Consider the following 144,179-nt stretch of genomic DNA (forward strand, 5'->3'; position numbering starts at 1 on the left):
TAGTACCTATATCGCCAACTAACTTACGACTGGTGACGGCAGCGCGCGTCTGGAGACATGCAGCGAGTTGCTGACATGCAAATCTTGTGCACGACGAGAAGTCTGCTTCCTTTTTCAGAGCCTTGCAATTAAGAGGAGATATGGAGCTAAAAACACCAATGTGCATCGCACTTATCATCCTTCGTTACTGACACACACACACACACACACACACACACACACACACACACACACACACACACACACACACAGGGGGTGGCCATGTCTTCAGGTTTATATGTTAACTGGTTTTTTACCTCAGACAATGGCCTGCGTCAAATTAGTATACGCCCAAAACATTGTCTGAAATGTAGCATTTGGCATTGTGGAATCACTTTTAAATCCTATTTCCCAACTCCTGACTAGACGTACCCTAAATGCAAAAAGCAGAATGAAATTTAAATTTATTTTTAATTTTTTACACACCGTTAAGTCGTTACACTTTTTATGTTTAATTTTTGAGCGTATTTTAAGTATTTTAAAGTACTTATTTAAATTATAGATAAGTTAACTTAACTTTGCTATAATAAATTGTAATAATGCTGTTTATTATTATATTAGTTTATTTAAATGTTCTTTTGGAATGTTTTTTTAAGTTTACTTTAAATTTGAAATATTTTTCTTTGTTGGCTACATGTTGTATTACTAATATCGTGTTTTTATATTTGTTTACAGTTTTCCTTGACTGCAATGTGTATATTTTCATACATTACTTTTAAAATAATTTGTTCTTAAATTTGTAGAAATAAGTAAAACATGTCTAACTTCACACCTGGATCTGCTGCAATTCCTACAACAGAAGTAGAATTGTCATTATCTTGTAGGTAAGAGGTTAGGCAACGCCCCAATTTTCTTCTCATAACTTTAATTATTCCCAAACAGCTGATTTACCTAGTAATTGTAAAGGTACGGGTGATACTTTGAAAAGATTAAATACATCCGTACATATGGTTATTTATTTTTTGAAAATGTGTTTCTAAACTACGACTTGACCGCATTTCACACCTCTGCCCGACCCGGTTTTAAGCCGTATTTACGATAAATGTCTGGGAACAAAACCAGAGATATTATTCTTACGTCGCGGCTATTTCAGAAATCAATATTTAAATTCAGAAAATACTTTTTTTCGATAACTAGAGACGTTCCAGTATTTACCTTGAAAGTGGCATCTTTTTATTTCAACTGGTTTTTGAGAAATGACCGTTTATAGCTTACATTATAATACTGTTACATTGATGCAGCCTTCACCATTTTTTTAACGTTCTTATACATGGAGAATCAGAATTGGCAAACCTAACATTTCGAGGCATTTGCATGTTCAGTATAAAAATTACAAATTTGTTACATTGTGATAATGGTAGTTTAGATTAGGTTAGCTCCATTAAAAATACTTAAAAATAATGAGGATGGTTAGTTAGGTTAGTATAACTTACATCAAGTCATGCACTCCCATTGCACAAATCTTTCAAAGATAATAGGTTAGTATAGCTAAATATAAAATACTGTGAATAAGTGTGAATGGGTGGTTAGCTCAGGATAGCTACATCTTAAATTGGTAATTCCTAAGCTACCATTACTAATATTTGACAGTATTTTCAATTTTCAATTCAAATATTCAATTTCAATCATGATAATTAATTTTTACGTAATTTTGACATACCACTGACATCTGCTGTGACTAAAATATGATGTAAGGATAAATGATATCATGCTGACATCATACTGATATAATACCAAAATAATTTTTTTATGTACATTTGACGTAGAGATGATGTCATATTACACATTTAAAAACAAAGTTTTAAGTTTTCATTTCTGTCGACAGTCCCCATGACTGCTACTTTTTTTTCTTCGTATGTCGGGCCCACCTAAAAAGTTTCCAACTGTTGGTGAGCATGTTACAAATATAAATAAAAAAAATATATAAAAAAATCACGATTCGTGGTAAGACACTTTAAATTTTTACATTAAACAATACTACATACATAAATTGTTGAGAGTAAGCTAAATACAAAATTGCAACTAAAACAATATACCATAAATCATTATTCAATATTAAAAGCCCAAAATATTATACCATTTCTTGGGATGTTTCTCTGCATGGTTTCAGAGACTGCTTTTATTTACTTAACTTTGAGAAAACCATAGATAAAAACTAAAAAATGTTTCTAACTTAGTAGCCTACATAACATTATAAGTTTTTAAATAAAAACCTAAACTAAATATTTATGAAATAAATTATATTTTTTAATACCTATAATGCGGTAATTGAGGGCATTTCGCTGCATTTCTGTATTATGCAGAGTTTGGCATGTATTGACTTCCATTTTGGTGTTTGGCTGTGTATTGACTTTATTTTGCTGTTATTTCTGGTTTGCTGGATAATAAAAACCAAATTAGTAGTACCCATAATAGCAATTTTCTCTGGAAAAGCAGCAATTGTTAACAATCACAGCCCTTTTTCTTGTCCGGTAAAATTCTTGCGTCACTGCTTTTCCGTACATGAAAAAATAAAAACTCAAAACATATTTTTTTCAAATACTTAAGACGTTCCTCTAATTGCCAAAAAATAGCATTTATAAATTCTTACTGGTTTATGAGAAATCACCTTGACGTCCCTCGGCTTCAGGTCCCCGTTTTCCCGTTGAAATAAATGTCCTGTTATGCCCGTACTGCCCTCGTCGGAGAGGTGTGGGTCCAGGCCAACGTGGCCGGGACCGGGAAAGGCGGGACCTGGAGGGAGAGTGAAGTGATTGCGAGGAATGTTGGTAGGTTGTCGCAAGCAGAACACGGCATTAACGAATTTCACGAGCCGTCTTTTATTAACGCTTATAAAGTCCTGCCGCAGCCTGGCGGAACCGTCGCGGAACAAGTGCCCTACCACGGCGACACGGACTCCCTGATGACGGGGCGGTTCTCAAATACGTTTCGGCGCGAATCGTAAAGTTTATTAATGCTAGGCTGACCCAGTGAGAAAGGGCCCGAAGACGGAACGCTGTACATACGCGGCCCGTTACGTAATGTTCCGTGGACGGCGAAAAGTTCAGAGACTCGTAGCACCACGTTCGCGTTGTAGAAACTGCCCGCTAGACACGTCTCCCGATGACTCGTAAGTTAACAATGCTAAGCTGATCCGCGGTGGCAGCTCAGCTGCCGTGACCGACTGCGGACTGAGCGAACGTTCAATCCCGAGCGCAACGTGCGCGGCTCGCGGAGCAACGAACACGTCTGTCTCCGCTCGAGACCAGGACGCGACTGCCTCTCCCCGCTCGCCCGCGGGCCGGCGCCCGCGGGTGGCGGGGAGGGAGGGGAAAATCGGCCGGCGTGGGAGAGAGCTCCGTCCCGCGGCGCGCCAGGCTGCAATTACATACTACGGCGAAACACTTCAGAAAAAGTTATTGAATTATTTACAAAGACATACACGAGACATTAATTACACAGCGAACTTGCACAATGAATAATAAATAAAATAAGTTAATTACACACATTCAAATCCCTTAATCGTTTACAAATATATACACACTGAAATAAAAGATAAAGTCACATAGAAAAAACACTCGTTGGCATGCTAGGGCGCACGCGGGTGCGTCCCTGGCCGTCGCACACACTGGGGTTCACTGGGGGGGAAAACAGGCCCCCTCAGGCCCGCGTCGGTGGCCAGGTACGGCCTCTGTATCTGGGAGGGTACGACGACTGTCGTCATATGCCCCCCCTCTCCCGAGGCCGTCCTGGCCCCCGACGCCGACCTAGACCGGCAGCCGCGTCCGCGTCCGGCCACTTGTCTGGTCGTCGGAGCTCGTCACGTCATTCCGTCCGGGTCGGGCAAACTGGGGCAGGAGCTGCATCACGCTGCAGCGTAACCCCCCGTCGGTCGTTTGTCTTACGTCGCGGGGTTTGCGCTGACTCCCCCACTCGTAGTCCCGGAGGTAGTGGGGGGCCGTCTTCTCACGCGTGGACCGGCGCAACGCCGGTCCCCTCCCCGCGTGAGCGGTCATCCTCGGCTCCCCGGAAGGCAAGTCCAGGACCACCTGCTGGGCCCTGTCGACATCGCCCTCCCCACTGAGGAGCCGGACCGTTACCCCGTCTGTCACGTCCTTGCTCACGTCCGTCCCCGTCACCCGCCGTTCCCAGGAGTGGACGTACCTCCGTCCACGTCTCTGGGTAGGCTCCGGCAACGTCACCACTGGTTCACTCAGGTCGACCAGGTCGCCCTGAGCAGTGTTGTCATGTGTTACGTCCTCGATGAGTGGTCCATCAGTGTCGTTGGCGTAGGCGCTGACGTCATCAGGCGGGAGCACCCGGTCCACGAAGCGCTCCAGCTCTGCCATGCTTGCGCCACGCGGACCCCTTCCGCCCCTTCTGACGGGCGTCCGTTCCCCGCCCCCTCTTGCCAGTTGCCAACCACCGTTCCCCTTTTGCTGTCCCCCCGTAGGAGGCTGAGTCGGTGTCGTCGTGGGGGCCCGTCCATGTGTCGGGCCCCAGGTGTCGTCGTCCCTGTCAACGTTCCTGCCAACCCCCCGCAGTGACTTGGGGTGGGCGTGTCCTCGTCGACGTCCCTGATCCGGCTCCGGTGGCGTCACCACGGGGTCACCGAGGTCGACCAGGACTCCTACTGCGACGTTGTCATCGGTCCTGTCCCGTGTGTCACCGTCCCCGTCAGCGTTCTCGCCTGCCACTCGCCGTGACCCGGGGTAGGCGTGTCCCCGTCGACGTCCCTGATCCGGTTCCGGTGGCGTCACCACGGGGTCATCGAGGTCGACCAGGACTCCTACTGCGACGTTGTCATCGGTCCCGTCCCGTGTGTCGTCGTCCCTGTCAACGTCCCTGCCAACCCCCCGCAGTGACCTGGGGTGGGCGTGTCCCCGTCGACGTCCCAGGTCCGGCTCCGGCGGTACCACCACAGGGGCGCCGAGGTCGGCCAGTACACCTTCGGTGACGTCATCCTCGGCCTCGTCACCGTCCACTGGTCCGCTGTCGTCGTGGTCGTACTCGTCGTGCGGGTCGCCTATCAGTCGAATGTCGTCCCTGTGCACCTTAGTTGTCCGTCCGTCGGCGCGACGCACGAGGTACGAGGTGGTGCCCAGTCTGTCTACGATCTCCTGTGGCCCCGCCCACTTAGGAGCCAGACTGGCGCAAAAGCCCCGCTCGCCAGCCGACAGGTGATGACACTTAACAAACACCTGCTGGCCAGGCTCTAGTCGTGCTGGGGGCTGGTGCGTCTGCGGCGTACGTCTAGTCAGGTAGTCAGCTTGGCGACGTCGGGCGTCTTCGCGCAGATCGTCCGTGGTCATGTTGTGCAAGTCGGGGGTTGCGCGCGCTTCCCCGGGCAGGGCGAGGTTCCGGCCCTGCACCAGTTCAGCGGGGGAATGGCCCGTGACCGCGTTCGTCCGACGGCGCAGGCAAAACAGCAGCGTCGGCAGGTGCAGGTCCCACTTGGTGTGGTCCTCGTCCAACCGGATGCGCAGCTGAGTTTTAATGTCCTGATTCCGCCTTTCGGTCGGATTCGCGCGCGGATGGTAGGTGGGCGTCGTGTGATGCTCCACCCCCCAACCCGCGCAGGACACTCGCCAGCTTCTCCCCGTGAACTGCACCCCGTTGTCCGTCAGCAGGACCGCGGGGTACCCGTATCGCGGGAAGAACTCGCGCTCGAGCAGGGCAATCACGGTGCCGGCCTTCACGTTTGGTACTGCGAACGCCTCCGCCCAGCGGGTGAAGACATCCGTGACCACAACAATGAATCGCCGACCACGGGACGTGCGAGGATACGGCCCCATAATATCCACCGCCACAGTGTGGAAGGGATTCCGGGGCCGTCGTGGGACCTGCTGCTCCTTGCCGTCGGGTCGCCTGGACTTCCGCTCCTGGCAACGCAGGCAGGCCCGCACGTAGCGTCTTACTTCTGCCGCGTCGCCAGGCCAGCGGAACGTCCGTCTGACCTCACGCAGCGTCTGCTCCGCGCCCGGGTGTCCCGCCAGGGGGTGGTCATGCAGGTAGCTCAGGACCCAGCGCCTGGCCTCGGGCGGCACGTGGGTCCGCCACCCGCTCGACCTGTGAGCCCCCCTGGTCTGGAGCGCCCCGTTCAGGCTCCGGCAGCCCGGTATCACCCCCTCCCCACACTCTGTCAGTCGGGTCCGGGTGTCGGGGTCCCGGAGTTGCGCCGCGTGGACCCACGCCAGCAGGTCAGTCATAGTCTCGGGTCGCGCGTCAGGTGCAGGAGCAGTGGGGCTTGTCAGCGCGTACAACGCGCACGGTCGCGGCACCGAGTCCTCTACCCCGCGCTCACGCTCAGGGAGGAGCACTTCCTCCCAGCCCTGGTCGTCGTGGAACTCATTCTCAGGGTCCGGATTCCGGGACAACTCGTCGGCCAACTGATTTTCACGTCCAGGAATGTGCTCGACCGTGAACGAGAATTCCTGGATCAGCATGGCCCACCGAGTGAACTTAGACTTCCGGCCCTGAGCGGAGTCCAACCAGCGGAGGCATTGGCTGTCGGTTCTCAGCGTGAATGAGCGGCCCTCGACGTGGTGACGGTACCTCTGTAGGGCCCAGACCACCGCAAGGCACTCTTGCTCATTCACGTGATACTTCCGCTCAGCCTGCCCAAACTTGGCGCTGGCGTACTCGATCACGCGCCTCTCGCCCCGGTCATCCATCTGGTACAACACCGCCCCCATCCCCTCCTGACTCGCATCCGTCTGGATGAAGATGGGGCGGCTGGGCACCAGGCGTGAGAGCGTGTGACAGTTCCTGAACCGGCGCTTCACCTGTCGCAAGGCCTCGTCCGCGGCGGGGGTCCACCGGAACTTAGTCTTCGGCGACAGTAGGTCCGTCATCGGGGCCGTCACCGTGGCGAAGTCGGGGACGAAGGACCGCAGCCAGTTGAGCAGCCCCAGCAGCTTCTGGAGCTGCTTCCTGGTCTTCGGTGCCCCCTTTCCCTCTATTAGCTCCAACTGCTCAGGTCGGGGGCGGCACCCCTCCGCCGTCACTATGTGTCCTAGGAACTCTATTTCCGTGGCCCCAATGTGGCATTTCTTTGGGGCGCACGTCAGTCCGTGTCTGGCCATACGTTCTAGCACCAATGCCAGATGGTGCGCGTGTTCCTCCCACGTCCTGGACCAGATGATAACGTCGTCCAGATAGGCACTGGCGAACTCACCAATGTACCCATCCAGAACACGTACCATCAGGGCCTGGAACGTGGCAGGGGCGTCCATGAGACCAAACGGCATGGCGCAGAACTGGTAACGTCGACCGTCTGGTGCCGTAAATGCCGTCTTAGGGCGGTCCTCCAGACATACCGGCACCTGCCAGTAGCCTGATTTTAAGTCTAGTGTCGTGAAAATAGTGGCGTCCCCCAGTCCTGCCAGTGCGTCTGTGATATTGATCTGCGGGGGCGGGGCGGGAATGGTCAGTTTGTTTATCGCCTTGAAGTTTACGCAAAAGCGTAGACTTCCGTCTTTCTTGGTGGCCAGCACCACCCGTGAGTTATACGGGGAGGTGCTGGGTTCCACTACCCCGTCACGTAACATCTCGTCAATTTGAGTCTGTATGGCCTCCCGTTCCCGGATGCCAAATCCGTATACCTTCTCAAAGGGAGGGCGGTGCGGTACCATCGGTATCCGGTGCTCCGTCACGTTTGTCCGTCGTAGCCGGTCCGCGGCCGCAAATACCTGTGCCTGAGAGGTGAGGACATGGTTGATGACATCGACGTACTCCTCTGGAACACCGTGCTGAAGGTCTTCTAGGCGAATGACTGACTGAGGGGGACTGGGGGGAACCTGGTGCACGCCGTACACCGTCCAGCGCCCCTGGGTGCCGAAGTGCATCCGGCCAGCTCGTACTTCCACGGTGGCGTCGACCTCGTGCAGCCATGGGACCCCCAGAATCAGCCCCTCGCGGAGCTCGGGGACCACCCAGGCCTCGACGTGGCTAACGTGACCAACGATGCTCATTGTTACCTGAGTGATGCCCCCTGCTGCAACGACGGCATCCCTGGTGGCCAGCTGCACCAGCTCCCTCCGCGGTGTCACTGCCTCCGCTCCCACCAGGTGGGCCGCGATGTAGGTTCGGCTGGCGGCGGTGTCCACCAGGGCCAGCATCTCCCGCCCGTTAGCGCGGACAGGAATTCGCAGCAGCTCCGGCTCCTCGGGGCCGACCTGCCCCAGCTGTGCAGTCGTCTGTCCCCCACCGCCCCCGGCCACCTGGCCGTCCGGGCGTGGGGAACTCGCGGCGAGGTCCGCGGCTCGCTCCGGCGCCGACGTGTTGACGTTCCGGTGGTCCACCTCGTCGACGACAGGTCGACGAGGCGGCTGGTCCGGCCCTGGTATAACCGGCCTCAGGGCCGCGGCGGTGGCGCCGGCAGTCAGCTGTCCCTGCACGGAGATGGCCGGCGGGATGCCTGCGCTGATGCTCTGGTTGTCCGCCCCGTCGACGGCGTATCGACGAGGCGGCTGGTCCGGCCCTGGTATACCCGGCCTCAGGGCCGCGGTGGTGGCGCCGGCAGTCAGCTGTCCCTGCCCGGAGATGGTCGGCGGGATGCCTGCGCTGATGCTCTGATTGTCCACCCCGTCGACGGCGTGTCGACGAGGCGGCTGGTCCGGCCCTGGTACACCCGGCCTCAGGGCCGCGGTGGTGGCGCCGGCAGTCAGCTGTCCCTGCCCGGAGATGGCCGGCGGGACGCCTGCGCTGACGCTCTGGTTGTCCACCCCGTCGACGGCGTGTCGACGAGGCGGCTGGTCCGGCCCTGGTATACCCGGCCTCAGGGCCGCGGTGGTGGCGCCGGCAGTCAGCTGTCCCCGCAGTTGCCTCGGCATGGGGACAGCTGATGAGGAGTAGTCCCGTTGTCCCCTGCTTCCCGGCGGCATACAGGACGTTAGTGCGGTAGGCGCCGGTGGTGGTCGACGTGTTCTGTCAGTTACTGGGACTGCCGGTGGCTGGCGGGCCGGGGAGCGGCACCCAGTTGTCCCTCCGCCCCCGGTCCTGCGTTTCCCGCCTGCGACGTGTTGCCTTCGCGCGCCTCCTCCCACGCGGCTCTGGTGGGGCAGAGGCGATGCCAATGGTACGCGTCCGGGCAAAAACGGCATCGCGGCGGACGTTCGTCCCTCTCTCTCGTATCTGTCCGCTCGTGACGTCCTCCTCCTGTCGCAGCTGGTTCCGGGCATTCCCTGGTGCCACCGCGGTCTGTTGTCCTGCGCGGTCCCGCGCCGCCGGCGTAGCTCACCACGGTCAAGTCACTGTCCGTGACCTCTGTGACGGTGACCCCTCGCGGCCCCGAGCGAGCACGGGGAGCTCTCGCGCCCCTGAGTGCCGTCCTCCACTGCGACATGTCACGTTCGATCACGCGGGCGAGGGCCACGAACTCCTCCGTGTCACGACCAGCAGCCGTCCTCATGAAGGGGCGAAACTCTGGCAGCAATTGTTCGACAATGGTTGGCAACGCCGCACTCACGTCCCCACTTGTCCCCAATCGGCGGAACATGCGTAACTTCTCGTAAATGAACTGCTCTGCACTCTCGTCCTCCTCCTGGTTTCGGCAATAAAATGTCCGCAAACACATTGCCCGCGCCTGATCGTTATCAAACCTAGTTTTGACTTGGCGCACAAAATGTCCCCACTCGGTATCAAAACTCCCGGCCATTGACCACCAGTTCCTTGCCTCGCCGCGGAGCTGTCCCGCCACTCGCGGCGTCCACTCCGCCCGTCGCACTTCGTACAGTTTTAGGAGGTGTTCACACTCCCGCAAAAACTCCCGCGGGTCCTCGTTGTCTCTCCCCGCAAACTCTGGCAACTCAAACTGCGTGCTCACGTACCGCACTACCGGCCCATCTGCGTCCGCGTGCCTGTCCCCCTGTTCCCGTTTACTGTCCTCAACTGTGCTGTCCGTGCTGTTTGCGCCCTCGGCCGCGCCGCCGGACCCGCAAACCTCGTTTTTTACGTCCATTTTCGCGGAGTCTCCCTCCTCACACAAGTCCGTTTCGAAACTCATTAGATCGTATCTTTCTTGTCCCGCCTGTTTCCACGCCATCCTGTCCTCCTGTGCTACTGATCCGCGGATCGTGAACACAATCTCCCCCAGTAATACAATACGATCCTCCCCAGCGCGTTATCTTCAGTCCGGGATACCGCTGCACCGCCGTCTTGTATTTCTGTCCCCCACGACGCGCTATCTCTCGCCGAAACGTCTCGTGTTCGCGCCGTTCCCGCGCTGCGTTATCTCCCGCCGGCGCGCCGGCGCGACGTCTCGAATTCGAGCCGCTCCCACGCCGCGCAGCCGCACCTGCTTCCGTTCTGTCCTGCACCTGCGCGCTTGCGTGCGCTTGCGTGCGCTTGCGTGCGCTTGCGTATGCTTACGGCCACACTAGTTGGGCGCCAAATGACGTCCCTCGGCTTCAGGTCCCCGTTTTCCCGTTGAAATAAATGTCCTGTTATGCCCGTACTGCCCTCGTCGGAGAGGTGTGGGTCCAGGCCAACGTGGCCGGGACCGGGAAAGGCGGGACCTGGAGGGAGAGTGAAGTGATTGCGAGGAATGTTGGTAGGTTGTCGCAAGCAGAACACGGCATTAACGAATTTCACGAGCCGTCTTTTATTAACGCTTATAAAGTCCTGCCGCAGCCTGGCGGAACCGTCGCGGAACAAGTGCCCTACCACGGCGACACGGACTCCCTGATGACGGGGCGGTTCTCAAATACGTTTCGGCGCGAATCGTAAAGTTTATTAATGCTAGGCTGACCCAGTGAGAAAGGGCCCGAAGACGGAACGCTGTACATACGCGGCCCGTTACGTAATGTTCCGTGGACGGCGAAAAGTTCAGAGACTCGTAGCACCACGTTCGCGTTGTAGAAACTGCCCGCTAGACACGTCTCCCGATGACTCGTAAGTTAACAATGCTAAGCTGATCCGCGGTGGCAGCTCAGCTGCCGTGACCGACTGCGGACTGAGCGAACGTTCAATCCCGAGCGCAACGTGCGCGGCTCGCGGAGCAACGAACACGTCTGTCTCCGCTCGAGACCAGGACGCGACTGCCTCTCCCCGCTCGCCCGCGGGCCGGCGCCCGCGGGTGGCGGGGAGGGAGGGGAAAATCGGCCGGCGTGGGAGAGAGCTCCGTCCCGCGGCGCGCCAGGCTGCAATTACATACTACGGCGAAACACTTCAGAAAAAGTTATTGAATTATTTACAAAGACATACACGAGACATTAATTACACAGCGAACTTGCACAATGAATAATAAATAAAATAAGTTAATTACACACATTCAAATCCCTTAATCGTTTACAAATATATACACACTGAAATAAAAGATAAAGTCACATAGAAAAAACACTCGTTGGCATGCTAGGGCGCACGCGGGTGCGTCCCTGGCCGTCGCACACACTGGGGTTCACTGGGGGGGAAAACAGGCCCCCTCAGGCCCGCGTCGGTGGCCAGGTACGGCCTCTGTATCTGGGAGGGTACGACGACTGTCGTCAACCTTTTATATGTTATATTACAATACCTGTGCATTGACAATTTTTTTGCTTTACAGTGTGGGTCCTTGTGTTTATGTTTTGGAGAACTTAAGTTAAACATTTAGAATGATCAATTAGATTAGGTTAGTTGCATTAAAAATTTAAATTTTGTCTAGCCTAATATTTTAGTTTAAGACTCTAATATGGGTGGAAGTTTGCATTGTTCTTTACACCACTGGAGATATTCTGTTAGTTTGGTTATAGAAAATGTAGGTACTAGGTATATGAACCATTTAGACATGATTATTGAATACATTACCATTTAAGAGAATCTTATAGAATTTTTTTAGGATGGTGTGTAAGAAGTGTGAAACTGATTATTTCAATTGTTCCTTGCACCTACTGGTTTTGGAGACCAGTAGGTACAAATGAAAAATGCTATTTTCAGATCACTCATGTGTAAAGATATCTTATCCAAGTCGGATCCACTGTGCATCACTTACATCCGGCCATTTGGAGAGGACCGCTGGGTGGAATACCATCGCACGGAAGTGATCAACGAATGCCACGACCCTGTGTTTGTGTCGAAGCCGGTTATGTCGTACTGCTTCGAGGAGCAGCAATACCTGAGGTTCGAAGTGTACGATACAGACTCGACGAGCTCGGACCTGCGAGACCATGACTTCTTGGGTGCCGCAGTGTGCACATTAGCACAGATCATATCCAGCGGGAAGGTATGTGGCCTGTGTTTTACTTGGAGCATGATGTTTTAGTGGTAATGGTAGAGTTATCACTCTAGGTGATTGACTGACTGTTGATGGAATGGTTTCTTGCTTTATGCCATAACTGGTTTACTCTCCAATTTTCTGGGCTAGTCCAGTTATATGAATTTTTATTGGTAACAGACAATACACAGAACCAAAATAATAATTTGATACCAAAGATTTTATTTAATTTACTGCCTTTAAACATCAAGATTAGAGCAGGGTGGCCAGCCAACCGGAAATTCGGGAAATACGGGAAATAGCCAGGATTTCTTAAAAAAAAAAACAGGAATACCTGGAATCAACCAGGAATTTTTATTAGAACCGGGAATTTTTTTATGAAGTAACGATCGCAATAACATACAGCTGTTAAATGAGCACGTTCACCACCTGTCGAAGCACGACAGTGTGCTCGTGTGCTATATTTTGTGAAAGTTAATTTGTATATATTGCATTTAAAAACTTTTGTAGTACGTAAGAAACCGTTAACAATTCAGACTACCATACTTATTATGTTTCTGTATTCAAAGCAACAGCATTTTGGTTGAATATGTTGTTGTAGGGTGGTAGTAATTTCTTGCACGGCGTGTTGGTAGCACTAGTTTTGTATGTATATTTGTTTCTACTTTGCGCTCATGTTGTTGCGTCACGGTATCACGGATACTTTTCTCGAGTTTTTTTAAAAGCTTAGACGTGCGGGACGTTGTTTTGAATTTTTTAATCTAACATGTAATTGGCGCAGACTATCAAAATGTCAACGAGTTCGGTCACCACGTACAATGACAAATATACGGAAGAGTTTGAATGGGTGGAGAAAGATCCAAAGTGCAGGACACACGCTATTTGCAATTTGTGTAATGTTAAAATCAATATCGGTAGCATGGATGGGAAGAACAGCATTAGCCAGCCACGCAAGAAAGGCAAAACACGTGCGTTTGGTGTCAAGAATTTTTTGTGACGTGAGATTATAAATTTTTTGTTGGTGGTAGGTTTTGTTTTAAGCAAGTTCATTGATTTAATTTTTAAGCCTATAGTTAAGTTGTCTATTGTTTAACGCCAATAAAACATCATATGTGTGTGCTTTGTGTAACAAAAATGCTAATTGTATGCAAATATTGATAAAAACCACCCTTGAAAAAACCTGGAAAAAACCAGGAATTTTATTATCCCAGAAGAGTGGCCACCCTGTTAGAGGCAACATACATAAGCCTCGTAAAATTCTAGAGCATTTTCATATTCATCAATGGATTTTACAGAAATAATTACTCATTGGCATTACCATAATAATAAACTAAATTTAAGGGCTCGGTTCACGTCCGTGCTAGCCAATTGGCAAAATAGGGATGTACATGTTAAACTTAAAAACATCATTTGGTTAGTTTTTATTATAGAACTGTCAAATAAACATCAAATTGTAGATATTGTAAGCATATAGGTCGCTTCGTAAACCAATTTTTTTAAAAAAATTGATAATGCGATGTTTAGTTTCGTTCTGTCACAATTTTCAGGCAGTATGTTCTACCGTGTAAAAAATCACATAGCGACCTTGTTCATATCTCCAGGGTGACTGCATTATATCTCTTTATATATAGGCCTATAAGCAAAAATTAATTTTTAAAATGTATGTTTTGGCAGCGCCTGATGTATAGACTGCACTGCACGCTGGTAATATGATAAGCTTCAGCGGTTGGGACAGAAGCGATAACAGCATGGAGGCAGCGGGAAGGAATTGCCTTGTTGCCGCTTCGCCCGTTCCTCATCCTCCTCCTATCACCCAACAGTGAAGGCTCGTCTACAACAGTCCAAACCTGTGGGCAGCCCGTGTCTATATCCTGAATGACCTCACTTTGTAGCATGGAAAACTGCCATGTCTACAATTGTGAAGTATGATTATACTGATTTATAAAGTAGTTATCAGACCGCAGTAAATATGTAGTGCCAAAATAAGTATTTTTCGATTTTTTTCGTGTTGTAAATAATGAGTACGCAGATGTTTTGAATATTTATTTAAGCTGTAAACGTTGTGGGAGTTCAGACTGCCAAAAATGAATATGAGTTTTTGGCCTTTGAAAAATACCAGTTGCAAACAAACAGCACTATTTAATATTTGGTATTGGTCTTCTTGGTTTTCTGCTCCTACCACATTGTCCGTTATTTTATGTTCATTTTTTTGAAACTGGATCCGGAAACAGCAAATATCACAAGTGTTCTTCTGTGCTACTAAAGGTCACAGATTGGGACAAAAAGTTGAAGTTTACCAATGTATTCGGACCGGGGGGGATTTGGACCATCGCCCACACCACCTATTACATCAGAGGGACACGTGAAACAATTAGCGATTAGTGTCCACTGGACACAATTTAGGGCATTGTAATTGTAGACTGGCCTTAAACCCGTAACTGCATGTAATTGTGTTCTTCAGATCAGTTCTATAGTTGCTACGCTACAGCTGTTTGAAGAAATTGGCATAAGTGTTCCAATTAACTTTCTCATAATAGAAAGTTCATTAAGAAGTGATTGAAACTTGTACTACCATTTAAATGTCAAAATGAACGTAACAGTATTTATTTATGTGATGTAACAATTATTTAAAATTTTTGAGTCTGAACTTTTTTACAGCCGGTAAAGTAAGTCGAGGCAATGTGTAATCAGCTTAACAACAGCGTAACGCTTAGAGGGTGACAAAAAGTGCAATGATCAGGAGTGTAGCACTCAAAAGCGGATAGGGGAATGGGGCTGAGGAGTGAGGTGCTCAATGACATGTTTGCATTATAGCACAATCGCTTACTTGAATATTTGCGCACTTGTATACTTGCACATTTGCTCACTTGCACAGATTCTTAGTCATTCTTATTCCTCAATCACTTACGTATATTTATATCTTACTTCTAACCTACTTGGCTGCCACGCACCGATGTGTTTTTATTATGGGTTTTACGGCGAGGGTATGCTTTTGGATGTAAAAAAATTAATACAATTAAATTCAAAAGTTAATAACTGGCTTATGGCTAAATATTTCTAGTGGGAAACAAATGTGTACTTATTTTGTTCGTAAAATAATTTTATGAGCCTTATAGAAAGTGTGCGGTAGGTACATTTAGGTTTAAAAAAAATGCTGTCTATGTTTTAGGGATTAATTATTTGGCATTCCTATAAATACAGAAAGCCTTTTCAAAAGACTGCAGACAATGAATCCAAATGTGTAATATGAATTGACCACTCATGTGCGATATTTCCCAGAACTGTTTCAGGAGAGAACAGGGAAAGAGGAAAAAATTGATCAGGAGAGAACAGGAGATGGAGGAAAAACAAAAACAAATCAGGAAAGAACAGAAAAAAAAATTGCAAGTATTGTACTAATTTTAAGTACTACACTTAACAGACTGACAATGTAAAATAGTCAAATTAGAGAAGATTTAACATAAACGCAACAAGAAATATATACAGATGGCAACTAACACACTTACCGTGATGCGTCACTCAGCTAAAAGGTGGTTAGATGAGGTCCCAACATAACACAGGAAAAAGTAGTGAAAATCCGAATGGGTTCTTATGAAAATTCGAGGATTATTGAAATTTATTTGGGGTTAACTGAAGGAGAAAAGCTGAAATGTGTGGGAACTGTCTAAAATATTCTGCATATTTTTGGTGGGAACTGTTACGAGAAAAGATCAGTGATTATGATACTTTTAGGAAAATTTTCTTTACATAGTTGTGGAATGCATGAATACAAGGTTATTTAAGAATACAACTTCTCACTGAGAAATTCAACCCTAAAAGAAATAAAAGTTTGGAAGCACTCATTAGTAAAATGCACTAGCGTACAAGGTACATGGACAGCAACATGAGGATGAAGAATGAATGATTTAATGATTTTATCGCAACTTCCAATTAAGTACCAATTGCAATTCACAGGCAGCCAGTTTCACAATATTTGAGATATTAAAGAGCAACTGTTTTTATGACATATTAGAAAAAAATAGAACTAACATATTGAATGAAGGAAATGAATGCAAAAATAATAGCTATTCTCCATCATTATACCAACCATGGTCACAGAAGATTGAAAACAAGAGAGAACAGATAACACCTCGTGTAGATACGTTCAGGTTAAATACACACGTAGAAATTGGTACAAGGGATAAAGGTGTAGGCGACAATACTATGGTGACCAGTGCGATAGGTATGAATGATAGCCGACAGAAATGTGAGAAGTCGAAAAATTCTTCAACATGTATACATGCATCTGAAATTCAGAAAGGGGCAGTATGGAATCAGTTTAAAAAAGAAAAACAGGGACAAACTACAAATCAGATTGAACCAACATCAGCACCAACCATGAATGTGGCAAAATGTTAATATACAAATTTTTTATTCATCCCAAAAGGATACTAATCAAGCAGCAAAGTTAAACTATAATATCAAAAATGTGCCGTTATGGATTCCCCATTTAAAAAAAATAGTCTAGATTACCCACAAGAAAAGTTAATACAAGGAGGAAACATTGACACGGACATGCAAGCACATAACACAGCTTCAATAACATGGACGCCACATATAAATTTTTCTCCAATTTAACTTCCAATACTAGTAGAGCCCATAAATTTGTAAACATACGGTTGTCATATTGGGGCGTGTAGTACACGAAAATCCCCCTTCCCTTTCGGCTTCACTCCCCTCAACTTGAATCGGATGTTAAGCTCTATCTGTACATTTCCCTAATCTCGGATTGGCGGGTCGAAGCTCCTAATGCCAATCCAAAACGTACAGGAAGGAGCTAAATATGTAAATAAGAATAATTGGATCGACACTATTTGTAACCCACGACTGTCACATATTACTTGCAGCTAATAATTTTTAAGACGTTATAATATCTTTATAAGACTTTAAAAGATTTTTATTTAAGATTTTAAGTTATTTAAATTATCTTGTTATATTATTTTGGTTTAGTTTGTAAGGAAATATCTTAAGAGGTATTTGTTTGTATAAGTTTTAAGTTAATTTATAATTACTTACGAGTGTGGGCAAGTTTGGAAATGTTAGCTTAAGTAGGTAGTCACTGTGCAAGAAAAATACCAGAATGTTTAATATATAACTTTTAACATATTATTATTTTAGAATGGTATTAATTCTTTTGAAAGAAATATACTATAGTTATCTGATTAGTCAAAAACAAAACAAATGAGATGCTAGTCTTTTAAGAAAATATGTTTGTGAACACATAGTTTGTGACGGGAACGGTGAGGGGGCAGAAGGATGAGTAGGGGAATGTGATTTGGTGAGAGTGTGCCGGCGTTATGCGATGGGATTCGACTGTGAGCACTTGCGTGATGCACTTTTGTTTGGCAAAAGTTATGTTTTTTCGTCAGCAACTTAAATAGTGGATATTGCGAGGAAGACTGCTCGGTGATTGGGCATGCCATGGAACAAGAAGCCACGCCCATTTGTGTGCGTGTTATGGCGCACATTTCCGATGACTTCAATGAGCCACAAGCTTTATTCTGTAGATTAAAATACTGGGTGTTTTGGCAAATAGATAAAGGTTGGTCAAAATTTCTACGAATATCTACATTGCAAGTAAGTGTCGAACCCTCCATTACATTCTTCTTGTGAGAACAACGAAGCTAACAGTATGTGTTTGCTCCATTCAACTAGGACTTTGGCGCCAATGTTAAGTTTTTAAAGAAGTGCCGTCTGAAATAGGCCTTTATGCTACTTATTTTTAAATCAGTGGGTAGAACAGAAACTATATTCCGCATGGTTTGAAAAAGAATTTCCCCCTAATAAACATCTCACGGACTTAGTAAGTACACATGTTAATGTAAAGCTTGACGAGCAGCCTGGGTCTTATATAGTAATATAGTGTTTCGTTTAATGTTTAATGGTTTGTAGTAGTGATGGGCAGAATGATTCTTTTTACAGAATCTATTCATTTGAGTCAGTTTCATGTAATGATTCGTTCAAAAGATTCATTCTTTTCTTTCTTCTACAAGATGTGGCTTTTATCAAGAATCATAACTCGTTTACCCTTTGGGTTATTAGTTACGTCTTTGCACCTGGCTGGTTATCGTACACTGCTCGTCTCGGATAGCTGAAATTCCGGACGTCTAGCTGTATACTGATTGTTAAAAAATATTGACTGTTGATTGCTGCAAACCTTTTCTGCAGGGATACATATACAATTTGGGAGTATTTGCATATATAATTGCATTGATGATGATTCCTTTATACTCGTGTCTGAGCACGATTACTCAAGGTAACGTCGCAATGGGAAGCCGCAGTGTGCCTGGGTTTTTCGTGGCAGCTAGGGCAAATGGTGAAATTGCTGTAGGGTAACTTGGCTAACATCCAGAAACAAGTTCAGGATGAAAACAGAGCAAAGATACAAAAAAAAAATGTTGGGATGATGGAAGTTGAGTATTAAATGCAGTGTTAGACTAGCTGCAGGAGAAGGTAAAGGAGAAAATACTAAAGAGATTGTAGGCTGAAAGAGACGGAGACAGGAAAGACAGAAACGTTTGGAACTTGAGGAAAAATTGAGATTGTTGTAGGAAAGGGGGAAAACTAGAGTTGGGTTGTATTGCAAGGCATATAGGACCTGAGAAAGATGGGGTGAGCAATGTGGCAAGAGGAGTGGGGGACCAGAGATGGAGAAGGATGTTGAGTCAGATATAAGGGGAGGGCTCCTCATTGCGGAGGGGGGGGGGGGGTAGAAAAGGGGAGGAAGGAAAGCGACAGGGCAGGAGTAGAGGAGACGAGTAGGGGTGGATCTGAGTTAGTGGGAATGAGTAACGGGGCGGCAGACAAATGGGTTAGGGGTATTTTTGGTTAGAGGTGGTGGGGAGGGGTGACAGAGGCTTGGAAGCAGGTAAGAACATGAGTAATAGGGGTGAGGAAAGGGGGAGGGAAAAAGCTGCAGCAGAGCTGGAGGGGAGTAGCAGTGTGGAGTCACCAACACAGAGGAGAGAAACAGCTGGAGCAAAGGGAAATTCCAGGAGAAAGGGCAGAAATGAGAGAACGAGGAAAGATATTTATGACTGGGGATTCCATGATGAGTGAGGTCAGGTTTAGGGGAGCTGGGGAGGAGGTGTATTGTATATTTAAGGGTGGCAGGAGAATAGTAAATTTGACAGATGTAATCAGAAACATGAGAAGTGAGAGAAAAGTGAGATCGTTAATCATCCAGGGGGGGGCGAATGATTTAATGTATAGGGAGGGGTTTGATAGTATGGAGCAGGAAATAGAAGAGCTTGTAAAGGAAGCAAGAAGGAAATGGGGGCAGGGGATGGACATAATAATACACGGAGTTCTCCCAAGAGAGGGATTCCCCACGAGACGCGGGGAGGAGGCTAACTGGGTGATAAGGGTAGTATGTGGAAAGCTGAGGGTTAGATATGTAAACATCAGGAGTCAGCTGGAGGAGGAGGATGATGTGCCTTCTTGTTCTGCCCATGTGGGGAAAATGAATTTAAAAAAACTTAATATTTAGTGCAAAATGAATTAACATAACCAACCAATAATATAACTCAGGAGCTGAGTTTGTCTTATTCCTTGACAAAGAGTTTTGCTAACTTTTCTTCCCTTTTAGATAGGTAAATTATTAAATATTTAAATTAGATTAGACAATACATACTAAACAGTTAACCATAAATGGGCCTCTTCTTAGAGACATTCATTATTTACAATGCCTCTAATGTCTGTTTCTCGTGGAGTAAATTCTTTGGGTTAGTGCATAAAAAGTTTTATTCTTCTAATGTTTATTGTAATAAAAAATATATATATTTTTCATTGCTGCTTATAAAATTGTCATTACCCGGAGTACAGACTGCATGATCTAAATCTGCTGGTAATGAGATTGTTAAAATTGTGTACTAAATTTAATCAAATGACGCAAGTGCTGCAGTTGTAAGAAACTGGACTTGCCTTCCAGAGGAGCCCGGGCCTATTCCAGTACAGCAATCCTTATTTCTGTTTCCAGAAGTCACTTCACGAAAATGCTGCCGGTAGTTGTTAAATTTCTATCTTCCTCAATTTCCCTTTATTATGTTACATATGTTAGTCTTGTACATACATCTCTAATGACCTTGATATATACGAGAGAGAAAGCTAAACGAAGTGAATTGGAAATGTGTGGACAAGTGAGATGTTGGAATGCTCTGTAATCATGAGACAGGGAGTACTGAGGAAGGGTGGACTGTGTATCAGGGAAGGCATCGGTGAGAGGTGTCATTGCATTAGTCATGTGCCCTTGCTATAGACAAGACACACAGCTAAACAAAGTGAATGAGAAATGCATGAACAGTTGGGTTGATGGAATGCTCTGTAATCACGAGACAGGAGCACCAAGGAGGGGTAGGTTGTGTGTCGGGGAAGGCATCGGCGAGAAGTGGCGTTGACGGTCGCAGGTGGAGCTGCCTCTCTCCCAGTCTGGGGTGAAGGCGGCAGGAGACACGGGGTTTGGCCACCTCGTGGTCGTGGCAGAGGAACTCGACTCCGCGAAGGATGAGGTCGTGCTTCAGTTCAGCGGCCACGGGCTTGACAAGAAGAACTGGTGGTGCTTCGGCCAGTCGGACCCCTTTCTTGCTATCTACAAGGTCATGGAGTCGGGGGCATACACCCTCGTGCACCGGACGGAGGTAAGTCCAGCTGTTGTTGCGGGATTGAATATCCTTGCTGAATCGTAGCACGGGACCTTTTGACTGTTTATTCAACAATACATTGTATGTTTATTGTTATTGGAATTAATATGTTTAAGCACAAAGCAACAGTCAGCAGTGATGGGATTTTTGGTTGTGAATGAATATAGATATACATATATAGTAAAATTCTAAGATACACATGCATACGTTAGTGGGATTAGTTCTTGTGATCTTGGATGCAACGACCATACATGTTAAAGACCAGAAATTCAACTTTGTTTTTCTGTGCCTACTTACAATCACCGAATACACTGCCATCTATGAATCTGCAAATAAAGTAATGTGATGATAGATATGTTGATTCTGGTATCAAAAAATGGTCATTGTAGTTGGAGCTATCAAACTGAGGTACTATATGGCTATTATTACGTGGTAAAACAATGATAATAGCCTTAGAATTATTTTGTTATATTCTTAGAGGATAAAATTATAAAAATAAACATCTGTTAATGCATCAACAAATAAGTGACTTTGTGACTTTAAAAAAGTCAACAGTAAATACAATTTATTAAAGTTCACTAGTCAAGTTTTAGAAATTTTGAGTTAAATTGCACTATGAACTTATTTTTTTTGTGTTAAGATTAAAGCTTTAGACCTCCTCACAAATCATTCAATTTTGCCAGAAAAGTCATTACGAGAACCAAGGTAAAGCATAAGACCTAGTATTGAAATCACACGTGCACAACTGTAAGTGTGGAAATAAAATCATACAGGATAAGAGTTCTTGGACTGGAGTATCCTAGACCCATTCCTGTATCAAGTGTTTGTTAATGACCAGCTTTCTCACGTCACACAAGACAGTACAGCACTCTTTGCTGTTCATTCATTAATTCTTGTGAAAAAAACGAGTGTAAGTAATGCCGTACCAAATGTCGATATAATTTTGACACCTAACTCCCTGGTTTGCAAGCTGAAAACTAGTGTTAAATGCATGTAAAAATAACTGTATAGATCTTGGAAGAACATGTAATACCGAGTATATGAAAGGATTGGATTAAGGATATCTTTCTATTCTTCACCCACAAGGTGTAACAATTTAAATTAATACATAATGTGCATAACAGGAAGGTACCAACATTTTATTATAACTGTGTAAAACAATAAGGCTCACCAAAGGAAGGCTAGGGGTAATGAAAAAACCTAAATTGGTAATAATTTAGTTTGATAGCCTATTTTAAACATAAATAAGTTTTTAATTGGCCCACTAACATCATTTTGTGGTATACTTTTTCTTATTAATTAAACTCGATGTCATTGTGTCTTTTAGCAATGCAGAGAGAAACTGTAAAATATTAGTGAATAATGGAAGGTTCAAACACCTGAAATCAAAACCACAAACTTTTTTAATGTGAAGTCATGGCAAATGGTTTTAAAATGTTCTTCAAGAAATAGTGGCCAACTTAATCAACCCATATATTTAAGAAAAAAATTGTAATGGCTAGGATAAGACAATCAATAAGTAAGGAAAACATATTATGTAGTTGTGGGTTTATTTCATGTGTGACCTAGTGTCCACTAGTTCACTCTCTAATATAGTTGTTTTGATTTTTTGCTGTATTTAATATTTTTTTATTGTATTTCACATAATTTTATATTAATAGTTTTGTGATTATTTAGATTCTTTTGCGGTTTGGCAGTTACCTATTTTCTTGTATAATTGGTACAACTGGTAAAAGACACACTGGAACAATCTAGCAAGTTATATATAAAAGTATAATTATTTATATATTTTTATTATGAATGTTTAGAGACTGTAAGGTATTTTTATACATAATTATTCTCGGTAGTATGTTTATAAATATTGCTTTAATATAAATGTTTAGTGAGGAAAAAAGTTGAACTTGCAATTTTATCACAGTGGTCAGTGATGTGTGATTTCGCAGTGCTGAGGAGGCTTCAGCGGGGGAAGGGAGACAAGGGAGACTTGGAAGTCGAGCAGCCCTGGCGATCAGACGTGTGTGTGTGTATGTGTGTGCACGAGCGGAGTATTGCGCGTTGTGAAAGGATGGTTTTGCGGGCTGGGCATCCGCAACACGGCATTTCACGTTTATTGGCCACAATAATTTAAGTCTTTGGCCTTTTCATTTAATTTACGAATTACGTGAAACTGTTTGGCGTACCACCGAATTATGCTGCTGTAATTTGCTTTAACAAGGCTCAGGAGTGCTAACTGGACCGAGCAAAATAAATTCTCAGTATTCAATATTGATATAAATATGTGTATAAAATTAACTATTAACTTGTGAATTAATTGAGATAAATTTAAATTAATAATGAAAATAGTAAATATTGTGAATGTTTATTCTAATTTATTAATTAGTTATTAAATAATAATGTAATAAAGTATAATGCAATAAATTGTACATACAGGAACATAACCTCATTTATATAAATACACTTGAAAAAGTTTATGAACACAATATCTATCGCTAATATTTACAATAAATAAGTGTTTTTAATATATGGATCTCTATTCAATATCAATCACTAAAGTATATGATTTGAAAGCACATATATAATTTTTATTTGTATGTAGCATTTTTTTCATCCATAAATTTTTGTTGCATGCTGGGCACATATTGTAAAAATTCACTCATTTTTGCATAACACGCTTACATATAACTTTTAAAAAAGCAGCATGTAAGTAGGCACAGTGGAATCTCACTACATTAAAAAAAACTGCACATTTTTGTTACTTAAAAAAATTGATTTATACTGAATTGTTATTGAATGTAAAATATTAAGTGAGAAATTCTTTTGATGTGAGGAACTTATAAAAAATTCAACTGCACACTATACACCTTACTTTCTAACCAGCTGTATAGCCTACATCACATTCAATACACAGCTTAAAGAAAAAAGATTATATTTTTATAAATATATTAGAGATTAACATTTTAATCCTACGAACTCCAATTTATAGTCAGGCTTGCTATCTTTTAACTCAAATTCCAATCCTTTGATTTATGTGATATGTTTCATGCATTGTGATTCGAGGAATTGGAGAGCCAGACTTGACAAAGGATTGTAACAGAAAACTATATAGCAAACCTAGCTTCACATAGGAATTCTAGGGTTAAAATTGTACAAAATAGATCAAAATTACTTTTTTCCATGGTTATAACTGTTCAGCAATAAAACTATTAATTAAAAAATGGGTACGTTTACTTATGTACGCGTGTGAGAAGTTATACTTCTTTGGCATCATTAAAAAATAGTTTTTAATTGCATGCAAATAATTAATTACAATAAAATAATAAAAGGGCTGGAAAAAGATAGTCAACACAGTCAATAAAGTTCAGTTTAAATTTGATGAATTAAATAAATAAATAAAACTTAGAGAATAATAAATATATATGACATAATTTGTACTAAATATTATAAGATTCTTAATTTTAAATATTTATTATTGATTATTAATATTTTAAAAGAAAATAAATCAATTTTGTAACGGGCGGCTGTGCTCAAAGTGACATTTCGTCTAAAGAACAAATATAGATTGGTCGTGGAAGCGCCAGGCAGAAAACAGTACTAAACACATTACCCATAGGGGCACAGCGCACGCACAACAAAATTTTTAATTAACCTCCTTAAAACTTGGGAAGGTTATGTGGATCGTGATCACAGGATAAGAAAATAATAATAAGATCTGGTTTGGTTTATATAGGCATTTACTAAATCTTACTTAATGATTTTGTTTGCTGTTGTTTATGTCTTTACAAACGTTATCCACTGAAGATGACCCATGGCATTACAGTCGAAACAAAACAAAATACCAAGAAAATTGTTGACCTTATTTGCTATACTTAATACATTAAATCTTGTTAAACAAAAAAAAAATGGGGGGGGGGGGGGGGCTGCGGGGCGAGATATTAAACATAAGTAACAATCGTTATATTCGACTGAATCTTAGGTCATTTGGTCTCTTAACTTTACAGGCCATTGAATATTGAGCGTGCAGGCTCTTCATAAAAATAATTATAAAAAATTACATGTAGGCCTACTCGTTAAATAAATAAAAAAGTGTCCTGAATCTGGTTGTTTAGAATTATAAATTATTTTGTGGTTTTTCCACTCAGGGGAAAAGACGTTGAAAGCTGGAACTCTTGAGAAATTCTCCGATTGAAGGAAGTGTTTAATTTCGGTGAACTAACTCATGAACTGCGCATTCAGGAGTTGAATTTGGAGCGGAATTTCTCGTCCTAATTCTTGAGCTCCGTCTGTAACCAGTATTCCCATAAAAATAGGTTGGTTAACAAGCGGCTGATGCTGGGCGAGGTTAAGCCCAGGTGAAAAGCAAAAGGAAAAGTGTGCGTGCGGCGATGAAACAACTTACCTAAGCTGCGGGGTGGAGTATATCAGGTCGGTCCCTGGAGATGGCCAGGTGACACGTGACACGGAAGTTCGCGGTAGCCATGAAGAATAATGAGTTAAGACAAAAAAACTATTTCACAAACTAAACTATTTCGGGCAGCTAAAAAAAAATTAAAAATTTAGTGCTAAGGCACATGGCCTTGTCGATAACCAACTACATGCTTTAGAGAAAGCCGTTCACGACTTATCAGAAGCGCTTTTTCTCAGGCTGCGAAGAGAGATGCGCCCTTACCGCATGCTGCCCGCCGATTCGTTAAAAAGGGCGCCGGCTCGCCTAATTAAAAACTGCCTTTGGTCGCCTATCCAGGGGAGGGGCTTCGGAAAACCCGAAGGGAACCCAAATGGTTCCGATTGAAGTAGCCGCACTCTAGCGCGTCCTGGCAAGTGCGCACGGAACTACAAGCCCTAAACGACCTCTCGACTTGGATGCAAGTCGATCCTTAAGGCCTGGCTTGGATAGGAGGGGACTATGCTGTCCTCTGGCGGAGAGGCGAGGGAGCATGCCCGGTAGTTGGCGAAACTCCCGCGAGGTGTCGTGAGGATGTAGAGCGGCGACCATCTGGGCGCGAGGGACTGTGGCCTTCATCTCGGGTATTGGCGCGGCTGTGGGTTATGACCTCCGTGGACCAGAAGAAACCTTGGGGGGGGGGGGGGGGGGGGGTGTAACGACCGGTGACTGACCCGACCTGGGAACAGGCTGGTCCGACACGATGATACTTGTTGTTGGGCTGATGAACGGAACACCGTTTCGTGGAGGGATAGCTAACTTCAGCACAGCTCCAAGAAGAGGAGTTAGCATTTTTGGAAGCAGAGAACAGCTTTTCTAGTCACGCTACCGTCTAGGGTGAACAGCTCGACGCGTGATGCCTAGCAGGGTCCAGACGAGACGATCGCTGGCCCAGCATGTCGCCAGCAAACCTCAGCCTTAATCGCTGGGAACGGCGTTGGGAGCACTAGACTGCTAAACAAACTAACCTGTCGTTACACTCGACTGAACAAATCTCAATGATGAATAAAGCAGTGGGACATCAAATGGAAGATAAAATTAAAAAAATTAAAAATTTTCGTAAAATTAAATAAATCGTACATTTGTGCCTGAAAGTAGCACTGAAACGGCACAATTTAATAATAAATTCAAATATTTAATTTAAGTTTATTCTTTTTTAAAATATTTATTATTTCTTAATTTAATATTCACTTTTCATTTTTATCAAAAAGTTTTCATTAAATTTGTTCATTTATTTTTATAAACATTTATTATTTATTCAATTTAATAATAAATATTAATAATTAATATTTTAATTTGATGTTCATTTTTAATTTTTATCACAAATTTATTTATTGAATGTTTTATTAAATTTATTTCTTTATTTTGTAAATATTAAATAACCAATATAAAATATTTAACATTAATAATTTAATAATATTTAGTATGTATTAATTATATTAAATAATAATATTTTAATTTATGTCAATAAATAAAACATATGGATAGTTAACCTCAATTATATTGGAGCACTTGAAAAAGTATTTATGCACAATTTTTTTTACTAATATTTACGAATAGTAAATAATATTAATCAAAATATTCAATTGAAATCACTACTGAATATAATTTATTAGCACATATATAATTCGCTCTTGTATGAAACTAAAACACGTGTTGTGAATGTAGAAACTAGAAACATGTGGAATTAATATTATAAATTTGAAAACTGTGATCAGAGGCGACGAGCGTGCCAGAATGCGCGACTATTAGAGGTTCTATTTCTATTTTGTTGGTAACTTTTTTTCGAGACTTAATGAGTGGTATAGCAGGCAGCTTCGACCTGTTAATTTTGTGTTACAGTGATGCGTGTGCATCTTAAAATTTCACTCATCACTTTTTCATAACGCCCCTAAAGAAGTATAACTTCAAAAAAAGTAAAAAAATTATTAATACCTACCGTCGAGTTTTGAACCACGGCCCTTCAGCATATTGACCGCGCAGTATAACCACTGCTCTGACAGAAGGTTACGAGAAAAATGAGTATTATGTTTGATGTAATACCAAAATAATGTGGTTTTTTTTAAACCTTGGAATTTACTCTTTACTATGACTATTTTAGTTTACCAAAATAAATTCCATGATAATTTCAGTATCATAAAGTTTCATTTGGCACACCAATACGTTTGGTATGTCCCCTAATGTGGGTTTATGTTCATACACGTGGGTCCGCCATCTTCCCGTGAAAATGTCGTCACATGGTGCGTGCGCAGCTTCAACCTGTTAATTTTGTGTTACAGTGATGCGTGCGCATCTTAAAATTTCACTCATAATTTTTTTCATAATGTGCCTAAAGAAGTATAACTTCAATAATTAATAATAGCAAGACCAACTGTATTGAGTTCAGTAACATTGGTTATGAAATTTTGTTAGCATGCAGTTAATAACAATTGCATTAAAAAAAAGTTTTAAAATTAACATGTCGTAAACAAGTATAGACATGAACTAAAAACTGACAGTGCATACTTTTTTTTTTCCATATCTTTCACATGTGTTTTTTAAAGACATTTTCCAGCAACTTTGACTGATAGTAAATAAATGTTATGCCCACAGATAAGGGAAACGGTAGAGAACTGTGTAGTAAGTTGTATAAACAACTCTATCTTTGTCTTCAAACTAATCTTTAACATCAAATAAAAAGTGTGAAATACTCCATACATACAAGTTTGTATGGTGCATGACATTCAGTGCCTGTACAAAGGTTGCAGTGATGGACATGCATGTTTGACTTCTAGTGCTCAATACTGCGTCAGCCCATCACATGTGTATGATACCTGTGAATAGCTAAGGACCTTTAGAGACACGGATGAAAATATATATCAACACGACAAGCTAATAGGTTAACTTCTGTAACATAAATAAGCACCTATATTTGGCAACATTGTATGGACATAATAAATGAAAATGGATGCAGTATCTTTCATATTAAGTGAGTAATAGTTTGTTTTATGTTTTCCAAAAATCCTTCCCATTTCTACTCCCTTGGATTTTCCATCTCTTGATTTTCTGTACCCGTTTAGAAGTAATTGGTGCAAAATAACAGCAGTTATCATGTCCATAAGATATACACACATACATTTTCTCCCTCTCTCCCTCTCTCCCTCTCTCCCCCTTCCTCCCTCCCTCCCTCCCTCCCTCCCTCCCTCCCTCCCTCCCTCCCTCCCTCCCTCCCTCCCTCCCTTTCCCCCTTTTTTTTAATTGATTGTAGTTTAGGTTTCAAGGAACCATGAAACAAAAAACTATGAATAAATTTTCCAGAAGTCACACAGTGGTAACTTTTATTGAAATATATCTTATGGGTATGATTTTTGTTGGTTAACAGTGATGATTCTGATTTATTATGTATAGTTTACACAACATTTTAAGTTAATTGCTTAAGTGTGCATATATTTGAAGTACTAAGTGAATTTAGTCCGGTTAAATTGATACATTTGGACATGGAAACAAATAAACTACAGGTAACTAGTTTGATCTTATACTGGCATGTTCACACAAGAAAGTTAACTTTAACTTCTCACATTTGGGGTTTATTAGACAGCCAAATATGAAAAATTTGTCACTGGATACTGCCTCAAACTTTTAAACACAAATTTGAATATTTATAACCACATTTCTTTAACACTGGTAGTATTTTGTAACTCCATAGGTAAATTTATCTTGCTATACAAAGTTTGGCCAGACTTGTCATATTTTTTATTGATTCTGAAATAATAGATAACCTAAATACAACACAATGGAGCTCTAATGTTACAATGCACCTTAAATCATGTTTAATGTAAAATGTTGGGAAGAAGTTATTACCAAATATTGCCGAATATATATAATTGATAACATTTGACAATTGCATAGTGCTATTTGCGTTAACTGTAAATTAAGAGACTTAAAAAAAAAATGTTCACATGAATGACAAAACACTTTTAAGTAGCAATTAACTTACTAGCAAATAAAAATTATAAACCACTACCTTAAACAATAAACATTAAAACAGCATTTTTATGCAGTGAATCATTAAATAGTACATACAAATATGCCATTATCTATTGCCACTTGTTACTTGTGAGAGGTTTTTTTTTATTTGATTTGTTTCACTCACCATTGAACTGTCACCTGCTGGCAAGGAGTCCTCCCCTTTCTCTTACTCCCTGCCCCCCCCCCCCGCACCTTTTGTCATCTCCCCAGGTTCCTTGCATCTCTCACCCCCAGCAGTCCTTCCTCCAGCCCATTCCACTCCCCCTGTCCTCACAAGGAAAGATGGAGATGATAGTGTACAATCCATCTATTCTTACATTTATTAAACATAATAACAAATAACATGCACAACTGTGACTACAAAAACACAAACATGCACAAACAAAAAAAATTAATCATAAAAAATTGTTCAAGACTGACATAGATCATTCTGAAGGAAAGCCTCTTTTTTGAAGAAAAAAAAATTATAAAATATAAATAATAATTTTTTTTTTGTAAATTTTTGACATTTTATGATTCATACTATGGAGGTGATGTGACAGTTAGTGGTTTACCATTTTAACATTCAGTTTGGTTAGATTTAATGTTGTTTGGACATTCACCATTGTCACTACAGTGAATTTATTCAAGCCAACTCTTATGGTGTTCTTTCTTAGTTAATTAAAAATATTAATCGTATATAAAAAACCTGTAAGTGTATTTTAAGCTACTATTTTTATATCAGTATTTTTTTTTTGCATGTTAGGATTAAAATTGTTGGTACTGATTGTATGTTATATTTACCATTTACACGTACAAAATGAAAAATAGTTTTGATATATTTGTTTCAGTGGTTTTAAAACAATATGCTTCATCAACAGTTCAATTATTTTAACTTAAAAAAATGATTTCAAGAAGATGTAGTTCATTCTACTAATGTAAGAACAAAAACTACAAATGCTTTGGAATCACAACTAGATTTCCAAGGCATGGTTCACCAACTTTGCAGAAGTTCTATAAGTCAGTATGAGCTGGCTGTAAGTGGCACTCTTATGTAAACGGAGCATGTTTGTGAGCTTTGGCTAACCTTATGTTTGTGTTCCTGTTGAATGGAGGTGATAGAAGGGACGCTGAATCCAAAGTGGAAGAAGTTCATAATTCCAGTGAGGCGGCTGTGTAATGGAGACTACGACCGCAGCATGAGGATAGCCTGCTGCGACTGGAACAACGATGGAGAGGAGAAGCTGATTGGAGAATTGTACACAACTCTGCGGGAGCTCTCAGCTGGGCCGGGTGTTTCCACTGTGTACCCATGCATCAACCCCAAGAAGAAGGTTATGTACAAAACTTATTGAAATATTGGTTACTTTCTACCTCTCTTTGCTGTGAAGAGAGTAGTTTTTTCAGTTGACTAATTACCTTGGCAGATAAATGAAAAAAAAAAGTGTTATTTAGTTTTAAGGCATCAGTGTGACTTGTTTCCTATTGAATTGTTTTAGTCGAAGCTGTCATACTCAAACTCGGGACAGATTCGCCTGGACTACTATGAGGTGCGGAAGATACATTCCTTCATGGATTATTTGAAGGGTGGCACCCAGATCCACTGCTCCTTCGCCGTAGACTTTACAGGTACATCTTCACTGTGTTCACAATATGACTTGAAACTGATAGCTAATGGCTCTGAAGAACACTACTGCTGCCTGGAGATTAGTCGCTAGCTTTTTCAAATACGTACTGACTGAGGCTTCCTTGCTGTCCACATCAACCAGTCAGTGCTGAAGGTGGATTATCAGTAGATATTCTTTTGGCCAATTTCACTTTTAAAACAAATAAAATTTATAATTCACAAAGATAGTGTATTATTCAACAAAATAATACACTAATATGTTTTTAATACTTATTTACTAAAATCGTGCAATTCTGATTGATCTTTACAATAAAATATTTTGTAATACAGGTACAATGTTTAGGTAGGAATTTTTACTAATAATAAAAAAAAATATTATTCAGCAAGTATTTGTGTGTGTGTGTGTGATAAATATGCATACATCAGTGGTGTAAAAATTGGTAAAGAAAAGTAATTTTTTTTATCCATTTTGTTAATAGATTGGAAAATTTTGTACATTTATATATGTATGTATTTGATATATTATAAATTAAAATTTTTGTGATTTGAATTACTTTTTTGTTAATTTTCTTTTTTATTTAATGATTTGCTGATGCATTTTTTTTGCAGTATGGTGCATTAACTTGCATTTCAGTGTTATGGTGTATTTTTTATTGTTGATATGGTTTTATTGCAATTGACCATAAAATTAAATTGGAAAAAGGACTGTCACGTTAGTGTCACTAAAGACTTTTTCCTTCATACACTGATTCAAAAGTTGATTATGATGTATCCATTCGTAAGCCTGAAGATCATATCTTCATGGCTGGCTTGAAGAAATGGAGGTCACAGTGCCAGAGGTGTCGGATCACTCACCTGCCATCAAGGTGATCCAGGGTGTATTCCCGACAGGGTCGAACCAGGTCGAAACGTGGTACCATTGCAGTGAGCCGGTGGATTTTGGAAGTGACACTTCTTTTCAGCTTGTAGGCGAGTTTCAATCAGAGCTTAACAAAAAATGGAAAGGGCAACATTCAGTAGTGGGGTGCTCCATGATTGGTGGTGGGGAAAGGGAGACAGAGAAGGAATAACGAATAAAGTAGAGCGTCAGACAACTTTATCTCTTAGCACGTATTTAGTCACCATCTGTTACAATTATTAACCTCCATTGTGTACTTTATCAAAAGCAAATTTATGTATCACATCATAGCTATCAAATTACTTTCCGGAAACACAGATCGCATTAGCAGTGCTCAATGGCATGTTTGCATTATAGCACACTTACATACTTGTGCACTTGCATTCTTGCACTCTGGCATACATATGCACTCATTAACTTGCTCAAGCTGGACTCACAGTGATCCGTTGTGTCCATCCATCTTGCATCAGTCTTTCAATCATGTGACCTGCAGCAAATCAGATGGCTCGAAAATTCCATCCGTCTGTCAAAAGTTGGCCAAGTTATACCTTTTGAAAGACAGATGGATGGATGGGATTATAAACTCCAAAATTTTTGCAAAACATTTCCTGTAAATATTCTTATCTTAAAAGGTTTTTAATTTTGTTTACATGTTTCCATAAATTTTTGAATACGTTTTAAAGAATTAACTGACACACACAAAGGTGTAATCAATTACATTCAGTAACTCTAAAAAAAAAAATATAATGATGTTAAATCTGTGTCAGATATTTATGTTGATTGGTGTCCTCTTAGTAATACCCTCAGCTTTGTAACAAGTGTGATGTGTCAGCACACAATTATGCATGGTGACTGTGAATGTTCTTTTGTGGCAGCATCCAATGGGGACCCTGCTTCCCCTGATTCGTTACACTACGTGAGCCAGGTACCCAACATGTACGAGCTGGCTATCCAGGCGGTCGGTTCAATCATTCAGGACTACGACAGTGACAAAATGTTTCCTGTTCTGGGATTCGGGGCAAAAATTCCTCCCACTGGACATGTCTCACATGAGTTCTTTGTGAACCTGCGTGAGGATAGCCCGTACTGCCACACAGTCTCGGGTGAGTTTTGCATCTCATCACTGGCAGCTAGGTCTTAACTATGGCTGTGTATATGTTTACAAGGCATAATCTTTTTATGATACTGCTAGTGTGCTTTTTTTTACTATCTGAATGAACTTGCCTGCATCTCACGATAAACTTTCCTGCATGAACCACATTTTAAATACTCACCTTTATTGAGTGAGAAATTTGCAGCTGTAAATTATTATGGTGAGTTCCGTTGTAGTCCGCAAGTATCGGTGGAGCAGAACAAATATATTTGCTGCTGAGTATTGACTGGTATACACATATGTAACTTATTAAACCACTGGCTTTTTACCAACCAATATTTTGGGAAGTGATGTTCTTAATAACTTATAAAGATAAAGTTTTACAGGGTGGCCACTCACCGGGAAAACCGGGTTTATCAGGGAAATCACGTTGATCGGGAATTATCAGGGAAATGTCAGGGAATTTTTTTAATAACCGGGAATTTTTTAATAACCGGGAATTTTTTAATAACCGGGAATTTTTTGTGTCATGTATATTTCCGTGCGTGTTTTGGCAGTGGCCCTTTGAACGTCCGTAATTTCTTTTAAGTTGTGCCGAACCGTGCCGAGTAGCATCAAGCCAACGCTGCGCCGAAATGTGCCGATTAGCGCTACACTGCCCGGACCGTGCCAAGCAGTGCTAGCTGTAGCTGCCGTCGCTCGTCGCCATATTGAGGATGTTTTCCAGTTTTGACCGTTATATCGCAGTCAGTTTTCGTGTCTTTCATTATCGAACGTGAGAATGGCGTTTGCCAGAAGATGTTCTGTGTTCGTCACTGCCAATTTCAAGTGAAAAATGCCGTTAGTGTTTTGTTTTGATTCGAGAATCGAGTGTCTGCTTGGTGCCACACTGCCTCGGTGCCTATAGGCATTTTGTGACAAAGCTAGGACTATTTGCGTAACTGTAATGAGTGTCTTTCCGTGGTGTTTAATTTTGCGGGTTCAATGATCACTGTTAATTTGTATTAAAATGAGCTCATATTCAAAGTGTTCATTTTCGCAAGAATGGCTGCTCGATGGTCAATTTTGGCTTCAAGAAGATCGTGGAAACCCGTTTTCGGCACAGTGCAGTGTCTGTAAAAGTCTCTTTTCTTTGAGCAATATGGGAAAAACAGCAGTTAGAAGCCACATGAAGGGGAAAAAACATCAAGCGGCAGTAGCAGCACTTTCAAATGGTAGGTACTTCACTGAAGGTTTTTTTCAGGCAGAACAAATTGTTACAAACAAGTGAAGTTTCTGACATAAGCACGCCTTCGACATCTACAGTTGAAGAAACAGTAAGTAATCCTGCACAAGTTCACATTATGCATGAAACAACCAAAGAGTTACATGGCTTGAATTGATTTCTTTTAAATGACGACACCACTCGGGCTGAAATTATTTGGTGTGCCTCAACAGTTATGTCGCACAACTCTTTGCGCAGTGCCGAAAAAATGTGTCATTATTTAAGATAATGTTCCCAGACTCACACATAGCAAGTAAAATACAGTTACATAGAACAAAAATTTCGTACTTATTAATATTTGGTTTGGCACCATACTTTCATCATAATCTAGTAAACATATGTTCTAGTGCCTCACATATAGTAGTTGAATTTGACCAGTCTCTAAATAAAGTCGCTCAGAAGGGTCAAATGGACGTGGTTATTAGGATTTGGAACGAGCAAAATAGCTGTGTGATCACAAGATACTTTTCTTCTGCGTTTCTAGGGCATAGTACATCAGGAGATCTGTTGAAGGCTCTTACCACAGGATTAGTTGGAATCGACATGATTAAGATAATTCAGTTTTCAATGGACGGGCCTAATGTGAATGTTAAGCTCTTAAGGGATTTAAAAGAGACACTAGTGATGGGTCCTGGAGAAGCTTCGATTTTGGACATAGGAAGTTGTGGGCTGCATACTCTACATGGTGCCGTAAAACCTGCAATAAAAACCACAGGATGGAAAATTGTGGAATTTTTGAGGGCATTATATTTTTTGTTTAAAAATGTTCCAGCACGAAGAAGTGATTATACTTCACTGACAGGTTGCACTTTGTGTCCATTGAAGTTCTGCACGGTGCGCTGGGTAGAAAACACAAAAGTGGCAGAAAGGGCAGTAGCAATATTTCCTAGTATTGGAAAATATGTTGATGAGATTTCCAAAATGAAATCTCCTCAGTGCAGTAGCTTTACAGTTATGTCTGAAGCATTGAAGGACAAATTATTGCTAGCGAAATTGACTTTTTTCCATTCACTTTCTGCAACCATAGAGCCATTTTTGATTGACTTTCAATCAAATGCACCCATGGCTTCTTTACTATATGAATCACTAAATTCATTGGTTCTCGGAATCATGTCGAAATTTGTGAAGAAAGATGTGCTCGAGTCTTCTACCACTTCTGTTGATCTGTTGGATAAGAATGTGTTCTTGAGTGCTAAACATACTGACATAGGTTATGGTACAAGGAATGCCCTACAAAAGACTAAGAATATTTCACAACTAGAAATGTTACACTTCAAAAATGAATGTAAGAACAGTTATCAAAAGTTATGTGAAAAAATGTTTGAGCGCTCGCCACTGCAATACCCCATTACTGAAGGTATTTCGTGTTTGGATCCCGCTGTTTCAGCACGGCCAGCTGTGCAAAGAAGGCGTCTTAAACAGACACTAAACATACTTGTTGACAAAAACCTGATATCTGGTCTCAAGGCAGACAAATTTGATTGTCAGTTCAGGTCACTGTGTGAAAAAGATGATGTTCAGGCTGCATCAAAAAATTTTTCTATGAAAGATGATAGACTTGACAGCTTCTGGATGAAACAGTTACTCTTGGTGCAGGATTCCACGGAACTTTTGTCTTTTGTAAAACTTATATTAATTTTATCTCATGGAAACACTAACGTAGAATGAGGTTTCTCCATCAACCGTGAGTCTTTAATAGAGAATCTTAAAGAGGAGTCCCTAGTAGCTCAACGGCAAGTGTCTGATGGAATTGTTGCATCTGGTGGCTTAGACAGTTTCGTGTCCAATATTTCCAAGGACATAATACACGCTGCTCGTAATTTACATGCACTGTATAAAGAAGCTATGGCTCAATAAAAGAAGGATTATGAATCGAAGAACGAAAGCGAAATGGCAAAGAAGAGGGCAGCAATATCTGCAAAAGAGCTTGCTGCCAAGAAACAAAGAATAATTGATGAAGCAAGAAAAGAAGTAGAACTGATAGATGAGGAACTGAAAATATTTACCAGCTGAAAGAGCTTCATTATCATAAATGAAAACTGAAGTGTGCATTTGAAATTGCTGCAATTTGTAACAAGATATGCTAGTGTGTATTTAATTAATTTTTATTTGTTATTTGTGAAGAGACATAAAACAAAACACACACAGCAGGTCATTGAAAGGGACGCTATATTGTAAAGTGACATATTTAAAATGTATTATGTTATTTAACGAACTTCCGTATTTATATAATGAAGAAAATACAGCAGGGTGCTAAAATGTGAGTAATCTCTTTCTATAATATTATATTATTTCATCAAAAGTATGTTTTTTTTTGTAATTGTAAATATCAGGGAAATTTTGAATTTTTAATCAGGGATCATCAGGGAAAAATCAGGGAATATTTTTGGTGACTGTGAGTGGCCACCATGTTTTAGTATCTCATAAGTTTGCCTGCTTACAAACTAAGTAACATACTAGGATTAAATATATTTCCAACTATCCCTAATGAAGGGCTGATGAGGTCCGAGTCAGGCCTGAACATGACATGAACCGAGACCTAATAGGAAGAGTATTTTAGTGGATAAAAGTTCAATACTCTGAAAAATTCACTTATTGTTGTGGAATAACTGCTCCATTTTCCACTCATCGTATCCAGGCTCTTATCTACTGGGTTTGAACCTAGATTGCTTTGGTAGGAGAATTCTGTACATATAATACAATACCCTTGCACACACACAAAGGTCCTTTGCAATAATATGTAGGAGCTTACATCAGACAGGAAAAGAGATTTGTGATACAAGAGTGTCCTATACCACCCTCAATCTTTCAATTATATGTTTCTTATGCTTGTTTCAGTTTAATGGTGGTTTTGTTCAAAATATAAATCAAGTGCTCTAATGGACTATTATAATTTTTACAGCACTGTCAGTGCTGAGGCTTTCTGCAGTGTAAATTGAAAAACAAGTTCTCTGCACTATAGCAGGAAAGTAGCTGGTGCTGCTTGTGTTTTAACTAGTACTTGGACATACTCTAAACAGTCTAAACTAAGAATAATGTGAGTTTAAAGTTTTTTGTAAGATTGCTGAATAAATGTGTACATAAGAATAATTAAAACTTCAAACACATTTATGATGGTATAGGTAAGAAAAAACATGCGACCTTAACTAGCCTTAGAACTGTAATAGTTACAAAAACTTTTTTTTTAATTTCAGATTTTTTGGAAAAACAAGAGTAATCATTTTGTTTGTGTCCTTTGCTTTATTGAGATTGCTATTTCTTGCTAACTCCAAATTTTCATAAGAGAGAAACCTTGCACAGGTGCCAATATTTTCAGGTACTGGTGAGGAGTTAAAATTAAAAAGGAAACACTTTATGGAAACCAAAGCGCTGACCAGAGAGCTGACCGGTAGACATCTTAGTTTTACCACGGGTTGCCTTGTAAAAAGGGGCCACGCAATGTACTGAATGTGAGAAGGGCACATGCGACCTGAGATGTTTGGGTTTTCAGGAGTGCTGGAGGCGTACCACAACTGTGTGCGACAGGTTCAGTTGTACGGCCCCACAAACTTTGCCCCAGTCATCAACCATGTCGCCAGGTTTGCCAGCACGTTCAAGAATGGCTCCGCCTACTTTATCTTGCTCATCCTAACAGATGGTGTCATCACGGATATGCCTCAGACCACCCACGTAAGTGTGCAGCATGACAATTTTATTGTAATGTGTAAGGCTAATGAGTCACATGAGGGGGTCAGTATCCAAATGATTGATCAGTATCACCTACGAGGGAAAATTTCATCATACATATGTGTTAAGTAAATGAAATGAGGTTGGTACTTAGTGGAGCATGCAGCTGACGGAATTGCACACAGCTCTCTCCTTATTAACTTAATTACAACCAGGCACAATACAAGAGCAAGGCATTCTCTCACCACTTCAACTAACTGACAAATGCGGAAAAATTTTAGGCATTGGTACAGATTAGGCATTTACCAAGCACCCAAACAAATGTAAAAATAGTAATCTAGAAAAAAAATTTAAAAAATTGAGATGGAATTAGGAATAATATATTTTTTAAGAAACTCCCATTTAACACAATGTTAATGATGGGCACCACTACTACTAGCGTCGTTAGTTCTCAGGCCGCCGCGAGCTGCACTAAGAGGACGAGATACGTCAAGGTAAAGGTTAGGAAGTTGCTAGTCCTATCTACTATATGATTGTGGTCAAATGGTAAAATGAATGGGATAGTAGGACACATTTGAAAATAATATAATGTGACCTTTACTGATCTTATATAAAAGGATAATACTTACATATATTCGCTTAGCAAACAATACTGCCTAACTGCCATTTTTAACAAAATTTATTTTTTGGTTTTAACACATTCTAGTGGATGTTTCACAACCATAGACACAATTTTTATGGCAAAAATTCTAGAGAAAGTAGGATAATTGCACAAAATTGGAACTGCCTAAGTATACAAAGCAACTCACACTGCAGTAGGTTCTTGCTCCATGCTGAAGTAATAGGAGAAGTATAGTTGATTACCCTTGCTTTATAGTAAAAAAAATAAAAATGTTATTTTAAAATAAAAATAGGATTACATTAAATACACACTATAAGTACTTGAAATATAAAATAAGGTTTTTTTTTAATTCTTCCAGTAAAGTACTGAAATGTTAGTTAGGTGGTATTGTTAGCTAAGGGATGCTGATGATATCTGAGTATGAGAGAACTTACAGTTGATAATTACTTTAAAATTACTTTAAATTCCATGGTGGCCAAGCTCATTTGGAAATAATTCTTACTTTTCATTTAAATAGCATGAAATCTAGTACATATTTTTTATGGTTCTGAAACAATGTCGCAAATTCATTTGCAATAAATGTTAATATAAATTTATTTTCTGCGTGGGTTTTATCAGTTTCCAGTGTAGGTGGAGATTGTGTATTTAAGTTAATTATAATTATATTTTTTCTTTCTTTATATTCCAATTAATAAGGGATTTTTTATAATACTTGACACAATTTTCATTGAGTGAAACCCAACCTAATAATTTTTGTTTGAATTTTATTTTTCCTAACGGGCTCTGGGTAACTATTGTGTGGTTGTTACGTTAAAGAATAGCAGTAGTACATTTTGTTTCTGAAAGTTCTCTCGTAGGCAGTGAAACGCCTGCATGGTTGCAAGGTGCGGGTGTTATGTAGGCGCTGGTGGAGGCATCGGTGCTGCCCATGTCGGTGATCATCGTGGGCATCGGCAGTGCCGACTTCTCGGCCATGGAGGTGCTGGATGCGGACTCGGTGCCCCTGCAGTCGGGCGGGCGGCGGGCGGCTCGCGACATAGTGCAGTTTGTCCCCTTCAGCAAGTTCGTGGGAGCCGGAGGGGGAGACCCACGCACAGCTAGGCTCAGGCTGGCCAAGGAGGTGCTGGCAGAGGTCCCGCGGCAGTTTGTGGCCTACATGAAGGCCAACAGCATTTCGCCCGGGCCTCCGAGCCAGGACGTCACGCTGCTGCCTCCTGACCCGGAGGTCCTGGGCACTGCGCTCCAGTAACAGATGCTGTTTGTCCGCTGGAACTAAGATCTTGTTTAACTTTTTAATGTCTGCAGAAACATGTTCATGCACTTGTTCAATATTTAAGCTGGGTAATATCGCTATGCAAACTATAGAAATATTTGTATAAATTAGAAAAATTCATATGTGCATATATTAGAAGATCCCTTATACAATTGAAAAATTGATTTTTTAAAATTATTTTTAAATTTAAATTAATGAATGTGTTTAATTAGTGTCAAGTGATTCATTTGCCATTAGAGTATTCTTTTATTAAATAAATCATTCGAGATACCTGTATATTTGGACTTATCATCAATTTTTTTTTATATACGGTATTTTGTCAGTGTGCACAAAGTTCTTGTGTATCAATCAAGACTTTACATATACTGAATGTAAAGTTTTAACTTTTTTACTTTAATAAAAAAAATTATAACTTTACACATTACAATTCTTGCTCCAGTCATAATGAAATATTTCAGTTGAAACTTGAACTGTCCATTAAATTTACAGTGGAAACTTTAAAACAGTTGTGTGGAAGTGCCGATCAAAGTATTTAGTGTGTTCATTTTAGTGGCTTCAGCTGCAGCTAGCACCTTGAAAGCGCTGGTATTTATAGTACCTATACTACTGTGTTAATAAAATAAGTGAACTTAGACGGTGACTCAAGTGTGGATGATCCCAAGGCTGGCTCTGTGATGGATCTTTGATGCAGACAAAATGGAAGACAAAAAGGTTGATGTGTAGATGCACAGCATGTAATTTTCAAATCAGTTGACAGTGCTGTCATTATTTATGTTTTAACTTTTAGTTTTTTATAGAAACACTTTTTTTAATTTTATACCAGAAAGTGTTATATCTTTTTTTGCGGATAAAGCCAAATCCACTTCAATGATTAATTAGTTATCCTTACACAGCACTCGTGCTAAAATTCTGAATACTTGGTATAGAAGTACAGTGTTGCCTTTGAAAACGACTAGTTTAGAGGGTAACACAACTGTTTTGGGACCTGTGCCATTAAGTACACCAATCCCTCACTTAGCACGACTAATTCGTTCCTAAAAATGTTCGTGTTAATCGAAATCGCGTATTCTGAAGCATTAGTCCCCATAAATATAAGGCTAAATTATTTAATGTGTTCCAAGATGTGTAGGGAAGTAATCTTTACATAATATAAATACGTAGAATAATACTTGAAAATGCATATGTCATATCATTTATCTTTTTAAGCCTACCACAGAATACGTTAGATAAAGAAAACATGGCACAGTGTAACGGGAGATAAGTGGTAACATATTTACCATCAGTCAGCAGGTTGGCTTGCCCGCCCAGGCGTGACCTTCAACACGCGCGCGCGTCTGTCTGCCTGCTGTTGCAAGCAGCTGGATCCTTTGTTATTACGTTTAAAACTTAACAAAATTAAAACACTTTTATGAAATTAAGAACCGGTTTTATATAACTTTAAAACACACAGCCATATGTAAACATTTAATTTGTTATGCACACCTCTTATAAAAGCGGCTATGTAAACAAATCAGTTAACAGATAAACAGATTTAGATTTTCCCTAGAGCACAAACATAACATTAAAATACGGGTACACTCCCTATTTAACGCGGTTGTCGGGGGACATAACTTTTACCCGCATTGTTGCATAACCGCGATGTTTCGATGTGACCAAGGTCAAAAGGCATAAAACACCGCCTGTGTTCTAATAGGTCGGCAAGCACGCACAGTATAGACGGCCCGCCTTTGTGCGGACTTTGCATCCGCAGTTTCCACTAAACACGGGTGGAAAAAAAAAAATAATAAATTTTAAAGATAAATATTAAATGTTGAATTGTTTTTATTTTTCCGCGTGCCGCGCACAGTTTGGTGCACGGCCTACGAGCGCGCCACACGCCGCCATACACATGTGCGGCACACAAGCTGCTGCTGCCAGTCTCGTGGTGTTAGCCACAGTATCTGCTTCGTCAGTGTCCGTAAAAAAGTAAGTGCAGTGTGTGCGGTTACACACGATTCTGTGGTCAAAGTCTTCTAAAAAGAAAGGCCGTAGTGATACTTCAAACCGAATATGAATCGCAAAGTACCGAGTTTGATTGACAAAATAAAAATTCTAGATTTACTTACAGATAGCTTGTCTTTTGTAGAAGCAGGCCGCAGATACAGGAAAAAAACGATTCTAGCATTCGTACAATAAAAAATAAAGAATCGTCTATCGTGTCAAGTGGTTAAACTTTATTATCCATGCTTACAGTAAATTATAAATGGTCACATGTGGGAAACAAAAATTGCGCCAATTTAATTTTAGCGCAATCAGTGACGCCGTATTAAAAACCGTGTTAAACTTTGTCTTTACTTATTTCACCAAACGCTGTGTGTCGAGTTGCTGAGAGTGTGTGGCTCGGATCGGCAAGTGTTATATTCCCCAGCCTCTGTTTAAAGGTCGGGAGACCGCTACACATAAACATTTCCGGGACTTGTTTACTACCTCACGGCAAAAGTGGTACAGTATGGTTCACGTAAATATTGGACCACTGGGAATTCCTGGGCAAAGATTAAAAATACGCTAGCCGATTTACTTTACTATTTAATGTTAAAACATTATACCAAAGTAAAAAGATGAACTTGTATAATACAATGAATTACCCAATAATATTACGTCTGTAGGTTTAAGTTGTAACAAAACATTTATATACAGATGTCCAGTAAAGTACCAATTAAGATTCTGGAGTGGAATTTTAAACACCGGACTACCTGATTTTGCCTTGTACGCAGGAACGCTGCTTAGTCAAGTGACTCATGCTCTGCCTGTGTGCTGCGTGAACACATTCCCTCCCCCACTCCCCCTCGCCGTGTTTCTGCCCGCTCTAATCTCTACCTCTCTCCATATTCTCGGCTCGCCTCTCCCTATCCAGCGCTTGCCGACAACCAAGCCTATCCAACATCAATCCCCAGCCGAGTCATGCTGGATAATGTCGCTGGATGGTGGGCTTTATCAGGTCCCCTGTCCGATGCTTCATTTGTGAGGTAAAGCGACGTTAAGAACTAGTGTTTCAGAAAATATCACTGGGCTGGATTGGACCATAATTTGAAAACCCTACAAGATAGAGGAATAATGTACGGAGATATCTTGTTTAGAATTTTACTGCGGACATTTTCTACGCCTAGGCTTTTTTCTGCCCGATGCTTAGTTTGTTAGTTACAACGCAAAATTATCCTAATCGGCTGTCAACCATTTATTCCATTATTATTATTCATTTCTGACTGGGGGACATGGTTTGACCCGCGATATACCCGATTCTGCGATCAAATTTGGGCGCGATATACCGGGAGTTTACTGTATGTACAATATGTACATATACAAAACATAAAAGTTAGTTAAATATTTTCTGGGGTGAAATTAACACTATCATCTTGCTTTTTTTAAAAAAACGTGTCCAATTTCATCTGCTTTGGTTTCTGTACGGTACGGCCTGGTCTGCAGCCGGGCATCAACGGTACGGCCTGGTCTGCGGCCGGGCATCAACAGTACGGCCCGGTGTTTGTTTATCTGCGTGCGCATCTCTTTCCCCTCGCATTCCAAACCACTCTTCCCCCCTCGAATTCCATACCTGACGTCGCGTCGTTTCCGAGATTTTTTTTAGCCTGTGGCGATTTCGTGCTAACTGAAATTTACAGACGTGCTATTCGAGACTAGGGCAGTAAAATTTACATCGTGCTAACTGAATTCGCATTAAGTGAAGACGTGCTATGCGAGGGATTGGTGTATTTATACAGTATCATCTTGTATATAATAAATTTTACACTTCACTCTTGTAATGCAGACTTATTTTTTTAATTTTAACTTCGAGAAAATTGAAAAACTTCCAAAATTCTGAAAATCTTATTAAGTGTGGAAAATATTAAAGGCCATATTTAATGCAGTTTTTGGGGCCAAAATAACACTTGCTGTATCGCCGGACTGCATTTTTACGGATTAGAGAACCACTCAAGAATAGTTAAAAAAAAATTAGTTCAGAACTGTCAAAACATCAATAAGGCTTAATATGTGGCACGAATATGTTCATCACAGTACATACCTGTATGTCCAACTATAGACAAGAGGTAAAGAGAAAAATTTACATTATTAATATTGGGAACCCATTCTAGTATGGGCACCATTGTTTGCCACTGTTATAACCTTAAGAAAAATCTCTTAAGCCCATTGCTGTACTTTTATTTTCATTAACCAAACAGTTTGGAAAAAAATAAATGAACAAGTTGTGCTTGATAAACTCAGAGCCAAGGGTCGAACAAGGTATGGTTTAAAGTTAAACTGAACATGAAGCAAGTGTCGACAATGAATCTTGTGCCATAATATTACGTTCATGAGAAATTGCTGTAATGAAAAATCTTACTTACCTTCTGTTTCAAGAATTAAACAATTATTAGGAAAAATTTATTGTACTTAACTTTTCAAGCATGTCGTGAACTAGCCATTTATGAGAGATTAATCTACCTGCATCAAAATAATAATCTAAACCAAAAAAAACTTCAAAAAATATATGCATTCCTCAAGAATAGCTAGTGTTTTAATTTGGACAGAATTTAAGCAGGTGAAGCCAAAATAGCAATTTAGAAAACATGTCAACAGAAAATAAATCACCAAAGGAAACACATGTCCTACAAATGTGAACATTACATACTTTTCGCCAGTTCAAGCTCAAACATAGCTGAGCAAGTTAATATAACTGTACTGTCTCTCACTCTGTGCAAGCTTGGCCTAGCACATGTTGCATTTTCAAGGAGGGAGAAATACACAAAGCAAGACTCTAAAATGTCAGGAAGAGAGGGCAAGAATGAGGAAAATGGACAATCTCTGAGGTTGACTAGACCAATGATGATGATGTTTATTACTTATGTGTAGAGGAAGAGTCCCATGGCTGAATGTGCTTGTTAAACAGTGCTGATGTGATAGGCATGCAGACTATGTAAGCAGTACACGCTCAGTGATTAGTTTTATTCCAAATGAACCGTACATGTACATATGTGGTGGAAAACATTTGGCCGCATTAACGTACAGCTTTAGAACTTATGAATCCTGACTTGCTAGTATATGTTTTTGTGACTGTGACCAACCGGATGGATACCAACCTGACAAATAAAAAGGTTGTTTCACAGTGCAAGGGGGCAAAAGATACTGGCACCTTTCACATAAGCGCACATGCATTGGAGAGAGAAATAAAGGAATGTTCTAAGCTTTTACTATCTTGTATTTTCCTACATCTAAGTTAATTCCAGTAATAAAACCCATAAATCTTATATACCACAATTGAGTACACTTAAGTGTATTTTTTTAAAATTATATTACTTACAAGAAAGTTTAAAATTTCTATGGCCCAGCTATAGAAACAGATAGAAGTAAATAGCAGCCAGCTGAAGTGTAAGGTTCTACCAAGTTCCTTTAACAGTTTTAAGTTTTTTTTTGTTGATTTAAGAAAGATTCTTTGTACCAAATTTCAAGACTGTTATGTATATTGATTGGGTACTCTATACACTATGCATATATATTTTACAGAGCAAAAGTAAAATTCCTAACATGGTTCATAAACTGCAAAAAAAGCCTGTATTGAAGAATTTATAAAAGATGCTTATAGCATTATAGCTAGAGACCTGGAAAAAGGGAGGTATTTTTTTCTTAAAAGTGGTGTTATTTTCCACAAAATTCGCAACAGAAAGTGAGGTCATTTTATTTTTATGTGCAATTTTGACTGCATTTAATTTAAAAAAGAAACTAAACCATAACCTAATGCTTAATAATTTCACAGAAATTCTACATTTAAAACTAATGGTGCATAAAAATTAAAAATGTAATAAGTGTTTAATTTAGTCATAAAAAGACAGCATAGTGAACATTTTAACTACAAATAGCGTGCAGGACTGCTAGTGCAAACTGATTGTAATTTATACTCAGAGAAGTTGGCACTTTCAACATATCTATGTGTTTTTTGTCTTGCAAATCTCTTGCGCATTTACTTTAAGGGCTTTAAAACCCTTGAAAAGTTTGTTAATCTCTAAATGATGGAGTTCGGGAATAGTTTTCATTAGTGACATAACATCTTCTGATTTAAGGTGTTCTTTGGGTTGAAACACTTAAAGTCCTGAATACTGGTGCAGAAGGGTCATTGTTCAACATCAATACCACTAAAGTATTTTTGCCTGGCATTCACATATCTTTTCACTTTGTACATGCTTTTGCACTAAAATCTTTTATTTAAAACGTAACTTGGCAGTTGCAGTACTTACACATTAGTGTAACTGCATTGGATTATTTGAACACCGGAACTTTTAAACTCATCAGTTCGTTGTCTTGTACTAACCACATTTTTTTTTTTGCATTTTTTACGTGAAGCAATTAACATTTAAAACTGGAAATATTGACAGGTAATGGTGTGATAAACCAAGCTCATATAAAAACCACTATAAGCCACAAGCAGGCAGTTATAAAAAAAAAGTTTTGTTGCTGCAGCATAAGATGTTTGGAAAGCAAATGTATAAACAGTAGTAAAGTTTGGGGGGGACGGGGGATAGACTCTTTTTGCAACTGTAGTCACTTATTTTTAAGCAGTCTCAATTGGATAACTTGCTAAAGGTTTCCTACATTGTTCTTAATTCGTGCTGGTATGTTATGTAGGATGTGCTGGTAAAACACCTCTAGCACTCAAAGCTGTATGGATAATGTGGCAACATTTAAGTGATTGTCTTTGACATTAATTATATATATATATTTTTTTTTTTTATTTTTTTATTTGTTTTTCCACACAACTCTTTTCACAAAAGCTGGCTGATGTTAATTATTTGGGCATAGAACCATGCTCATTTTGACTTATGTTAGAAGTTACATTAATTTTATATGTAGGCTTGTTACTTAGATATGGGACAATTATGTTTAATGTAACATATTGTCGAAATGACATGACACAAATGATGAAACTTTGTGTCTACTTTTTTGTATTGAATGGGAAAATATTTGTTTGGTTATTTCGGTACTGCATACTATGAATTTCAATTTTTTGCTGGGTTTCAGTAGTGGGTATATGTTCCTGCTCAGTATTAGTTAAATTTTTATTGCCATCAAATCTGTTGATTTTTAAGGTTCTTTTCACCAACTATATGTTACCTCATTTTCAAGCCATTAATTTTTTTATTTAGGTCAATTTGTTCAAATGTTTAATTATATAAATGTAGCATTATCTGCCATTAGTAAAAAGTCAAACAAATATTTAATATTCTAATTTTTATTCACATATTTGCATCATGGTCACTCTTAAGAAGTTATTTTCTGAATTTCCATAACTTAACACATATCTACTAAATTTCTTCTATAATCTAACTGTCAGTAAATTTCTGTATGGAAATCTGCAATGAGCAAAAAACCAAAAATTAAAATGGAGGGAAGAGTTAATTCGAACCTTGAGTTATGTTCAGTGGTAAAGTGACTCATTTGATATTTCCTAAAAATAATTTTTACATTAGGTGTGAATGAACCTTTACAGGGAACTGTGCTAAAAGCTGCATGAAATGGTTAATGTATGCGTAACATTTCCATGATAAATATGCTAGTTAGGTTATGCAATTGCCACATTATGTTAGGGAATTTTGGCCTTATGGCTAAGGATTTTAAGTCCTGTGTGATATTTATGACAATATATGTGTTTAGTTTTTTTTTTTAAGAGCTTACATTTAAACTTAATTATTAAAAAGGTGAATAGATAATTAGTTAAAGATTTTGTATTTTGTAGTGGTTTTTAGTTAATTGTTACTTTTTTAAAAAACTTATGTCAGTTTGGTGGTGCTACAAATTTTGATGTCTGTATTACATAGCTTTGATTACCTTGTAATATTGTGAAGTTTGACAAAAGGATGTTTCATGCACAAATATTTTTATCTGTAAATGTGGGAAGGTAGTTTATTTTTATAATAATCTTAGAATTGTCTTTTTAAGATAAAATTTGACAAGATTACAAAAATAAATTAAAAAATAATTTGAGTTGAGAATCTGTGGAAAATTTGCTATTTGTTGACTTCAGAACAAAGTTTGATGTACATTCAAAACAATTTCTGAAATTTTTGGTATTTTGGTATTTTGGTTTGATGACTTTTATCTTATGAATTCTTTGTATATGCTTATAGTGCATACATTTTAGTTAGTTTTATATTACATAACCATGTGCACTTGGAAAATTCCACGTTGATAGTTTTGTATTTTATTTTTATTGCAGCTTTAATCTCACACATGGAACTCTAAAAATTTTCATTCTCACAAATGAATTTGCTAGTTTAGGATTCTTTGCCCTCTTTCATGAATTTTTGTGCTTTGTGAGTTATTTATGAGGCAACTTTCTCATATTCAGTAGGATGTATGCAAGTAGAGACCAGTGTTTTATTAATACCAATTGAAGTTTGAATTGAAGTGAAGGAACTCTATCTGCACACGTAACCATTGTTCCTGCAGGAATGGCTAAAGTCTGATGTGCAATGGGAACACTGCAGCTGTTTCTTGAACCCTGTGTGTGAAGCTAAAGTGTAGGCTATTGGTATGTATGCTTATTTTGGTATATCTGATGTAGCATAATAATATATTTAAAAAGAGAAAGGTTAAAATAGTCCAATTAAATAGGTATTTGAATAAAAATTTTGGAGAAAATACAGGAATTTTTTATATACTACATGACTTTATTAGAAAATAATAAATTTAAAAAATTCAGCCCCCTGGGAAGAGATAAGAATAAAAGTATTTTCTTAAGATTATTCAAAAAGGATAAAAGAAGAAAAAGTTCAGAATAAAAATTACAAGGCATAAAATTTTACATAAAAATGATATTTAGGCTTTTTTTGCTATTAAAATTAACGGCAGTAATGGTGTTTAGAAGTTGAGGGCCTGAAAAGTTATTGAAATTAATTTTTTTTTAAATTTACTCAAAAAAACATTAACTTTCTTTTTAGTGAATTTTTTTTTTTCAATTAATAAAAAAGTTATAACTAAAAAAATTTAATTTAAACAAATTTGGAAGGTGAAATCATTTTTTTTATAAATAGCGTTCTGTTCATTTTATGTAGTGAATATTTGCTTTTTAAATTTTTTTCCCTTTCAATTTCAGGCAGGTATAAATTTATTTACCTGTTTAATTTTTTTCTATGACTGCAACATTGGTCTTTTGATGTCATGATGATTAAAAAGAATGGAGAATAACGGCAAATATATGTTTCCTTTAGTACTGTGTTGCCTTGACAATGTGCATGTGTCAAATCTATAACCTATTGAAGTTCAGCTAAAACATATATATACATGGTTTGTTTATTTTTTATGTTATATGGAGCCTTTGCAGAGAGTTTGGTTTTCACGATATTTTATGTTCTTAATTATTCAAAGACCAATTATCTTTCAGTTATTAATACCTCAAAATGTGTGTAGTGGGTGAGGGCATTTACCTTGAGTGCGGGATAACAGAAAGCTTGAGGACCTTTGGAACAGCCCTGGAACATCATTAAGGTGATGGGTCTTGGAAGACATTTCAAGAACTGTAATTTTTGTAAATAACTGTACTTTGTTAAGTAGTACTTATGTCATGACCAATAAGCATTCAGTTATCCTGTGCATAGTGTAATCTAAAGCATTTATTGGATTCAGCTTGATGTGTTCTTTCAGTCCCAGTTGAAATCATAATTTTTATAGATGTGAGCTTCGTGAATATTAAAGTTACATGTGTAGGTGTGTGTGTTTGTGTATGTATGTGTGTGTGTGTATATAGTTTAAAAAACTAGTTTTTTTTCTAACTAGGTAATAATTGGCAAAGTGTAGGATGAATGTATTTCCAAGCATACATTTCAAATATTTTTATGATGAATAGCTTTATTTCCATATACTTTGTGACTGATAGTCCTTAGTGTAAGAAAGTACAATAGTATATGAAAGAGAAACAATAGTATTTTGATTTTTTAGTGGTCCTGTTTCAAATGTAAGTGAAGAAACTTTGTATTGTAGGTAACCTGTAGGAAATAATTGGTAACATGTTTGTTTGAGTGATGTATGTAGTTTGAGCTGTTTGAACCAGTAGTGTTCTCTGTGTAGCTACTGTTGTGCCATGTTTGCCAGCAGCTGTGCATGTTTGGTGCACCAGTGCGTGGTGCAGCCATCCATGCCTGTCGGGGCCAGCCATGAGTCTAGTTGTGCGTCTCTGGGCTTCCTCTCTGCCTTGTTGTACGCTTTGTGCCGTGGATAATCAGATTTATATTTTCATTATGAATAAAGTTGTACTGAGTTGAATTTCCTTTGTTGTTATTTTTTTTTGCATCTAAAATTTCTGTAGTTTGTAGAGGGAAATATTTGGTGAACTCAATAAAATTAATAACCAAGAAACTATATTGCCTAGTGAGCTGGACTTTTGCTTTATCTTAATCTTAGTTTTCTTTTCAGTTCCTTGCTTACAAAATTGAATCATGTGCCATGATGGCTATGATGAACATTGATTGACTCATCAATGCAAAATTTTAGATTTTGGTTCTTCAATTTTCCGTTTAATGTATGAGTTATGACTCAAGAAAATAGAAATTCTGAGTGAATATTAATTAGTGATAGGTCGAATACCACTTTTCTCAAATCTGAATCTCAAATTCAAATCCCAAAATGTACTTCAAATGTACCCCTTTAATCCAAATCTAGGTCTCGGTAAACAAAAGGGGGGGGGGGGGGGGGGGGGGGGGTTGTCTGTAAAGTCGGTTTACGGGCGATAATTTTATGTGATAACGTTATTAGAAAAAACTAATGAAAAATTGCATACTTTTTAATTTTTAAATATTATTTACAGTTTTTGCCATTTAATTTAAATACATAATTTGTTTGAATATAATCATGAACAATTAGTTAAAAAGCCCGCTTTAACCTGTTTGATATTATAGAAGATTTTCTCGCACGGTGGTTGACCGGTTCTTGCACGCTCGGCTCAGGCGGAACGTGACAATGAGTCGTGCTTTTTCGTGCGTGCAGCCGGCGTGTAATCGATTTATAAGACGTTATCACGTCAATAAAATAATGAACAAGAAACCAAAAAATATCAACTATGTTGAAAAGAATTAACCTTTTGAATGGTTTATTCATGAAAGACGATTATAGAATTAATACTTGTAATTTTATTTATATAATTACATGTTAAAATTACACTATCTTAGGGAATGGTAACAGGATATGTACGAAGGAAAAAAACCTTGTAAACTTAAGAGATTCTCAGAGTTGAATTTTTTAATTCACTTTATTTCCTCTAATATTTTTCAAAAGTTGAAGTAAAATTAGAACTCTTTTCAGACTACTGGTGGATAGTACAACCACAAATATTTCAAACAGCCATAGATTAATTTCATTAAACTGTGAAATATTCTGATTTGATGAGGTTTGAATGTAAAGTGTTATGTCCCTTGCAGGCTAAGTATAAAGAGTTTTATACTTTTCAAAAAAATTTAAGATACTTGAATTTTTTTATCATGTTTTTTACCTGGTGAATGTCAACAAAAATTACCTGTTTTTCAGTTACTCATTACCTCTCAAATGTTAAACAAATTTTTCAACAACCTGTAGTTTTATTTGTTTGTATGTATGTGTGTGTGTACACACACAACACACACACACACTCACTCTCTCTCTCTTTGTCCTATTATACAGTTTGTCTTCATGGCATATATATGGTATAAAAGTGAGAATTATGACAAAAAAGTTTTACTGCCATGGTTATTCACAGAGAATATGTTTTATTACACTTATATGAAAATAACATAAATAATGTTCAGTCTTGTACATGTAATTATAATAATTTAGAAACATTACATTAAACACACAACATGAACATATGGAATAATCAATCATACATATTCAATATTTATACTAAACTAACTTTATTAGTTTTAGTTATAGAACTTTACACAAAATTTTAACTAAATTATTACATTTGTGCATCTCGCATAAATTGCAGCTCTATTAAAAAATCTAGGAACAAATAACTGCCTACGTATTTAAGAGTAAGAAATAGTATGTGTATGAAAATTTAATGATCACTGTTTTGCTGTAATCCTTTCTCACAACTAGGCAAGCTTACATTATCTGGTTATTTTATGTTTTTATATTCTGACAGTAACATTTGTTTAGTACATGTGCCTAGAATAGGAGATGAAGTGGTGTGACTGGGTGCAGTCCAGCACTGGCTTATGTAGTGCCGTGAAGGTTGTACTGCTGTCTGGGAGGATTATGAGGATCATAGTGACCACCAGAAGGTCCTCCGGGAGGGTAATATTGACCCGCAGAAGGGTTATAATGGCCACCAGAAGTTTCTCCGGGAGGGTAATAGTGACCTGCAGAAGGGTTATAATGGCCACCAGAAGGGTCGTATTGACCTCCAGAGGGATTGTTTGAGCTCACATCAGCAGGATGGGATTGATTCCCATCAGCTGGATGAGGTGGCGATTCAGCTGAAACACTCGCGATGCTGGCCTTGTTCGGCAGGAGCTGAATGTCCACTCGGAAGCAAATAACCGTCACTGACTTCTCGTCCTGCAGACTCCACGCCAACTCGCCACTCAGCTGCAACAAATTAAACCTAATCATAGTTTTCTGGCCAGTCTGTGTTCTCGGAACTGAGATTATGCTCATGTGAATACCGTTTAGCAATGGAGCGAGGTGGCGCAGTGATAAGTTCAAATAGTTTGATTAGTTAGGTTGCACAAATATATATGTCTTGGATTTTGCAATGTTGTTACCAATACATAATGTAATTTTTTTTTGTTGCTATCTTGTCTCTTCAGTTATTCACAGAAGCAAAATGTTATGGTAAAATAATTCTTCATGGTACATATATTGTATAAATTCTAAACATTTTATGGTTTTGCTTAATACAACTTTACCACATTAAAATTAATATTCTTAAAAACAAATTATGCACATCTGCATTTTCATTGTTACAAATGCTGACACATGCAGTTTTTATTATGTGGCATCAGGCAGTTTACAAAATCATACAATATACAACATTTAAAGCAAAATTTTTTGCTACTCATACTGATTGTGATCAGTGAAAATATATAAACAAAACATAGGATGCACCACAAGGTGACTACGATGTAACAACAATGAAATGGGATTGGGAGGGGGTACAGGAATGTCTCGAAGTTCCACCTGCCATGGACGACGTTAGTTTTGTATCTCTCCAAAAGATGCTAATTCTTAGCTGCACTGAGAATTTAATTGCCATATTGAAGATGGGAATCAGGCCAGGGGTGCAAACCTTTACAGCCACTGAGGCCTCCGTAGTGTAATCAGAGTGATACTATAAACGCCATGCTCAGGTGCAATATAGTTATGTACCCCACAATCAAACACAAATGTTACACGACTGATGTTTCAGAATACCTGATTAAGGACAGGGTACATCTGCTCTTTTCCTCAAAATCATAAAAAAAAAAAATCATTCCCACCAACAAAAGAAAAAAAAATTTAAGCCATTGGCATGCAGAGGTTATCTCCCTCCTTTCCCCTAGAAATGAAATTCTGCATATGCTCCTAATAAATGATCCTGGATCAGTACATCTTGAAGGATGCAGTGATTTTGTTGATCTTCCACATAAGTGCAATGTTCCAAGGATCCTTACATAACCGCCGATGTAGTCTTTCGTGAAAGAATGAGTCGCGTCCTTCCCTGCATTCGTATGGCCTTTGAGGTGATAGTACTTTGTGATGTTATCTTTTAATAAACTATAACTAAATTTTGATTTCCTTTCACGCCCAGTTTCTTGCTTAATGCAAACAGTATTTATGCATTATAAAAATTCTTCATGGGTACCTGTTCTAGTTATGTGGAAAAGAGACACTAATGACTGTATCAGTTAAAGCACACTAACAAAAATAGTAATCATTATTCCATTTAAATTAGGTAATTTAATAAATTATAGTTTTTAAACTGCTTATCATTAAATCTGTTAAATTGTGAGACAGGAAGTGAGGCTGCTGCAAATAAAAGCATAGTTTTTAAGTAGGTAACTTCTGTTTGTTACAAAGTGGTTCCTTGTGGCAATGTGAGAAGGAAATAAACAGACATATTTTCCAAAAGTAATTGTTAAGAGAGATGGCAAACTGGATTTGTGGAACTGGATTTTCAAATGGAGGAGTGAAATACGTGAATATTTGAGTGATATCACTCAAAAATGAAGCAGAAGTTGTATGTCTTATGCATTGGATTTACAGCAGTGAGCTTTAACACTTAATGATCGGTCTTATAGACCTTGTTGATTTTTTTTTAATTTCCTGTCTTACTATAATTTAAGGGCTGTTCTGAAATTTTAACTCTTACCTCCCTTTATTTGTTGTTCTGTCTCTAATAATTCAAACAGATTTGACCCAGTTAAATGTAATGGGTGTTCAAAGTTGCGCAAGTGGTGATAATTACAAACACTTGCACATTTTACATCTATTAGTGAATATCTGTTGAATATATAAGTGACAGAACAACAAATACAACTATACAAGGGTGGTATAGTGTTTAAATTTCAAAAATAGCCCTTAAATATTAGTAATGACAAGAAAATGAAAAAAAGAAGATACATAATATCAACTTGGCATGTGAGATAAGCCTTAAAGGTGTAGTAAATTAACTATTTTTCTTCTATTGTTTCATGTTTCTGCACATGATTAAAAATAAGTTTATAATATTAAAATATTTAATTGTTTTAGAATTTTTTGTTACTAAAAATTAATTTGTTTTTATGAACTTAATGGCAAATTATATTAGTATTAGCATCTAATGAAAGCACAAAATTATGCCTATACAGTTTTGGATTAACTGTTAATATGTACCATTCATCTTGTATTCATTTTTAAATAAAAATCATAGTTTTCTAAACCATAAAAACTTTCAAGGTTTTGGGAATAGCAATTTTGTATTGATTGTAATACAATGGCACGGAATCGGAGACGGATCACGTAAACGGGGACTGGTTTCCCGGAAAATTTCACTATCGCGTCTCTGCTGCTTCTTCAATGCAAGGAAACGTAAACATGGCAAATAATGGGATTGCATTTCAAGGTTAATTAAAAATGAATGAATTATAAAAAAAAATATGCGTCAAGACCATAGCACAGGAAGAATTTACGTATATATTAAAAATAAACCACAAAGTCAGAACAGAACACAAGTTAAGCTTATGTTCGAAATAATTATTAACGTGTTTAGGACATAAGCATGGCGACCAGCGCAGCCGAATACTCGGCTTCTACTGGTCGCACGGAAGAGGTCAGTATTGCCGAGCTACGGAGCTGGTCCGCACGGGTTCGCCTGTCTGCGTGCCATTGTAGAGACCAAGGGCGCAACAACTAAATTTCCAAAGGGGGGGGGCAATATACCTTTTTATAAAGAATCATCGATCCCCCCTATTGAAGCGGGGGCCCGGGGGTCCTCCCCCGGGAAAAATTTGTATTTCAAGGTGGAAAATGGTGCTATTTAAGCAGTTTTTTTTTAATCTAAAAATTGATTACACAGCACTTTCTTTGCCTCCGTTTGCCACCACTTCAAGGTTTCAGAAGGGGGGGGGGGGGCAAAATACCCTTGCCCCCCCCCCCCCCCCCCCGTTGTTGCGCCCTTGGTGGAGACCCGTGTCACCGTGGAACGGGCCCGAGTGGCGGCGGCACTAACCGCCGGCAGGCTGTCCGGCACGAACACCTCCGACGAGTAGGTGTAGGCAGTCTGCAGCTTGGTGCTGAGCGGGCACACGAAGCTGGAGCAGGGGTCGGGTCGCACGCTGGCCACGATGCGGGCGTTGTTCAGGGAGAAGTACACGTTGTTGCTCAGCATCGAGGCGTCGCTCACTGCGGCAGAACAACCCCGCTCACGTGTTCAACTCTACTTCCATCAAAAGTTGTGTGTGGGGGGGGGGGGGGGGGGGGGGGGTTTTAGGCCTCGCCTTTTTTTTTTTTTTTTTTTTTTTCAATTCGAACATTTTCATACCGCTTGCAATAAAGCTCCCGTGCTAAATTTTGTTTTGGCCTCACATGGTATAGGACTTAGCTTTGGCTACTTTTTGAAGTCAACAATCATTATGAGTTGCAGTTGCCCGCGTGAAATAATAAGTTATTTCCTCGCGGCGCTTACTGACTAGAGCCTGTTAGTAAATATGTGACTGTAACAAGGTATAGAATTACTGGGCGACATGATTTATGCCTTGACATGCAAAAAAAAAATTGATATAAAAAGTTCGAAATTGAATTTATAGCAAAAAGATGAAAAATCCAAGATGGCGGGGCCATCGGTATTAGATTTTTTATTTTTTTTTAATATTTCAATGCCAACCTCAGACTTATTTAACGTCATGTTTTGCAACTGCACCCTTTCTTTGTACGACAGCTCTTTCAGAATAGTCTTCCTGGAGCCGCCCCTGGTGCATGATTAGCCTAATGGTTGAGTGTTGATAAAAACCAGACAATAACAGCTCGAAAAGAGCTTATGAATACCAACACCATGGCGCGGCTTCAACCTGAAAGCCAGCACTGCCAGTGTGCTAAATAATAGTCCTTGAAATAAATGGACAATGATAAGTTATTATATTTTCTGTTAAGAAAGCTACCGAAACCTGAGCACGTTTTGCTTCAACTTTTAAAATGGTAGGTACCTCTGTTCTGCCACGGTCCGTATCGATCAAAAGCAACAATTTTTCGTTTTGGTTATATTTCTCTTCTGAGTAACCTCACTGACACCGCTGTTATACGACAGAAACGTCAAAAGAGGTCCGGATCCACAATATATTAACGTTTCACTATACGTCTATCGCTTCCATAGTGCACGGAAACGTAACAAATGGCAAACAGAATGAACTTCTACGTTAAGAAAAATTCATTTTATTGAAAATAATTTTGAGATCCGTGAACAAAACGCTGGTCAGGATTTACATATTATGTATAATAAAAAAACACAAAGTAATGATATAATACTAGATATTCTTGTGCTTAAAACCATCTTCCACGTATTCAAAACGTAAACAAACAAGGCTACCACTCTCGGCTTCTATTGGTCGCACGGAGTAACATAAACGGAAGAGCTGGGCATTCCCGAGCTAATCCGTACGGGTCAATGTCTGCATGTGTAGATACACCGTGTCATTGTAGAACAGGCCTAAATGTAATCCCCGGGATTTTAACTTGGTCATGATTAGTGAAAGGCATTTTGACTGACCGCTAAAGACTATTCTTTATTTAGTTTGACAAGCAATTTCATACTTCGAGAAGAAAACAGTATTTTTGTATTTCTAGACTGAAGGCTAGAAGTGGCTTTAGACATTCATTTGAAATAATTATTTTTGCACTAATATCAGTTAATTTTCCAACGAAGTTCTGTATGAAAATAGTTTACTACCACTTTGTGCGTTGTGTGCCGAATAATGAGCTTGTGGCCGACAGATGGAGTGTGATGTCGCAGCGGGGAGACGCCCCGTCACGCACTCCGGAGGACGCGGTGCAGTGTCCCCCGGGTGTTGCCGAGGGGGCTCCCTGCTGTAGGCCTGGCCCCTCGGCAACACGCCCGGCCATACCTGTGCGCTGGGGGAGTCTGAATTACACCGATAAACTTCGGCTGCAGGTTCATCACGAAAAAAAAAAAAAAAAAACTTAAAAACATAATATATCACTTATGATTTGAAGCCTATAGGCTGATTTACTCCTCTGAAGTTGAAGCTGGGCAATTGGTTTACAAATAACAGACAAAATATATATCTAATGGGACACTAAGAGTCTGCATTATGTTTAATTAAATAAATTTCCAGGACGTAATTAGAGGGTGCAACGGAGCTTGTGTGTTTTTTTTTTTGGGGGGAGGGGGGGGGGTGCTCGCTAAACTGGCAGAGTAATTTTTACTATGGATATTTACTTGAATATCATAGTGTTAGAACACACAAAAAAAAAAATGTTGGAGGGCAGATGTATCTGTATTGAAAGGTACACACATTCATATCTTACAAATATTTAAAAACAGATATTTTCCGCGTATCCATACAAATTGCGATGTATTCAAAATGAAATGACTGTAAATAAATATATTTATTTATCATACAAGTTGAATCAAAATATTTTGAATAGTGGAATTAATATGTGGGGGGCAATATGAGGTGTTATCGGAAAAGGTTTTGGTTTTGTAGGTTTGAAAGAAAAGGGGGGGGGGGGGGGTTCCAAAATGAGTTCTTGCCTCGGGTGGAAACTAGTCTAGTTACGTCTCTGCAAATTTCTAAAACAACCAGAAAGAATTGTGGTAATAAGACGTCAGAAAAATGCATGTAAAATAAATTTATTACCGTTACTAATTTCATTAAAATCATTCACGATAGCGACAAGTTTTGCGGTGGCTGTAAAGTTTTGTTTAAATAAACATTCAGACACTCAAATTTCCTACTTAAATACTTCCACTATTATTCGCAATTTTAAAAACAGTTCAGCTCCAAATTCAAAGGCCTTGGGAAGCACTTAAGAATTTAAGCCGTACATATGTTTTAAATTTTTTTTTTTCGTGATAAACCTGCAGGTTCGCAGCTTGTAGGGTGAATTCTGACTCAGCCTGTACATGACAGAATCTAATCTGAGGTTCTTAGTTAGGGGAGGCACTCGGCCAACAGCACGTGGTGACCCCGCGCAGACTGCGGAGTGCTGAGTGCTTACCCGGGATGAACTGGGTTGTGACGTTGACGGTGGTGTTGAGTTTGATCTGGCACGGCGCGGTGGAACAACCGCTCATCACCACGGTCTGTAAGTTGTACTTGGAATCTGCAAAACACAGACAACTGCTGTTTCAACTCAACCTTATGCTATCCGAATTCCCCTTACTTACACTTCTCTTGCTACAAATAACAGCGCAGTTTTAAAGTAACTATCGTTTGTTACGAGGTAGGTCGTTGTGTCAAAGTGAGAAAGGACAAAAATTCCAAACGTGATTATTAAGAGAGCGTATGTCATAGAGGAACCTCATGAACGGATAAAGTGAAGAATACACAAACACACATAAAACAAGCCGGAATAGTCGATGTCAAAAGTTAAATGCACAGATAGTTCCGTGGAAGGAAATAATAAAAACAAATTACAGACAAACACAGTGGGTTGACAACGATGAGACAGTTGCAGAAAGAACACTAAATACAGACAAAAACGACATCGGACAACACAGAGAGAAACAGACGACACTAAACAGATAATTTGGAAAACACAACGACAGCACAGAGACGTGCACTTGAGTACATCCATGATCAGTCTGCTTGTGCCTGATGACGGGAGCAGATGCCAGTTCCCGAAACGTCACAGCTGTACTGTCTGTGCCGCTGTAGTGTTGTCCAGATTATCTGTTTAGTATCATCGTTGGGTTCGTCCGTTTGTCTCTGTGTTGTCCAAGGTATTTTCTGTCTGTATTTGATATTATTGTTGCAACTGTCTCGTAATTGCCATCTCAATATGTTCGTCTGTACTGTGATATTTTTCTGACTAATTTCTTATGCGTAATTATCTGTGCTCTCTGCCCAATTAACTTTTGACATCGTCTGATTTCGGGCTTGTTTTCTGTGTGTTTGTGTAGTCATCTCTTTATCCGTTCTTGAGGTTTCTCTGTGACATACAGGTCAAACTACAAATCGTGTTTTTCCAACAAAAAAAATTTAAACTTAGCTGTAATATTGTGTTTTAACTTCATGCCAACTTAATTTTAATAACCGAATTTTCAAACATAAGTATGACATATCTTAATATTTTAGTGACATCACTCCCTCAAAATAAAACAGAAGTTGTAAGTTTTTTTTGTATTTTATTAAAGCTGTAAGGAATAAAGTGAATGGATAATAAGAACCGTGTATCTGGAGCGGGCACACAGGCTAGGCACACCGTGGTGGCGTGGTGGGGGAGTGGTTACCTGCCCTCCAGGGGTTACACCGCACCGCTCGTAGAGTAAGTAGTCCTACCTCACGTGTGAGATAATGTAGGAAAGCATATTTATGATTCAACTTAAAAACTGCTAAATGCAAAAATTACATCCTGACGTCAGCCAGTTAATATGTATTGAAATCATTATGTAATTTAAATATTCACAATTTTTTTTTAAAAAAAATCCGTTTTGATGTACGTAATGTAAAAAAAAAATTAACTAATTTCTTACGACTGTAATATACAGTTAATTTAGAGATAATTCTGCTAATCTACGAGGAAATACGTACGCATGTATTATTCTTTGTTTAATACCGATAAAACATTTTTTTTTCGTCTCGTTAAAACTACATTTTGTATAAGTCGTTTATCTTATATCTTTAAGCGAGCAATTCTTGTATATATATAATCTGAATCTCGGAAACGGCTCCAACGATTTTCATGAAATTTAGTATGCACGGGGTTTCGGGGGCGATAAATCGATCTATAGAGCATCCCACTCTTAGATTGCAGTATGGAAGTAAATGGGCGCATTCTCTCTCTCTCTAACACACGCCGATTGCCGTTAGCACTGTCCTTGTTTCTTCGTGCGTTGTTGCCAAATATCAAGAGAAATTTAAAATTTTAATTTTTGGACCAAGCTTTTTTTCATATTGTATAGAATCAAAATACGCATCAGGCAATGCTTATTTTGAATACTTAACAATATTTTAAGTGTCCGAAAAAATTAAAAAACATAACTAATTCGCTGCGAACTGTTTTGAAGTATTCCGATATGTTTCACATCAAAAAAAAAAAACAACCTACATGTGTATTTCATTCAGATTTTTTTTATTAGTAAATTAATGCCTTAGGACGCCACCGAACAAATGTTAAGACAAAAACTGTACAGGTTTCACTTAAATAATTTTTTTAATATATTGAAATGCATTTTCTCACAAACTGACACATCAAAAAGTTGACCCGCGGAAAATTTTTTTCTATTAAAGATAGATGGGGGACGAAAGTGAGAAAAATGTTCACAATGAATTGAATTAGTTTTTAAAAGCAGCGCCATCTCAATTGCTTCTACAGTTTCCGTGGAAATAGCTGTTAAAGATGTGTCTTATCAGTACAAGAGCGCGCGCTGCCGTCGTAAGAGGAAACAGGGCCGTGTGTTTAGATAAGTGGGGTTCTGTCCTACAAGCAATTTCAAATACATGGCTTCCTTAGTCAACAAAAAATATTATAATCGATTCTTGAACATAATATTTAAAATGTATGAAATAAATACGAAGGAATTTAATAGCGATCATGGTACAAAAGTTTGAATTATTTTTCTATCCTTCTCACCAAGCATCTTATCAAACATTGTTTTAGACAAAGTTTTGGAAAATAATTATGATATTATTACAAACCATTTAAACAGATTTGATAAGGTGTCTACTAAGGCAGTTACGTTTTTTTTGTCTGGTGAAAATTTTTTCGAACCCATGCAGTTATGGCTGGTCGTATCAAAAATGTATTTAGAAAACATTTTTCGGCATTAGGTAATCCGAGTTATCATACGTTAAAACGGATTCGATATTATTCATATTATGGGAGTTGTTGCGATTTTTCTGTTTTTCAAAAAATCTTCTCCATTTCGAACCAATTGTTCGGATTTTTCCCATAACTTACTCGACCGAGAATTTCCATTACCGTATTTTATTTATCATTTTGGACATGACTTGTCAAAAAATACAGCATTTATCGGGCCCATGAAAATGTGATATATATATATAATTATATAGGTATATATATATGGGATTTTTAGAACAAAAAAGAAAACTATAAGAAAATTTCGTCTACAATAGGTAGTTTTTATTTGAAATTTACATAAAAGTGGCATTATTACAAATTTATATGTGTAATAGTATAAAATATTATAAATTACTAGATGATTTCTTAAAATGCTTCTTGTTCTATCCAAATTACAAAGACACGCATCTCCTGAAATTCGTAATGTGTTAGAGATTTGGCAACAGCGCGCGCCATAAGCCGTGTACTGCAATCTAAGAGTGGGACGGGCTATAGCTAGGATTCATTTTTAGAAAATGTATTTTTATCCGTGTTTTCAATAATCAACTTTATCCATAATCAACTTAAACATAAATGACTCTTCCTGACATCTATTGGAGAGTAATAATGCAATTTTTCTTTAAATTGGGAATGAGTGGTTTGAGGTCAGACCAAGAAAATCCATTGTTTACTTATATTATTTGTGTCTTTTTAATTCACGTGTTCACTTAAAAATGCCTAAACGATCTTTGAAAAAAACGGGTATTCATGTATGGCATGTTATATGTGGCATTTTCTATAGTTAAGCGACCAAATACGTTAAAAGTCCATCTTCCAAATCAAAATCCTCGACATACCCGCAATATAGTATGGAAGGAAGCATTAGATTAAGACCCGATTTCAAAATTAAAACTGTGATGACAAAAAAAGTATATATACTTACGTAGTTGATTGATAAACTGTAAAAAAATTAAGTATTTGTTGCATTCGTGATTTTTTATTTAAATAAAAAGTTCATATTTTATTATTATGTCGGTAAGATCAAAAAATATTATTCATATTTCATCATTTCATCAGTATGTAATTCGTATTTAAATATAATTTCTAAAAACACAATTTACAAAAAAAAAATACCGAGCAAAGTTTGGTCATCCAGGTACTTAATTAAAATATGTAAAGTGTTAATGGCCCATCGCAAGGGCTTGCAGTTACATGCGCATGAAGCCCACGCTCTAGCTAAGCAGTTCGAAGTCACCGCCTGAAGGCAGTCGATGGCGCCCCAAAGAAAAGATTGGCTGTCAGAAGCAAAGTTCACTTTGTTACCTTCTGCGAGATTTATGGGTGTTTACAAGCTAACCACGTCGAGGAACATGTCGAAAGCTGCGGGCTCTCATAGTATGGACTGGACTGCATGAGCGGACTTTTTGAATCGAATCGCGGAAAAATCGTTTTTGTGCCTCGAGGTTGTTTATAAGATTCGCGCTAAGACAAGAGAATATCTACTCCATTTGGTCCTTACTTCCTTTGGAGCAAGTGTCACTGAAATTTTTAACTTGTTGACCTACCTTTGTGGCACCTTCAGTGTGAAGGGTTCTAGGTTCGTCCCCCGGACATTGATATGCGTGAGGCGTTTTTAAGCATACTGAAATAAAAGTTTGGATGTAAATAAACCCATTAAATTAAACATGTGTATAAATTGATTATCATTAGTTATCACCCAGTTCACACGTTCACCTAGCTTAATGTGTCCGCCTAGTCAGGGATGTATTGGTGTTAGTGAGGCGGAATGATAAGTGTGATGCTCGCTGGTGCTTCTAGCGCGGTATCTCCTCTAAGCTCAAGTGTGTGGACTGGTGCGCAGTCTTCTCGTCGTGCATGGAGAAACTACGAGTTTTGAGCAGCAACCGTAACATTATGTGGCGGAGAAATGAAGATAAACATGTACTGCAAGTCCCTTGAGTGCTTTCAAGAATCTGTACCGGACATTTCATGCCTAAAAATTATTCTGAAAACATGCGTTTTAACCATTTTTATATATTTAAAAATACAGTTTATAAACGAATTACGGTTACAGATGTACTCATCCCACCTCGGCGTATTCATAAATGATTTTCCCAAAAAGACACTACTTGGTTATCTTGAACAGTTTTCAAATCACATGGTTTATTCTGAAGCTCTGCGCACAGTATGTGTGCTTAGGAATGTGGGAGCTCAACTTAAACATCATTTAATAAATCCATCTAATTATTCCTGCCTGTATGACTACGCATTGTGCAGTATTGGACTAGAACTTACTGTAAACCAATCCATCATATTTGCCAAAATACAAATTGTCACGAAATCTGGGGATACATATAACATAATTCACTGTTCTTAATTCATTTGTACATGGAAACGACAACTGATAGTCGTTGGAGGTCATTTTCAAGCCACGCGAGGCTACGTCGATTACTAGGAGTTTATTATAGTTTCTTCTGGTTTTATCCGCAGCTCGTCCACTGCAAGGTGATCAGAGACGGACTTACGTCCTGCAAGTCATAAGGAACAGTGGAAAGGATCAACCGTGGCTTAGGAAACATTCCCAAAAATTGTCTGGAGTAATTTCAGAAAACTGCGCAAAACTGGGATTAGTGTAGATGCACCGGAATTAATCTCACAGAAGTTCAGAGGAAGTTCAGTGCCAACGAAACATTCGCCAGCCGGTGATTTAAGTCACACGTTCGAATGAAGATGTTTGCACGATTTAACTTACCTAGGTTGTCCTGGTACTATCACCAAAATCAGTACTCGAAACACGGTCTCGGTGAAGTACTGGAGAGATTTTCGCCGCATTTTTACACTTTCCCTTGTGCTGCAAGCCCAGCCGAGGTCAACGGATATTTAAGTGAGCTTTAAAATATCTAATGACACCCGCCCCTGGAAATACTAGGTATCCCTCCCTATAAGGGTGTGAGCTACTTATTCCTCAGGAACATTAATTAATGTATCAACTATACACACGTGTGGCTTGTTGTCACGCTAGAAACACTGAGCGCTGTGGTATGCCTGTGTAAGCCGACTCTGGCTTGTCTCACAGTCAGTATTGAATGTTTGGTGACTTTATAGCACGAGCTGAAACATTTCTTGGAGCTTTTTCCTTCCCGCGTCTCAAACAAGTGACTTGCAAACGATATCATTCCACGGTTATTTTTGGTAACTGCGATTATTATTAACGACAAGAATATCTGCGACAATTATTTCGTGTATGCAATGCCTTGGAGCCCCTCCCCGCCTAGAGCCCGTGGTGACGTGTTTCGCTCGTGTCCGAGCATGCGCCGGCACACGCTGCTGTTGGAACTGCCTCAGCAAGGGTCGCACGCCGCTCCCGTCGGCTCACCGCAGTCCATGTACTCGATGGCGCCGACCGCCCCGCACAGCAGGGCGAGCCACCAGGGGGTCATCAGCCCGGTCGTCTTGCTGGCCACCATCAAGCCTCTTGGTCGTGCTGGTCCGGCCGCTGTTCTGGCAACACTGCTTCTCGACCACCCGTCTTATCTCTTCCTCCCGCCGCCTTATCTTTACAAGTGCATCGCGCGATTTACAACCGCTTATCGACAAATCTGATCACATCGGCGCTCGCCTAAAGGCTGGCGTTTAGTCGGCTTAGCCGAGGATCGAGATTACAACCAGCATATTGGCTTCGTCTTCATCCTCTGACAAACTAATTAAGTTTGCGAAGCATAAGAGAGTAGTATAGGAATGTATTTTCTCGCGCAGGCTTCAGGCTGAGGTGCCGAGGTGCCGGTGTCCGTCATCTTGGATTGTGACGTCACGGCGGCCATATTGGATGGTTGTGACCTTGACCTTTGACCTTGACCTTGAATTTGATCCTCAAAATGTGTCAAAATCCGCCAAAATTGGGCAAAATTTGCCCAAAATTCCTCAAAAATCGCCAAAATTTCAATTTCTGTGAAAAAAAATTCCGCCAAAAAATCTCAAAAAATTCCACAATCCAAAAATTAGGATTTCAAAAATCCTCAAAAGTCGTTTTGCCCTAGAAAGAACCCTAATTCCTAAAACTGGCTTAAAACTCCTAAGAGATAGCCGCTTATAAGCCATTTCTAGGAATAAGGATACCATGACCGCCATCTTGGATTATGTCGTCACCGATGCATTTTTCGTTACGGCCGCCATCTTTAACTTTTTTATTTATTATCCGATTTTAATAAAATATTTTTTAAAAATTATAAAAAAAATTAAATAATAAAATTTTAATAAAACATTTATAAAAAACAAACATTAACGACACGGAGTTCGGAGTCCTCGGTTCGAACCCGGTGAGGGCAAAAAAAATTAAAAATGGCGACAGGCTCCTTCCTTAATGGTGGCTGCAGGCAGACTGACTCCCACCACTTTTCTTAAAGCAGATATATCGTCACCTAGTATGACGTCATGTCCGCCATCTTGTCTTCGTTGCTGGAGACCACCATCTTGTTTTCGTCGGCGAGAGTGCGCTGACGCCATGTTAGTTTAGTTCTTATCCGCTAGAGTGCAGTAATCATTTATTATTGCTGTGACACCCGACATCTTGTCATTTGGCCGCCATCTTGAAAATCCGTAATTATTTAGCTAGAAAAGCGGGAAAAGTTCCAAAATTCATTAAATAAATCACTCATTAATTTACATATTGATTCGATGGATTCCTGTCCTCGGTTCGATACCCGATCGATGCAATAATGTTTAATTTTATGAAAAAATAATAATTTCAATAAACCATGTTAAACTTTCGTAAAGAGACTTTAAATCCTCTACTACCATCATCCTATAAGCCATAAAGACCAACATATTGGAAATTCGTAATTTTAATGCTAGAGATTCGGGAAAAAGTTCAGAAATCATTAAATTTGTAATCCATATAATGATTAATTAGATCGACTAAGGTCCTTGGTACGATCCCAGGCCGATACAAAACAACTTTAATATTTTAAAAAAGCACCACTAAAGTGTAAGGTTCGAGGAATTAAACACCGCAAGTTCTTTTACAAACATAATATTTATTACATAATTTCTATTCTACTACAGGATCACTTACGAAAGCCAGCAATCTTATAATCATTTAGTTCCGCAGCGGTGTGAAATGACTAATTCTTAGCTCCAATCGGTTTATACTAGACAGAGTCCAGCCAGAACCTTTACAGACATAGTCCACCTCTTCTTGACAGAGTTTCTGGATACCGTTTTTAACAGTTTGCTTCACATCGTTAGAACTGTAAATTACTGCAGCCGATGTCTTGAATGCACACTTCTTCACTTTGTCATCGAACGGATATGGCTTTCCATATATACAGTCCAACCACAAGTTATATTTCAAAGGTCCGTTTGTTGCTACATCATCAGTAAGCTGATTGATTATCTTCTGTCTGATATCGTCAAGAAAATTACAAATGTCCTTCGACTCACCGAACGTATTTAGATAATAGTAGTCTTTCAAAGTTCCACGAAATGCAGACTGCGCCAAGTAGAAGCCATTATCGTTCACTTGTAATGCTCCGAACACAGTCTTAGGTTTAGTTCCATGTTCAGGCATCATAACAATCGGTTGCTGGGCATCTGTTTTTTTGGTTGTACGCTTTCGTGTCTCCAATCTAAAGCGAGGAGCCGAAATGTCGGCAGGTAGTTCAGCAGTAGGAGCACAGACTCCACCGTTACATTTTTTCGCATGATGTCGCAAACTGTCAATTCGAGTAAACCATTTAAGGCACTCATCACATCGAAACTTCATGCGAGAAGGATTCTTCGTGCATTTGCTCCGCTCATGTCTTCGTGCATCATGGGAAAATGCGAACGACGTATCACAGTAGCTGCAAGGATACCGTGGTGATGAAGACGATCCTTTCAGACCCGATCCAGATACAGACATTGCAACAGTAGTACCATTTCCAGGCATTCTCTTATGCACATCGATGCATCGTTGTTGCGCCGAAACCTTTACTTTCTGCCGCACAGCAGGACCTTTGCATGCCTTCATGTGCGTTTTCATATTATCTTTTCTGGCAAACTGCTTATGACATTTCTCACAAACAAACATTTTACGATATAGGTTCTTGGCACATTCGCTCCTCTCGTGTCGCCGGGCATTGCTGTTGTTTGAGAAAATCTTGTCGCAGTAACAGCACCGATGTTCGCTAGTTGTCAAATCAGCATCCATTGAAGTCTCCATCGAGGTCGTATCGTCGATCGTCGTGGTTTCCTGCACATCCAGCTCAGTAGTCATTAAGCTATCTTCTGCTGGTGGTATCACATCTGTTGAAATCTCCTCCAATGTCGACGTCGTCGTCGTTGCCAACGGGATCTGCTCCACCATTGTCGTCGCTGACGTCAAGGTTCCCGTAGACGATGGTACAACGTCCATCGAGTTCGGCGTTAAAGTAGGTAAAGATGCCATCGAGTGTTCAAGAACAGGTAATTACACGACTTATGCACCAGATGAAATAATCTAGGTGATCCTTACACCGTCGACGACAGTAACAAACTGAGCGACCTGCTGTCTAGGACTCGCTTATATACATGCACCGGATGGAATAATACGCAAGTCAAATCAAGAACCATTTACTATAATACTAGAGTCAAAACAACATTAAAAATAGAAGGACCATCAACGAAAAGGCAGCACATTTGGCAGCACCGACAACGAAAAGGCAGCACATTTGGAAGCACCGACTACGAAAAGGCAGCACATTTGGAAGCACCGACTACGAAAAGGCAGCACATTTGGAAGCACCGACAACGAAAAGGCAGCACATTTGGAAGCACCGACAACGAAAAGGCAGCACATTTGGAAGCACCGACAACGAAAAGGCAGCACATTTGGAAGCACCGACAATGAAAAGGCAGCACATTTGGAAGCACCGACAACGAAAAGGCAGCACATTTGGAAGCACCGACAACGAAAAGGCAGCACATTTGGAAGCTCCATCAACAAAAAAAAAGGCAAAAAGGAAGCACAAGTTACGAGATCTATGTCTTAGTTAGAAATCAGAATACAAGAAATAAAAACATTAAATTCTTATAATTTAAATTATTTATTTTATTGCTTTACACTATACAAATGCAAGTAAAACAAGCCATTATTGTATGTAGCCAGCATTCCTCAGTTCCTTGAGTATGAAGGATATTTCTTTGATGCACGAATAGTTTCCTGCACAAAGCGAACCATGTAGAAGTCTTAGCCGGTCAACCAATATGTTTGGATCTTTCCATGATGTGTAATCATTCTCTTCTACCACCATCTTCCTTGCACCTTTATAATTATTATGATCTCTGGTGTCTTCCGTTTTACCACCAACCGCAGGGTAACTTTCATGTTTGAGACGGTGATCATCACAAGCTTGATCAGATTTATTTAATATATCACAACGTTTCCATCGTTTCGGTCTCAGGACACCGCCACATTCTTCAATCTTGGCAGCTTTAGGTGCTTCATCATAGTCTATGTCTTTGTAAACAGCCTCAGAGTCACTGTAACAATCACCGTAGAAGGAATCGTCTTCACCCAATTTACCGTAATAATTCGATGTTGATGATGTTGAAGTGTCTTCATCGTCTTCATGCTTCCTTTTTAGGAGTCCATCATTTTTACAAAGTAGGAAAGATCTACTTGAATTCGGCTGGAATATATTCTCACTTTTCACGTTAAGGATTCTTCCATTGTCTTCATTCTTCCGTAAATCATCAACCTTCTTCAATTTAAGTTCTTTGTCGAGATCGGAAGAGCCAAGAAAATTATTGTCGTAATGCAGATCACTCTTCCTTAGGCTAGTAGATTCATCGTTGTCCTCTAGCTTGTACGCAGGCTTGGCGCTACAAGTTCTGCCATGTCTTTTTAGGCTCTCTCTCCGCGTAAACGACTTGCTACATCGAACACAACTTATCATATTGCGCAGTGGATTTTTAACACAGTCATTCTTCTCGTGTTGTCTTTTATTCTTTCTCAAGATAAACTCTTTACTGCAAAACTTACACCTATGTTCTTTCGATACAGCGTCAGATCCCAAATCGGAATTCATATTAGTTACTGAGACTAATGCCAGATACCAATTGAGTGTTTTAAATTAGATTCAATACTTAAATAGAAATTTTTTCATATTTCATCAGCGAGAATTAATATATCTCATGCAAAAGTACTTTATGCATGTAGTTCTGCTTTTCAACAACAGATGTCGCCACATGTTGCTTGCAGGTAAATAATATTTAGTTCTTTTATGCGGGATGCGGGATGCTCACTAACGATCGCAAAAGAAGGATGGCTTCGCTAGACTCCAAGGAAAAGGAAGTTCGTCTTGCATGTTGGTGCTCCACAGATGTCTCATGGCGTAATATTAATTTGACTGAGTAATGATATTTTTTAATTCCAACTGATAAAAATATTGCAAGTTTTGATTTAGTAGCAGAAATTATCGAATTAAATGTAACTCCAAATAAAATGACATGTCTCATTAGTCAAAAAAAAAAATCCATGCAGACAGCGGTTTCTCAGAATAGTCAGAAACACTTGAAGAAACCACAGGAATGATTGCAAGAACACGGGAAAAACCATCAAAATATTGACAAGAATAATCAGGAGCACACGGAGAAAACCATCATAATATTGACAAGAATAATCAGGAGCACACGGAGAAAACCATCATAATATTGACATGGATAATCAGATGCACTCGGAGAAAACAACCACACGTTTTCTTTGATATCATAAAATTACAGGGAAAAAAAAATATTTAATAAAAATAAATAAAAAAAATTTAAAATGAAAAAAATTACAAAAATACATAAATAGATTCTGCTAGCTTGTGAACTTCTCATTGTGTAACAAAGATAGAGTTCCAGTACAAGCCAGAATTTTATGTATTTTTGTAATTTTTTTCATTTTAAATTTTTTTTATTTATTTTTATTAAATATTTTTTTTTCCCTGTAATTTTATGATATCAAAGAAAACGTGTGGTTGTTTTCTCCGAGTGCATCTGATTATCCATGTCAATATTATGATGGTTTTCTCCGTGTGCTCCTGATTATTCTTGTCAATATTATGATGGTTTTCTCCGTGTGCTCCTGATTATTCTTGTCAATATTTTGATGGTTTTTCCCGTGTTCTTGCAATCATTCCTGTGGTTTCTTCAAGTGTTTCTGACTATTCTGAGAAACCGCTGTCTGCATGGATTTTTTTTTTTGACTAATGAGACATGTCATTTTATTTGGAGTTACATTTAATTCGATAATTTCTGCTACTAAATCAAAACTTGCAATATTTTTATCAGGTGGAATTAAAAAATATCATTACTCAGTCAAATTAATATTACGCCATGAGACATCTGTGGAGCACCAACATGCAAGACGAACTTCCTTTTCCTTGGAGTCTAGCGAAGCCATCCTTCTTTTGCGATCGTTAGTGAGCATCCCGCATCCCGCATAAAAGAACTAAATATTATTTACCTGCAAGCAACATGTGGCGACATCTGTTGTTGAAAAGCAGAACTACATGCATAAAGTACTTTTGCATGAGATATATTAATTCTCGCTGATGAAATATGAAAAAATTTCTATTTAAGTATTGAATCTAATTTAAAACACTCAATTGGTATCTGGCATTAGTCTCAGTAACTAATATGAATTCCGATTTGGGATCTGACGCTGTATCGAAAGAACATAGGTGTAAGTTTTGCAGTAAAGAGTTTATCTTGAGAAAGAATAAAAGACAACACGAGAAGAATGACTGTGTTAAAAATCCACTGCGCAATATGATAAGTTGTGTTCGATGTAGCAAGTCGTTTACGCGGAGAGAGAGCCTAAAAAGACATGGCAGAACTTGTAGCGCCAAGCCTGCGTACAAGCTAGAGGACAACGATGAATCTACTAGCCTAAGGAAGAGTGATCTGCATTACGACAATAATTTTCTTGGCTCTTCCGATCTCGACAAAGAACTTAAATTGAAGAAGGTTGATGATTTACGGAAGAATGAAGACAATGGAAGAATCCTTAACGTGAAAAGTGAGAATATATTCCAGCCGAATTCAAGTAGATCTTTCCTACTTTGTAAAAATGATGGACTCCTAAAAAGGAAGCATGAAGACGATGAAGACACTTCAACATCATCAACATCGAATTATTACGGTAAATTGGGTGAAGACGATTCCTTCTACGGTGATTGTTACAGTGACTCTGAGGCTGTTTACAAAGACATAGACTATGATGAAGCACCTAAAGCTGCCAAGATTGAAGAATGTGGCGGTGTCCTGAGACCGAAACGATGGAAACGTTGTGATATATTAAATAAATCTGATCAAGCTTGTGATGATCACCGTCTCAAACATGAAAGTTACCCTGCGGTTGGTGGTAAAACGGAAGACACCAGAGATCATAATAATTATAAAGGTGCAAGGAAGATGGTGGTAGAAGAGAATGATTACACATCATGGAAAGATCCAAACATATTGGTTGACCGGCTAAGACTTCTACATGGTTCGCTTTGTGCAGGAAACTATTCGTGCATCAAAGAAATATCCTTCATACTCAAGGAACTGAGGAATGCTGGCTACATACAATAATGGCTTGTTTTACTTGCATTTGTATAGTGTAAAGCAATAAAATAAATAATTTAAATTATAAGAATTTAATGTTTTTATTTCTTGTATTCTGATTTCTAACTAAGACATAGATCTCGTAACTTGTGCTTCCTTTTTGCCTTTTTTTTTGTTGATGGAGCTTCCAAATGTGCTGCCTTTTCGTTGTCGGTGCTTCCAAATGTGCTGCCTTTTCGTTGTCGGTGCTTCCAAATGTGCTGCCTTTTCATTGTCGGTGCTTCCAAATGTGCTGCCTTTTCGTTGTCGGTGCTTCCAAATGTGCTGCCTTTTCGTTGTCGGTGCTTCCAAATGTGCTGCCTTTTCGTTGTCGGTGCTTCCAAATGTGCTGCCTTTTCGTAGTCGGTGCTTCCAAATGTGCTGCCTTTTCGTAGTCGGTGCTTCCAAATGTGCTGCCTTTTCGTTGTCGGTGCTGCCAAATGTGCTGCCTTTTCGTTGATGGTCCTTCTATTTTTAATGTTGTTTTGACTCTAGTATTATAGTAAATGGTTCTTGATTTGACTTGCGTATTATTCCATCCGGTGCATGTATATAAGCGAGTCCTAGACAGCAGGTCGCTCAGTTTGTTACTGTCGTCGACGGTGTAAGGATCACCTAGATTATTTCATCTGGTGCATAAGTCGTGTAATTACCTGTTCTTGAGAACTCGATGGCATCTTTACCGACTTTAACGCCGAACTCGATGGACGTTGTACCATCGTCTACGGGAACCTTGACGTCAGCGACGACAATGGTGGAGCAGATCCCGTTGGCAACGACGACGACGTCGACATTGGAGGAGATTTCAACAGATGTGATACCACCAGCAGAAGATAGCTTAATGACTACTGAGCTGGATGTGCAGGAAACCACGACGATCGACGATACGACCTCGATGGAGACTTCAATGGATGCTGATTTGACAACTAGCGAACATCGGTGCTGTTACTGCGACAAGATTTTCTCAAACAACAGCAATGCCCGGCGACACGAGAGGAGCGAATGTGCCAAGAACCTATATCGTAAAATGTTTGTTTGTGAGAAATGTCATAAGCAGTTTGCCAGAAAAGATAATATGAAAACGCACATGAAGGCATGCAAAGGTCCTGCTGTGCGGCAGAAAGTAAAGGTTTCGGCGCAACAACGATGCATCGATGTGCATAAGAGAATGCCTGGAAATGGTACTACTGTTGCAATGTCTGTATCTGGATCGGGTCTGAAAGGATCGTCTTCATCACCACGGTATCCTTGCAGCTACTGTGATACGTCGTTCGCATTTTCCCATGATGCACGAAGACATGAGCGGAGCAAATGCACGAAGAATCCTTCTCGCATGAAGTTTCGATGTGATGAGTGCCTTAAATGGTTTACTCGAATTGACAGTTTGCGACATCATGCGAAAAAATGTAACGGTGGAGTCTGTGCTCCTACTGCTGAACTACCTGCCGACATTTCGGCTCCTCGCTTTAGATTGGAGACACGAAAGCGTACAACCAAAAAAACAGATGCCCAGCAACCGATTGTTATGATGCCTGAACATGGAACTAAACCTAAGACTGTGTTCGGAGCATTACAAGTGAACGATAATGGCTTCTACTTGGCGCAGTCTGCATTTCGTGGAACTTTGAAAGACTACTATTATCTAAATACGTTCGGTGAGTCGAAGGACATTTGTAATTTTCTTGACGATATCAGACAGAAGATAATCAATCAGCTTACTGATGATGTAGCAACAAACGGACCTTTGAAATATAACTTGTGGTTGGACTGTATATATGGAAAGCCATATCCGTTCGATGACAAAGTGAAGAAGTGTGCATTCAAGACATCGGCTGCAGTAATTTACAGTTCTAACGATGTGAAGCAAACTGTTAAAAACGGTATCCAGAAACTCTGTCAAGAAGAGGTGGACTATGTCTGTAAAGGTTCTGGCTGGACTCTGTCTAGTATAAACCGATTGGAGCTAAGAATTAGTCATTTCATACCGCTGCGGAACTAAATGATTATAAGATTGCTGGCTTTCGTAAGTGATCCTGTAGTAGAATAGAAATTATGTAATAAATATTATGTTTGTAAAAGAACTTGCGGTGTTTAATTCCTCGAACCTTACACTTTAGTGGTGCTTTTTTAAAATATTAAAGTTGTTTTGTATCGGCCTGGGATCGTACCAAGGACCTTAGTCGATCTAATTAATCATTATATGGATTACAAATTTAATGATTTCTGAACTTTTTCCCGAATCTCTAGCATTAAAATTACGAATTTCCAATATGTTGGTCTTTATGGCTTATAGGATGATGGTAGTAGAGGATTTAAAGTCTCTTTACGAAAGTTTAACATGGTTTATTGAAATTATTATTTTTTCATAAAATTAAACATTATTGCATCGATCGGGTATCGAACCGAGGACAGGAATCCATCGAATCAATATGTAAATTAATGAGTGATTTATTTAATGAATTTTGGAACTTTTCCCGCTTTTCTAGCTAAATAATTACGGATTTTCAAGATGGCGGCCAAATGACAAGATGTCGGGTGTCACAGCAATAATAAATGATTACTGCACTCTAGCGGATAAGAACTAAACTAACATGGCGTCAGCGCACTCTCGCCGACGAAAACAAGATGGTGGTCTCCAGCAACGAAGACAAGATGGCGGACATGACGTCATACTAGGTGACGATATATCTGCTTTAAGAAAAGTGGTGGGAGTCAGTCTGCCTGCAGCCACCATTAAGGAAGGAGCCTGTCGCCATTTTTAATTTTTTTTGCCCTCACCGGGTTCGAACCGAGGACTCCGAACTCCGTGTCGTTAATGTTTGTTTTTTATAAATGTTTTATTAAAATTTTATTATTTAATTTTTTTTATAATTTTTAAAAAATATTTTATTAAAATCGGATAATAAATAAAAAAGTTAAAGATGGCGGCCGTAACGAAAAATGCATCGGTGACGACATAATCCAAGATGGCGGTCATGGTATCCTTATTCCTAGAAATGGCTTATAAGCGGCTATCTCTTAGGAGTTTTAAGCCAGTTTTAGGAATTAGGGTTCTTTCTAGGGCAAAACGACTTTTGAGGATTTTTGAAATCCTAATTTTTGGATTGTGGAATTTTTTGAGATTTTTTGGCGGAATTTTGTTTCACAGAAATTGAAATTTTGGCGATTTTTGAGGAATTTTGGGCAAATTTTGCCCAATTTTGGCGGATTTTGACACATTTTGAGGATCAAATTCAAGGTCAAGGTCAAAGGTCAAGGTCACAACCATCCAAGATGGCCGCCGTGACGTCACAATCCAAGATGACGGACACCTGCACCTCGGCACCTCAGCCTGAAGCCTGCGCGAGAAAATACATTCCTATACTACTTAAGAGGTTCGGGCGAATAAAATATGCAACTCGATGAAAATCGGAAAGAGACTATTGCACTCGTAGTAAATCTGTCTGCCAAAGCAAATTCTATGGTAGCCTATTGTACGACTAAAAATTACCTTTATCATTTTGAGTCTGGCCAACGTTTATACGTAACATTAATGACATTCATTCAAGCCAGAATATTCATACAGTAGACAGTAACGTTGGCGATAATACCGAAACGAGTAACCACCAATAATGGCTGGCGGGTTATAGATAAACTGTGAGTTTACTACATATTATTTGTTCCGAAATGCCCAAAGCTAAGTACATATACTACGTTTTCTGTCAGGCATTAATACATACCTATAGTATTTCACGTAGGTCCTGGCACTGTATTTGATCTTAGGATATGCAGTACCTGCAACGTGCCCTCACACCCAGATACGAAGATACGTACTGTAACCTGACAATAGAGAACAGGCAAACAAGATAATAATGATCAGTTCTGACTTGTTTTGTCATGACAAGGATCAGCCATGAAGCCAGTATTAATGCCACAATATATTGTTTCGCTACCTCCTAAAAGACTAAGTCAAAAAGACCTTGTCTTGGTACTAGATGGTATTTACCGAGGCCTCCTACTTCATCCTAGAACCCTTTAAAACCCTCGTGGTGCCCGTGATCTGGTTAGGGCACTAGACTCTACCTAACCCCCTTTTAGTTCCTCGGGCTGGTGCCAGTCGTTCACTACGGCGGTTCCTCGTTGGGATGGGACTCCCCTGAAGGGGCTACCTACGTCAACAAGGCCACAATGCTATCCACCCTATCTCGATCCTGCGGCACTTCAGTGGGGACCTCTCACTTTTAGAAGGAGCGACCCATGCACACGGTGTCCACGGGCGCCATTGCAAGGGCATTGTCTGCGGAGCGGCGCCTCGAGTCAGTACAAGATGTCACCGCAGCGGACTCCTACAGCTCACGTGACGGCCAGTGGAGGAACGGCGCGGCAGCTCGCAGCTGAGCTGAGCCTCGAGTATGAGAGGTACTTCGAGAATGCGTCGGGTAAATTGGAAGCCACCGCGAATTATCTCACCGCGAGGGTTCGGGTCCCTATGCTTCGTCCACGATCACCTGAGCGCTCGAAGGGTCAGAGGTGTGGTTGGTTCGGGCACCGTAGAGCCGAATGCAGTGACTTGGAGCTGGTGATTACCCTGGGCAATGAATTGGGCTTAGCGTCTCTCGACACCGGGGCCATTTATTTATTTTATTTAAGACCTGTTAAATGCCTACTTACGGCTTATAGCATTAGATGGTAGGCACAACACAAAAATTACTAATAAATAAAGACAAAGACAAAACAAAAACTAACAAAAAAAGGGGGGGGATACAGGTACAGAAACAAAGACAAGAACATAATAATTTTGTGATATTAAATCGCGAGACAACATAGAAAACACATAATAAAATGTTATTTGAAACTTGAAAAAATTGAAAATTGGGAAGATAATATTTTTTTACATTTATTATAGCTGATAAAGGAAATTTTTGATGATTCTGTATAAAATATCATAAATTTTGGTAAGAGTACATATTAAAGGTTGTTGACGACTGTTGAGTTAGGCACTCTAGTTCTAGTATTATCAAGAAGATAATTGCAGTTAATTATATTTTTGTAGTCGAAGGACTGTACCAAGGTAATTTAGAGATATTTCGAGGAGAAGAAAGGACAACATAGAATAGTTGCAAGAAATTGTTACATCTGAACTCATGCACAGAAATCTTGTAGACGAACAACAAATATACATACAATTTCCAGATCTCTACCGTTACGGAGGTTATATTTCTACGGCGCGTGATATTAACTTGAGAAAGACTACGTGAAAATAAAGGAAATACAGAGACTGATAAATTCAAGTACAGAGATGCATGCACACAGGTGTTTATTGCTGTCGATTTGTGTATGTATCGGCTACAAATGTCAAGTCATTACGTTCGCTCACTATTATAAACAGGACATTTCTGTTACTCTTAAATGTGAAACTGCTCTCTGTCGTCTCCACCTGACGTGGTATTCCTCCGCAAAGAAAGCATGTTTGATCTAGTCATTTCGTGTGGTGTATGTGTGTTTACATACACTCAAGAGTCAAGAGCAATATTTTTTTATATCTATTTTATAAACATGAAGTATTTATTAAATACTTACCTAAAGGAGTTGATTAAAAGTATTTATAAGTAATAAATTTACCAGTATTGAAAAAAAAAAATTTCTTATATTCGAAGGAACGCTTAATTCATTAATGCCTTTTGTTTGAAAAGGACCAGACTTTTTTCCGATTCGGCTATTCATTTTACTAATTTGGCTGTCCCTTTGTTTTCAATTTAAATATATTAAAAACTAAGTGGAAATATTAAAATAACAAATTTTAAGTAATTTTTTTGTGTTCATATGGCTAGCCAAAATGTAATTTTCTGTTTTAAAAATTTCAAACAGTAACATTTACTAATTATAGGCAGATTTTACTTGGCTACTTCTTATTATACCCTTGTTATTTACATGTGTTATTACAACTTAATTCGTTTAAATAACACCAATTTAATGTGGAGCCACGAGTGCCTAAACTTTTGCTTATAATTTAAGAATAATCACTGTAGATTAAGTGTATAGATGATAATAAAATGATAAGTTTGAGTGTTTTAGCAGGCATATTCGCTTGGGTTTAGGTCAAAAAGCTGCTATAGACAAGAAACTACGTTCTTTTGTGATTTATGTAACGTTATTTTTATTTTATTTTGTAAGTTATTTTTATCTATATCAGAGGCTACTTTGTACACAACTCTGTTGTTGAGATAGGTCTAAGTGCTTGCACGTATTTTGAATATGATAACCTCCTATTCAATATGATGTTATGATATATGAAACACAAACATTAGTAATGCATAATTTTGTCAGGAAATCATGGGCGTATCTAACAATTTCTGTTTTTTCACAAAAAAAAAAAATATTTTTCAGTGTAAGTTAGGATTGACATAACTTATTTGTAATTTCATTAAAAAATTTCCGAAGAAAATTGTAATCTTTGTGCAAGAATGGAATCTAAAATCAACCACGATCCATTCCTAAATTAGCCCATTAATAATGCAGTATTATATTTAACAAACCAATTCTAACATAACATAAAATGAAATCAACCATTTTGTGATACAGGTTTATGGTAAAGCCAAACCCTTAAATTAACAAAAACGGGTACAAGCCCCGGTCACGTACGTCACTTCGTCACCCTTTGAGCCGAAATTGTGTGATTCGCATGATGCATCTTGCTAGTGTCGCCACCAATAGTAACGGTATCGGTAGATTTGAAGTTTAAATCTTCAATTCACTATCAGTTCAAAAAACCAAATAAATACATTTTAACATAGGTCCAAGTAGTATGATTTATTGTCCCTTACGATCTTGGTAGGTTTATTATGGGTGGTTATACGAATTTCAATATTAAAATTTAGTTGGGAATAAACATGTTCGAAGTGCAGCGACTAGCAATTCCAATAATGAATGTGTTTTTTTTCTTGCAAATAACAAATACTGCACGTCAAGACGAATCACAATTTTTTTCCCCAACGCAATAATATTTAAATTTCCCACGCGTTATAAAATTCATTTATTGTACAGAATGATGATGGGAGTATTGACGTCCTCTCGCCTGCTGTGCGGTGATCTCATGACATGCTCGTAAACACTCGCTAGCAACTGCGCTGCTTGTGACACTCGCCACGGGAGAGCAGAGCTTTCTCGTCTGATTGTCAAGTGTTTTAAGTCGGAGAAAGACAAACGTGCTGCAATGCAGTTAATAGAGAGCAGGAAATGCCGGGTTATTGTTTGCATGCTCTTCGCACGGTGATAAGATATTTCAAATGTTTCTTGCTACTTGCACTCAATACAGACGATAATGTGACTTAAAAAATATATAATAGTCCTCGAATTAAATCCAACGATACATATCATGGTGTTGGACTGTTCCGTCTAGTTTATAGTCCATCGCATGTACCAACTTAGAAGCGAAACTCTGTCGCAGTTCAGACAAAATCAAGCGACAACCGTCGCGAACTGGACAGTTGCATCATTTGTTACGACAATCATGAAGTAACAAACACAATACAGTAGGCTTCCACAATCATGAGTGTATATCTCTATGAAAGCGGTGTCGGAAGAGGTGTGTTCGGGCAGGGGAGGGGTGGGGGGTTGAATTGAAACCTCCTCACTAATGACTCGTGTCTGTTGCCCCCACGCGCTAAATCTCGTGCCGTATATTCTGCGGAGAATATCCCCCGGCCCCGAGAAACAAGCAGATTTGCGCCCCTGACTACAATTACTTGCCAAAGAATTGCCCCACAAATTTTTAATGACTCTGATAGTTCACACATTCTTACCGTGAAAATTTCAAACGCGAACGTGATGCGTGTGATCCCCCATATAAAATTTATACCCACTATACCTATATGTAACTCACAAAGGAAGTAGCTCATTTCTGTTCAAAACTGCTGTAGGAGGGCTAGATCTGCGCTTAGAAATAAAATAAAACCATTGTAGTTGAAAATCGGTTTACAGGCATGATTTAAAACAACTTATGTCGAAAACCATTTTGTGCAAAACATTAATTCTTTGCCCACAAACTCACCCAGAATCATGTCCTTTTGTGTGGTAATAATCTTTCTGTTGTGTCACTTAATGGTGTCCACATAGTAAATCTTTAATGCTTAATCTAAACAGGAAACAAAAGGCATATTAATGGCGTGTTCAATACCAAAAGTCTGATGTATACTTAATAATAATATTTTTATCTACCCACGTTTCAGTATAAAGGTGGTTTATGCTCGTGAGTTTTTCAAATAATTCTGAATCTCTGTTAGTGAAATTTCCCAGACAAGTCAACCACGTGCTCCAAAGCCACATTTATGTACTATGAATGTGTCGATTAGCTGCAATATCATGGTAATTCCATATTTTGTCATTATTTACTATTGTTCATTGTTTATTCCACAAATTTTTACAAGAGTTTCTCCTTTATTTCCCTGAGTCGCTGCTCAATTCGATAGCTACAGTTAAGTTTAATTACTGCTGTAGGCACATATGTATGTGCTCAATGTCGTGTTTGCGAAAGGGGTTACGATGTCGGAAAATATATGAATAAACAAATGGAAAGCATTCTGGCTCATGTAGCTTGTTAAAGAAGGAACGCGTTGCCATGGATTTGGAGGCTTATAAATGAGGCTGCTAACCCTAGAAGCCTAGGTAGTTATATTTTCAGATTTATTACAGCACATTTATTCTGTTAAAATATACATTTAAATGTTATAAACATGAAATATATAATTAAAAAGCAACTGAAATAGTGTTTAAAATTGAATATTAATTACATGCATTTACTCATTCGGTTATTTTTGTATGAAAAAATCAAAACATTAAAGATTTACGTGAAAAGACTGTAAAATATTTTTTGTACTTTTACAAAGGCATTCCTTAGAAATTCAGTTGCCAACTACATTAATTGTAAAATTACAAGGTAGCGCTTTGTACCATTTGCAATTTTACAAAGCTCTGCTTTGCAGTTTTACAAGTGATATCGTTGGCAACAGGGTTTCCAAGGATTTTCCTTATAAAATTACAAACAATTTTATGGTTCGGCATTCATTTGTTTACTCAGGTAAGAGAGGAAGGGCATGTAAGACGTTCGCACGCACGTGAAAGTTGAGTGTTGTGCTGCTATCCCACGTACGAGCGATCTTACGTGACGATATACTATTGATGGATGACCAGTGTTACTTTCAGACGTACGTATACACGCTAAGTGTATAGCCTAAAGACAAATCCATGGGTGGATATAAATAGGTTTTTTAGGGTGATGGGAACTGGAGGGGAAAAAAACATCCATTTGCTGAGGTGCTAAATCATATTTTCATATAATTATATAGAGACGTGGTATCTAAGGTTCTTTGGCCCAAACCAATGTCACTTATCACGCCAAGACTTCGTGCTTTGCTATATTTGTATTTTATGCAAGCAGATATGATATCTGCCCGCAAGGCGTCAGGTGGACGACAGCTGAAGTGCGCGAACATCAGATAGTGGGTAGGTCGTCAGTGCGGTATCTCGGAAAGGGAACATCCATCACACTCGTAATTAAGAAACGCGTATTTATAGATAGCTTGCCCAAGGATTCGTGATCACGTCGGCAGCGATCGCTTCGCCCAGCACTGCTCCGCTATCGCGACTTGATACAAGTGCTGCTATGCCAGCCGGCATGGGAGGTCGACGTAACCAAGAGGAACTGGCACGAGCAGTGCGCGGCAAACAGCAGTAGGAACTCCACGCGTCCAAAGTTGTTGGTCATTGTCTAGTGTTTCAGAACCTATTCCTTATAACGTACACAATAATCTTGGCGATTGGAACATTTAAACATATGTTAAACTGTTATCAATATATGTATGAGATGTATGTATCTTTACGTGTGTATACTGAATTAATGTATGTATATGGATGTTGACTGCTAATATGTCACATAATAAAGTTACTCCGTAGTACAAAATTACAACATGTGTGCTACGTTAGTACAAGTAGTGTTAACTCGCACCTTAACTCGTTGGCTCTAGTGCGAACATGCATACAGCCTAAATTGAATATAAATTTTACATGGACATCTGAACTGAGAATTTAACTGGGGGAAATTAAAAATAAAATGTTAACAATAAAGTGAGTCAAATAAGGGGCTGATGAGAGATTTTTCGTGAGAAGTATCGTGGGACAATAAACCGATCTCCACTTGCGACTCTCTGCAATACGACAGCGGTCCTGCAGTGATGTGTATAGGTCAAGAGAGGCAATACAGAGCTAAAATCTACAATTTGCGAATCCAAAAAATCCGATACATATGACCACGACCATATATATTAGCTCTGGAGACTTCCCTTTATTCTCTATCCGCTTAGCAGAGCTCGCAGTTGCTTGTGAACTAAAGGCGCTAGTAGAAGGTTAGCTCAATTTGATGGTCGTTTCGGATATAATTAAATTTTTTCGTAATAATCTTTTTAAATTTTTTTTTAAATTAGTGATTTTTTTTTAATTTTTTGGTGTTTCAAGGTGTTTAACAATGCATTGTGGTTTTACCTACCACATTTGTCATTTAAAGCAAAAGTGGTGAGAATTCAGAACATAAACAAACGGGTAAAAAGGTCCCCTAATTTTTAAATTATTTCCTCTATAAAAGAGTTTAATAGAGTTAATTATTTTCCCATTATTACCAAATGAATGATCTGCCTAATTTAAATGAAGTGTCAATTGTTTATGGGGTTTTCAGAGAGCACTGAAGGTTCTCGTTCAATTTGATGTGTCCGGAATGTGATTTTAAATTGGGAACATAGTTCTAAGACGTCGCATGACATGTGTTCGAATTCTTAAAGGCGTCCGTGCGCTGTACTAACACCGTCGCGCGGGCGAGCCTAGCGTTACAGCGGAGGCGTGCTGAGGCGAGAATGAATTCATCATAATAGCTCAGATTTGTTCGTCAGCGAAGATGGAACCCATAGACGATGCGTATTTCCTTAAAAGTCCGATATCAAAGCATTTATTAATGAGTAGTGAAAAAACCCGAATATGTTAACGGATTGTTAACGAATTCGCAAGAGAAGATAAAATTCCTTCAAGTCAACCAATAAAATTTTATGAGTATTTCAGAATGACATCTACAACGTTCACCCCCCTCCCCCAACCCCACACACACACACACACACCTACACACACACACACACACATATATATATATATAACATATCTCACAGACTCATGTTTTCAAATACAAGACTAATTACTTATTGATTAGCGTATTGATTAACCTACAAAGAGCACGTGGACGTCACAACTAAATGCGAAAAATCAAACTGGTTTGAACGACCAACTAGTTATGACGTGTTCGTGCGTAATCTGCAGAGGCGGTTGCAGGCAGTGTAAACACTTCCATTTCATTCGCATTATTTGATTGTTCTGACGAACTCGTCAGATTCTCTTTCTGTCCACGTTAAACGTATCCTTAAGAGTGTTTTAAGTGCATACGACCCACACACCCGAGAGCTAGGTGCCAATATTCAGCACTGGCATCGGCATTCCAGAAGCAGGCGGTGGACGGCTGTTGGCCAGTGTTGGAATAGTTACACTTACGAAAATGCAGACATCGTGTGCAATTATCTCGACCTGCAAACATCTAGCGAATGTTTCACAACACTTCAAGGGGAAACGAGGCCAAACGGTAAATTACACTTCCAGCGCACTCGACCTAAAAAATTATTGATATTTATACCACGCAGACGTAAACACATACCGATAACTCTACCATTGCATCGAGAAGTAAATAAAGATAGTCGCTATCGAGTGAGATGGTTTGGACTTGCATTCGAGAAGATTATTGTTCGAATCACGATCCATGATTCCAGTTTGCAATTTTTTCCCGATATCACTCGATACAAACGCCAGGATGGTTCTTTACCAACGGTCATTCAATTGGCCATAAGTGATCTTCCCCAGTTACCTCAAGCTTCGTTGTTGTGTCTTCTTCTCTCATGATCTATCTGTTGAGACGTAAAATCGTAAAATTGGTTCACGACAAAACGAACATTTCAGGAACCCTGCTTAAGAATCACTTTCTGTATCCTTACGCCACATGCCTAAATAGCATTGCCATGAGCCTAGCGACATAGGCAAGCATCCATCAAGGCGGAACAGTTACAAGTTTTTAGAAATGCAAGACTGTTGTTATCATATTCTAATGTGCATAACCGAAAATAAATCAATTAAAGTAGCCAAGTTAAGACAAGAAACCACTTTTCTTGATTATGTTGCCAACCTAACTGGGTGTTTACGGGAAAGTGAAAATTCTGCTGTCATTCCCAGGGCTGTTAATTTTTCAATATTGTTATTTTTCAGATTAGTCAAACTGGACTGTAGATGAATTGATTAGTTGCTGTATCAAGGAATTTCTCAGAAGCAGTACTTGACTACGGGGTTAGGTGAAATATTGGTAATAATGATAAGTTTAAGGATAGGTAGAAAGTTATCTGACCAAGAGTGGAAAATAACTTACGTTCTGAGTTCAAAAATATATGATTTTCATCTTTATGTAACAAAGGCAATAAAAAAATACTAATAAGATTCTTAATAGTGAAAATCCCACCTAAGACAGGAAATTTTAGCTGGCGAAAAATAGAAGAGGGACAACTATCAACTTGGAACGTTTAACAATAACGCAAGTTACAGTGTAGTTTTAAAAGCAGAAACTATTAAATAATTTTTGGGATAAGTAGGAGGTTATTTAGATAATGAAACGGTGAACGAGGTAGGTTGGGTAGACGAACTTAATGGGTTATGATTGTTGGATTTATCGCACGGATGATACCGTGATTGCTAACACATTCATGCAGTAAAGATCGTGGGTGCGATCCCCATCCCCGTAGTGACCGGAACTAACAAGCATCGAGGCCGGCAGCTGTACGCGACCCGGACCCATCACATTCTCGGAGGCTATGTTCCGTGTCCAGTCTCATGACCGGTACCTAGTGGTCGCGACATTGGACGCTTCTGCCGTTGCTCCATGATATGATGATCGAGCAAAGATGGATGACTGGGTGGGGGGAGCTGTTGTGCCCCGAGAAACCCCACTGCGACGCCCGCCCCCGGAAATGGATCCCGGATCACCCTGCTGAAAGGCGAGTGAGTTGAACAATCCATCGCCGTGCTTTGGCGTCACCTCGAGAATGTCGTGAACCGTGCGAACCAGAACCAGACAACATGATGTCATTGGAAACCTTCTGTGTTCGTCAGTGCTATCGTAGTGTTGTCCATAGTACTTGTTTGTCTTCATTGTTGTGTTTATATGTAGGTATGCTGCGTTGTCCAGGTTTGTTGTCTGCCTGCATTTAAACTGTATCGTCTTTGTTAGCCCACTGTGTTCGTCTGTTTTGTTATATTATTTTTCAACGGAATTCTTGTGCTGTCTGATATTTAGAAGTTGGACATTTTTTTGTCTGTTCTGTCGTCGTTGTGTTTTCCATAATACTTGTTTAGTTTTATCGTTGTTTCCGTTTGTTTGACATAAGCTGATTCAATTTTGTTTTCTGTAAATATTTATCTTCATATGTCTTTTTTTTATTTCAGAAATTTTACATGACAAACAGTGCAAAACTGCAATGGCGTATGTCAAAATAAAAGTCATTAAATTAAATTCCCCATTGCATGAAACATTTAAAGAACGTAAGAAAAGGCAACTATAACTATTGATTCAATCTTCCGAATTTGTGGGAGTATATGTTTGTCGAGTTGCGAACTGCTTGAATGATGCTTCTACGAGAACTTCCCGTGACTGCATCGGAGAACTTCAACCCGTTACTACCATCCAATATCCACCAAAATATCTAAGCAAATCTGTTGTTGTATTGAAGGGCAACTGAGACTCCAAAGATGTAAAAGAAACATGGTATGTAAACTAATGACGAAACGATATGTAAAAGTATTGTATGATAGTTTTAGTGCAGCCATTCTAAGAGTATCCATTTGGTTAACATTTGCTGTAGTATTTCTTGAAATATAATAATTAAACTTATTTTAAAAAGATCACTTGTTTTATTAAATCAAGAGACTCTTATATGTAGTACATTTAGATCGTAATTTTAATTTGTTTAATTATCCTAGAGGTGTATCTGAGAGAAGAGTTTTCAAACTAGTGCTTACGCTGAGCTGAGTCGTAATTCTTGTTGAAGTACGACTTGAGTTAATTTTAGAGTTTATTGTTTCATCCTTTTAATGTTGTTTTTAATAATTAAAATATGTGTGCCAGTTACAGCTTTATTAAATCATCAACTGTGATTTGATAGGGAAATGGTAATGATATAACCAATTGGAAACTACCGGGAAGATATAAATTTGTGTAAAATTTTGTGAACTATTCATTAATGTGCTTTTCTGAAGCGTCAATACCTCTAAACCTTTTGTGGTTTTCTTGTGCATTTCGTGGATAAGTAGTTCTTTGTGACATTAAAACTTTTACACACGAATACCTTCACTTGTAGTTGATTCTGAGTATTTATTGGTTATTAGAATCATTAATAAATTTTAATATTTAGTTTGAGAAGCTGAATTGGAGCCCATTCGAGTTAATAAAATTAATCCGAGATACTTAATTCTAAAACATTCAATTGCTAAATCTTCAACCAAAATTTCATGTCTTATAGATAGTTAGACATTAAAGTAAAGTTATCAGAATTCAAAAATTCTCTTATAGGAAATTTTATGACACCCATTCGAGGTACTGAAACAGTAATGTAATGTGGCCCCTAAGCCACATGATTTTTTTTCTTTTTTACACTGTTGCGTTGCCAAAGGTTGGTAATCATGTTTTGTGTATTTATTATATTTAAAAGTTTTAAGTATTTTTCCTGTTAACCTAATATATATTTGTGTTTTTTTTATTCCTGAGTTAATTATTTACTTAGGTTTAATATAGTTTATATTTTTAACAGGCCTTTATTTTTCTAAAAGTATTTACGTAAATGCATTGGGCGGTCGCTGGAAGCGTGAAGGAGAACTGTGACGTCACGCGAGGCGAGCGCCGCGTGTGAAGTGTGGCCAGTCGGGGAGTCGCGATGTGCGGCTGACAGCTGACGGTCGTGTGTGAAGCACGGCGAGGATATGGACTACGGACTATGGACTTGGACGGCGAACTACGCGGCGGACCTTTCGCAGAGGAACGACGCGCATTTCGAGGGAGCCGCCCTGGCCAGTCTACAAGAACTTGCAACCTTAAGAGTCGCCTCATAATTTTTATTAGAGCCCCCGCCAGAACTACGTGGTTGAGTCATCAAGTCAGTGCAAAAATTACGCTTACGGCGCCTCGTAACACGAATTTGTACCACGTCGTTACCTTTGCACCTGGTTTGTGCATTAGAGAAGTAACTTCCTTGGCAAATAATTTTTTTTTTTTTTACCTTTAATGCTCTGATTACTGCCGCACTTGCAATATTGCTTCTATTGGGATAGTCAATTGTAATAAAATGTGCTACGTTTATGAAACGGCGAGGAAAATAAATTTCAACGGAACTGGGATTTTTTTTAATGATAATTTGTGTGTTGCCACTCTCATCGGTGGCCCATTTTAACCATTAGTCGGCGCGTAGACTGATGCGTTTGGAATAAGACACAGTTTCGTAACGAACTATTTTGAAAGAATTATGCACTTAACATAAAGTGTAGGTTGTCCCAGGAGGAAATTTATGAACTTTTTTTTTGTATTTATAATGGTCTTTTCTTTTGTGTTAATCACGCTGTGCAGTGGTAATTTAAATATAAGGCCTTGAGATTTGTATTTAATATTATTCTGTTAATATTTTTAAAAATATTTTTAATAGTTTTTAATTAAGTAGTTAAGGCGTATATAATATTAATGCTTGTCCCTCAGAAAATTTACGAATTATTTAATGTAAATGTTGTGACTATTTTTTGGCAGACAAGTAATTGCCATATAATTTTGATTAATGTGTAATTTGTTACCCAGTTCTGTAATATTTTATCGTATATAAATAATATCGTATACAAATAATGATACTCGATTTTTTTTTGTCGCAGAAGTACAAACCTGCCTATGCCGTTCTTTTTCGTCTCTGCTCTGCTATTTTATCTTTGATGGCTTTCGATCGACACCGCGTAATCGGGCGAGGTTTCAATTAACATGTGGTTGTAGACTCGTGGTAATTGTTTATGTTTTTTTCTTAATTATAACCTTCGCCCAGCGAGTATCGGGCATGTGGGATCTGGTTGGTTTTGCTAAAACGAGGGCTTACAATAAAAAAAAATGGGTGCGTGTACTTATGTACGCGCATCATTAAAAAATAGTTTTTAATTGCATGCAAATAATTATTACAGTAAAATAATAAAAGGGCTGGAAAAAAATATTCAACACAGTCAATAAAGTTCAGTTTAAATTTGAAAAATTAAATAAATAAAATTTAGAGAATAATAAATATATGACGTAATTTGTACTAAATACTATAATATTCTTAATTTTAAATATTTATATTAAATAATATGTTAATTTATATCAACACATAATACATACGGATAGTTAACCTCAATTATATTGGAGCACTTTAAACATTATATACCTAAGCACAATTTTTTTTACTAATATTTACGAATAGTAAATAATATTAATCAAAATATTCAATTTAAATCACTACTGAATATAATTTATTAGCACATATATAATTCGCACTTGTATGAAACTACAACACGTGATGTGAATGTAGAAACTAAAAAATGTGGATAAATATTATAAATATGAAAACAGTGATCAGAGGCGACGAACGTGCCAACATGCGCGACTAATAGAGGTTCTATTTCTATTTTGTTGGTAGCTTTTTTTCGAGACTTAATGAGCGCTTTAGCGGGCAGCTTCAACCGGTTAATTTTGTGTTACAGTGATGCGCGCGCATCTTAAAATTTCTCTCATCATTTTTTCATAACGCGCCTAAAGAAGTATAACTTCAAAAATCTAGTATTACACATCTGGCCCTTGATTCTAAAATGCTTTTAGACCACTGGGACGGCTCGCCCTAGCGCCCAACGACGGACCTGACAGTGCCATTTCTCCCCAAGACAATGGGAACTTTTCTTCGAAACAGAAAGGTTTGGTGGGAGGGAATCTCTCGGTCAAACCCGAAAGCAGATTAGATGTTAATCTGTGATAGCGACGAATCTGTGCTGCTGACAATAGCTTTATCAGCTGCCAGTCATCGTAAGTGCGTAGAAGCTATCGGTTGGCGTAAAGACAGCGGCGCCAATGATTTATTTTAACTTTTATTTGTTTGCGTTTATACATATATGTATTTGTATAAGTGTTTGTAACGTTACCGTTTGATGTTTCTTTGAATGTAACATAATCATGTTTACAAATTTTTTTTAAAGGAAACATTAATTGTAGTAATAACCAATAAAGTCTTTAGTAAGTAATGCTTGTTTATAATTTTGTAATCCCTTTTGTATCCACGAGAGAAAAAAAGTATGTACACTTTTCGCCATATGGAGTCCTGTGCTCACAGAAAATTGCTCAAATAGTACATTTTAAAATTAAGAATAGACTACTCTGTATGTGTGTATTATATTCGGTGACTTAAAGTGGCATATGGCAGTGGTCTTCATCTCGCACCCGTGGGTTGCTTATAGCCCGTGGACAAAGTTTCCACGATAACTATTTTTGTTTACCATCTCCGCAAGTGCGAGGCAAACAACGTCCAAGAAAAACGCCTGGTATCACTTCAGTGACTTCTGTCTGGCTATTGGATTCATTTTAAAACAGATGCAAGAAGTCTTGCCTAACATCGTTTTGACCAACAAAGAATCGATATAAAAAACTGTTTTGATTTCCAAAACATTAATTGGGATGTCAACATTCAAACTTAATCATTTTATTCTATAATTTTATAATCCCATTTTGAACCACAACTTCTTAACATCATAAATTTAAATAATTTATAAACTTTGGAAAATGCTATTTCCCAGATATAAAGTAAAAATTAGTATTGAACATATTTTTCCAAAGAAATTTATTTAAAATAATTATTAAATTATAATAAATAAAAATAATTATTAAAAACTTTGTAATCTTGCAAAATTATGACAGTCAAATCGTCGTGAAAATAAACAAACATGCAGACAACAACACTTTTGTTAAGGAAACAATTGGCCTTTGATTGAAAAAAAAAGAGTCAAAGACCACTGGCATAGGGCACAGACAATGATAGTCTCAGGAAGCAACGTTGTTCAGATAGTATTGACGTTTTAGGCTTTGAGGCCCCCGAATGAAGTACTGGCTGCATCGCAAGAGTTATAAAACGAAAATTATTTGGTATTATGTAACAGCTTGGAAAAGCTTGCCAAGGTATTAGTTACGCCATGTAAAGGCACAAATTGTAAGTTAGATTATATGTCGTGAGTTATGACAAAATAATTTTAAAAACCAAGCTGGTTTTTTTTTTGTTACTCTTAATTAATCTTATTTGAGTTCAATTTTGTTTTAATCGTGATTAGACAAGTTAGAACTTGAATCTCAGATTACATCGATAGTTGTTAATTATAATTTATTTTTAGAGAATATTTCGATACAATGTTATATAAACATCTGCGGCAGTTAAATAATAAAGCAAACACATCATTTAAAACAGCCTAGTTATTATTTTTAAAAACGTGATTTATTTGTTACTAATTTCTTGTAATCTTATGAAATATCGCTTAAAAATTGTGTCTGTGTTTTTTTCGGAACTAAGGAGATACAGTTATTATCAGCAAAATTTTATTTTAATAATTAAAAAAATACCTATATATAATCTTAAAAGAGACTCTTTCAACGATGTCTCTGAATCAATTGAATTCGCTCGGTAGGATGCTCAGTGGCGTGTGGTTGCTTCGCGGAGGAGGTATGTTGCTGGAGACAGTCCGCCTGTCTGAGGGAAACATTCTCGCTCGTTCACAGGAGGTTGAGCCAATACTTATTCTCCCTTCGTGCAAAAACGCAAACATGAATAAGACACAGAGTGAACGGGATTCCAGGATTGTAAGTGGAAGACAGTGCCTGTAATGTGTGTATGTGTGTATGTGTTTTAAAGTATACCTGCACATACTCTTTTGAGAAGACACCTGAAACCATCACCTTCCCATTTTTCATGTACTTTAAGATTAATCATCACCGACATATTTAGGCAAAGTAAAGTTGAAGCCTTCTTTAGTCACTTTAAGCATAAGAAGAGTTGCAGCGTGTGTTCATCGGCATGCATTACTAAGAGAATTCAACAACACTAATTTTAACCTAAAATGAACTCTATTTTATGGTTCGTTTGATGTTTTAAAAAAATTATATGAATTTTTAGTTAGATGTATTATCTATAAGTGTATGTCATACTTGTTCCTTTCCTCTTTATTTAAAAAAGTCGCTATGAGTTAATCATTAAATTTACCAACCAGCTAACAAAACCTGTCATGTTTAGAAAACAAGAAAAGAAGATACACATCAGATTTTACAGCATTAAATTATTTTACTACCGATTCAATAATGATTTTGTTTATTAAAAAAATAAAATATTTGAATAAAAAATGTATTTTAATGAATAATAAAAAATACATTTTTTTTTATTTTGTATGGATTTATTTATTTCTGTATCCATTACCTCGTTGATGATCGGGCGCCTCCCAAAAACATGTTGAGTACGCTACTTCCTGGGTAGAAAAAACCTCAGCCATTCCGTGTGCAATAAGATAGCTGTAGATGAAGAATGTGCTCCACTGCTCTGATCGCAGCACTCCTGATTGTGATGTGTGTGGCTTGTCGATGCGGCCGTGTGCCGTGTGCTGCACACGAGTGGACAGCGACTGTGCAGTCTCCCATTTCTCCACATCTTCCAGAACAAGTGTCTGGCCAACATGTTCAACACCACAATTGAAATGTGGTTCATTTGCCAGCACAATGATGTTGAACCACCAAATGTGTTTTATAACTCCAAATTAACAAAAAATAAATGGGAGAATGTAACCCTTGTTTATTGAGGTAAGAAAATAATTTAATACATCCCACTGCAATGTCATTTACCAGTGTGTTATATTTTCCAACTGTTACACTCAAGATTTACCCAAGTATAGGTACTACAGGTGTTTGACATATCTATTGTGAGTTTTTTATTACTTTACACAATTCATTTTTCTATGTGATTAACACATTTCTCAATAACCTCATTAAAGTCTACAATGATTTATTTCAATTTTGGATACAACATATTTTGTTTTCAGTGACAGATTTCAGAGAGAAATACTACGCTTATACGTTATCAATAACAAAGAAACAGTTCACAAAATTTTAAAGTTCGAGAAGGCACTGCTGTTTTGAAATAGTTAAATAGATCACGCAGTATGAAAGTATGATGTTATTTGTGTCGCGCAGTGAAGGCGCAATGACGCTTAGTAGATTCTGACCGGAACTCTGAAGCAAAACAAGTTCTTCTCTTTGGCACTTTTCAGAGCCCACACAACGTCCACCCTAATCTGTAAACAGAAAAATAAATGCATGTTTCAGTCACAATTTAATTATGTGCATACACACACGTCACCAGTTTAATGCCTTCTTCTTATCATTTCAACAATCCGAGCGCTTTGGGCATGAGACAATGAAAACACAACAGGGGCGTAAATAAATTTGATAGCAAATAGTGGGAAAAAATGTTATATCCCCTCCCCGTATCCCGAAATGAAATTTTGCGTACGCTCTTGTACACTTACTTTCCCGTTTAGAAAAACTCGAATTCAAATACCAGGCCAGTCAACCTAATTTATGTTTGTCATATTTATCCAGAATCACTTGAGGCCAATTATGAGTATTTATATGACTACTGACTTGTAAATAAAAGGTCTTGCGGTTGATATCTGATATAGTTCAGAAATTTTTCAGGTGTTGGAATTTTTCCTTCAAGGATTCATTACTGACTGTCCTCATATTATTTTCAAGCTGTAGGCTGAATACTCATCATATATTAAAACAGCCTCGAACCTTCAAGTATCTTATCTGCAGTGAACCACTAAACTTGATTATTTCTGTATTGTCCATAATGTGATTAAAATATTGAGTCTTTGGAAAAAAAATTATGAACTTGTTTTTATGCATTTTGATACAAAATAAGATTTTTTTGTTTTAATAGTTTATAATGTCAATAAAACACAGGACTTACAAATTTTTTCTAAAGACATTAATTTTCCTGATAATCAAAACAATTCTTAATGTTTTGAAGTGTTGGAATAGTTGTGTGGAACTGATTCATAGATTTTATAATAAGTGTGCGAGAAAAATAAATGCGCAATACTTTGAAAATATTTATTCTTTAATCTATTTTTTTATATTTTATTACGAAAAAATCTAAAAATATGAACAATGTTTGCAGCTGTCAAGGGAATATCCAAAGAGGCAGTTCCCCCTCCTAAGCGTAAAAAGATAAAACAGTAAAATAACAATATAAACAACTTTTCTGAGAAGTATATTAACATGTTGGTTTTTGGTAACTAAACACTTTTAAAGAAGCTAATAACGAAATAGATTCACTGCATCCTTGGGAATTCTGTGAATTCCAACTCCCTCTCCCCCATACCCTTTTTTTTAATTATTCTGTTTTGAACTGGATACGACATTCAAGCTTACTTTTAAACAAATCTGACATTCAATAATTGTAATCACACATGCATTGTCACCTTCAGGAATGAACGTAACCTTTTGACTTGTGTGTTAACGACGGGAAGCCTACAACTCACGTAGTTTCGGTTCCCTACCACGTTCGTGCAACTTCGGATTTCTCTCAAAAATTTAAATTTAAAAAAAAATCTAAGGGTTAGGTTAGGTTAGGTTAGGTCAGGTCAGGTCAGTCACAACATGCGTGTTTTCATTGGAAACTTCTGATTTAGCGGCTGAAGTGCGGCGTTAATACCAAAACGCAAAACTTCGGAAATCTTCGGAAATTCTTGCAGGGAACCGAAACTACGTGAGTTGTAGGCTTCCCGTTAAGGACTCTAGACGCAAATGTAGGTAGTTGAAGGTACTCACTCTGGGGTAGATGTCCAGCACCTTGAAGGAGCCCTTGTAGAGGTACTTGCTGCCGGCCTTGAGCGGACACTGCGCCGGGCTTCCGTCCTCGTTGAAGATGTCCGGGCAGGCGGGCTTGCCGTCCACGCCGATGAAGGGGAACGGGATACCGACGATGTTGGCGTACACGCCGTTCCTCACCGACTCCACGTCCTCGTCTGCAACAGATACGGATGGCAACGATACAGCGATATACCGGAGGATGTTTCCGGATCAAAATTCGATAAATTGATACTAATATATGTGTCGATATGGTTTTTTTTTTTGGTATCGTTATTTTGTTCCAGTAGTATCGAATTTGAATAAAATAATATTTCTGAAGTAAAAAAAAAAACTATTTTATTAAAATTATCTGGAAATATAATTGGCAAGAAAAAAAAGGTGGACCCTAAGGCTTCAGACAGAACAAAGTATTATTTAAAAAGAGGAAAAAAAGGAATATATTGGAATTCACAGTAGGAAATTTCATAGGTTGTTAAGATACGTGGACGTATGTCTAGTGACTGATTTTATATTCGTATTAGGTTAGATGTATCAATAACTCAATATAACAAGTTTATAATACGTAAAACAAAGGTAAACGTTTGCATATTATAATAGAATGATACATCGAAAATGTCGATATTTTCAGGCCTATATTTTATCGGTATCGATATAATTGAAGCGATATATTGAAAGACCGCTACATCGATGTGTTGAAAAGTTTTGCAGCCAGGGAGCGCCGGATGCAGCCCCTTGGCCGAGACCGCTCCGGAGGGGGTTGGGGGGAGGATACACTCCGGGGTCAACATACCGCCTCGGCTTCGCGGAGTCTCTAAAGAAACCTACCGGTGGAATCCTGTAGGATTCAGTGCTGCAACCAAACACAATTTTTATCTGGTTTTGTTTGGAAAATTGTGGCTTATTATTTTATGGTTTTATTTTGAAAAAAAATCGTTACACGTCAAGTTAAGTGTGTTCGTAAATTTTAAATAATATTTAGCATCGCTGTAATAAAAGAATAAAGTTAAAAAAATTATCGTTTTTACTTGAAGGAAAATAAAATTCGTTACCACATGTGTGTGTGTGTGTGTATATATATATATATATTTGCAGTGGGTTCAAAGAATTATGAGGGGAAAAACCAGTCTCGTCGACACCGGAGGTCATCCGGCGCGTACGAAGAATTTCATTTGGGGAAAGGGAAGGACGGATAGAACTACTTTCAAAATTATTCCATTTATAGGTTGGAATGATAGAACTTTTAGGATTTCGGGGGATGTATCGCCCCCTACGTACGTTCCTAGAGGTATTAGCGACGATGAGGGGTGGTGGTAGTAGAACTGCGCACTGACGGAACGCACTGGCGAGGGAGCCCGAGAAAACCGATCGGCCTCACGGCACCGTCCGCCACGTCTCCTGCTTGCGGAAACCCCAGGATCCAGCCCACATATCCTCGGGGACCCTGCCGACACTTGCTTTCCTGCTGCTGGGTGCAGATTCTTCTTGCCAACTTACTAACCTTTACATCACGAAACGTTGCTACAAACAAGTACTTAAGTCCTTAGCTGTTTCACACTTATCAAATAACTCGCGTTCTGTATATTATTAACTAAACTTTAACATGTTGTGATTGCAGCACCAGCTAAGTCGTCAAGCATTAGGAAAAGTAGATAATTATTGCATGTATTGTACACTAAATGATGTCAGGTTCTAGTTTTGTATGTTATAAATGGAGTGCAAAGTAACACGTGTGGCTGTTTCACAAACAAGCGATAGTGCTGTGTTTGAGCGAGTGGTTGGAAGCGTGGCGGGATGTCAGGTCCCTGGTGCCAGCCCAGCGACACCGCGACGTCTCTGAGCTGCGGTCGCGCAACCCCTCACCCCTCCCCTTTTGCAAGACCCTCCGCCATGACAGTGCAGCAGTGCAACAGACAGGAAAATGAATTGTCAAAAAAATAATGTTTGTGGTATGCGTAAGTTTTCAAAAACAAGTATAGAAATTATTTATTTTTTTATTTTAAACTACCTACCTTGAATAATAGAAAAAAAAAATTAAGTGCAAATAAAAACATAGAACTAATAGTATATAATATGAACTAGAAAACAAAATAAAGTACACAAATTGGTTTTAAAAAAAATTGCAGAGAAAAAAATTAATAACCTTTTAAACTAAAACACTGCAAGTAACAAAGGAATGTAGATTTTAATCAAACTTCAGATTTGTTAAAAGTTTTAAAGAGTCATTTGCAACTTAGGCAACCATAACAACACTGTTACAACTTCACGAGAAAAGTTTTTTTACTAGTATTTTTTTCCCTAAGCGATATCCAAAAACAAGTAACATTCTATTATAAGAAAAAGAAAAAAGTAATAATGAAACGCCCAGTGCAGATTCTTGAAAGCATCCAAGGGCCTTGCATTATTACCCTTTATCTTCATTTCTGCGCCATATTATGTTATGGTTGCCACTCAGATTTCATAGTCGCCCCATGCACGGCGAGAAGACTGCGCGATAGTGCACAGCCTTAGCGCTAGAAGCACCAGCGAGAGCAGCACTCACCATCCCGCCTCACTAGGCGAGACGAGGCTGTGGGCGAGGCGGACGCGCAGGGGGTAGGACGCGAGGTCGTCACACCTGACCGGGTCTTTTCAAGGCACGCAGCCGGCCGATCAGCGCCGACAGAGAGAGAGGGCAGGTGTTGGTTCCATGACACGTCCACACTGAGGTCGAATCTCTTTTATTCTCGCCTTCCTGCTCGCTCGAACGTCACGCTGTCAAACTACATCGGGCCGAATGATACTTTTCAACTCGCGTTCGAGCGTTTCTCAAAAGTATTTTTTTTTTGTTTTGTTTTCATTCACAGCGCTGCGATCCGCCGGGCGCACGCAGGCTTGCCAAATTGCCAACCCTGTCACTCTCAACAGCTTCACTTGCTTGTTGTTTGGTATGAACTTGTGTTGAGAAGTAAGTTGGTGCAAAGTAAGTGACTTTGATGCTGAACGTTTTATTGACGACATGAAATTGAGGCAATGTAATTGGAATACGGCCTCTGGAGATCATTAAAGCAGAATACCTTAAGATGAAAGCAACGGGTGGTACGACTGCATTGTAAGCACTACCGCCATGGCACAGCTGTCAATAGCGTGCATGAAAGGAATAATAGAGGATAATAGAAGGAGTAATCAGCCATAGTATATTGTGGGGATCACCGGCATTAGCCTGACGGGATTTCGGGAACATAGAACTAAATCCGGATTAACGGACCGTGGTTTCTTACCCGAATGCTAATCAAAGGTCTTACCAATCGGCCTCTTCACTTAAAGAAAGGGAGACATATTCTCAGCTCTACGTGGTGTACGTAGCCAGTGTGCCAGTTCTGACAGTTCTATAGCCTACGTTTGGTACAAGGGTATGTTATGAGGGGGGAGGGGGGAAGAAAGCAACCTACTTCGTAAACTGAGTCTTAAAAGCTCTTTATTTCCATTCTTTAAGAAATGTTGCAAAACATAATGTCCTTCTGCGGGGCATCAAACCGAAACCGTTGTAACTTAGCGACTAGCGGGCTGCCACGACTCAATTGGTTTTAGAGCGATGTCCACTGTCCACAAACCGCACTGACAAAAAAAAAAATAAAGGTAGAGTTTTACGTGACAACCTTTGTTGGCCCATGGTAGCTGAGAATACTTGGCTACACCAAGTCCAACTATATGCTCCTACGCCTTGTTTACACGTTTCAGAGCCAGATGAAAGTGAGCTACAACACAGAGAAACAGAAACCGAAATTCTCAACCCACGACTCTACAAAACTGATTTCATAGGGATAGCTGGAAGCTGGGTTCAGAGATTAGGAAGGGATACAGACGGAGCATTAGCATTACGTAAAGCCGTCTTTCCCCCCCCCCTTTTTTCCTTCTGATTTTCACATACCAATATGGCGGACTTTTGTTTATATTTGTTTCAGCTGTTCTAGCCTGCTTTTATTGACGACTACAGTTAAGCTATCCGAAAGAAAATTAGATCAAAATATTACTGGTTAGTATGTTTATGTATATTTAAAGTCCAAAACGAATCTTCTTAATCGATGAGTTAACATTTTTCTCCACTTTAACCTCCAATACAGGTACAGTTGATGCATTAAAAAAATGGCCGCCATATTGGTACGTGTAGTACACTGAAATCCCCTCCTTTTTTTAGGCTTCACCTACGTCACGAAGAATCGGACCTTATGCTCCATTTGTATAGTTTCCTAATCTCTGATCCGAATCTGTTGCTGATGTTTGGTACCTGCTACTCAGTAAACCTATTGTTGAAGATTTCCGGTACGTCCTTTCACGAGCATCACGTGTGCACGGCAGTGAATGTCGCATGGTCTTCATCTGCTGTGTGCAAGCAGTTATCCGATTGTGTTATTGGGGTAGAGTGTTTTCCAATTTCACGGAACTGGACTTTACACTGTAACTTTTTTTTTGTAAATATAACAGAAAATATTTGTGTAAAATTACAGATATTTGTAAATTTGTACATTTACATGAAAACAATTGTATCACTACAAAACAGTGTTCGCAGTAATACTGGGTTCGGATTCTTACCCGGGCATTTATGGTTTGTGTTTTCCTGCGCACATTAATAAGCACGATTAAACAAAATAAAATAAAATAATTAAATATTTGAATATCTTTTTCATGGTTAAAAAAAGTTATGCTTGAATGAAACATCAATTTAAGTATAAAAATAATACCTATGCCAATTTTCTTAAAGACTCAGTGTTATCTAGGAAAACGTGATGAATATATGTACGCATAAATAACCGCAGCAATGTGTTGCACTCTCACAAGTAAATCGCGGTGAATGTGATGGAGCCGCGGCGCAGAGACCGGGCGCTGGCCTCTGGCTGCGCAGAGGAGCCGGTTCCAACCCATGGCCGTTGTTGATTTGGGACGTTCATTTCAACCAAACTTTAGAGTTGTTAAGAGTTATAAAGAGTAATTAGCAACGATTTATAAGATATCGTAGTTCAGTGCCTAAGGCGTCATTCGGAAATGTCTACATGTAGCAGCAATCCTTTCCATTACAAAAAAAATCTTGATATTTTTTTTCGTAGCAAACTCATTTAAAATTTCTGCAAAGTTAGTTTTCAAAACTACACCTTTTCAGTTCACATTACAACTAAAGAGCTTAAATTATCATTTAGAAGGGTTGCCCTCTTAGCATTTTTGACTCTGCTTAAAATTTTAAAAAAAAAATCTCTTTCTGCAGTACAGCATGTTATTGGTTGGATCGAAAACATTGTAATTGCAATTTCAAGATTGAATAAAGTACTTGATAAAAAAATTTTTTAAATATAAGAATACAATTCAAGCAAGTTTTTGAATCTTTCAAGTTCAACATACATTTAAAATGGACTCACTCATTAACAAAGTCTGAACTAATATCTTCAGAGTACAGCGAGCAAAGTTTCAAAACAGCGTTCTTGAATTCTGATGAATCATATGAGCAAGTCAACAAATATTGAAGCTTCGACTTCATATGTTTCCTTGTTCTTACCAAATTTGGTAAAAATTAGTCCATTATTTTAAGGAACACGTTAATTTTATATTTGTTCTTTCGTCTAGGTATCCTTCAATTCCACGTGTTTCATTTTCAGCTGCAGAAATGTTTCGCTTCCTTACTCTTGAGTAGCTATGAACATAGCATCCAGGCATTTTCATTGCAGATTGTCATATACATCCAACTCAACCCTTTTTGCTTTGAGGAATCCTTCCAAAGTTTTAAGTTGTTTTATTCCTACCTCAAGATTAAACCTTCACACTGGAAGTTGTTAGAACATTTGTCTACTCTTTCCAAACTGTCATTCCACATAAATCACAGTAAAGTGGCTTAGAGATTCTTAAACTTTCTCTCGAGGTTTTGTGCTTCAAGTCTACAAACAGTTTTCACTCTGGGGGCTTCAGATAGCTGCCTCAACGATTCTCGTATTTCCTTGTAACCTTTTACTAAAGCTAGGACAGCATCCGCTCTTGCAGAAAAACCTGTTTCTGACAAGGATTTACCACAGACGTACGGTTGTTTTTTGACAAGTATTGTGTAAAAATACTCCACCTTTATACTGGCACGGAAAAGTAGTTATACAATTACTGGAAAACACCAAATAATACTACTGTAGCAGTGCAGTATTCTACGGCGGTAGAGCAAACAAGATTTATTTAATGTACAGAACATGGTATACATGCAGCAAGGGAACTGTGCTGCTTTATTCAAGCCTGAAGACCTGAGCAGGTTCCTGACACGTTGAAGGCACTGTCATAACTTTGGCCCCTACAATTCTTTATAGTGATTTCAAAACTTTCAAGACCACCAAATATATCTTTTTCTATGCTGGCAGATGTATGCGATATTAGTCAGAAGCTTAAATAGTCGTTCTACATGTTTTGGTTCTGTTTTAGCCGTCTGAAGTACATAGTGTAAGACAATAGGCAACTGGTCAATGTGAGATCAATCAGTCGTCTAATCTACTATGAGAGAGTAGTATCTACCTTCTTTCACTTCGCACTACGGTTTTAAGCACACAGTTGCTCATAATTTTAATAAACTCATTACATGTTTGCCAAGACATGAGATGTGCCCTTGGCCCTTATTAACATACTTTCCAATGTGCTGGGCGAGAAATTAACTCAAAGCATTCAAGATATAAAACATTTGAAGTTGATACAAAATTGTCATTATCTCCTTGGAATGGTAACCCCTAATTGCCAAATATCTGACAACAAAACCGCCATTAGTTAACATCTTCTTCAAACTGTGTAAACAGAATTGTTTCTACTTGCATTAATAATTTTTTTTAGTGATGTACGTAAGAATATTACGCCTATGGTCATGTAACTATTCATGGCGTGTAAGTAGTTCGTAACTGTGCGTCCAGTCATATCGGTGGAAAATGTGTTTCTACATTATTTGGTTGAAATAAACAGCACAGAGTACATGATACTTTCCCAGTTGTCTGCGAGTATAACAATCAATATTTTAAAACAACGTTCCTATTAGGAAAAGTGCTCTTAAACATAATTTGAGATGAAGTTCCTTTGGTGTCATTGTAATTTCACTGAATTAGAAAAATCCAAAATCAGGTTTTATTTGGGACACGTTTTAAGAACATTCTCAACGATTATTTTAACTTGATATTACAAGTAGCAGGATCATCTATAGAAAATGGAGGTAAGCCTACCTCTGCCTCTGCATGTGAGCTAGCTCCGTACTACTGCTGTTAGACCCCTTCAGTCTCATCACTAGGGTTAACACTGATGCAAGAGTCACAGTTTGTGTCTCTAGCAGGTCTTCTTGTGTAAAGTTCCACGGGGTCGATGACGAAGTCTACGGTCTTGATGAGTCATCCTGACACTCAGAGAATGGGGTTGAACGAATCAAACTCGAAGTAAAAAAAAAAGTTAAGATTTTTGCACTTTTTTAAGCAGTTCAAGTTCGTCAGTCTGCTTTTTAGTAGCGCGTTTTTTTTTATATTCAGCACCACTTAACATTTTACTCATTATAAAAGACTCAAAATTGTAACGTAAACAACAAAAAATAAAGCACACACGCAACTCAACTAGAACTGAGGAACAGAAAACAAAAAAGACAGACATGGTGGGGGCCCCAAGGCTGTACGAAAGAAAGAGAAAAGGAAAGTATAGCAACATTCATAACAGGTTTAGCGTGGTTCGTGGGCCGAGGGGGGGGGGGGGGAGGGTGGCGGATATGTGTGACGCAGGATGTGGTAGTTGATGTTATGCGGGGAAGAGGTAATGATACTCATTTGTTTCTATAGGCAAATTATTTAGATGATGACCTGCTCAGAGCAATTGTGCGAGAGTGACGCAAAACGGTAGGAGCGAGACAGAGACGTTTGCGTGTGTGTGTCTCCCCTTCTACTGCAACATTTCCACCACGCTGCCACCATGCCATTCCCCTCCCTTCCACACTCTCACATCGGAACACAATACATAATTATCCTGGGCTACCCCGGCCACCCTACCCACTGTACCCCCCACTTCATTTAAATGAGGTTCTCTTAAAAACTTATTATTCCCGTCCCTCAATTCTTTTTTTTCTGTTTTACCATTTGTTTTTGCACCTCAGATTCTCCCGCCCCTTGGCGCTCTAGGCAGATGCCCAGTTGGCCCGGTTGTGGATCCTGCTAGTTTCCTTGACCGGGTCGCGCTGTACGTCCGCGTCTCGTGACCTCGCTGGCACGAGAAGCGAAGCCAAGGTGAACAAAATAATTATTTCTGAAAGGGATGTTTATGCCAGAAAAATAAAAGGAAAATGCGCAGTATTTCTCGAAAGTCAACGTGGACTGGTCTCAATTGCAAGAGTGCTTTTTAAAGGGGGAAAATTGCAAAAACGTGTATGCATAGGCACTAATACGTATGCCAGGTTTCCTTCGACGACTCTCCTCTCTGCAACTGACGCGAGGACAATGTCATCTTAGTTAACGTCGTGGTTATAAACATTATCATAAAAAAGGTTTTTTTCTAAATAATTTTAATTGTAAAACTACACAAAAATTAAATTATTAAAATAACGTGAGAAGTGGATTAAGCAATATCTATGACCAGACAGCATCCGAGATAGAAAAGGCTTGGTTATGTTCACTTATAAGTATATACCGGGTAAATTCGCGAATTCATTTCGCGACAGGCTAGAACATAAAAAACTATTATTTTTTCCTCCGTCTATGGCGTCCGTGATTCACCTGGGTATCATAGAGCTAAAAATAATTCTTACAATCATAAGAGAGAGTTTTACAACCTATCTTGTTGCAGAAATTTTCTCAATATAACAATATCTCTACGCGTAAGTGTTATGAGTAGGGGCATGTGTTTTTCATTAAAAAGTCTGATCGCTCATAGAGTGCAGCAAGGTATGCCTTCACTAGCGATTGTTTCCTTGTAATTGGCGGCCGTCTGCAAGAGAGGCCATTGTATTTTTTTGCCGGGCCATTCAGGACGCGTTTGCTTCCGCACTGGATGGCTACGATTGGTGTACTGATAGTAGACATGTTCCTGAAATAAACTCAGCCAACCACGAAACACAAATAATTCTACAAAGTTGGAGCACACAGCTTGTCTAGAAATATTTTCGCGAGTAACACATGGCGCTAGTTGAGGCATAAAAGAGATTAGTCCATAATGACTGCCTTTTTAATCGCCACTTTAGTGTTACGCCCACTGTATTAGCCTGAGCATTTATAGCTCTTGTTTTATTTACAAAATAACATTTTCAGTAAACTTTGAGACTTGTCAGAAATTTTTCCTGTGGTTTTCAATAGCAGTCAATTAATTACCGTCCTTCCTGTTTGCACGAGTTGCGGACACACGGCTATTTGTGGCTGCGCAGAATGGCTGCCGCGGTCGCAAGGAGACGGCGAAAGCTGCGGCTGTGAAGGAGAGTCATTAATGCGCCTTCTGCCAATTCGCAAGGCCATCACAGCCAGCCGCGGTGTTTGTTTAGCTCCACGCAAACTACCCGGGCAGCTTGCGAAACTTATTACACGTTGCACGCGGTTACCCAACAACAGCCTTCACTTCCACTCCCGGCGCCGACACGGGAAAACCACTCTCGTCCACACCAGTCCCTTGCGGGACGCCGTGTCCACAGATAACGAGTACGGATGCAGGGCCGTCGACAGAAACCAAGGGCCCGGGGGGAATAACTTTGTCTGGCGACAAAACAGATGGACCCAACGATAATAAAAAATAAACAGATAATCTGACACTCAACACAGTGGCGCACAAGCGAATCCAACGATGCAACTGAACATATGAAAGAATTTCCCAGTTATAAATTTTAATAGTATCAACTGTAAGCGTTGTAGAGTGTTGTTTCAAGGTTACAATTAAAAAAGTTACTTAAACAGTTTTCGATAAGCGAATGCGCCGAGTACTGCTTTGTTGTTTTCTCGCTTGCAACGCGAAAGAATGGCTCTTTCCCCAATTAGTACTTATATGGTGAACCCAGGGGCGCAACAACAGGGGGGACAAGGGTATTTTGCCCCCCCCCCCCTTCTCTGAAACCTTGAAGTGGGGGCAAACGGGGGCAAAGAAAGTGCTGTGTAATCAATTTTTAGATAATAAAACTGCTTAAATAGCACCATTTTCCACCTTGAAATACAAATTTTCCCGGGGGAGGACCCCCGGACCCCCCGCTTCAATAGGGGGGGGGGGATCGATGATTCTTTATATAAAGGTATATTGCCCCCCCTCCCCTTTGGAAACTTAGTTGTTACGCCCCTGGGTGAACCTGTAAACTTTATTTGGCGCACAGGATGGAGTCCTTCCCTATTGGAATCTCTTTGTTCGAGAGTGGTTGAACGTCGAAGTCCCTGACCGTTGGATTGGTCGTAATGGTCGAGAAGACAGAGCTCTTTTTCGCTAGCCTCCACGTTCACCTGACATAACGCCATGCGATTTGTTTTCCTTTGGGGCTTTATAAAAGATCGTGTCTACGTTCCGTCGCTACCTAATGATTCGCTAGAGGTGAAACACAGAATTGAAGATGCTATTGCTTCCATTACTCCGGACGTGTTAACCAAAGTGTGGGAAGAATTAGGCTTAAGTTTAAAACCTTCTAACATAATAAGATTTGACACGCAGAATCCTAGCGGACATTTTGAGGTTAAAATTTAATCCGGACTAATAAAAATTTTTTCTGGCCATCTTATTGGCTTCAGGTCACGTAATTGACGGACGGAAGGAGGCGACGGACTATTTTAATCCCGGCTTTAGTGGAAATCAGGAAAGTGCCAGGAAAGTAGAGAGGCAGATAACTGTAAAAAAAACAGATGGCGACAGAAGCAACGCTCGACGGCATGTTTGCATTATAGCATACTTGCATGAGTGCTTGTATGTGTACTTGTATACTTCCGCACAGGGCCGCAACTAGGGGGGAGCAAGTGGGGCATACGCCCCGGGCGCAAAGCTGTGGGGGCGCCGAAATAGCTTGCATTGTAATTCCTACTACAACTGGTAACTGGTAAAAAAAAAAAAAAAATTTTAACTTGCATGCCAGGAATGTCTTATCTGATTTACAATATAACGTCTCAACATATTGAATGAACAAGTCTAGTGATTATACGGACTACTTTATGGACATAGTGGGTTCATGCATGGAAGTTACAGTAGCACAGAAACTGTTAGTTGCGGCCCTGCGTTCCGCACTTCGATTCCTGTACACTCACCTGCACGCTTGTAAACGTGCACACTTGTACAAGTGTTTCAAAAATTTGTGTACCGTACAAATTTCCTATCCCTCTATCCCTCTATCCCTATATCCCTCTATCCCTATATCCCTGTATCCCTGTATCCCTCTATCCGTCTATTCACTTCTAATGCGCATGGCGGCCACGCACCATTATTATTTTTCAGTTAAGTATCCAGACTGGAGTTCTTGCACAAAGCGGGAGACATGAATAACTTCTAGGACTTTTAATAAATCATGAATTAATGACACGTATGTCTTTACCGAACCGTGACAGGGACCCGAAAGTACAACTGTGTTCCGGTCATGTCACGGTCGCACCACGAGGATTGGCTCAGCCGTATTCCACTTCCCTTTCTCTAATTCGGCTGTGAATACAAGGATAGCCGTGAGATGGTTGTTTCCACGGTGACCTTCAAGATCCTCTGACGATTACGTGCGTCGAACAGGTTTTGCCTTACTTGAGCCAATTTTTCCACAGCGAGCAACTGTCTTAGGAAGGTTAAAACTACTTTTATCTTAATTTTCTCTAAAAACTGCGTGATGATATCAATATGTAACGAAAGCGAATGCTCTGAATAAAGCTGTATGGCGATGAAATAGTCGAGTTGCCTTTGCACTATTCAGTGTATTTATTACCTTTCAAATAGTTTCTCGGATGAATGATTTTCTTGTACCAGTGTTTTAACTTTAACAAAAAATCATTATGAGTTATATAAAATTGTTGCACCTTCATAATTTAGAGGACTATGTTTGAGGGGCAGTAATTTATTCTAAAACAGCACCAACAGTTAAGGGTTTTTATTATTTTGTCTAATTTCTTATACATAACTGATGAAATGTTCGCAACCAGAATCGACTTAATAGATGTTCTGTTTCAAGAGCATGTGGTACAATGTCAGTTTCTAGAAACTTATAGCAATCCAGTCACGCATCTCTGTGACGTCACACCCAATGTTTCATAACAGTCGTGGCATAAAATCATCGATGAAACTAAGAAACATAATTTTTTCGCTGCGCTCACTGCCGATAACGTTTTTTTTTTTTTTTTTAAAAAAAAAGCCTACGAAATCATTCCCAGGTAAATAAAAGATTAAATATGCAGTTTATAAATCACAGCTATGCATATGGTAAAAAAAAATGTAGTTGTCACTTTACTGAGGTATTTTTCCATGAAACTACACACTGTAATATTTTTTGTAAATTGAACAGAAATATTCATGTAAAATTGTAGATATTTGTATATTTGTACATTTATATGAACAAAAGTGTATCACTACAAAATAGTGTTGACAATAATAATGGGTTCAGATTATTGCCCAGGAATTTATGCTTTATGTAGTCCCAGTACCTCCAATAGTTAAAGTTATTTGTAAATTGTTCCCTGAATAGCTTTCCAGTATTAACTGCACATATACCTAATAAGCATGATAAAAACAAAATTAATTCAAATTGTTGAATAATCGATTATCTTTTCCGTGTTTAAAAAAATATGCTTGACTGAAACATCTGCTAAAATATATAATTATGTACCAATTTTCGTAGCTAATACTCAGGATTATCTCGAAAAACGTAATTTATATAGGCCTATGCAAAAATAACCATAGCCATGTGTTTTAGTATTATAAACTATTTCTTGCCAACTGGTTTCCAAAGTAATCTTTAGTAAAAGTACTGAAAAAAAATTTCTGTGAACGTAAAATATAAACAGGAGCTCTTCAAAACAAAACGGGCATATTTATTACCATGTGTAGTGAAAATTAACTAGACTTAGTTGATAATATTTGCACATAACACAGCCCTAGCATAAGATACATTTGTTCAGTTTCGATGTACACCTGCGTGTTAAACACGTGATCTCATGACAAAGAACTCGTTATTTCTCATAACAGACCGTCAACAGCGCTGCGGACACTGAAGGAACCGCGCGGGGCCAGGCACCGGGCTTGAACCCCGGCCTGCAGATCCAGTTTCCCGTGGCTTCCCCCGACTGCTCCTGGAGCACGCCTGGCCGGATCCTCGGAGCATGCAACGAACAGTGGTGGCGAGGACTTGGCGGGGCCTAGGCCCATTTACTCTTACCAGGAGGGGCCTTACCGGGGTCTGGCAGAGGGGAAGGGCTCCACCCTGGAACATTATGATTTAACCTCTTTGAAACGGCATTTTTAAGCCAATCTGTAACTTAAATTTCGATTATGTTTTTTCTGATTCGGCTTAAGGATTTTAAATATTCTTTCCTGATAAATTATACTCGGGTTGGTTTTTAAGAATGTTAAAGATCAAACTCTGTTGAGATCACGTCATTATGAGGCAATAAAATCCATTTTTTTTTTGTAACATGAAATCATGAAAACCCAATTGAAATCGAAAATGTACTTAGCATTCCATGATAGTTATAATTTAATTGTTCATTTGCCGATTGATTTCCATTATTTCTTCAGAGAAAACTAGACAGACCAGGAAAATGAGGATATAACGGGTTAGCGCGGCGCCCTGGGCAGTAAGTTGTCCGGCTGGTCGCCCTGGACTGCTCCTGGCAACTGGGGCTCGGAACCGGCCATTCCCGGGACTTTTCGTGTGGTAAAAGAACCGGAAATTTAAAATCTATTCCAGGTTCTTTCGGTACTTTCGGGACTCGACATAGTCAGCATAAAATTTCGTTTCTTACTGGACGCTAAGGTTACTTCCATGGCGAGGCGATCACACAGGCGGGGTGAGGGGAGACTGCCGCTCCTCAGTCGGCAGTCGGTGCCGCACTGCTGTCAGTGTGCTGTGGCCTGTGGTTGTCAAGCCAGTATTCTCTGTACAACTACATTTCCTCTTTTAAGTCTGTCATGAAAAGAAGAAATGTTATTTTAAGTTAATAATTATGTGATTTTGCGTGCGTTAAAACAATTATTTGTTTTAATGTAAATTTTATTTAATTAACGATTGAGAGTAAGGCTGAAATTAAAGCGATTTTTTTACATTAGTAGATATTTTTTTGCAATAAAAATAACTATTACACAAATGTTTATCTAACTATTACTACTTCAATTCACCGACTGCTGCACCATTAATAAAAAAAAGTACTACCTAGTACCGGTAATACCGGGAATTCTCGATTTCGTTGAAGACTAGTATGTACCCAAATTCCCGGTTACTGTTACCCTAGTGGGAACGGCCTATTCAGTCCCTTAAGGTCCAGTTTCCGCGAGTTTCCATCTGTAATGATCCCGCTGTAGAAGAGACTTACTTCAAGCCCGACGAATAAAAAAGACCTCACTGTTATGTACATAAAACTTCACTAACACGCGCGTTTAACAGGTCTGAGTTGGCGACAACGTAAGAAGAGTGTGTAGACTGTACGTGCAGTTACGCATACGAACACGCACACTAGTATGTACGGGATATCCCTTTATTTTTCCAAGTGACAGTGGACATAAAATATCAATCAAGCACGCGAAAAGCTTCGCGTTGTCAGCTGGGATGATTTTATTTGCATGACCATTCATGTTTGTATTCTTAATATAACGTGAAACGTAGGTAGAATACCATTAGTGAATCTTTTAAATATTGTTGTTGTATATGTTGCATGTGCAAGTTGAATATAAAGTACTTATATTTGTAAGAACACGTAATAATTATTTTTTCTCAGTGATACCTAAATAATTTCACAAGTGTGTTGAAAATACATACTTGTTTAGAAATAAAAAAGGAAATACTACAAATTTTAATAAACGTACAAGTATTTGGTATACGATATGTTTTATACATGAAGCATCATGGACGATACAGTGACTGCGCAATATTTTCAAAAGATAATGTGATGACGTAAATTGCCCATTGAACTCCACTTAGCGTCAATCAGAAGATGACAAGTTATATTTCTTAACAGCAGTCAGTCACTTCAAGTGACAGATTCGCTACTGTTTGTAAGCTTGTTGCTGTATTTGACGTGAGTCAATACTATGAGATAATGGTTGTCGCGGCGATTAACAGGACTTTATCGGTGCTGTCGCATTTATTTATTCATTTATTTAAGCGGCTTACAAATCAATTCCATAGAGTACCACGCACGTGGCGGGACTCGAACAAACGACTCCACGGACAGACATCACGTGAAGTAAAATTCTTGTCATTAAATTGTAGAACCCAACGACCTAGAGATATATAGACTGCTTATCACCCTGCTTTCAGCGCCAATTGCTGCTGTCGACGGCATACCGGGGAACTACAATCCGAGCGAGAGAGACAGAGAGCTGTTTTGACAGAATGGTGGGCAACACATAGCTCTAAAAGCATTGGTTCTTATGGGAGAAAGATGCAAAGTAGTATATAATAGGGGCTCCGAGATCAGGATGCAGGTAGTGGATTGAAGATTGTCGGTCAGCCATATTGGATTCTGACGTCACGGCGGCCATCTTGGATAAGCGTAACGGGACACAGCTTAATGGGACACCGCGAAACGGGACACCGCATTACGGGACACAGCGTAACGGGACATAACGTAACGGGACAAGTATACCACGGCGGCCATCTTGGATCCGCCATTTTGGATGACGTCATTGTGTTCTAGAAAATTCCGGCATTGTGTTGTCCGCCATATTGGATGATGTCGTCACCGTTGCAATTATCGTTATGGTCGCCATCTTGAAATTTGGACGCCATCTTGAAAATCTTTAATTATTATCCGATTTTAATGATAAAAAATTCTAAAATTCATATAAAATTAACTTATTCGAATTCTGTTTGATTATATTGATTCACATCCTTGGTTCGATTCCCGGAGAGAGTAAAAAATAAAAAAACAACAGATCCTCCACAGAAGCCACCTACAGACTGATCTACCAAGGTACATATATCGTAAGCTGATATGACGTCATGTCCGCCATCTTGGCTTCATCCACTGGAGACTATTATCTTGTTTTCGTCTGCTAGAGTGTGCAGGCGACATGTTAGTATAATTTTCTGTTCACCATACCCTTGTCCTCAACTGTAGGCATTGAACTTTAACCTTGACCTTGAACTTTGACCTTGACCTTGAAATTTGACCTTGACCTTGAACTTACACCTTGACCTTGAACTTTGACCTTGACCTTGAAATTTTACCTTGACCTTGAAATTTGACCTTGAACCTTGAAATTTGTCTTTGGCCCTGAAATTTGACTACGTCCTTGTCGACCATCATGGATCCGACATTTTATGTTCAGTACATGCTACCAGGAGCTACCACCTGCTGGAGTATGCCATCTTGTGTGTGTGTACTTGTATTATAGAGTACATTTCCATCTGGATAATTTTATTCTAACCCGCTACAGTGCAGTAATAATTTATTACGGAGGTGCCCCCCGCCATCTCTAAATTCGGCCGCCATCTTGAAATCGTGTAATTATTTAGCTAGAAATTCGGGAAAAATTCCAAAATTCATTAAATAAATCACGCATTAACTTACATATCGATTCGATCCGCTCCAGTCCTTGGTTCGATCCTCGATCGATGCAATAATGTTTAATTTTATGGAAAAAAAATAATTCCAATAAACCATTTTCAACATTCTTAAAGAGACTTTAAATCCTCTACTACCATCATCCTATCAGACATCAAGACCACCATATTGGAAATTCGGAATTGTAATGCTAGAGATTTGGGAAAAAGATCAAAATTCATTAAATAAATTTGTAATCTATATACCGATTGATTAGATCGACTAAGATCCTTGGTTCGATCCCTGGCCGATACAAAAGAACTTTAATTTTAAAAAAGTACCAGAAAAGGGTAAGGTTCAGGAAATAAAACACCACAAAGTCTTTTACAAACATAATATTTATTACACAATTTCTATCCTACTACAGAATCACTTGCGAAAGCCAGCAATCTTATAAACATTTAGCCCTGCATAGACGTGCAACGACTACTTCTTAGCTCCAACAGCTCCAAATGCTCCAAATGGCTCCAACAGCTCCAAATGGTTCCAAATGCTCCAAACGGCCTCCAAATGGCTCCAACAGCTCCAAATGCTCCAAACGGCCTCCAAATGCTTGACAGCTCCAAATGTCTCCAGCAGCTGAAATGCTCCAAATGTCTCCAGCAGTTCCAAATGCTCCAAATGACTCCAACAGCTCCAAATGCTCCAAATGACTCCAACAGCTCCAAATGCTACAAAAGGCTCCAATTGCTACAACAGCCTCCAAATGCTCCAAAAGGCTTCAAAAGGCTCCAAATGCTCCAACAGCTCCAAAAAGGCTCCAAATGCGCCAACAGCCTCCAAATGCTTAACACAACTCCAAATGCTTCAACAGCCTCCAAATGCTCAAACAGCCTCCAAATGCTTAAGACAGCTCCAAATGCTCCAAATGGCTCCAACAGCTCCAAATGGCTCCAAATGCTACAACAGCCTCCAAATGCTCCAAATGCTCCAAATGGCTCCAACAGCTCCAAAAGGCTCCAAATGCTTCAAAAGGCTCAAATTGCTCCAACAGCTCCATCTTAAATTGGTTCCAACTGATTCGAATTACTTTTCTTATCGAACTTGGCATGATTACTAACATGTCTTTATTAGTATACATTTTGACTGGCAGTAGTAACGTATTTTGCACCTTATAAGGTTTATTTAGAAATCAGATTTCGATAAATGGTAGATACCATTTGGAAAGAAAATATATTAATTTATCTTCAAGTTTATACACATACATTTAATATAAGCCATTATTGTATGTAGCCAGCTTCCTTCACTTCTTTGAGTATGAAGGATATTTCTTTAATGTTCGAATAGTTTCCTGCACAAAGCGATCCATGTAGTAGTCGTAGCCTGTCAACCAATATGTTAGGATCTTCCCATGAGGTATAATCAATCTCTTCTGCTGCGTTCATCATCCTTGCATGTTTATAATAAATATTATTATCTCTGGTGTCTATCGTTTTAACACCAACCTCAAGGTCACTTTCGTCATCGTGCCAGTGATTATCACAAACTTGATCAGGATAAATTATTTTATTACGTCGTTTCCATCGTTTTGGTCTCAGACCGCCATCACAGTCTTCGATCTTGCCTGCTTTAGGTGCTTCAGTACAGTACTCAATCATGTCAGCCTCAGATGTGTCACCACAATCATCAATCATGCCAGCTTCAGATGATTCATCAAAGTCTTCAACCTTGTAAGCTTCAGGTGGTTCTCCATCTTTCACGTTTTCATGGAGACGACTAGATATTGAAGTAAATATATTTTCATACCTAATGTGGTTACAACTTCCTTCGTTTGTTTTAAATTTTAAATTATTATCTTGCTCTAGATCAGTAATTTTAGCATTAGCTTTTTCGCCTTCGTTCCTCTTCCACGATGTTGTAGCCCAGTCTATGTCATCTTTATTCATCTTAATTGTACTTGTCTTGTAATGTCTATCCAAGTAATATCTTCTACCAAAGGATTTCTGACACTGACTGCAATGAAATGGTTTTTGACAAGGACCCAAATTACACTCGCTTCTCTCATGTCGTTTAGCATTCTTTCTCAAGGTTAACACCTTGCTACAGTATCTACAGTGATGTCGTTTTGATACAGCAACTAATCCTGAATCAAGATTCATATTAGTTACTGAGACTAATGCCAGACGCAAACTAAGAGTTTTAAATTAGATATATTACTTAAATAGAATTTTTTAATTATTTCATCAGCGAGAATTAATTTATCTCATTCAAAGGTACTTGTTGCAAGTAGTTCTGCTATTCAACAACAGATGTCGCCACATGTTACTTGCAGGTAAAAAATATTTAGTTCTTTTATGCGGGATGAGGGATGCTCACTAACGATCGCAAAAGAAGGATGGCTTCGCTAGACACCAAGGAGAAGGAATTTCGTCTTGTACGTTCAAGCTTCACAGAAGTCTCATGATATATTATTTGACCGAGTAATTATTTTTTTTTTTGTTTCCACCTGATAAAATCCTTCATGCACAGCTCAACTTCTCATCTGTAACCAGAATCACTCGGAGAATACCATCAGATGTCTAGTAAGGAATAATCAGAAGCACTAAGAGAAAACCATAAAAAATATTGTCAAGAATAATAAGGAGCACGCGGAGAACACCACCATAATATTGACAAGAATAATCAGGAGCACACGGAGAAAACCGCCATAATATTGACAAGAATAATCGGGAGCACACGGAGAAAACCAACACAAGTTTTCTTTGATATAAAATTACAGAGAAAAATTTAATAAAAAATTAAAAATAAAAACAAAAAAATACAAAATTATTCTGGCTTGTACTAGAACTCTAACTTTGCACGTCAATGACAATTTCACAAGCTAGTATAATTTAATTTTGTATTTTTTTTTATTAAATTTTTTTTCTGTAATATTATGATATCAAAGAAAACTTGTGTTGGTTTTCTCCGTGTGCTCCCGATTATTCTTGTCAATATTATGGTGGTTTTCTCCGTGTGCTCCTGATTATTCTTGTCAATATTATGGTGGTGTTCTCCGCGTGCTCCTTATTATTCTTGACAATATTTTTTATGGTTTTCTCTTAGTGCTTCTGATTATTCCTTACTAGACATCTGATGGTATTCTCCGAGTGCTTCTGGTTACAGATGAGAAGTTGATCTGTGCATGAAGGATTTTATCAGGTGGAAACAAAAAAAATCATTACTCGGTCAAATAATATATCATGAGACTTCTGTGAAGCTTTAACGTACAAGACGAAATTCCTTCTCCTTGGTGTCTAGCGAAGCCATCCTTCTTTTGCAGTCGTTAGTGAGCATCCCGCATCCCGCATAAAAGAACTAAATATTATTTACCTGCAAGTAACATGTGGCGACAACTGTTGTTGAAAAGCAGAACTACTTGCAACAAGTACCTTTGAATGAGATAAATTAATTCTCGCTGATGAAAAAATTAAAAATTCTATTTAAGTAATATATCTAATTTAAAACTCTTAGTTTGCGTCTGGCATTAGTCTCAGTAACTAATATGAATCCTGATGCGGGATTAGTTGCTGTATCAAAACGACATCACTGTAGATACTGTAGCAAGGTGTTTACCTTGAGAAAGAACGCTAAACGACATGAGAGAGGCGAGTGTAATTTGGGTCCTTGTTAAAAACCATTTCATTGCAGTCAGTGTCAGAAATCCTTTGGTAGAAGATATTACTTGGATAGACATTACAAGACATGTACAATTAAGATGAATAAAGATAACATAGACTGGGCTACAACATCGTGGAAGAGGAACGAAGGCGAAAAAGCTAATGCTAAAATTACTGATCTAGAGCAAGATAATAATTTAAAATTTAAAACAAACGAAGGAAGTTGTAACCACATCAGGTATGAAAATATATTTACTCCAATATCTAGTCGTCTCCATGAAAATGTGAAAGATGGAGAACCACCTGAAGCTTACAAGGTTGAAGACTTTGATGAATCATCTGAAGCTGGCATGATTGATGATTGTGGTGACACATCTGAGGCTGACATGATTGAGTACTGTACTGAAGCACCTAAAGCAGGCAAGATCGAAGACTGTGATGGCGGTCTGAGACCAAAACGATGGAAACGACGTAATAAAATAATTTATCCTGATCAAGTTTGTGATAATCACTGGCACGATGACGAAAGTGACCCTGTGGTTGGTGTTAAAACGATAGACACCAGATCAAGTTTGTGATAATCACTGGCACGATGACGAAAGTGACCCTGTGGTTGGTGTTAAAACGATAGACACCAGAGATAATAATATTTATTATAAACATGCAAGGATGATGAACGCAGCAGAAGAGATTGATTATACCTCATGGGAAGATCCTAACATATTGGTTGACAGGCTACGACTACTACATGGATCGCTTTGTGCAGGAAACTATTCGAACATTAAAGAAATATCCTTCATACTCAAAGAAGTGAAGGAAGCTGGCTACATACAATAATGGCTTATATTAAATGTATGTGTATAAACTTGAAGATAAATTAATATATTTTCTTTCCAAATGGTATCTACCATTTATCGAAATCTGATTTCTAAATAAACCTTATAACTTAAAGGTGCAAAATACGTTACCACTGCCAGTCAAAATGTATACTAATAAAGACATGTTAGTAATCATGCCAAGTTCGATAAGAAAAGTAATTCAAATCAGTTGGAACCAATTGAAGATGGAGCTGTTGGAGCAATTGGAGCCTTTTGAAGCATTTGGAGCCTTTTGGAGCTGTTGGAGCCATTTGGAGCATTTGGAGCTGTTGGAGCCATTTGGAGCATTTGGAGCTGTCTTAAGCATTTTGAGGCTGTTGGAGCATTTGGAGGCTGTTGGAGCATTTGGAGGCTGTTGAAGCATTTGGAGTTGTGTTAAGCATTTGGAGGCTGTTGGCGATTTGGAGCCTTTTTGGAGCTGTTGGAGCATTTGGAGCCTTTTGAAGCCTTTTGTAGCATTTGGAGCTGTTTGAGTCATTTGGAGCTGTTGGAGTCATTTGGAGCATTTGGAGCTGTTGGAGCCATTTGGAGCATTTGGAGCTGCTGGAGACATTTGGAGCTGTCAAGCATTTGGAGGCCGTTTGTGGCATTTGGAGCCATTTGGAGCTGTTGGACCATTTAGATGGCCGTTTGGAGCATTTGGAGCCATTTGGAGCTGTTGGAGCCATTTGGAGCATTTGGAGCTGTTGGAGCTAAGAAGTAGTCGTTGCACGTCTATGCAGGGCTAAATGTTTATAAGATGGCTGGCTTTCGCAAGTGATTCTGTAGTAGGATAGAAATTGTGTAATAAATATAATGTTTGTAAAAGACTTTGTGGTGTTTTATTTCCTGAATCCTACCCTTTTCTGGTACTTTTTTAAAATTAAAGTTCCTTTGTATCGGCCAAGGATCGAACCAAGGATCTTAGTCGATCTAATCAATCGGTATATAGATTACAAATTTATTTAATGAATTTTGATCTTTTTCCCAAATCTCTAGCATTACAATTCCGAATTACCAATATGGTGGTCTTGATGTCTGATAGGATGATGGTAGTAGAGGATTTAAAGTCTCTTTAAGAATGTTGAAAATGGTTTATTGGAATTATTTTTTTTTCATAAAATTAAACATTATTGCATCGATCGAGGATCGAACCAAGGACTGGAGCGGATCGAATCGATATGTAAGTTAATGCGTGATTTATTTAATGAATTATGGAATTTTCCCCGAATTTCTAGCTAAATAATTACACGATTTCAAGATGGCGGTCGAATTTCAAGATGGCGGGGGCACCTCCATAATAAATTATTACTGCACTGTAGCAAGTTAGAATAAAATTATCCAGATGGAAATGTACTCTATAATACAAGTACACACACACAAGATGGCATACTCCAGCAGGTGGTAGCTCCTGGTAGCATGTACTGAACATAAAATGTCGGATCCATGATGGTCGACAAGGACGAAGTCAAATTTCAGGGACAAAGTCAATTTTCAAGGTCAAGGTCAAATTTCAAGGTCAAGGTCAAATTTCAAGTTCAGGGTTAAATTTCAAAATCAAGGTCAAATTTCAAGGTCAAGGTCAAAGTTCAAAGTCAAGGTCATATTTCAAGGTCAAGGTTAAATTTCAAGGTCAAGGTCAAAGTTCAAACTTCAAGGTCAAATTTCAAGGTCAAGGTCTAATTTCAAGGTTAAGGTTCAATGCCTACAGTTGAGGACAAGGGTATGGTGACCAGAAAATTATACTAACATGTCGCCTGCACACTCTAGCAGACGAAAACAAGATAATAGTCTCTAGTGGATGAAGCCAAGATGGCGGACATGACGTCATATCAGCTGACAATATATGTACCTTGGTAGATCAGTCTGTAGGTGGCTTCTGTGGAGGATCTGTTGTTTTTTTATTTTTTACTCTCACCGGGAATCGTACCAAGGACGTAAATCAATCTAATCAAACAGAATTCGAATAAGTTAATTTTTTGATAAATTTTGGAATTTTTCCCGAATTTCTAGCTAAATAATTACGGATTTTAAAGATGGCGTCCAAATTTCAAGATGGCGGACGTGGCGTCATGCTAGGTGAAGATATATATGCTTTGAAAAAAAGTGGTGAGAGTCAGTCTGCCAGCACCCACCACGAGGGAAGGATCGGTCGTCATTTTTATTTTTTTGCCCTCACCGGGTTCGAACCGAGGTCGGGAATCGATATAATCAATCAGAATTCTATTAAGTTAATTTTTTGATGTATTTTGGAATTTTTTTCATTAAAATCGGATAATAATTAAAGATTTTCAAGATGGCGTCCAAATTTCAAGATGGCGACCATAACGATAATTGCAACGGTGACGACGTCATCCAATATGGCGGACAACACAATGCCGGAATTTTCTAGAACACAATGATGTCATCCAAAATGGCGGATCCAAGATGGCCGTCGTGATATACTTGTCCCGTTACTCTGTGTCCCGTTACGCTGTGTCCCGTTACTCTGTGTCCCGTTACGCTGTGTCCCGTTACGCTTATCCAAGATGGCCGCCGTGACGTCATAATCCAATATGGCTGACCGACAATCTTCAATCCACTACCTGCATCCTGATCTCGGAGCCCCTATTATATACTACTATGCAAGTTGCTAGTAAATTCCCTAAAAATGTAGGTTTTTCGCAATTTTACAGTTTTTGCGGGTAATACTTAAATATGGAACGAGTGAAATATAATTTTAAATACAGTTTCATCGTAATGCGATGTGTAGTTACGACATTAAATGCGCTAGAAAATAGCTAACCCTTCTTTGACCCAACGTTTGTGACCAATATATGTAGATCAGTTATTGAACCTATTATATATATGTATTTCGTGTAGGTAATTTGATACAGTACATGGAATTTATCTCATCACTAAGTACTACTAATTAAAAATAATCGACTGCAATGGAATAATAAACACTTTTAAATGATGTGTGGGTTTGTTATTATTGTAGTCGTATTCGTTCATTACGAGTTTTAGTTGTCTCTTTACTGTTAATATTTCAGATTCAATGCAATTTCATAATTAACTTAGTACACTGCCACTTTTCTGCTTTCAACGTACTTCGTCTGCTAACAAAGCACTGTTTGCCCACCATTCTGTCAAATTCAATTGGAATCAAAGATGGCCTCCCACTAGCAGTCTATATATCTCTAGGTCGTTGGTAGAACCACATTCATTGTACTATATAAACATAATTTATGCGTATTTTAATACCGTTAAATCATTCTTTACTGTTATTAATTTTTGTACTTTTAAAATATAAATAAATTAACAATACAAACGTTTATATCTGGTATTTAGTTATTTGTAGTGTAATATTATATATTTAACAGAAGAATAGAAAAAAAGTGTTGGTTTTGCTAATAAATAAAATTAAAATCGGTAGTCAGATGCAGTTTACTTAATTAGATATAAAATGGTGTAAAGTATGCTGTATTTATCTTTGTATGCTGTCAATGCTCATTAACTTCAGAAACATAGAGTATAAATATAGGATTGATTACCATGTATCCTTTTGATCTATTTGAAAAAAAGGAAATATTTCCTGAATTATTTTTTAATTTTGAATAATTTTATGATGGGCAATGGACTGGGCTCGGTGATTGTTTGCGTCAGACATCATAGAATTAGATAAACCTTCTCAAGATGAGATAAAGTGAGAATACATAATCCAAAAATCACCGTACATAGGGGTCAGTATTTTGCATTTATTTGTAATTTTAGTTGCTTTCAAAATCATTGCTCAAATATGCCGTTAAAATTAGAATTAATACAATTAAAAAAGCAAATAATATTAGTTTAACCCTTCCGAAATAAATTTCTTGCTACGCCACAAGTATGAACGGATAAATACTGACTAAATTATGTCGGACACTGGGATCTAGGAATCTACTTTAATTGCCCGTGACCCATATAGAAATAACTGATGAGTTATCGGTGCCATAAAGATTGGTAACTACTACCTCATAAACTTGTTACGAAACTGTTCGTGTTGTTCCTCAGCTCACTTTTGTCAATGTTTCTTCTGAGACCACTTTGCAGTAGAAGTGGCAAAGCCTGACTGATTGATAACCAACTCGCACAAGAATACGAGTTATTTCGTACAAGTTCTTTTTTGTTGAATAGAACATCTTAGGCAGGTCTACCGGTACTTAGACGTGCTGGCTTGTCTAAGTATGTTTGTAGACTGAGTGTGCAAGGTCCGCAGTAGGGGATATTTGAGTCCAACACTGAAGGACTTATTTGCCTATAGAACTGTCATGGCGGACGCAATCGATGCTTTGTTGAGGTTATAAAATTTAGTAGCCACCGAACGCCCCGATTACAGATTTATATTTCATGATTTTAAAAATAATGTTAATCTGTTTCGGTACAACTTGTAAACATTCACACATGGCTCCGAGTGTGACCGCCCTGCTGGCGAGTCGTAAGCCAGTGACGGCCTCTTGCGCAGAAGACCCGAGACGGGTGTGCTTGCTCACCTGCCGTGAACTTCACTTCCAGCTCCACGGTGGTCTTCTTCTTCAGCTTGCACGGCGGCTTGTTGCAGCCCACTATGTTCACCTCCTCGCTCGTCAGCTGCCTGCTTCCTTTGTCTGCACAAACACGGCACAATAACTCGCATCAGCACAGGTAGGAATAAATTAATTACGTGCATCTGTTATTATAAACACAGTAATATATATAACATATATATGACAATTTGCCCACAGAAAAAAATTAGCTGTTGCAATTACCTACTAGTTTCTACAACTAGAGGCAGAGACGGTCCTGGACCATGAACTTTTACGCGGGTATAATGTTTTGAAGCGGAGCCTTACCGGAAGAAACGGGGTGTATGGAACAGCCCCCAAGGCTTCCACCAGACAATAAAAAAAATAATAACTATCTCAAACAGCATATTTCAAGCCAATCCGGAAGTTTAAATCTCGAAAATGTTTTTGCTAATTTATTTTAATAATTATTTCCTAGTTGGTTATCCTCAGGTTGGTTTAATAAATTATTACGATCAAATTCCCCTGAAATCGCGTCTTTATATGGGGAAATGAAATCTTTTAAAGTTTTTCTACTACGAAAGCATGAATTGGCCAGCACTCTAAACTACTTCCTTTTCCCATTAGAGACTTTTTTTAACATGCCATTAGACAAACAAGGGCGCTGTTAGTCGCGGGGCCCGACTTGACAGCCCTGGGGCCACCCCTGCCCAGCTGTGGCCATTGGCTCCTTTACGAAGAGTTTTTGCGGTAATTACTACCATGGTTGTCGGGTTATTTGTTAACAGATATTGCAGACATACCAACATCTGTTTTAATATAATATGTTTACTATGTTAAATTATAAACAAACCTACCGAGATTAAAATTTTTAGACAAAACACATGTTACACACACCAAAACACACATTTTAGATACGAAATTAAAAATATATATATTGTTTTGTTTGAAATATTCCTGTCGATTTCCGTTTAACTTAAAAATTGTCAACACCCATTCATAAAATATTGTACTAGTTTCATGTTCAAACAACACATACGGTGTGATTTTTCTGCGTTTCTCGGTCCTGCAGTGAAATCTCCAATTTATGTCCTAAAATATATGATGTCAAATAAAATATATCAAGAAATGAAGTGAAATGAAATTGAAATAGCACCTTAACGAGCTTTACTATGGGTCTTAATAGGGGATTCCTAGAATGATGAATCATGTAATATCCTGTTTCCCTATAGTATCCCGAGTAAATGATTGCATAATACTAATAAATTGTTGGACCAAGGATAACATGTTTTTTTTTTTTTGTTATTTTGACGCGTTGTCATTTACAGTTTAAAAAAACTTAAACAGTGGCGTGCGATAAAAAAAAATTGCCAACTCACTGTAATAATCTTTAATAACGTCCAGGTGAGTATAATTACGGCTTCGTGCCACACGCCATGTTGATTTTTGAAGTGTAACATCTTCACTCTTGGTATACGGCATTTAGTAGGAGTAACATCGTGAATTGAACGGAAGTCGCATGGAACGGAAATGTGTAACCATGATACTGCCATCTGTGGCGGATGGCGTGAACCATAATTCACACTGTCACATAACAACGTTATAGTACTAAGTGTTTAATTAATGAATTTGAACCACATGGGCAGTATTTTAATAAAATTCCTTGTCGAATATCATGTCCAAATCCAGGGTTTAGTATTTTTTTTAAGTCTTTTTCCACTTTAAAGGGAGACGTTTCATTATATATATTTTAAAATTTCGGTTTACAAATAGAATGATTCGATAGTCGACGTAGCTGCTCCGGCAGTGAATTTTAGCGGTGGGTGCGGAAACTAAGTGTGATTTGCGTCCAGAAATGTAGCTGAAAACACAATTTTCGTATATTTATCACGCTCGGCATTATTTCAAAGAATACTACGTTAAATTTCGTGTCCGAGTTTCGTATTATAAGTGTATTTGCAAAATGAGAACACAATAATTTTGCTCGTTACCGAGGGTAGATGTCAGTGAGGATTGAGAAGGAGGCACGGAGGCACGTGCTCCACCCCCCCCCCCCTCCCTCCCCCAAGAAAGGTAAAATATGCACTGGATAATACGACTTCTGAAGTAATAAACATGTATTATACTAGGTCTAGAGTACCGGTGCCCCAACCAGAAGTCAATCCTGGATACGCCCTTGGTAGATATCCTGCTACAAATATTTTCAACAGATTTCACTTAGTGTAATAGGTATCATGGGTGTAAAAAGACGCGCAAGTGATGATAATTACGCTCACCATATTACACTAAGTGAAAATCTGTTGAAAATATTTGTGGCAAAACAACAAATTCAAGAGAAGTATCGAGTGAATAATTTAGAAATAGCCCTTATATAAAATAAATTACGAGGAAAGAAATTCAACATGACTTGTGAGACACAACCTTAAGTTACAAACGTCATGAACTGGTTTCACGTTTCAGATTTCCCTTCATCTATCTTGTAACATTCCTAAACTATGTGAAGTCCCGAGTCTATGGTGTTTCGCCTGTGTACAAAGGAAAATTATGGTTTCCCTCTAAGTAGATAGGCTACATAATATTTAAAAAAAAAAAAAAAACCTTACTTCTTCATATTTCAGAACAAAAAAATTCTGGATCTGGAAGTTCAGTCATGATAGAAGTCAAAGTTTTTTTTACAACACTTACAAGCCATGAGCAATACGATATGGACGTTGCCAATTATTTTATTTAGATGATAGTTTAGTTTCCTCACCTACTGAATTCGGTTGCTACTGGATAAACATTAGTTTCTGACCACGAGTCCCTCCTTCGTGAGCTTTTGAACTTTTGAAAAATTTCACCTAAAATTTACAAAGAATGCTGGTTACCAATCAACCAGGAATTTTCGTAAGTTCACTTGCTTTGTGCATGAGCTCACGAGAATGATATCGGAGCGTTAAAAAAATCATTGAGAACGTTTTAAGTCTACAACCAATATAATCTTTTTTCCTTCCACACGCTTGTTTAATCCGTTAAGGCCCCCGCCTACCCGGACACGCAGACACACACGGTGTGCAGAGCTTCAGAAGAAACCACACGATTTGGAAAATGCTTAATCATATCAAAATGAGGTCTGTTTAAGAAAAGCGTTTAAGAATACGCTGAGGCCGGATATATAGTTCTGTTTCCATATTCCGCTCGTAAATTGTTTTTTTATGAGAGTGAAAATGCATGATTTTTGGATAATTTTTAGGCATGAAATATCCAGTATAGATTTCTGAATGTACTCAAGGTACTTATTTTACCACATTTTCTATATTTCTCCGCCATGTAATGTTACGGATACCACTCGGATCTCGTGGTCGGTTGTCCTATGCACGACGAGATGACTGCGCGCCGGTCCACAGCCTTGCGCTTAGAGCAGATACCGCGCTAGAAGCACCCGCCTCACTCCTGACTAGGCGGGCCCCTTAAAAACGGAACACAGAACTTACTAGTCGGAATCAGAAGTTCTTACGAAGATCCAATAATGTGAAACTGCAAAGAATGCAATCTAGGTTGAACTATCTGTAAGTTTACAGTAATTTCTAAATCTCCTATCACACGAAAGGAGTTTCTTTGGAAGGTCTTCGATGGCAACAGGTATGGATGGTTCTGTGAAAGAATTAGCAGAGCGCTGTCAGTTTTCATGGAATTTTTTGTAATCGGTCTGGTTCAAATTTCTGTGGAAGGTTTCGTAGAAGGTGAAAATTTTATCCAATTAGAATGAAGTGTTAGTGCCCATGGTGTTGAAAACGGTACATTTATTATTGAAAGTTTGGAGTTTTCTTGATTATTGATTTGAAATTCTGTGAATATGTGGTCGGTTGAAGCAGTTACAGTATTATGCGACAATTATGAGAAGCATTCATATTTATAGAATAAAAAAGGTATTAACTATCAAAACAAAACCGTTAGCACAAGCTAGGCCTGCGCCAGTCACAATTTAATTTGTGATCGTTTCTTCCGTAGAAACATCTATACCTGCTGTCACGGAGGCTTGGCTAGCAGTTTTGCTGGAAGCTTCTAGCGGAGCCTGTATGAAACCTTTCACCGTGTGATACAGGTTTAACAGTGTGGCTCCGCCACTGAACAACTGTTTTGCAATCGGGAAAGAACTGGATACAACAAGCAGGGCATGCCGGCGTCAAGGACGAAGGCGTGGTCCACGGTATTCCTCCCATGGACAGCACCGTTAAATAGTTTATAATCCACATGCAGCTACAGTCAATGCGACACACGTGTCTGATAAATTAGCCGCACACAACAATGCCTGAAAATGCGCGCACAGAGAATCGCCTGCTCGCGAGTTTAAGCATGCAATGCTACATTTTGAATCACGCAGTGACGCCATTCATATGTCATTCGTGAGAAATTAGAAGCAAACATACAAGTCTATATGGCAAACGGACATGATTTATGACGAAATTGAAAAAATTTGTTCATCGAAGTATTACTTTATTGATTAAGCTATTGAGTGAAACAACAAAATGCGGTAACAATGCTGTTTTGTACAGAATACAACCACTTTACTTTCTAATCACTTTGTACATTCCAAATTTTTTTTCAATAATTTACACTACTTTAAACAACAAAACACCAAAAGCTTTGAAGCTCAATGTTAACGTTGGTCAAATAAAGATGATTTGTCGTCAATGTACCTACTCTAATTTTTTGGAGAGAGAGAGAGTGTGTGTGTGTGTGTGTCTCTCTCTCTCTCTCTCTCTCTCTTGTGCTACAACATTTAGGGAGTGGTAATGACCCCGCCCGCTAGATGGCACTGCCCATCATCACAACAATATAGTTACAGTTGTGACCGCCAGAACTGCGCCTCTTTGTTCTGTGCGTGTTCTCAGGAGAGGACGCGGGAGACGACCGCGCATGCGCAGAGCCGTGAAGGACGGCTTCACCCCACGGGCAGCTGACGTCAGCGCCGGGCGACGTCGGGTATAGTGATGGGGAAAAAAGATTCTTTTTAACGAATCGATTCATTTGAATTAGTTCCATGTAATGATTCATTCAAAATATTCGTTCTTTCCGTTCTTCTGCGGCGTGTGGCTCTTATCAAGAATCATAAATCGGAAAATAAAATCCCTGGCTAGACTAAACGAATGAATTAATGGACGCTCATCACTATATGAAAGTATATAGTCGTATCCAGGGTGAGGCAAGTAGAGCTGCCCCCTTCTGAAAGGGGGAAAAAAAAAACTAAACAAGGTACCTGGCCTCGTAGTTAGAGAAAATTTGTAACTAATTTTCACATACTATTACTCAAAAAATGTTGTAATAAATAATTTAAAACAGGTACTTATCGCGAAAAAAAAATTCTTAACACTTATTAGATTGCAATAAGGTCAACAAGAGAAGTCATAACCTTATTCGCCTAGGCCACTCATGACGCATATGCTTCCGCACAGAGTTGCTGTGATTCGTTTTCAGAAAGGAGACATGCACCTGAAGGAAAACGCAACCAACCACGACACATAGACGGTGCAACAATGTTTTAACACACAGCTGTTCTCGAAATCTCTTCGTGTAAATTACATGCTCTTATAAAAATGATACGTTATAGTTTATTATTGATTGGCCGCATGGACCCTTCTCCCCTATGAAAGAGGATGAATTCGGGAGAGTGTACCTCTTATGCTCTGAGCTGGCTACGCCCTTGTGGGAGTATAACAATGTACGCATATTTCACACAGCGGTGGTCATATGCGAGGGGCGATGGGGCGTTCGCCCCTCCCCCTATTTTTATACAAACTCTTCAGACCTTAAAAAAGCAACTGAAAAGATTAACTATAATATAGTCCAGGACACAAATTACCTTCGAAGACAGTTATAGTTCAAGATTTTAAGATAGATGTAACACTGGTATACAGTTTGAATTAAATTGTTTTAAGTATTTCCCTTTGCAGTCATTTTTGTTAGTTATCAGTGCTGTGAGTTGACTATTAGGTAGATTTCGAAGGAAGAAAGAAAGAAAGAAAGAAAAAAAAAAAGCTACTTATTGTAACCGTCAACATGGTGTGACTTCCGGAAAAATTTTATATAATTTTTTGTTTCATGGTCCATAGACCCCAAAACCATCGTCAACTCAAAAGTACACACACACACACACAAACACACACGAATTTATACCTATAGATATAACAATTTTATAGACACGAAAAGTGCCGTAATTTTGCACAATCACTTCCAAACTGATACATCAAATTTAGTAATGGATAATTTCGGTCAAGTACGTTAATGAGCAAAATTCTACCAAAGGGGTAGAAATGGGGAGGGCTTTTTTAAAAAAAAAAAAAAACAAAAAAAAACTTTAGCTCGCACAATATGACAAATATCGCATCCATTGGAACGTATTATAACTTATAGGAGTAATACGAAAAATTTTTCTCTAAATACATTTTTGATATGACCAATCATAACTGCAAGGGGTGGAAGAAACAAGGGTTAGAGGACAAAAAAGTTGAAAACTCCCTTAGAAGGCAAACTATTGAATCTGTTTAAGTTGTTTGTAAATGGTATAATTTTTATCTAAAACTTTTGTCTGAAATAAATTTTGATAAAACGAACTATTACAGAAAAGGAATTAAAAAAAAAACAAAGGTATAATTTAAAAAAAATCATAATTTCCGTATAATGTGCACTATTAAATCCGTTCTTATTTACTGTAAAACCTTAAAAATATTATCTACAACTTTTTTTTGATAATTTTTTTACGACCAACGGTTATATAAAGGGGTGGAAAAAACCAGGCTTTAAGAACAAAATAATTCATAACTCCCTTAGTAGGCACGCTATTAAATCCGTTCGGATTGTTTATAAACCTTAAAAATATGTTCAAAAACTTTTGACTTAAACATTTTTTGATACAACCAATAATTGTTGCAAAGGGTGGAATAAACAGTGGTTAATGAACAAAACAATTCATCACTCCCTTAGGAAGCACACTATAAAATCCGTTCAAATTGGTTGTAAATATTGCAATTTTAATCTTAAACTTTCGTCTGAATCAATTTTTGATAAGACGAACAATTGCTGCAAGGGGTTGAAAAAAACAGAGTTTGGAATAAAAATATAAATAAAACTTCCGTATCATGTACACTATTGAATCCGTTCTTATTTATTTTAACTAAAACTTTTCCGGAATGGTGAGAAGGGGAGGAAGCCGAGTGTTTTACACGTGGTGTTAACCAACGCATCTCTGGATACGGTGTTTGCATGTTATATACTGCTCTTATTTTGGCTTGCATGCAAGCAATAAGCATAAAAATTAAAAACATGCAGAAAGTTTTCCATAAGACATAGTTTTGATATCAAGCTCTTTTCACAGTCACATTTTTGCAAGTGCAGGCAGGCATGCCTCATTGATGGGCTTTTTAATTCCAGGGGGGCACCTCTGCCCCCCCCCCCCAAACACACACCCCGTGATCAACGCCCAACCTGGATATATAGTTAAAAATATTCAAAATATTTTCGCTGCATGGATTATGAAAAACATTTTTATCAATAATAATGTTGGTATATTGGAGAACATAGAGGATAGTATGTACATGAAGTTTTTAAAATGTTCTAGAAATTTATAGAAGTTTCCAGAACATTTCTAAAATAAGTTGGTTCTTACGCCTGTAAGCTGTGCCGAAAGGTTTTTTTTAATAAGTACTCTAAATTTCAAGTAAAGCCATAGTATGGATAACTACGTCAGTAATGCCTTGAAACAGCTTTTTAAAGGGCTATGATCTTTTTTTTTTCTCGACAATTTTGTATTCAGTTGTAATCGGGAGGTTTTCCGTACACCCAATACCTCCCGGTGAATCGCACCTCCCAGAGGTGTAAGCTGGGCGCCGCTGGCTCCACAGCTGGTCGACAGTGCGCGACATAAGGCGAGCTCTCGGTGAGGGAGATGATGTCCTGCAGCCGAGCAGTGACCCACTTGTAGCACACACACTCTCTCTCTCTCTCTCTCCGGCCCGCATATCGCTCGAGACACCGTTACCTCACACCCGGGCCTGCCCGGGCGAGGGCTATCCCAGCCAGACCGGCCGCCCGGGTGGCTTACTGCGCAGACACGGGCCGCTCACGGTGTGTGGCCGGTGGGGATGCGTTCAGATTGAGCTCTGTTTTTACATTTTTTAGCTGGGAAAATACGCTTATGAGATAACATTCCTGTGTGTGTGTGTGTCTCCCCTTATTAAAACATGTGATATATATATATATATATATATATATATATATATATATATATATATATATATATATATATATATATATATATATATTACACACACACACACACACTTATATCTTACTGCGTGTGTTTTAGTATGACATTCAAAAATATCCAGTATTAATTTACGTAATAATTGTATTTAAGCGCTTTTCTGTATTTACTCAGTAAAATCTTTTTCGGATCTGGTGTTTCAAATACGAAAATTTAACTTCTGGTTTTAACTGCAATATCTACAAACTATCAAACAGTTATCTATCTTATAAAAAAAATATTAATTTTCGAGCCTTGGTGGAAATTACCCTAAATCATTTCATAAGTGAACTTCTGTCAATTTTTTTTATTTAAAATATTTCGTATTTTAATATATTTAATATATTTCGTTTAAAATAATGTTATTCTTATTTGAAAATGGTAAACTAATTTGGTTTGTTCTAAAATAATTCATGGTTCATCACTTTATTAGAATTGGTTGATAAACACAAACATTATGCAAGTTTATATTGTAAAGTCCACAAACCATCAAAAAATTCTTCTTCATATCAACTCATTTTAATAAGAATCATTTATTCATGAATATTTATTAGATTTATTTATTCATGAATCCACAATATATTTTCTACTGTTTTACAAAAATAGCGTTTTGAAATAATTTGTTTATTTTTAACTTTTCCTATTCAACTTTCTGGTACTTAATTAATTTATATTTGTAGCATTTCACAGAGTATTATAAAATATTTTGTAACGTTATTTAGAATGATAAATTCATAATTAAATATATGCTCAATACCTATACGAGTTTGTATTCTAGAATCAGGTTTCAAAATGTTAATTTATTCAATGTTTTATTTTAAATGTAATGATTTAACTGTAAAGTCATAACAAATATCTAAGCAACAATAGTTCAGTTTATTTACACATTTAAAATTACAGTCATTGAGTTTAAAATGCAAAACTCTGTTCCCAAAAGAAAGGAGAAACTAAATTAAATTAAGTGGAAAAAAATTATATTTATTAGTTATAGCAGTAACATCTTTTTTTTTTTTTTACTTGAAGCAAGAGAAACAACAAATCATCCATGTAACCTCATTTAAAAAGTTTGAAACTAGTGAAATAATTTATACGAATTGTATTGCTTGTGTTTAAATTATACAAGCGTATTTATTAAATACACAATAATATAAGATTACTTCGCGATGAAAAATGTTCTTTGCCCAATACAACGAATTCGTGAAAATATTCCCGCTGCCAGATGATTTTTGCATAAGAGTTGCTGTTGAATTACAAACGCGTCACAAATTGTTAAGTGTAAAAATAATTAAATAATTAAATCTAGTAGAGCCACGGTACGAGGAATAAAATCCAGGAAATGTCTCAAACTGGAAACGTGGACGACGTTGGTAAGCGGTTCTCTTTCTAATCAGTGACGCTCCGAAGTCATTCTTTCCCGCGCCTACTTGAACCCAATTCACCAACAGTATGACTCACTAGCGTCCTTGCATTTCAGGGAAAACAAAGCTTACGAAAAATCCCAGAAACTTCACTGAAGCAGAAACCCAAGTCCCAGACACTCGCTGCTAACGCCACCTGTGCTCCAAGTTATGACGCAAAGGAAAATCCCCACTCCTTGAGAACTTTATCTGGGCGGGAACCTGTGTGACGGGGATCCAAGTAACCGACTCATGGGTTACACAACTCGCGGAAAGATTTTTTTTATTAGCATTTAACGTTTCCAAAATAACGATGATATGTTTCTCGTAATTTATCATTTATTTATGCATTCATTTAGCGCCGGCCAACAGACACAGTCCAAAACAGGCTGGCACTATACAAGTATAAAACAAATACAAATACAAACAGGATAAATATAGAGAAGAAGTAAGGGGAAAAAAAATCAAATGTGAAGTGTAATAGCTGATATCTAATCACTCATACAAAACACATTGAAAAGTGAATACAGTCAGAATGGAAACTAACGGATGTACATATTCCTATAAGATAAACTTCGCGAGGCCACGACACAGTCATGGTTCGGCGAAGTCACTATCTGATCACAGACGGCAATTATTCGTCACTCTATTTTTTAAAAATTCATCATCTTGATCGTACCAAACACGTAAGTTTTTTTTTCTAAACTGTGCTGATGACTGAAACACAGCTTACTTCGTATTACCATGGGCTGGGAAAATTCGCGGGTGCAGTTATCTCTAAGAGAGACACCACGATCCTCTACGGGCACAGCCAATCGTCACATTTATGGCTACTGCCTTTGAGACCTGTGAACAGGAATGCCTGCAATTTGACATATCTTTTGTTTATAAATTTTCATTGGCTCAGAGTCCTTCGGTTAAACTAAAATACCAGTAGCCAAGTGGAGGAACTTGGACTATAGCCTATCGTGTGTTTGGTGGTACAAATCGCTAAGTTGTTGTGCTCATGTGGGTGGGTAAGGGGTGATGGCCCGTAGCTGACTGCCAGGGACGTAACTAGACTAGTTTCCACCCGGGGCAATAACTCTTCTTGGCGCACACTTTTTTTTTCTTTCAAACCAACCAAACCAAAATATTTCTCGACAACACCTCATATCGCTACCCCATATTGATTCCGCCGTTCAAAATATATTTGATTCAACTAATGGTAAATAAGTAGATTTATTTGCAGTCATAAGTGGGATAGTACGCGAAAAATACCAGTTTTGAAATATTTGACGATAAATGTATGCATATTTCAATACAAATAATTCAGTTCATCTGACCTCCAATATTTATTTTGTGTTCTAAAACTACGATATTCAAGTAAGTATATATAGTAAAAATGACTGCCAGGTTAGCGCCCCCCTAAATGAGAATCCCGGGGCACAAGCCCTGAATGACTCCCCCCCCCCCCCCTAGTTAAGTCCCTACCGACTGAAACCTTGAAGGTCCAGTTATATTACGCCTTCCTGCGCTGTAACTGTTGCACTATAACAGCCTTAACTTTGCCTTCAGCTTTTCTTCGACTCAGAGTCGTCCGCGCCACTGCACAGAACTCTCGAGATGCCGATCGACCCTAAACTCAGGAGATGTGTGACCGTCGACACGGCTCCATGTAGCTCACACGGTGTTCGCGCTGCACCCGTTCATTCCGGACTGCTGTTTTCATTCAAGTCCGTATAGCCATACTTTGTAATTCACATCACTATCTGTAACTATGCCGGTGCTTATTTTAAAAGCTCAGTTAACATTTAAAAAAATCAAAGGCGACCAAAGTCGCTGGAGCCGCTTCGCCCTGACGTCCTTAACTTGTGGACACGTCACGGCCTGCTTTCGCTTAGCCTTGGCACGGTGACCACTTGCTGTCGCTTCACATTAACAATTAAAGCGTGGCGCTAATTTTCCAGTCACTCAAAGGTTTACTAACTGCCTTTTTATTAACTTCAAACTACAATGAATCGCAAACCTGACCACGTAATTTTCCCAAGTAGATTACTCACTGCGCAAAGAGTTCCTCGAGAAAACATGAAGAGGTGACGCGATTGCAAATACGGGACTCGCAGCCATTAAGGATCGCGTTCGAGTCCCGAGCACGCTACCGTGATCCCCACAATCACTCCAGGCAAAGACTGGGTAGCTCTTTTCCATTGGCCAGACGTGACCAAACTTTAAACACTTAGATATAAATATCAAAAATTAAAAAAAACAATTGCGCTGTTTTTAATATTCTGTTTTTTTTTTACTATCAGCCTTCACCTCATGATTTTATGACAGTATAGTTTGTGAAATTACGTAAAGCTTAAGTACCAGCAATTTGTCATTATAAATACATAGATAAAATCACAGTTCCCATCTACATCAATTGAAAAGTATATAATGTACTAACTTAAACTTCGCAAGAACGATTTATTTCCTTTAATTTGCTCATATTCCCCTGCACTGTGTTTAGTGTACGTGTCCATCATGTTCACATTGATAACGGTAAGTACGGCCTTTGTGAAATATTTCAATCGCTAAACCACAAATATATTAAAGGTTTTTTGTAACTCCCTCCGTTTAGAAGCCAGACGCCTGGGAGATAGGTATTCCTCGGCGCCGGCATGCTATGCCCGCTGCCTACCAATCATTTGTCTGTAGCTATAGCCCGTCCCACTCTTAGATTGCAGTACACGGCTTATGGCGCGCGCTGTTGCCAAATCTCTAACACATTACGAATTTCAGGAGATGCGTGTATTTGTAATTTGGATCGAACAAGAAGCATTTTAAGAAATCATATCGTAATTTATAATATTTTATACTATTACACATATAAAATTGTAATAATACCACTTTTATGTAAATTTCAAATAAAAACTACCTATTGTAGACGAAAATTTCTAATAGTTTTCTTTTCTGTTCTAAAAATCCCATATATATATATATATATATATATATATATATATATATATATATATATATATCACATTTTCATGGGCCCGATAAATGCCGTATTTTTGGACATGTCATGTCCAAAATGATAAATAAAATACAGTAATGGAAATTCTCGGTCGAGTAAGTTATGGGAAAAATCCGAACAATTGGTTCGAAATGGGGAAGATTTTTTGAAAAACAGAAAAATCGCAACAACTCCCATAATATGAATAATATCGAATCCGTTTTAACGTTTGATAACTCGGATTACCTAATGCCGAAAAATGTTTTCTAAATACATTTTTGATACGACCAGCCATAACTGCATGGGTTCGAAAAAAAATTTCACCGGACAAAAAAACGTAACTGCCTTAGTAGACACCTTATCAAATCTGTTTAAATTGTTTGTAATAATATCATAGTTATTTTCCAAAACTTTGTCTAAAACAATGTTTGATAAAATGCTTGGTGTTGAGAAGGATAGAAAAGTAATTCAAAATTTTGTACCATGATCGCTATTGAATTCCTTCGTATTTATTTCATACATTTTACATATTATGTTCAAAAATCGATTATAATATTTTTTGTTGACTAAGGAAGCCATGTATTTGAAATTGCTTGTAGGACAGAACCCCACTTATCTAAACACACGACCCTGTTTCCTCTTACGACGGCAGCGCGCGCTCTTGTACTGATAAGACACATCTTTAACAGCTATTTCCACGGAAACTGTAGAAGCAATTGAGATGGGGCTGCTTTTAAAAACTAATTCAATTTATTGTGAACATTTTTCTCGCTTTCGTCCCTCATCTATCTTTAATAGAAAAAAAAATTTCCGCGGGTCAACTTTTTGATGTTTCAGTTTGTGAGAAAATGCATTTTAATATATTAAAAAAATTATTTAAGTGAAACCTGTACAGTTTTTGTCTTAACATTTGTTCGGTGGCGTCCTAAGGCATTAATTTACTAATAAAAAAATCTGAATGAAATACACATGTAGGTTTTCTTTTTTTGATGTGAAACATATCGGAATACTTCAAAACAGTTCGCAGCGAATAAGTTATGTTTTTTAATTTTTTCGGACACTTAAAATATTGTTAAGTATTGCCTGATGCGTATTTTGATTCTATACAGTATGAAAAAAATCTTGGTCCAAAAATTAAAATTTTAAATTTCGTTTGATATTTGGCAACAACGCACGAAGAAACAAGGACAGTGCTAACGGCAATCGGCGTGTGTTAGAGAGAGAGAGTGCGCCCATTTACTTCCACACTGCAATCTAAGAGTGGGATGCTCTATAGCGAGCGTGAGAGCCGGTCACGTGGCCCCGCCTCTGTCCCAATGAGACAGGCGTATCAGAAGCACCGAGATCCACATTGGACCACAAGTGCTGTGCACAGTTCTTAACGTACTTCCCTCTGCATTTTCCCTGCGTCGTCGGTGCCTGGACAGAGTCGGTCGTGCGTTTCCCGTCAATACGCATCAGTGCAAGAGTGTTGGAACATGGGACCACGGGAGATGTGGGGCAGAGGCCTGGAGACCTCCGAGGTGGTCCCTGGACTCGGTGCTCCGCAGCGGGCGGCCTTGTTCCCGCGAAACTGTGTCGGCGGAAGTGAGCCACGCGACTAGGCCCTGGCGCGGCGCGCAGGTCGGGAAAGTGGAAAGCTGCCAGACGGCGAGAACACTTTCTGCGGAGAGCCCGTCCCCAGAGACACAGGAAGAGTAAATATGGAGTAGGAGTTGGCAAAGACACTGGAAGAGTTACGTCAAAAGGAAGAAAATATAAATAAATAACTGAATGATTTCTCATGTAAAGACATACGCTAGAAATGAACAAATGTTCCTCTTTAGGAAGACCAATAACGAAATTTACGAAAACATTAAAAAAAAAAAGTCAGCATATTGAATTGAAATAACAAACTTAACTTGAGAAACATTTTAGGAACTGTTCTGTTGCAAAAGCACCACTTTAAGAGAAACGTTTTGGTAAAGAAACTTGCAATTGTTGCGAAGGAAACAAGATATCTAGGCGGTTGACGTGGTTGTAGACTCCTGCAGGCATGACGGTGCTCCGGACAGGCGCGTGGCCTAGTGACACGTGTCACCGTCCAAGTCGGCGCGGGTGTGACGGACTCGCCGGCTGCTCGACAGAATGTCTCCCCGACTGCGCTCCTGACCACGCACTGGTGCAGCCCTCCTCAGAGACAACTGCGCGCGCACTGGAGATCGAGTTCTTTCCTCGACGGAGGGTGCCCGAGCGTGCAGTTTTCCGGACGTCGATGGATAGACCTTTCGCGGAAAATGGCGGGTCATACTGCACACATCACCCATGTACCATCCTAGAGCGACGTAATGAAGAGATAAAAGCGCAGCTCAAACTGCGGCTTACAGATGACCACACTCGATGGGACGTCCACATCCCTGAGATCGTGTTCTGCTTACTTCTGCGGGTTAATGCGGTCACAGGCGAGACGCCTGCAAAGATGGTCCAAGGACGTAAACTCCCGTCACCGGGACAGTACCGGGGCAGTACCTGTGCAGTACCGGGTCAGTACCGGAACAATGCCGGTGCAGTACTGGGGCAGTATCGGGACAGTACCGGCCGGAGGCCGTGTCCCGGACGTTGACAAGGGAGGGGGAAACACCCACCCCCCATAAGTTTTCAGTGTCGTGAAGGGTCGTCTTTTTCGTTCCAATGATAACATTTTCCACAAGATAGAAGACTGTAGCTCGGAATTTCTCGCCGGTCGGCAGTAATACTTCAACATCGCGCCGCTGTGAAACTATGAGAGGATTCGGCGGCGTCAAACGCATTGCGTCGCCTGACTGAGTCCGTCTCATAACATAATACGAGCGAAGCAGGCACTGTGTTTTCCTGGCATGCGAGTGCAATGGAAGTCGACAGATACCAAACACTGCCTAGCGACCGCTAGTTGCTGGCTCTTATCTTTATTGCTCTGGCATCTCGCATTATGTATAATAATGAAACCTTGTAAGGTTATTATAACATTAACATATCCATTTCACGGAACCTACCAAGCCTTCAACTTGTCGTTCTGTTTTAGCATAAGCAGTTGACTTTACAGCGTTCTTTGATTGGTTCTTGCAATGGGAATATAAGTTGAACACACACCATTTATAGTTTATGCTGGTTATCAAGAAAAATATTTAGTAACTGACAACCAAGATGAATGCACTCAAATACCGCATTAAAATACACCCATGTGTGAAAAAATAAGTATAAGAAATTTAACTAATGTCAATGTTGCATGCAAAAAGAATACAGAGAATTCCGTGGAAGAAATTTGTCAGAAAAACAATACAGCACAGACGAACACAGTACAGTGAAAACATCAGCTAATATGTAGGCCTACTTATTTTCTGTATGTAACTATATTCATCTTTTGTTACCCATTCCTGGTTTTTTTTTCTATGACAACCATCAACGGAAAAGGTTCAAAATATATTTAATCATATTTTTAGTTTTTCTTCAACAGAAAAAGTTCTTAGCAATGGCGTATGTCCAAAAACTTACATCAAGTTATATTTAATCAATTGACTTTACTGTTGTGTGTTTATGTGCTATGTGTCATTACGATACCAACAGTCTTGTCAGCTGCTTCCTCGATGACAAAAATTATCCTTATTTGGCCTATATTCCCTGATAATCTGTTAAGGCCTAGCTATACACAATCAACATAAACATTTAACAAGCACAACATAAAATTATTAATACAAAACAATTCGTCGTGTAATTCTATATAACTTCCTACAATCGTACATTGCGATTAGCATTTAACAAGCGCTGAACTAGTATGTTTCGCTGTAGGTTATTGCTAAAACCGTGGGTTTTTTCGGCCAATAACAAGCTCTGAATGATGTTCTTCGTTGCCATGTGAGAACTTTAAAATAAATATAATATGCGTGTTTTCCCTATATATATACCTGGTTTATTGTTTATTGTTTTTTCCCCCTTCAAAATATACACAAAGTACAGTTTCGAAAAAAAAACACAGTGAACTTTTCGATAAAAAAAATTCTTCCGGCTTTAATTTGGAAACTCTTGCGCAGCTATGGATTTTATTCTATAAACACTTATTGTTTTTTTTATGATAACACACTACCCTCTACAGCAGCACTGATTCTTCCCTCGCTAAAACAATCAAAATAAACATATTAATGGTATTAAGTTTAGGTCCAATGTAGCTAGACTTCTGCGCTTGTTTGGTTCTGTGCGACTGCTTATCGCTTTAACTATCCATGTGTAAATATTTATGTCGATTGTTGCCCAGCCTGTAGCGGTTGGCATGTTAGAACTACGAGATTCAAGAATGCGGAGATGATAGATACTGACGATTGATACTGCATTCACTTCCTAGTAGGCTGAATGCGCAGGCCTAGGGCTTGCTGTGACGAAGTGTGGTTGGTTCAAATGAGACACTGCTTGGTGCAGAAAGTGCGCGTCTTCGCGTCTTCTGCCAGAGTGACCCACTAATGTCAACCAGCAGAAACCACGCAGAAAACCATGGAAGTTTATAAGAATTCAGGTTACAATACCAAACCAACCTGAAACTTGAGATCGTATAGAAATACAACCATTTATTTTCACCACAAACGTTAATACTTGATTAATAAAAATCATTATTTTATTTAATGTTCTCTACTGTAACAAGAGAAACTGTGTTACACTGACAGAAAGCTTCTTTAGCCTTTGACCACATAATGTTTTATTTTTTTTAATTGTATTCGGAAGTCTTAATTTAAAAAAAAAATAGGTGGAAACAAAAGTCGAAACGTTGTCTTGCGTAAACGAGTTGGAACTGCGTGATTTTTTAATACGTCTTGCGTTTTTGTTTCTGTTACGTAACTTAAGCTTATTCTCCTTGAGACCTGTGTACTTTAAGACGTATTTGAAAACTAGTTTTCTTGTAGGCTTAAAATATTGTTGGTATAGGAAATAAGCAATGCATATTTGGTTAGTATGCTGACCTACAGAAATACACTGTCCCCGACATGCAATATACCTCGACAATGTGTGACCATAAATACAAAACGCTCATAATTTATAAGAAAGTACTAAGTACAGTAACTGCTACAATAGCCACAAAAGTTAAATTTATGTTTAATAATAGAATATATACTCCTTAGTTTATATGACTTTACATCATTGATTGACAATATATTTTTATTCTTAAAAGATATTAAAACATCTTAAAAACTAATTTAAAACACATTTGGATTAAATAGTAAAGTATAAAAATGCAATGTAATCAGAAAACTTAACGTTTTTTCTGTGTAAAAATATAAATATAAAACAAAAATATAACCTACTCTAAGTTAATAATTTTTATGTGAATATAGTAAGGTTGTTTTTGCCTATGACTGGTTAGTTTAAGCATTGATATTAGTTACATTTCTTATACTTATTTTTTCACACATGGGTGTATTTATTAGCAGTTAAATATGTACCAAAAAGTACCAAAATCATACTACATATTATCGTAGTCGAACAACTGAAATTTTCAATAGTTTTACAAAAAGGTTTCTCCAAAAATGAACTTATTATAATATTAATCATATTGTGGTATTTTTTTTATTTTGTAAGACATTTTACTTTGTACAAATTAAATCATATTTTTGAACCAATTCTAGCAGTTACTATGTTTAACTCGAACAAGGTTATCGAAGTTAATCAGGGGTAGCGCCATGATTTATATGTTAAGTAGGCGCGGATTGTACCGCAGAGGAGTATTTACAGTTTTGGGAGCCCGGGGTATGAGGTATGGAATATCTCTCCCCCCCCCCCCCCCTTTCCATATTAGACAATGTACTGTATTACTTGGTTTGTTAAAAATATATATATAATTTTTTTTCATAAAAAAATATTAATTTATTAATGATTTACTTTTCTTACAGTTTCCGAATCAAAACTAACGTTTAATATGAATTGTCTATTTTCATAAAGAGTCTTATTTTTAATTTTCAATTTTGAAAATGTCGGGGAGGACCGGGCCTACCCGCTGGAGCCGCCACTGAAGTTGATAAACATTAGTTAACTACATTACAGAGGAATAATAAGCCCTGCACAGGCTGTAATATCGCATACATTAAAATTGCTAACAATTTAAGTCAAAGTTCTTCTGTTACGAAGTCTATTCAAGCAATATCGTCGTTACTAGAATATAAAAAAAACAACTTTAAAAGACCTTCATCATCTTCCGATGAATTCAAATATAATAAGGTTATTGAAATGAAGCTGTTCAAACAGGCAGGAATAGTTGATTGCAGATATGAATGGCAGTAGTCTAAGGAACGAGGGCCGAAGGAGAGACGCTCACCTGGACACACGGAGACCTGGGTGGCCCGCGCCGCCAGCACCACGGCCAGCACGCACGCCACGCTCGCCAGAACACGTCCGCTCGCCATGGTCGCTGGACGACTACTGCCACTGCCGCCGCGCCGTAGCCGTAGCCCGCACCGACCGCTCCCTCCTGCTGCCCGCTGCCCGGCCCGGGGCTGCCTCGTTTCATGGTATCCAACTACCTGTCTGTTCGTCACTAAATCACGCACGCATTTCCAGAGAAATTTCACCCGCGGATAACATATGACCAGGGCTGACGCCAAGAGTTTCTTTTTTATTCCGGAAACTATAAAATGATCTTCCGAAATGTAGGCCTATTGGTTCCACGAAACAGCAGTATGCAGTGTCTCCCAGCAGTGAAAGCTGTTCTTCAGTAGAGGTGGCACTCAAATTAAAATCCAAACCATCAATGACGGGTCGACTCAGCTACTATATTAAATATAGAGGAGTTTATCGCAACTTAAGGGGCCCGTCTGGACGGTGTGTATGTGTGTTGGCGAGGCGGGATGATAAGCGCGACGCTCGCTGGTGCCTCTAGCGCAGTGTCGCCTCTAAGCGCAAGGCTGTGAACTGGCGCGCAGTCTTCTCGTCGTCAAAAGGACAACTGTGAAATTTGAGCGGTGGTCGTAACATTATAAGGCATAGAGATGAAGGTAAAGGTGTAGTGCAAGTCCCTTAAGTGCTTTCAAGAATCTGTACCGGTTGTCTAAAATTTAATCTGAAAACCCGCCTTTTAGCCATTTTAACTCTTCTAAAAATTTAATCCGAAATCAAAAGTACTTTTCGACCCTCGGTGAATTCTTAAATGATTTTCGCAAACAGACCCCACTCGGATATCTTGAGCAGTTTTGAAATCACGCTATTTTTTTCTGAAGCTCTGCGCACCGTACGTGTGCCCGGGCTGACGAAACCCTTAAGTCATACTCAACTAAAAGGGATTCTTCATGGAAAAAAGTAGGCAGAAATTTTAATCACATTTTATCCTAGCACGATGTGTAAATGAGATGAGTATATGTTTAGCAATTAGGTACTAGGATGGGTCAAACAAAGAACATAGATTATCGTAGCGTAGTCACATGCTAAGGGCCTAAAGTTAAAAATAAAAGAAAAAACAACCAAATATTACCTTAGAAAGTTAAAATTTTGTAACTTAAATTTCCTGCTTCTGATAACAGAGAAAGTAGGCCTACTTCATTTATTTTTCGGACGAAAGAAAACCGAGACTACATTGTACGAGAATCGATTTTTTTCTTCATAAATCGCAAATATGTTTTATACGTCAAAACATAAATTTCCTACACATATCAAAATTACTTGCATGATTGGAACCATGCTTCATATCCTGTGCGTTTTCGTTTTATTGACAAAAACTCTCTTATAAATCATCATGAAATTTGGTCCTCCGTTTCGAAGCCATTGTCTACCATTTATAGCTACATACGGATAGAAAAATAATTTGTTGCATTCTGGTGATAAAAAGGAATAATATAGTTTTGCATTGCACTGAACTGTAACCACTCGACTGCACACTGTAACAATACCAGGAAGCAAGAGTCAGAAGCGGTCAGGAACGAGCGGTTTTAGACTTGAGTCCCTGCATTCATTCCACTGTCATTTGTTGCTCAATATCAGGAAAAATATTTCAAATTTAAAGGACGGTGATTGCATAATGGCGAGAGTTTGAATTTATTATAATATTAATTTATAAAATAAAACCAGGTATTTTTAGGGGATTTTTACTGAACCGACCGGGAAACATTTTCCGTCCTTGAAATCTGGTCGGTCCCGGTTAGCATACGGCATACAGTTTGCTCATTTTGGGGGAAATTTTATATTTATACAGTTTTACAAGTTTCATCGCTAGCGATATACAAGAAAAAAATTATGGAGAGAAAAAACGGGAGACAAGAGGATGGTAGTCAAATGAAAACATTAGCTTACAATAGCAGAGGCAATATACTTTTACAGTAAAAAAAAAAAACAATATTTTTGTTCCAGAAAAAATAGGAGCTAAAATATGCCGCAGAGTAGGGAAAGCAGAACACATTAGCCTGGTGTGAAATACATTGGCTATGTTACATCGGAAAATGGAACTGGATGTTAAATATCTTGTGCATCCTTAACCACTTAAAAAAATGATGATTTCGAAATTAATAAACTGGAAGCGATCGGTTGCTATGGTGCAGCAACAAAAACATTATGGGAAAAATGGTGCAGTTTGCTATATCAAGCTTGAAATTCAGCGTCCATTGCAGTGGTTCATCTGCTTACTTTCTTTCAACTAGTTACAATTTATTTAGATATTTCTTGGAATACGAGAACGGAGAGACGACAGGACCGTGGTGGGAAAATCGGCAAACAACTACTTGGCTGTAAGAAATTTTCGAAACAATCGAATCCCAGGAAATCAATATCTCAGTTAAGACCATCTGTACCTTCTGGACATGTGCCGGGCTATCCAGACCAGAGACTGTACTTCAGAGAAGGCTGTAAGAGATCCTGGACCTGCCAGTCATTCCTGATGGTCGACACGTGCGCACGGGGTCTTATAAATAATTGTTAATTTGCCAAACGAGTCTTGCAGACGAAATGAAGATTTAATTCCAAATACATATGCCTCTGTCTGATTCGACGTTGAGAGATATCACGCAGAAGAATACAGTACTAAGCATATTTTTAAGGTCGTACAAACAACGAGATATTTGCCAGACGACATAAAAAAAAAATATATGACCTGTGATTTAGAGAAGTGAATTCTTCTTCTGTCTTCCAGTAAATATGCTGTTGACTAAGATAGCGGATGAGAGACAACACATACTATAGTTGAGTCACAGGAGGCTACTGGAAGCAAGAAAACAACGAGGACAACAAATGAAGGGTAATTTGTTAGAACGTTTATGCCTCCCTCATCGTAATGCCACGGCGGACTACAGTGAGCGAAATGAGTGGACGAAAAGTAAGTTGACGCCCTCCAATGATAGAAAAAAGATTAACAACGGAGAACCTTTCATTATTTTTGGTAAGTAAAACTCTGCTTGAGTTTGAATTCGAAAATGTTCCCTGCCATACCCAATCATGTGTGAGTCTTGAGACGGAGTCCACCGGAAAAGTAGACGGACAATAGAGATGGCTACATTAAAGCCCCCCCCCCCCTTTTTTTTTTCCACACACACACAAACACACACATATACACACACACGCGCGATCAGTCCGAACTGTCAGTTCGGACTTATCAGTCGGAACTTAACAGTTGGAACTGCAGTGTGTGAGCAAGGACGGTGGACTGACGAACTGATGGTTTCCCATCAAATCTAAATGTTAGTTCAAGAGCACTCAGTCCTAGCAGACTTGTGTGCCAGCGTCTCACCATTCCAAACAGTCAGTCCATCATTCCATCAGCTGAGTGTCGTGGCAGAAGTATTTGCTTGTAATCTTTGGTTGCTTTGAATTTTGGTTTTCCTTTTCCCAACTAAAAGTGCAACTGCAATTGAAGTATCCAAAGTTTCTTCCATATTCTACGATGAAACGATACGTACAGCAGCAACCACAAGACTGATCGTTTGTGGGGAAGGCTTCAGTTCAGTCCAAACTGTCAGTTTGGACTGAGCAGTCCTAACTGGGAGCTTGACTGATCTTGGGGGGGGGGGGGGGGGGGGTCCTTTAAAGTAACTTTAACTCAAGATCTTCAATGCCAAAATTCGACTTAAAAAAAAGAACAAATGTCAAAATAATGCTTTTGCCATGACTGACAGTGGTGAACCAATGTGGTTTGCCAGTTCTGAATTGTTACATGGTTGGGCAGGACATGAGTGCAACTTGAATATCAGTCACCTCCCAGTCCTGGGCTATTTTAACAAAAATAATTTTACTATATTAAAAAAAAAAAACTATTCGAGCAAAAGGGGTTTCAAAAACGCATATTCGTAGAGGTGAGCCATTATATATTTTTATTTATAATGATTGTGAACCATATACGAATTCAAATTAGACATGACTGTTCACCTAAGAATACTCCTACAATGTATTGAATTATATTCCAGTTTTCGAATTGGATTGCCCTATATAACACAGGATCGAATCTAGCTAGGTCACTAAACGGCTTTTCAGAGCACCAGATGTTAATTATCCATTTACAAACTGTTCATTAAAAATTTCTTGAAAGAGTCATTGCACTTATCTATACAAGTTTCATTTTATGGTTTCGTCTTTAACACGTATTTTTTTAATAGTGAAACAGGCTAAAACTGGTGTTTTCACGTAATATTTACGGAAGTGACTATATACGGGTTTACGCTGCTACACATGGGTCCGCCATCTTGTTTACAAATTTCCGTTTATCTACTTCCGTTCCATTTTCACGAAATGTCGTACTCCTACGAAATGCCGTATACCGATAGCTAAGATGTTTACGTATCAAAAACAGGATTTCTTCAAGTCTTTACTCAATATAATTAACACTATTTTAACCAAATTAATGGGTAGGTATGTCTGTGTGTACTATTTTGATGGTGGGCAGGTACTACTCTGTTGTTCTTATAGTATCTAAGGAAGAATGACTGTTTCTATCGCCTCTGTTTGCGTGAGCCAAGAGGGTTTGCAGTTTCTCCGTGCAAGCCTGGCCCAAGTGTCAAGGTCCCGGTCACACAGGACGAACGAGGTACAAGATTTTTTATTATATTTTTTATTTTACCTTCAAAAGTCCCCGGGAGGGGAGGGAAGGGGAAGTGAACGACCTTGAGTCAGGATGCTCGTTCAAGGAGACAGCAGCGCGCTACGATAGCAGCGATAGCAAGGCGCGTCAGGCGGCAGAGTCGTTCTAGGGAGCGTGTTTCTGTGAAACGAATCATTATCAGGGAGCTCATAACTCTGCACGAACTGTAGTGAGAGAAAGGGGTCGGAAGTACCAACGTGAACACTAATTCGAACAATAATTTTACGTCGGTTTTTGTGTGGTTTTCGTCCACAAGAGGCATTTCTGAAGCATTTCTCAAGCTCTGAAGTAAGACTACTTTCCAATTAAAAAATAAATAAATTTTTAAAAAACTATTTTTCTCGTATCGCTGTCCAATCGGACAGACAGCTTATCCGAACAAGACGAACACACAATGCTAGCCTATTTCGCCAAACAGTCCATGAATCTCCGTCCAATGGGTTGAGTGCCCCAGTCGCACTTGGTGACACAGATCCATGGATAGGCGTCCTGACATCCCATCCCAGCTACTTCAATTGGACTCGGAGCTATGACACGTGGCTTGTCTGGATATCCCGAATAGGATGCCTTTGAGGACGCTTGAGTATTGGGCCAGGATTGGGAAAATCCTGATAGTCCAGCTATCCTGAGACGCACTCTTCCGAATTTTCCAATAACTTAAGTTCAAGGTCGTGTCCAAGGTGGTGGTGGTTGGAGTTCGGGGTTTTTGCCACATCCCCCTTCCGAAGTGGAAAAAATATAAACAACAATTTTCTGAAAGATTTAATAATATGTTGGTTGTTGGTATTTCAACACTTCGAAAGGAACTAATTACGAATTAGAGACACACTTTGGACTCTCCTACCCCATAGAAGAGGAATATGGGAAAATCCTCCCCCCCCCCCCCCCTTTTCTATTCTCTTCCGGTTAGAGCTGACACG

General features: G+C 38.9%; 3 protein-coding genes across 4 annotated transcripts; 1 reads left to right on the top strand and 2 right to left on the bottom strand.

Annotated features, from left to right (window-relative positions):
- The first annotated feature begins 643 nt into the window (after positions 1 to 643).
- Positions 644 to 50,041, top strand: LOC134530618 (copine-8-like). 2 transcript variants are annotated; one of them, XM_063365615.1, is made up of 8 exons: positions 644 to 863; positions 11,932 to 12,217; positions 20,653 to 20,883; positions 30,430 to 30,648; positions 30,814 to 30,943; positions 32,715 to 32,942; positions 37,687 to 37,865; positions 39,386 to 50,041. In XM_063365615.1, exons 1-8 carry the CDS (start codon positions 796 to 798, stop codon positions 39,731 to 39,733), a joined length of 1,689 nt encoding a protein of 562 aa, XP_063221685.1. In that variant the 5' UTR covers positions 644 to 795; the 3' UTR covers positions 39,734 to 50,041. The 2 variants fall into 2 exon arrangements, with proteins under 2 accessions (XP_063221685.1, XP_063221686.1); XM_063365616.1 differs by having other exon boundaries at positions 770 to 859.
- A 963-nt stretch (positions 50,042 to 51,004) lies between these two features.
- On the bottom strand, positions 51,005 to 64,797 carry LOC134530619 (uncharacterized). The gene is made up of 4 exons (XM_063365617.1): positions 64,608 to 64,797; positions 58,448 to 58,552; positions 55,443 to 55,615; positions 51,005 to 52,342 (listed from the first exon to the last, which is right to left on the bottom strand). Exons 1-4 carry the CDS (start codon positions 64,696 to 64,698, stop codon positions 51,968 to 51,970), a joined length of 744 nt encoding a protein of 247 aa, XP_063221687.1. The 5' UTR covers positions 64,699 to 64,797; the 3' UTR covers positions 51,005 to 51,967.
- Positions 64,798 to 91,832: 27,035 nt separating this feature from the next.
- LOC134530620 (ecdysteroid-regulated 16 kDa protein) lies at positions 91,833 to 138,694 on the bottom strand. The gene is made up of 4 exons (XM_063365618.1): positions 138,526 to 138,694; positions 119,546 to 119,659; positions 93,840 to 94,036; positions 91,833 to 92,296 (listed from the first exon to the last, which is right to left on the bottom strand). Exons 1-4 carry the CDS (start codon positions 138,611 to 138,613, stop codon positions 92,213 to 92,215), a joined length of 483 nt encoding a protein of 160 aa, XP_063221688.1. The 5' UTR covers positions 138,614 to 138,694; the 3' UTR covers positions 91,833 to 92,212.
- Positions 138,695 to 144,179: the final 5,485 nt, after the last annotated feature.

Source organism: Bacillus rossius, chromosome 3 (genome assembly GCF_032445375.1).
Source record: "Bacillus rossius redtenbacheri isolate Brsri chromosome 3, Brsri_v3, whole genome shotgun sequence".
Classification (NCBI taxonomy): Eukaryota; Metazoa; Arthropoda; class Insecta; order Phasmatodea; family Bacillidae; genus Bacillus; species Bacillus rossius.

Bases quoted from the DNA above. Each gene is read 5' to 3' on its own strand.
- LOC134530618 (XM_063365615.1), top strand. From the start codon at position 796: ATGTCTAACTTCACACCTGGATCTGCTGCAATTCCTACAACAGAAGTA. The intron at 30,649-30,813 runs GTTATGTACAAA...GAATTGTTTTAG, and splicing joins GCATCAACCCCAAGAAGAAG to TCGAAGCTGTCATACTCAAA. The intron at 30,944-32,714 runs GTACATCTTCAC...CTTTTGTGGCAG, and splicing joins CTTCGCCGTAGACTTTACAG to CATCCAATGGGGACCCTGCT.
- LOC134530619 (XM_063365617.1), bottom strand. From the start codon at position 64,698: ATGGTGGCCAGCAAGACGACCGGGCTGATGACCCCCTGGTGGCTCGCC. The intron at 58,553-64,607 runs GTGAGCCGACGG...TGTGTTTTGCAG, and splicing joins CATCGAGTACATGGACTGCG to ATTCCAAGTACAACTTACAG. The intron at 52,343-55,442 runs GTTAGTGCCGCC...AATTTGTTGCAG, and splicing joins TGCCGGACAGCCTGCCGGCG to CTGAGTGGCGAGTTGGCGTG.
- LOC134530620 (XM_063365618.1), bottom strand. From the start codon at position 138,613: ATGGCGAGCGGACGTGTTCTGGCGAGCGTGGCGTGCGTGCTGGCCGTG. The intron at 119,660-138,525 runs GTGAGCGTCTCT...GTGTTTGTGCAG, and splicing joins CCAGGTCTCCGTGTGTCCAG to ACAAAGGAAGCAGGCAGCTG. The intron at 92,297-93,839 runs GTGAGTACCTTC...TTCTGTTTACAG, and splicing joins TGCTGGACATCTACCCCAGA to ATTAGGGTGGACGTTGTGTG.